General features: G+C 33.6%; 3 protein-coding genes across 3 annotated transcripts in view; 2 read left to right on the forward strand and 1 right to left on the reverse strand.

Moving 5' to 3' along the window:
* Nucleotides 1-1,757: 1,757 nt before the first annotated feature.
* On the forward strand, nt 1,758-42,932 carry LOC136270180 (uncharacterized). Its single transcript, XM_066066928.1, has 10 exons — nt 1,758-2,067; nt 6,917-7,030; nt 11,294-11,459; nt 13,443-13,601; nt 16,410-16,507; nt 19,881-19,997; nt 25,410-25,526; nt 28,953-29,147; nt 38,120-38,219; nt 42,828-42,932. Exons 1-9 carry the CDS (start codon nt 1,921-1,923, stop codon nt 38,207-38,209), a joined length of 1,203 nt encoding a protein of 400 aa, XP_065923000.1. The 5' UTR covers nt 1,758-1,920; the 3' UTR covers nt 38,210-38,219; nt 42,828-42,932.
* Nucleotides 42,933-52,089: 9,157 nt separating this feature from the next.
* Nucleotides 52,090-104,360, forward strand: LOC105318582 (annexin A4). The gene is made up of 16 exons (XM_034458572.2): nt 52,090-52,207; nt 57,668-57,697; nt 61,790-61,994; nt 62,901-62,980; nt 65,131-65,235; nt 65,657-65,704; nt 73,410-73,478; nt 75,747-75,987; nt 79,722-79,816; nt 85,977-86,090; nt 89,315-89,405; nt 96,241-96,341; nt 96,723-96,974; nt 99,980-100,055; nt 102,829-102,941; nt 103,804-104,360. Exons 2-16 carry the CDS (start codon nt 57,683-57,685, stop codon nt 103,927-103,929), a joined length of 1,731 nt encoding a protein of 576 aa, XP_034314463.2. The 5' UTR covers nt 52,090-52,207; nt 57,668-57,682; the 3' UTR covers nt 103,930-104,360.
* A 12,430-nt stretch (nt 104,361-116,790) lies between these two features.
* Nucleotides 116,791-144,179, reverse strand: part of LOC105336517 (bifunctional methylenetetrahydrofolate dehydrogenase/cyclohydrolase, mitochondrial) — a 52,081-nt gene continuing 24,692 nt past the window's right edge. The window contains exons 4-7 of the mRNA XM_011440864.4: nt 127,822-127,929; nt 127,027-127,245; nt 126,617-126,736; nt 116,791-123,333 (exon numbers count right to left, since the gene is read on the reverse strand). Coding sequence (XP_011439166.2) covers nt 126,618-126,736; nt 127,027-127,245; nt 127,822-127,929 — 446 coding nt within the window. The 3' untranslated portion in view covers nt 116,791-123,333; nt 126,617. The remainder of the gene's footprint in view (nt 123,334-126,616; nt 126,737-127,026; nt 127,246-127,821; nt 127,930-144,179) is intronic.

Consider the following 144,179-nt stretch of genomic DNA (forward strand, 5'->3'; position numbering starts at 1 on the left):
CTATGCCAACTATATATAAGTTTTTTCATGACATTAACATTTTTATATAAAAAATAAAGGTAACTCTCAAGTGAATGACAGTCTATAATTGTTATCTATGGTGGCACATCTCTGCCCCTTGTGAGCAAGGTATTTTTCTATTAAAGTAGTCCGAGTATCGCCCTACGTCATAATACGGATTTTACAATATTGGTTCGACTTTTACAAAGCGTTTTAGATACCCGGTATTGATTTTGCTCTACATCGCTGTTGTAAACAATGGCAATAATAAGCAATTAGAACGGTAATATATGTATAAGTAAAATGAAAAACGAAGTTTCTGATTAACCAGGATCTCAGGTATGCTTATATCTTCTTTCTTTTGATGCCCCTCCCCCAAATTTTTCTTTTTCCTTTACTAAAACCGGTTTAAATTTACAGACAGAAGCTATTTCGAATTTAATAAATCGTCAATTAATTAATGTTTAAATGATATCTAACAGATATGACAGATCTAGGCAGAAAACTGTAGCAAAATGTGATTTTTACGGATTTTTTCGTCAGGGTCTACTTGGTGTAGAGCTTATAGCGTGAAAAGTAATCCGTCAACATATAATTTATTTTACCAAATCTTTTTTCTAAGATGCCAATCTATAGAATAAACACAATGAATTTAAGTTTGAGTCCATAAAATAGTAAATAAATAACGAAACGCGATACTAGCATTGCATTTTTTGTATTCTATTTTGATACATCAGGTCCATAAAGCGTACTTACTTACAAAAATTTGCGCAAAATTATTGATGACTGAAATAAATATTTATACTCTATTTTGTATGTTCAGTTCTAATTTTCCCAAAATTGGTAATTATTTTTAGGAAAACGGACGTCTGGCAAATTTCATAATTGTCAATAATTTTCGCAAGGGGGTACACCCGTCTGAGAGGTGATAACAAACAAACTAGCATGTAAACATACATATTTTCTTTTGTATATGCATTGCTAGAATGTATATTTATCATTTAAAGCTAAGCTTTTAATGATTGAGCCCAATTAGTGCCGAGTATAGGACTACCTTAATTATGTCGACATTCAAGATAAATATGTTGACATGCAAGATAATTATGTCAACATGCAACATAATTATGTAGACATTCAAGAAAATTGCAATCAGATAAGAATTATACAAAATCTTAAAAAATCTCAAATATCGCCTACCTGTGACATCCAAGGTGCTAGATGTTACCTTTTTATGTCGACATGTAACTTATTTATGTTAACATGCAAGATAAATATGCTGACATGCAACTAATGTATGCCAACATGCAACTTATTTATGTCGACATGCAACTTGATAATGCCAACATGCAAATTTAACATGCGAGGTAAATATGTTGAAATGCAACTTACATGTATATAAGTTGTATGTCAACATAATCAACATAATTAAGTCGCATGTTGACATAAATATATTGCATGTCAAGTTTGTCAACATATTTATCTTGCATGTTAACATAACTAAGTTGCATCTCGACATAAATAAGTTGCATGTCGACATAAAGAAGTTGCATGTTAAAGTAGATCCAGTGTTCATGCATAAAAGCAAGCACTCTTTCAATTGTTTTTTAAAAACATATTTCAATTGTATATGTAATAATTAATTTCAGAGGAATAATATCTAAATACAGTGAGATGTTTCGTTCCGAGGCAGGTGCGAAACATCGAGGTGCGAAACATCTCGGGGCGAAACAGAATATGTGCGAACCATCCCGGCCCGGATTCCAATGATACTGCTGCTTTACTTTGATAAAATCCGTTTTCGTGGTTTAAAAAAACCCAGTTTCTATGTAAAAATGCTTGTCATCTATAACAAGAATACAAATATACATTATACTGTGTAATTTTCCAAAAATCCCCAGATTTTGATGTCTAACCCAATTTATGTACAAGTTATTTAATTTTTATTTGCCGCCATCACATTTCTCATGCTGCTTGAACTTTTATGCAAAAAGGGAATACACAACATCAGTAATGGCAGACGAAGCGAGAAAAATAAATGTCTTGCAGAATTCTCATGAACGTGATAAGGTAAGTTGGGTTATACTTACAAATCAAGAAATCTTGGAGGTGAAATCCCCCCTCCCCCAAACATATGATCGGTGTCTATAGATGTTTGCTCTTTCAGTAAACACTACGACAGTTGCTGGTACATCAAATTAAAATCTCTCATTAAAAATATTTAACCTTTTCTGTATATTTTTATAGGATTTTATCGTAAAGAGTAAATAACTCATCAACACTAAACTGTAAATGAGGAAAAACCACAAGTAGGCTCAAACCCACTACCCTTAAGTTTAAAAACCAACACTCTTCCAACTTATTTAAAGGGTTAAAAACCATTCAAACTTATCCAAAGGGTTAACCTGCTAGTTAGTGCAAGTAAGGCTATACTGAGCCTTATATACACCTGAAATAGTCAGGTCTGACCAAATTCTGGCTAGAGATTCGGGGAGCATGATTTTGAATCCCCATCAGGTCTGTCATTATTACTCCCAGTCTCCCACCCAGTTACGCACCTATTATTCAGTCTAGACTTCCATAGCAACCCTCAGTATAAAGCGACTCGCTGTCTCATGCAACCATATTTAGACCTGCCGAACATTATTCTTCACTTAAACAGACTGCATTAAGTGACCTTCTGTCTTACGAGACAAGCTACTTTAATTGTTTATTCCAAAAATGTTTTGTAGACTGTTTTAAGCAAATTTCATCAAATTATAAAAAATGGCATCCCAAACTGAAAAAAACATTGGATTTTTTTGATAACCAATTAGAGTATTTATCACCTTTCATGATGACTGATTATCATTTACCCCATTCGTGAGGTTCTGGCATATCTTTATTGATGATTTTTCTCCTTCTTCTTCTTCCCTTTTTGGAGTGGACTTAGATAGAGTGTTAATACTCCAGTGATTCCCTGGTAAACGGCTAAAATCTATGTACATCTAAAATTGGTAAAAAGGATAAAAGTGGCCAGTTTAGTGGTGGAGGATCTCAGACACGCTGATGGTATGTATAGCGTGTCAGAAGTTGTCCACAGATGTTGAGTTCGTAATTGTTGCCGATATGTTGTTCCATGCGATAATTGTTGAAGAAATGAATGAGTATTTGTAGGCTTCCACGCTGGTGCTGATTTGGCGGATTTTGTTTGCCATGGAGCCACGGGTTCTGCTATTGGTGGTGTTTAGCAAGTGATGGACCGGAATGTGATGGTAAATTTTGTAGAACATGATGACTCGGTTCCTGGCCCTTCAGTGTTCCAGTGGTTCCCAGCCCAGTTGGTGTAGCATGGTAGACATGCACGCTACCTGGTTCCCTAGAGGAATAGTCACCAGTGGCAAACCTTGCTGCTTTGCGCTGAGCGTCTTCTAGGTGTTTGATGAGGTGTTGTTGGTATGGATCCCAGACTACTGACCCGTACTCCAGTACTGGGCGTACTAGGGTCGTGTTTGCCTGGCTCCTGATGGCCTGTGGGCAACTTCGTAGGTTCGTTCTCAAGAATCCAATTGTTCTTGTCGCCTTGGCAGAAGTTGAGTTGATGTGCTCGCGCCATGACAGGTCACTGCTGATTGTGATTCCAAGGTATTTACCACTTTGGACATCTTGTAGGGTATGACTGTGCAGTTGGTAAGATGCTATGATCGGATGGCATTTCTTAGAAATGTGGATGGTGATACACTTCTGAGGGTGAAATGCCATCTCTAAGTCATTTTCCCACTTCTCAAGAGCACTTAGATCCTGCTGGAGTTGGACTGTGTCGTTGGTTGATTGGATTGTCCTGTAAATGAGACAGTCATCTGCAAATAGCTTAACATTGGATGTTACCACATCCGGGAGATCATTGATGTAGTCAAGGAATAATAGGGTACCCATTACTGTGCCTTGGGGTACACCGGAGTTCACATCAGCAATGTTAGAGGACATCCCTTTTACCAATACTCTCTGTTTTCTGTCTGATAAGAAACTACCAATCCAGTGTAGGGTGCAGCCCCGAATTCCATAGTAATTCAGTTTGTGGAGGAGACATTGGTGTGGTACCTTATTGAATGCTGTGGCAAAATGCAATAAGATAAATTCGATCTGGTTGCCGTTCAATAGGCTACTTGCCAGGTCTTGTACTGTGGAATTGAGTTGAGTCTCACATGAGCGTTTACTATGGAATCCATGCTGTGCTGGTGTAAGGATGGAGTTTCTTTCAAATTGGTCCATGATGTAAGAATGGAGGATGTGTTCCAGGATCTTGGAGCAAATCGCCGTAAGGGATAATGGTCAATAGTTGGCTGCTGTACTCTTGTCTTCTTTCTTAAAGATGGGGACAACATGGGCCATTTTCCTGTCCTCTGGCACACAACCACTGTTAATTAAGTGATGTTTGGAAGAAAAAAAGTCAAAGCTGTTGTAAGTTCTGTTGCCAGTTCCTTCAGTAAGCGTGCTGATACAGCGTCTGGTCCGGTAGCCTTGTGTAATTGTAGATTACTTAGTAATTTGTGGACATCACGTGGATTGATGGATATAGTGTTCATAGCCGGAAATGGGCTAAGACCCTTGTCTGGAGCTTGGCTGGTGTCTGATATCACTGGGAGGGACTTCCTAACTGTTGTTAATTTTTGTCGCACCCTGCATAAAGATATTTTATTCTTCTGACATATCGATATAAAGAAGTCATGTAATTAACATTTGTAGAAAAGAGATGTTAGAGGAGTGCCTAAGTTGATAAAACAAAAATGGCAGATTATAAGTTGGACATTGAACATGTATTTTAAAACAAAATTCAGGGTCAGATAAGATATGAAATTTGGTGAGAAACAGTTAACATCACTCCAAGGTGTGAATTACTTGCCAGTCATAAATACATATAAACTTACTGTCATAGTCTATTTGTTAGAAACATAAACATACAGAGTTTAATATGCTCTAGATCCCCTTAAAGGGACTGGGCTTTTATCACGTTTCCAAAAAAATAAAAATCATGCATACAGAAATGCCTTCTAATTGCATTTAATTATTGAAGTGGCACAAAATAAGCATCAAAAACATCCATATTTAGGTGTTAAAATGATCGTAAATTGGAGCTCTCACAGTAAAATTTTCCACTAATGAGATAGAGGATCAGTAGTACTCTGACGTCTTATGTTTCAGTTCTTGAACAGCTGATTGTAATGGGTTAAAGAGCGATTATCTCGCTCAAAGGGAATTGTCCCTCTTAACAGACTGTAAAATGGTAGTTTTTCTTATGTATTTCAAATAAATAAAAAATCCCAATAGATTAAATAAATCTGCTTATAAAGGAAAATATCAGTGCTCTAGTCCTCTATAACTGCAAACCAAAATTTAATGTCATTGAGATGATTTTCAATTCATCAAACTTGAAATGCCTAAAAAAAATAATGGTTTGTTTCTGCTTTCATGCTTAAAAAAAGTAAGGTTGGTAGATCGGAATTTTTTTTATATTTTTTCATATATTTTTTTCTTCTATTGCAGTGTGTATTGACTGTACTGTATTCATACGTACCAGTTAGATACTGACACTGCCGAATGGTTTAAGGTTTCCTCACCCTTGATGCTTTTATGGTTAAATCTGTATAATTATTGTTTAAATTTGAAGATTAATATGTAATCATTCAAATTGAACTTAAATATTGGTATGTTGCAAATATTTTGTTCATGCTGTAGGAGCTAACCCAAACACAGGTACACTATCAGGATAATTATAATATAGCGACAACTGCTCTCCAATCAAACATCACAATTTTTTTTACTGATTTCTTTATAATAAAGCAATTTTTTAATGAAATTAATCACAATCCTTTATTTTATGTATTTTAACATTTAAAGACCATTTAAACTTGCCAGTATAAAAGCTTTCACATTTAGAGTGCATTTTGATACAATTCTTCAACCATGAATAAGTACAGTTTAGCAACATAAAACGTCTATAACTTTTGAAATAATGGTTCAAACTCACTGAAAATAAGTACATTTGTAACTCGATCATTATATCTCTTATTGAAATCTGCAAAGAAATGTTTACCTTGCCAGGTAAAAAATTATGAATTGTAGTTTGTCAACTTTTCCTATGTACAGTCTTATCAGTTTTTCAATGAATTCAGCGATTTCAACTCTAACTACTCTCTATAAATTGTTAAACATTGGTAGAATTTCACTTAACATAGCTTAAAATTTGTTAAACACAAGTTAAATCAAGAAATATTGGCAAAACCATGCCTCACATAACACTAATATTAAAACCAATAACGGTAAAATATTCCAGAATGCTCACAGTGACGTCATATGCGACAATCAAAAGACCTTAACATGAGATATACTTTTTATCTTTCCTGACTATTGAGATGGCCTAAAGAAAACAAAAAACTATTATATATCAGATTCTTCATCTGCCAGTGATGAGAGTATTAATGATATCTACAACACATGAAAACATACAGCCATTTTGAAATAAAACATTTGAGTTACACTGATTTGAAAAGAGTAACTGCTACAAGTGTTTTTGTTACCAAAATGTTGAATAAAATTCTTCAAAATCAGATAAAAACGGAAACAAACAATTTCCCGTCAAAAATCCTTTTAAAAAAGTTTGGAGTTGGCGGTAAAAGTTATGGGTCGGTTGAGAAAGCGGAAACAAACCATTTTTTTTCTTAGGCCTAAATGTTATTGCATCTCATGCAAATTTTCCTATTGAGAGTATGTTTTTCTTCAATGATCAGAATTTGTGTGACCCTCTTGGATCTAGCTGCAGGTCTTCAGCTCCCAGTGTAAAATGATTTGGATGAACGACATAGTAGCTACAGTTCCTTACATGCTAAAAAGTTGCAATTTATAAGAATTATATATATACCGATATAATATTTTTTTTCAGACTTTGTTTGAATCTTTGTCAAGGACTGTCAGGTCTGTTATAACACCATCGTGGTTGACTGAAATTGTCAGAACTGTGAAAGAATCAACCAAGCCTGAGGAAGTAATCAAAAAGGTAAAGCACTATGTAGTACATGTATCAATGAAATGTGTTATCTAGAGTAGAGACAAAGTATTTTTATTAGCTCATCGGGTTATTGAATAATCTGAGAAGTATATGCTGATGTTTTTTTTTCATTTTTATTACAAATAACTTAAAAACTATCAAGATTTTGTGATGCATTATTAGTGCTGAAACGAATGTTTGAATATTCGCGAATGAATTGTAAATTTCAAATATTCGAATGTATATTTAGCATTCAAATATTCCATCACATGTTTAACACCCATACTAAGCACTGTAAACTATGCAGCATCGTGTTATTATGTTACGAATGATGGAAAAGAGAAGCTGGAAACATTTTTCTCTGAACAAAAGTAAAGATAAACACCCATTTATTACGTAACAAGGGATTTTTATATTATCTGAAAGTGGGGGGGGGGGGGGGGGGGGGTAATTCTGAAATTGTATTTATTATTCACGGTATATCATATAAAGCAAAAATCGCATGAAAGACCTACTCGTTACTTATTACCAGATCGTATCTAGTTTTTTACTACTTTTTCCCTACATGACTATCTACGATGGCTGTTTGAAAATTGTGACATTTACTCTTACTTCCTTGGGAAAAAAGATAAACCATTGAAATTTTATAAAAATTAAACCAAGATACCTCTTATTAATGTAGAAGTTTAATAATCTATGGCTTCATTAGATCAACTCTGGTAAGCTTACAAACTTGATCGCAACCTCATTTTAGCACGTCTCATTGATCCTATATTTTAAACACATTACAAATAATGAAAAAGATGAAAGATTCTTCATATCTTATCTTTTCTTTTCATTTTAAAGGGGCATGGTCACGATTTTGGTCAAAAATTATTTTTCCAATTTGAATAATTACAATGTGAAAATTTCAAATTTAGACCTAAACTGAATGTGTTAAACATTAGGAACTGTTTATCTATGCTTAAAATGAATAAGAAGATAGAAAAATCAGCTTGAAAAAGGTTTTAAATTGGTAAATTGAACCTATGTAAACAAAAACAGGGCACGAGCCTTGTTTACATGACACAGATTTGTGAGCTCTGTATCTTGCTTAAAACTTAAAGACTGACTCTCGAATTTCATTCGATCATTAGAAATGCATTTCTAAAGCATTGTAAATAATAAAAATAGAAAAATGGAATTTGCAAAAATCGTGACCATGCCCCTTTAAGATGTCAACATTAACATAATATTATTCTCTCTATTCTTTATTTTGTTGGGAAAAAATTTCTATCTGAAGGTCGAATTACTGTGAAACATCTCTTACAGTCAGTCTGTTCCTATTTAAGAACTGTTGACATCAGTTAGCATGTAAAAAGTACTTGATATTTATATATAGTCCCTTTGTTTTAATTCTAGGTAAACAATCGGTGAAAAAACAAAACACTGCTAAACTGAAAACTTGTGGCCCCTTTCAATTGTACCGTTTTTATGGCTTACGGCCATCTAGTTGCCGGATAATCTTTACGGCAAAGAGTTCAGTTATCTGAACATGCGCGACAAAAAATAGTTCTATTCGAATGTTGCAAAGTTAACTGTTTGTTGTTCATAATAAATATCTTTAAGCAGGATTATATTTTCCATATGTTATTATCACTTATGTTATTGTAACCAATATGAATTGACTTTATTTAAATAAACTCGAAATCTAACGCGAATGATTATTAATTGCAGTGTTTTCCCTAGGCCGTTTTGCATAGAGGTATAGGCCCCCGCCATGCATCACACAGTGGCCATGCTTTCCGCTATGCATACTTACATGTGTTATAAGCAAAACATCTTTTCCCAATTATTTCAGATCCTAACAGTGATAAGTAAATGTAAAGTTGTCGTTATTTCGTTCAATCTTCATAAAAACGTTTGCACCCGCAGAGAGCGTCGCTAACTTCGATCGACATCGATCTCAGCAAGGGGGAACGTGTTTAACGGTTAAAGAACTGAACTTATGATTGAGATTTATTGAAACTGGGATTATAAATCGGTAATAAATGCATAAATAGAGGGGCAATTACTACCGGTACTTGTTTTAATATAATGTGCCTTCTTCGACACCTCCGCCATTATCGAATGTTGGGGATTTTCCAAGATCTAAAAATAGCACAATGTTCACTCGATGGCGTTACCTTGTTGTGCTATGATTGAACTGTTTATTTGTCGTAAAAATATTGGAAACTTGAGACCAAATGTACTCAAATAAGAAAACAATATACAGTTAAGCTTGATTGCAAGTCATATACGGAAGCGATGTCACATTACTATAACATAGAGACATCGTATAGTATGCCTCTGAAAATGACTGTGCACACATGTCATATGAAGAGAGAGGTAGAGAGACTGACTGCAAAGTTATAGTGCAGTAATTAATTTTAATTAAATTTGGTGTGAAAACAAGTTTGCTGTAATTGCATAGTTCTGCCTGTTTCTTGCCCTCCCCCCTCCAAAGAGTATCTCTGTACAAAGGGAAAAAAATAAAACAGAAGGTGATAGAAGTGCCCTGTGAATCTATATTTCTTATAAAAGCTTGTGAAGGTCAGCCTCTTAAAAAAGTAGAAAAAACCCCAGAAAAATATGAATAAATATACATTTATGAAATACAAATAAAATGGAATAATACTTGTTGGTGTAGATTTCATGAGAATTCATTAATTATAGTTCTGATCATAACATGCAGTACATTTCATCATTTGGTTACTATTATTTTTACGCGCTGGCTATGGCGCTGTTACGTCGCACCGTGCACCAACTATCGCGCAAGTTCATAGTGTGTAGGAATACAAGGTGTACTGATATTTGAGAGCATGTTGGTTTTAAGTGTTTTTGTGTCCTATATAGTTGAATGAATTTACAGTATATGTACTTCAGTTGTTGGATAAAAGAAAGAAACAAATTGTCTCCTATTGGAGTTTGAGTCTGACATCATCATTATTATTTTATGCAGTCTATGATTTTCCTAAAAGCAATGGTGGTTTCAACCAATTGATAAAAGAGGCGTCTAGATTTCAATCCTGTCTGTTTCGGTCACTAAGGTTCGACCAATCAACAAATGGGGCATGTTGATATCGGCCCTGTTAGTTTCTATAGATCTATGAATTACATGTAGCTAGTTACTTTCTATAGAGCTATACATAAACTAAAGTTTCCGTAAGAAATAGAGGGAATCATACTCGATCCATGTAAATATAGTCAAACCCGTAAGCCATTATGGCCCTTCAGGCCTTTGATTGTTTACTAGTAAGCAAGTGCTTGACCTGAAAAGGTTTTCTTCCAAGATTCTCCCTAATTTGAAAACCAAAAGGTAACTTTCGCTGTCAGGAGCCAGTGGCATAACTGTCGTTAGGCACTTAAAGCATGTGCCTACACATTTTTCTAAGACCAAAAATTAAAAATGTTAAAATGTCACATTTTATTTTAATTAAGAAAAAAATGAAATACCACACAGCAAATATCTGTCTTTTCTCTATTTCAAAATAACCATTGCAAATGTTTTTGAATTACTGTGCATGGTTTCATCAATATTCGATGAATACCAATTTTTGTGGATTTCATTATTAAGTTGATCCATGAAATTAAGTGTTCATTGAAGTTCAATTTCTATTTACATTTTGTACTGATAGGATTATTGGCCATGAATTTACGTATCCTTGAAACTGCGATTTTCACTTTATCCATGAAAATTGATACCCTTGAATATTAATGAAACCACAGTATGACATTCAATTACAAAGTCCTAATGTTTTCCATTTATGGAGACAAATAATACCTTTAATATAATTTTTCTAGTCATTCACTTTGATTACACTTAAAAAACAAACTGCTAGTGAAAACAAATTGGATTGTATTTAAAAATGTTTTTGCCTTTTTACTACAAAAAATTTGTAAAAACCCCCCAAAACTTTATGTATAAAAAGTGCCTAAAATTTGTTCCTTGGTGATCTCTAAAACACGAAATCCATTTTCTTTTGAGGGGGCCTTAGCCCATCTCTAAAACACGAAATCCATTTTCTGTTGGCGGGGGGGGGGGGGCTTTAGCCCCTGAACCCTCCACCAGGGCATTGTCCTGGTCCCGCTGGGGGCCCCCAGACCCCTCGCCTTAATTGGTGCCTATACTTCATTCTAGTTCTAGTTACTTCACTGGGAGCGACCCCCGGCACTATGCTCTATGCCAATAGATGACTACTGTTCCCTGTGGTTTATATTTCTGTTTTTAAAACTTTTCTTGTTTATTTGTAGGAAGAAGTAAAAAAGTTTGTTGCTGCAGCTGAAGTTCCAGATTTAGTGCCAAATTCTAAATCTATGAAGCTGTTGACAAGTGATGCATTGCAGCATAGACAAGAAACTTTTCAGGATTCAACTATGCAATGTCCTTCGCCTAAAAATCTTGGCTCTAGTTTTCAAGGTATTTCTTCAGTGGTAATAACTTAAGCAAACAAATTTCAATGGCTATCCGTAAATTTTCTTTTAAGGATGACGTTTACTCAGAATGAAAAAAAAATCCACTGATGATAATGAAAAACCATCTATTGTGTGTTATAGACCTTTGCTTGTATTGTTATTTTTCACTTTCAGAAAAGTAGGTCAATGACCTACTTTTTGAGTTAATGGCCATTGAATATTTATTGAAAATTCAAGAAAAATCCCATAAAATTTTACACTACGATTGAGATTTTCTTAATTATAAAAATATTACAAATAATTAAACACTTTAAAAAATAAGATACAGTTTATGAATGGTAGTGGCACTAAATAAGTACACAACACTAAGATTTCAGCATCAATTTTTAAAAATAATTCAATCCGAATTTCCTCTATCAGTTTTCAAATCCCTACCCATTTTTGATTCAATTTTACAAAAAATTGAATGATGATAATACAAAAACATTTATGATATTGAACTACTTATATTGACCATATTCTGTTGGCATAAAATTTATATGAGGTCAATGATCAAAATTTTGAGATATGATGTCTTTTATCGTTTTTAAGCATTTTTCAATATTATTATTATTCGTGCCATAAGATTATTTTAATGAATAAGTGAGGTAAAACCAACGGAAAATATGCAAAATTACGTAGACTTAAATATAAAATCCTAACTTTTAATATTTGACTACTGCCAAAAAACTTTTAGCAGAAAACAAAATCTGCAAAATTTAGTTCGAATTTCCTCTGTTTGGCTAAAAGTCAATTTTTGTTTGAGCATAATTCCATAATAAAGTAAAACTATTGAATGTTTTGTCAATAATAATTCATTTCATAAATATTTTTTGTGTTTAGAACAAATTTTACTCATTACATTGAACTTTTTAACAATCGGAATTTGAGAGCTCAAACCCTGAGTAAATAACACCCTTAAGTCAATCAATTCAAAATTTGACTTATAAAGTTACTCCTTTATGATATTCTATTAATACAAGATCTAACAACATCACATTAAGAGTCAAAACTACATACATTCTTAATAAGCCAATGAAATCACTGCTGCAAAAATCTGGGTTTATAGTTCAGAATGTATTTTTTTTTATATCTTTGAACTTAAGTGCACAGGATACCTGACTTGTAAACAAAATCAAGGATGCTTGTAAGCTTTGATTAACTTGATGGTCAATGATTCTAACAATACAATTTGTTTTTAGAAATTGCATTTCAATGAACATGTAATATCATTGATCATTTTCAACAACGAAATCTACAAGAATTGGTATTCATCAAATATTGATGAAACCACTGTATTCGATTTACAGTATGACCGTTATGGTTTAAAGTTTATACCGCAGATTCCTAACTGAATGCAAGGAATTAATTATATTTGATAATTGATAAAGAATAAGGGGCAAAAAGACATAAAATCTGCCAAATGCATAGAAAACATTTCATACTGATTTTTAGCTCACCTGAGCTGAAAGCTCAAGTGAGCTATTTTGATCACATTCTGTCCGTTGTCAGTCCGTCCGTCTGCAAACTTTTTACATTTTTAACTTCTTATCTAGAACTGCTTGGCCAATTTTTTGAGAAATGAATTCATATCGTTATTTTGATTAATCTGTTAAAATTTTACTGTGTTGTTTGCATGCGGCCATATCTAATTCTTGTTGGGAATGTGATCATTTCATACGAAAAACTCGATATCCGGAAATTTACTACAATCAAAAGATTGATAACTCTGCTAAAAATATTGGTGACAATGTTATGACTATATATTGAAAATTAAACATCCCATTGGCAAAAAATTGAATCATGTTAAAGATAATGCTTGTTTGAAAATTAAAAAAAATATATTGGGCAAATAATGTATGCTTACTGCTCCTTGTTCTTTTGAATTTGATTTTTACATTTTTATACTTAAACTGATGTGAATTAATGTTTTAATTTTCATTTTAAGACAAACAGTATAAAAATAGGGAAGACGTAAACACTCACCCTTTCGACTTGGAGCGTTGCAAGATAAACATGGTGAAAATTAAGAACCTGGAAAATCACCATGATGTTACAGGAAATGGTGAAGATCATCAGAATAAACACTATATCCAAGATGTCAATAGTAAGTTGTTGTTTATTTTATCTCATTTGAGCTTTGACTGAAATGCTAAATAGTTTGCAGAAAATGCTTAACAGTTTAACTGGAAGAATTCACTCCAAACAGCTTGCAGGCATTTCATAGCTACTATGTAGGAGATTCTCCCTTGAACTAAAACCCCTGTCGCACCAGGGCTCAAGATGATCCTGCTTCCTAAAATAATATAAAACACCAAGGTTCATGCTGTAGAGTCTCCTACAGCGCTACAACTACGCAACAGCATCTTTAACTTAGAACATTGTAGAATCTGAATGCCATGTGACAGTGCCAAATTTAATGCAAAAAATACTACTTTCATAAAATGAGATAATAAAGTAAAATACCAATAATTTAAAAAAAAATCCAAAATTTTTCATTGCTCTAGTTTATCACATCAATTATTTTGATAAAAAAGTATTATTCAATCATAAAATAATACAATAATATATACTGGGTATATAACAAATATCATGCTATCATTTAATATTTATTCGTTTGATGAGATATCGGCGCTTCTGATTGGTCGAAAAATTTCTTTGATACCTGCATCAATAAAATTTTTGCCGGATCTACTTTTCTCAACTGTTCAGATCTAACACTATTTATAGAACGGGAATTTCCAAGATAAACACTGTCAACAAAATGTAAAGGTGTGTCTGTTTTATTGTCAGCAAACAAAATGCAACATTGTGAATATAAAACTTGAAAGTTTAACCTTCAAAAATAAACAAAACACATTATTTGATTCACGAAATAGAAAATTAAGCGTCTTCTCACGATTTTGTCTGCTTGAGATCAATCAACATTTACAGCGAGGCTGGCTGGTCCTTTTCCAGGAATATCATAACGAACATATAGGCCTATAAACTTTCACGGTAACACTGCTGTTCAAATTTGGTAACGATCATTTTTAAATTTACACACGTACATGATCGGTCATCAGAATAAGCGTCGTAAAGAAAAGCTATGAGTAATGCATCAACTCCTTCGGCGCATTCCAAGCGGCAGATATACCATATAAGTACATCACTGGCTATCTAGTTACCACAACGTTTACAAAAGTCGCTTACACATACTATTCTTTGTTGACATATCAGCTATTTTCATCCACGATCCCCTTTCCTTGGATGGTTATGTCCAGTTGCATATTCCAGTGATCTCACATGAAAACTAGTTTTATTACGAGTTTTTCTGCACAGTGAATAATATCACAAGCTATCGCATGCATTTTTCTTTCGTTTTTAATTCAGCCGGTTCAGATTTTAACTCACTATTTGTGTTTAATCCGTTAAATTCAGCTCAATAGCTCTGCATCAGCTGAAGGCGCATCCATTTTGAATATTGTTGCTGTTGTTGTTTTGTATTCATACGCGCCGCTTCATTTACATTATTTACATTTTTGATCAATGACACTTCACATTTTTTTTATTTGAAAATGTTTTATTAAATGATAAGACATGAAGATAATAATTTTTCTATTGATCGACGTATCAAAGAAAAAATTGACCGGAAAACTTTTTCATCAATGTGCTACGCGCATTGATGAAGTTTTCCGAATTATATGGGGACCACTCTTTTAAAAATTGAAAATTTGTTAAATGAATAGATTTATTTTAACTGGAAAATTCATTACTTAACAAGTAATGTGGTATGTGACACCTTCTCGTGGTGTCGTATTATTTATCGAAATAAACAATAAAATCATGTATAGTTTTTAAAATACTAGTTTCTCTCCCATCACCGACATTTTACAGTGTAGCGGAGCGGGGTAGTGGGTTTACTATAAATCTGGAGGTCATGAGTTCGAATCCCGTTGAGGACAATAAAATTTTTAATTTTCCAAATCTTATAAAACATATTTTTTGGTTGAACACTGTGAAAGAAAATTCTAAACCGGTGAAAGTATTTCAATTATAATATACTTTAATCCACATTAATATTGACAGATGTTCCTTACCACCTTAAGGGGATGGGAGGGTGGCTTTGAATTTCTCTCAGGTTGGGATACATAAATCCTATTAGTTAATTTCCCCTTTATTTATTTGACTTAGTTTTGCATTAAAGCGAATATATTCACTTATATAGGCCTATAATGAAATATTTATGTATTTATTATTCCAACATGGTATTTAGGAAATTTTCTTCAACTCAGAAATGAAAAGTCCCCAAGGTGTTTGGGCTTGGGACTTAGGAAGGATTACTCTTTCCTGAGGAACTTTCACACCAGATAAAATTTGATATATTTTTTGTGTTTATTTGCAATTATTTTCATTCAATTTTTTTTGGTCACATTTATTGAAATACATTTTCTTATAACATCAAGCAACTTTTTCAGATGATTTGTCAACAGAGTAAGAAAATATGAAAAATTATGTTTTGGGGAAATACTAAAAAAGATTGCAACAATAACATTTTTGAATGTTAAGAAGTGTTATATTTTTTTATGTGTCCGGTGGAAATATCCATCATATGACAAAAAAAATTCTCTCAATTTGTTAATAGCTATCTTTTAAAAAAATATTTTACAAAAAAACATTAAAAAATTCTTTAAAAATACCTACAGTATCCCTAACATCATTTTAATATTTGATAAGTATATGTATTGTGGTCTTCTATTGAAAATTGGAATTAACTGTGGGTGTATAGAGCCACCGTAAGTAAAACTATAGTATTGTCTATTTACTGCTAAGAAGTATCTTTTAATTGATTTCAATAAAAGTAACTATTGTTCAGAAGCTCTTTGAATTTTGAAACATTGATACACATTTAATAGTAGTTCTTTTACTCTTGTAGAATCTCAAGATACTTCCGAAAAAGGCAGTGTAATAAAAAAAGTTCCATTTTCAAACAATCCAGGATTCGATATAACAATGTTTAGTTTGCCATATGAGGTAAATGATTTATACAAATGAGATTTTAGCAAAATGCGATATTAATGTATCTGTACAGTAATAAAATCTGCAGTATTGATGTGTCTGTACAGTATTGATGTATCTGTACAGTGTAGATGTTTCTGTACAGTATTGATGTATCTGTACAGTGTAGATGTTTCTGTACAGTATTGATGTATCTGTACAGTGTAGATGTATCTGTACAGTATTGATGTATCTGTACAGTGTAGATGTATCTGTACAGTATTGATGTATCTGTACAGTGTAGATGTATCTGTACAGTATTGATGTATCTGTACAGTGTAGTTGTATCTGTACAGTATTGATGTATCTGTACAGTATTGATGTATCTGTACGGTGTAGATGTATCTGTACAGTGTAGATGTTTCTGTACAGTATTGATGTATCTATACAGTGTAGATGTATCTGTACAGTATTGATGTATCTGTACAGTGTAGTTGTATCTGTACAGCATTGATGTATCTGTACAGTATTGATGTATCTGTACGGTGTAGATGTATCTGTACAGTGTAGATGTTTCTGTACAGTATTGATGTATCTGTACAGTGTAGATGTATCTGTACAGTATTGATGTATCTGTACAGTGTAGTTGTATCTGTACAGCATTGATGTATCTGTACAGTATTGATGTATCTGTACGGTGTAGATGTATCTGTACAGTGTAGATGTTTCTGTACAGTATTGATGTATCTGTACAGTGTAGTTGTATCTGTACAGTATTGATGTATCTGTACAGTGTAGATGTATCTGTACAGTATTGATGTATCTATACTTTATTGATATTATATGTGTAGTATTGATGTATCCTGTACAGTATTACTGTAACTGTACAGTATTGATATATCTGTGCGGTATTTATGTACCTGTACAGTATTAATGTATATCTGCATGGTATTGATAAAACTACAATGTTATTATTTCTGCTGTCTGTCCATCTGTTTATTTGTCTGTCTGTAGACATTTTACATTTTCAACCAAACTTTGCACAAAACAGCCTTAGGTGAAGGGGATTCAAGTTTCTATAAATGAAGGGCCATGCCTTCTTTGAGTGGAGAGAATTGAGAATTGTAGAAAATTTGTTGGTATCTTTTAAATATTGTCTTTTCAAAAACCAATTAATTGGCTAGAAAATCTGAAACTTGAATGTATAGATTCAAGCTTGTCAAAATCATGATATACAGGGTAGGGTGGGGCCAAATTAGAGGGTCAATTTTCAACGGAAAAAAATTCTAAATAATTCTCATGAACTTTAATGTATGGTATATTACTTGTATGCAAAATGCAAATGCAAAAACAACAACTTTATGTAGGCCCTGTGTATGATAATAATATTATTCAAACTCAAAGGAAAACAATATTTGTTATGTTGATTCCTGACACCTGTTCATTTCACATTTTTTGACATATGTATACATTTACAGTTTACGGCGCAATGCCATTATAAAATGAGAAGATGAAATTGCTCCACATTTACAAGTAAAAAATAATCAATAAATCTGAAGTCGCAGATTTCAAGTGGTTTTATGGGACCCTCATTGTCTGTAATGTACAGTATAAGTAATTAACAACAACAAATAGCAGGACTATTGGTAAATCACACCGTTGTGATGTCATCGCAGTCGCTATCAGTGCCGCAATCAAAAACCGCGATGGTGTATTGTGGGAATGATGAAAATACTGTAGTGATAACGCAGGCCAATACGGGATCCATTTTGCCTGTTCTGTATATCTTAGTTTTTTACTGGTCCTAACTTCACCAAACTTGCATGGATGGTGAGTCTGATGATACTGATGCACTTGACAGGCTTGAATGCTAAATCTGAGCTATAGGTATTGGATGCTGAATGAGGTTAAGGTTTTTGAGCAGGTTAAAGTTTTGGAGCAGGTAATCTTTGATGATTATATCTTAGTTATTACTGGTCCTAACTTCACGAAACTTGCATGGATGGTGCGTCTTATCTGATGGTCTCCTCAGACAAGGATGCTGAATCAGAACCATAGGTTCCAGTTCGAGGAGGTTTAGTTTTTTTGGAACATGTCACATTTTTAATAGATAATAGTACTATTTCAAACTTGTATGTTTGATTTACCTGTAATGTAAATCAATTAATTGCAGAGGTATCTTGAGATACACAGCTTGATCTCCATTATCAAGGATGCTAAAAAAAAATCTATCCCTCTCAAACTTGCTTGATAGAAGTGTATATTGTTAAAGGATATAACATTTATTTTTTTATAATAAAGTATTGTATGATATGATACACTTTTGTATTAAATGATACAAAATACTATCATATAATATAATATTCTAAAAAAAAAAAAATAAAATGAAATAATCCCGATACCTATATTCATTTTGAAGATGAGGTCAAGAGATTGTTTAATTCCATTTTGGGGGAGACTGTAGGCATTCTAGACATAAATTTATTAGTCAAAAATGGACAAAACTCCGAAATTTGTTCTTTATTTCTTCATATTTCACTGAAAATGACGGTTTAAAACATGATATTTCATTGTTTCCCAAAAATTTTAGCCCCAGTACACCCTGTCAAACAAAGTTATAGTTATGAAGCATCATTGAACGAATTTATATCTTAAATTTCATAAACCTGTAGGCACTTTTCATTTACTAGATCTTGACCTTAAATCATCTTGTTTCAAAAGGGTCTCAATGTTTTACCTTAGAATATCTGGTCACAATTTTTAAAATACTTATATACAGAATTCTACTACATTGTTAAGATATTTTGTGTTTGACTCCATAAAGGTGACTCTATTAAGGCGATTGTTGCTCAGGTGAGTGATGTGGCCTATGGGCCTCTTGTTCGGACTGCTATATTTAGCTCTTCTGTTAAATTTAATGAATTAAAAATGACATGTATCATTTAATCATTAAACTGCTGTCTTTGTTTTTTTATGAAGAAAAATAATGTTTTGATTCTCAGGCATTGCAGTATATGATATAAAATTAAAAAAAAATGTAACATTGATTAATTGTATTAGAATATTGAAAAGGGGAATAATTCAATTTTAAGTTAAAATATGGATATTGATATGGATATTGAATTATTCTCCTTTGCAAATCTTTTTATGAAAATAAGATACCTGCATGCTGCATTATATTTTGAATTGTTTGGCCTTAAAACCAATACTTTAATTTAATTTTGTTGGCCTAAATTCTTTACACAAAAATTGACATTGCACATTAAATGAACATATTACTCTTGGAACATAGTGGAGGAGTGCAGCTTACATTGTATAAACCTGTAACATTTGGTTTGAGGTACTGAGATGAATTTACAAAAAATATAAGACACAAATGTATAACTTGCTATCTTTCCTTTTCTTTCAGAGAAGATTGAGTGCAAATTGTGGAAGATCTCACTTGTCACCTTTTTACAGTGGGAAAACAAGATTCGGGGGAGCTTTGTCTCAGAAATCAAGATTGAATAGTTCTGCTCCAAATTTGGTTTGTTTAGTTTGTGTTTTTTGTTAACGAGGTTCCTTAAAGAAAAAATCTGGTTATTGAAATGATGAAAATGACGGGCGGGTTTGCAGGTGGCAAAATGGTACACCTATTGTATGGATAACTCTTCCCCCAGTTTTCAAGATAGGAAGGAACTGTATATGATATTAGTCAAATTTGGCCCCCATAATTCACTATTTTTAAAGTGATTCATTATTTTGTTGTGTTATTTTATAAAAGAGTTGACATAAAATATGTTTTTCACCTATTTATGTGATTTATATGCACTCACTGGCAGTATATGACATCAGAAGTGACACTATTTTTATGATTCAATCAAAAACAGTGAAAATTGACATTTTTCCCATCTTTTTTTCAAATGGGAAATATAGAGCGACTGTTTGAACAAGAACAAACTTTTTGTCACTTATGCGCACTGGGGAGATACATCTTTTGGTGAAAATATTTTGTTTGTTCAAGCAGTCACTCAATGTTTCCTTAAAGAAAAACTGCTTCAAAACAAGCTGTTTTATGTGAAAATGGCAGGAAAAGGTAAACTTAATGATGTCATTTTTAGGTCACATGTGTCGTGCGTTAACAATTTTACATTTTTAACTTCTAAAAAACTACAAGGCAGATTGTTACTATTTTTGGTGTGAGGCATCTCTATGGTAAGAGGAATCTAAATTGTGAAATTCATGGCTCTACCACCCCGGGGCACCACATGTGGGGCCAAATATGCAGAAAAAAAGCCAAATTTTCAAAAATCTTCTTCTCTACTCCCACGTGAGGAAATGTGAGGAAAAAGCTGGTTGCATAGTTATGATGTCCATGAAGCCCTCTACCAAAATTGTGAAATTCATGCCCCCTTGATCAGGGGTTCAGGCTCTAGGGTGGGACCAATATGGCCATATAGTGAAAATGTATTAAATCTTAGAATATCTTCTTCTCTACTACTACCATATACATTTGTTAAAAAACTAAATACCTGGTAATGATGTCCATGAGGCCCTCTACCAAAATTGTGAAATTCATGACCCCTGGGTCAGGGGTTCAGGCTATAGGGTGGGGCCAATATGGCCATATAGTTAAAATAAATTAAATCTTAGAAAATCTTCTTCTCTACTCCCATATATATTTTTTAAAAACTAAATGCGTGGTTATAATGTCCATGAGGCCCTCTACTAAAATTGTGAAATTCATGACCCCTGGGTCAGGGGTTCAGGCTCTAAGGTGGGGCCAATATGACAATATAGTAAAAATGTATTAAATCTTAGAAAAGATCAGCATAGTTTTCCTGATAGAGTACTTCTGTTGAATCATCTGAATTTGTTGGGGCCAATTTTTGTGGATTGCAATTCTTTAGCTTACCTGAACTGAAAGCTCAAGTGAGCTTTTCTAAAATTTGTTGATATTTTTCAAAAACTTTCTTCTAAAAAACCATTTAGCCAGTAAAGCTGAAACTTCTTTGGAAGCATCCTCAGATAGTGTAGAATATTATATTTGTTCAAATCATGGTCTTTGGGGGTACCTCTAAATCTGATAGCGGTTAATCGAATACTGTAAATGCTTTAATTCCACTTGTCTAAAATTTCAAATTTTCATGTGTAAGTACCTTTCATGGTGTTTTTAATTTCACTGATAATCGATTTCTTATCCTAGAAAAGTAAATCCTGACTTTAAGTGAGTGATGAACCTGCATCATGTAATTTACATTATTTTCTTTTGAATTACGTAAAATTAAAGCCTTATTGACGTTAAGTGCTATGACAATAATAAAACATGTTTGTGTCAAATGTAATTAACCCCTTTACGGTAACTGCGGTACTGCTTGTTTGCTGGGCAAAATGACATGGTTTGGTGAAATGTAACGTCTATCGTTTCATTTACCGTATTTTTTGGAAATTAGGTCGATATGGTTTATTGGGCGAAGGAGGCCGTTTTTAGCCATAAAATGAAAAAAGTATAAATAGGTCGACTTTGAAGAATTGGTCGAAAAATTACCGCTAGTTCTAATGAATAAATGGTTTAACCCAATAACGTTATCATATAGTAGCCTTTAATCTTATTTCACAGTTTTAAACAAAAGGGAAATAAAATGCATTTCTTGAAAACATCGTAAGAAAATGTCTGAAATTGCGTCAAAATTTTCAAACCAAATAATTCAGTACGGCCGGTGTCATAAATTATATTTTGATACCGCGAAATATTGAACCCGGGTTCAATATATTATGCGATATTATGAACCCGGGTTCAAAATATCGCTGCGATATATTGAACCCCACCATAAAATATTGAACCCCGGGTTCAAAATATTATGGCTGCGATATTTTGAAACCCTCTCGAATTTTCATTGCTCTTGGAGAAGGGGTTCAAAATATTATGGCCGCGATATATTGAACCCCCTTCCTTTTTCCAATTTCCTTTGGAGAGGGGGTTCAAAATATTATGGCTGCGATATATTGAACCCCCCTCCTTTTTTTATTGCTATTGGAGAGGGGGTTCAAAATATTATGGCTGCGATATATTGAACCCCCTACCTATTTCCAATTCCCATTGGAGAGGGGGTTCAAAATATTATGGCTGCAATATATTGAACCCCCTACCTATTTCCAATTCCCATTGGAGAGGGAGTTCAAAATATTATGGCTGCGATATTTTGAACCCCCTACCTATTTCCAATTCCCATTGGAGAGGGAGTTCAAAATATTATGGCTGCGATATATTGAACCCCCTACCTTTTTCCAATTCCCATTGGATAGGGGGTTTAAAATATTATGGCCGCGATATTTTGAACCCCCCTCTATTTTTCATTGCTATTGAAGAGGGGGTTCAAAATATTATGGCTGCGATATATTGAACCCCCCTCTATTTTTTTTTGCTATTGGATAGGTGGTTCAAAATATTATTGTTTCCAATTCCCATTGGAGAGGGGGTTCAAAATATTATGGCTGTGATATTTTGAACCCCCTATCTATTTCCAATTCCCATTGGAGAGGGGGTTCAAAATATTATGGCTGCGATATTTTGAACCCCCTACTGTTTCCAATTTCCTTTGGAGAGGGGGTTCAAAATATTATGGCTGCGATATTTTGAACCCCCTACCTTTTTCCAATTCCCATTGGAGAGGGGGTTCAAAATATTATGGCCGCGATATTTTGAATCCCCCTCTATTTTTTTTTGCTATTGGGGAGGGGGTTCAAAATATCGCGGCCATAATATTTTGAACCCCCTCTCCAATAGCAATGAAAAATAGAGGGGGTTTCAATATATCGCAGCCATAATATTTTGAACCCCCTCTCCAATGGGAATTGGAAAAAGGTAGGGGATTCAAAATATCGCAGCCATAATATTTTGAACCCCCTCTCCAATAGCAATGAAAAATAGAGGGGGGGTTCAATATATCGCAGCCATAATATTTTGAACCCCCTCTCCAATGGGAATTGCAAAAAGGTAGGGGGTTGAAAATATCGCGGCCATAATGTTTTAAACCACCTCTCCAATAGCAATGAAAAATAGAGGGGGTTCAAAATATCGCAGCCATAATATTTTGAACCCCCTTTCCAATGGGAATTGGAAAAAGGTAGGGGGTTCAAAATATCATGGCCATAATATTTTGAACCCCCTCTTCAATAGCAATGAAAAATAGAGGGGGGTTCAAAATATCGCGGCCATAATATTTTGAACCCCCTATCCAATGGGAATTGGAAAAAAGGTAGGGGGTTCATTATATTGCAGCCATAATATTTTGAACCCCCCTCTCCAATACCAATGAAAAATAGAGGGGGGTTCATAATATCGTGGCCATAATATTTTGAACCCCCTCTCCAATAGCAATGAAAAATAGAGGGGGGTTCAAAATATCGCAACCATAATATTTTGAACCCCCTATCGAATGGGAATTGGAAAAAGGTAGGGGTTCAATATATTGCAACCATGATATTTTGAACCCCCTCTCTAATACCAATGAAAAATAGAGGGGGGTTCAAAATATCGCGGCCATAAAATATTGAACCTGGGTTCAATATTTTATGGGGGGGTTCAATATATCGCAGCGATATTTTGAACCTGGGTTCAATATATCGCGGGGTTCAAAATATTATATGACACCGGTTTTAATTTAAGATCGTTTTTTATTACTTCCCTGCCATGTGTACAAACTGGTGTTAACCGGGGGATAGTTACCTAGCCTTGAGGCATGACAACGGTAGCACATGCCACCCTGTGTCTCTGTGTGACTTTTTACTGTGTATATACACACGAGTCAACCTCTGATCTTATTGAAGCCTGCAGGCATGAGTAGCACGTGCCGAGAGTTCAACTGTGTATAAACAAAGTCAGCGCTACCCAGACTGATTTCAGACACACCTGGCTAAAATTTCATCGAAAGTTTTATGTTGAATATACAGAAAAAAACTTGTTCATGTATTCTATTATGAAAACAAATTGTTTTTTTTTTTATTTCTACCTGACGATATTTCCTTTGTACGGTTCTCATTTTACTTTTACCGCGCGAAATCGATTTCCTGTTTATCGTAAGCACACGATCAAAATGCATGACAGCATTTAATGATTCAGTCAGTGATCTAAGTAAGAAATGTAAGAAGAAATAAATCTATTTACATTTAATTTTGTTTAAATGATAAATTACTACAGTATATTGATTAAAATCCATACGAATTTTACACAGAAATTCAAGCAGTATTATAGTAAACACTCATGATTTTATTGAAGTGTTGCATAAATTTTTGCAAAATTCCAACCAAAAAAACCCCAAAAACATAAATTGGGTGAAGCGATGAATAGGGTGAGGTCCACATGTCAGGGGAAAAAAGTATCGACCTAATTTCCCAAAAATATGGTACGTCATTTATCTACCTACTGAAATTTCAGCAATGTATATGTTTAATTATGATAATAATTCTATTAAATTAACACAATACTCATGTGTGCTATTTTTTAGGAATTTTAAATATACTATGATTACGATAAACAAGTGGTAACGTAGGCCCCGCTCAAGCACACATGCATCTGTAATGGTGGCCTACACGGAGATGTTGAATGCACAGCTCAATATTCACGATGGCCTAATGTTCACGGAAAATTGTCTGACTGTGAACTTAGTGCTTCAAAACCAATAAGTTCAGGGACGCTAAACATAGAAGAAACTTGGAATGGCCTAAACATTTTCTGTATCTCTTAACAAAAGAAAATGTAAGCTCTTTTAAATGCAGCAGCCCATTAAATTTGCTCATGCATATATACGTGTGATACAGTTTCAGAGAGTTTAAAAGCAAGACCAATAGTACACATACTAATTTAAGATATTTATTTTTGATTACTCCTTATTTTTACATGTATTATACATGTATGTGCGGAAACTATTCTGTCTTGATTCTCAATTTTTTTGCACAGAACCGTGTACCCTATGTAGTACGGCAAAAGATTAAGGCAAAGGCAAGAAATCGTTCCTCAACAACCTCTGCTAAAAGGATCCTGGAAACACTGCAAAAAATATCAACACCAATGCATGTAAGTATTGAATTCAGATTTAATTTCTAATTTCATAATATTCAGCGCAGTGTTCTTTTCATTTATATTTATTTTAAACTCACTAAAACAAAGCCAGGGGAAGCTTACGCTATCTCCCTTGGTGTGGGCATTGACCTTTAGACCTCCTGACCAACTTTTGTGGTTAATGTAACATTGTGTTTGAAACATTAGGCTAGCTTCAGACACATAGACTGATCTCTATCACAAAGGATGCTGAGAAATCCTTGTCCTCACTCAAACTTGCTTGATAGATGTGATTATTGATATATCATATTTTGATCATATGATATGATATTGTAAAACATTACATAAAACGATATGATTTTGTATTATTTGATGCACATGTTGAAATGAAATTTGGTTTTACAGCTTTATCATAATAATATCTAGGTCAAGTTGATTTTAGGTGCGTTCAAGCATTTTTTGACAGAGTTATATGCCTTGGACTTAGAAAAATTTCAATTACATGTAGTTTCCGTTCATTTTCTTCGCAGTTGTTTCCAAGGGAAACGTCTCTTGTTTTCAAAGATTAATTGTTGATGCTACTTTGTGTTATGCAGTTATTGTGACCTTGCGCAATAGATTTTAGTACATCATTACAGAGATAATTAATGTAAGATTTTACTGAAATAAACCCTGAAATAATTTTATATCTCTAAATAATTTTTTAGAGCTCAAACACTAAATTAAATGGATACACTGTTCAGAAGACTACACCACACATATGAAATGAAATATTGTATGATATGATATTGTACATGATACATCATCATATTATTAAACAGTACAGGCAATGCGGAACCCGACCGTCACAGTATTTTTATCTCTAAATAATTTTTTAGAGCTCAAACACTAAATTAAATGGATACACTGTTCAGAAGACTACACCACACATATGAAATGAAATATTGTATGATATGATATTGTACATGATACATCATCATATTATTAAACAGTACAGGCAATGCGGAACCCGACCGTCACAGTATTTTTATTCTTCCCGCGATACAGCGAGGTTTCAGAATTCGCGAGACGGGCTTCTTGCGGTTTTACGCGGATAATAATTCCTCGCAGTTAATTAGGAATTTACAGTATGTTGTAGATGGTAAAATGAACAGGTGTAGGGAAACACAAATCAATTTTTCCTTCAAATGATAAAACTATCATGCATATATGGGATTCTTCTTGCTTTAAAGCACATTGAATCATAATGTGTTTTGTCAGTATGGGATAGTCATGCTCATATCGTTAAAGGCGTTTGGAAAACAAAATTGGGTCATTGGGACAAAAGGTGTGGAAAACAGGAATGAAGTAATATACCTGAATTTAACCGCTTCTTGCTATAATTGGTGTTAGTTATTTATATTTATTTATTAGTCCCCTACCGGTTTCACCGGAGGGGACTTTAGCTTTCCTCTGCGTCCGTCAGTCCGTCCGTCCGTCTGTCTGTCCGTCCGTCAGTCCGTCTGTCTGTCCCACTTCAGTTTTCCACACTTTTTTTCTTTATGCATTTGAGGAATAATATGAAACTTGCTGAACAGCTTTAAAATGTCAAACTACAGATCAAGTTTACACTTTTGTAGCGTCTGATTGACATATTTTCGAGAAAATTAATTTTTTATATTCCAATTTTTTAATGTTCGGGTTCGTTATCGGGTTCGGTGTGTACCTGAATAAACGAGGTCAGTATGTAGTCAGTAATAATATCGTGCGTTACTTGTACCATTCCTTTTCCTGTACCATTCCTTTTATCATTTCTAACAAACAAATAAATTCTATAAAATAGTGTCAAGCATTGTGTTGTAAATTTAATCGGCAGGGTTTTTTTGTAGTATTATTACAATCGGGTTCGTTGTCGGGTTGGACTGTTTAACTGTTTCGTTTGATTCGGGGTACAGAAGACGGTAAGAAATTATATTGTGCATAACAGTGCATTGTTTTCACAAATTTTTACCAGCGAATACAGAATAGACTTGGCGAAATTACAGGAGATGAAATAAAGAGTATTATTTTACCTATTTCCTATTTAATTTCTATATCAACTTTATAGTTTTAATTTCCTCTGTTCTTTTATCTCTGATTAAAGCATGACATCTCGTTTACAATAGCTCTGAAATAGTTGTGTGCTTGGAACCTTTCATAGAATAATACAAACCGGTAGGGGACGTGTATTGCTTATGCAATACTCTCAGAATGCTTGTTTTGTTAGACATACACAGCAAAAACATTCTTTACGGAGCAATATGATCTTGGCTCTTGCTTCGGATGTCGATTAAGACATTTGTACTCAAAAGCACAGTCTTCTGTGTGGCCTCATACAATGTAATGTGGCGGTTGGCAGTGTCGATGGCTTTACGCATTTCCACCATTTCCCTCATCAAAGCCAGTTGCAGAACTTCTGGCGCCGTCCTCAGCAGGTGAGTAGTGGTAGGTATAGAACCTCACGAGAGTGGTGCCCTGAATAGAAGTGGATGGCGTTCGTGGTTGACAGGTTGGCGGATCATCTTGTGCAGAGGGGGGCTTCAACAGGCTGACACGTTGGCGGATCAGCAGGCTCCGGCACTGCAGGTTTTACAGCTGGGGGTTGTCCAACGGCAAGAACAGTTGCCCTGGGCTTCTCAGGTTTTGCCTAATTATAAATTATATTAATATTTATATTAGTCAAATTTTAATTATCTGAATGAACAGAGAACTTCCGCCTACACTTTATAAAACGACATAGGTACAATGTATAAATAAAAACATTTTATGATATTTACGTTTTGTAATTTCAAAGTATAGAGTTGATTACAAATACATGTACATAATTGACTATTAAATATTTACATTAATCCCGTAAATTCTTTTAGAAAATCGCAGTCTTTCAAGTGTGTGTAATGGATTTTTTGTTTTAAAATTATTTTCCATTCTTCATTAGTTTCTATTAGGAATATGACTGTTGTCATTTAATCCCCCTTGATGGGAACGCGGTATACCTGTCTCACTTGGCTGATTACCTCAATGTGTTTATACTGTGACGTGGTGCGGGAAATATGGGATCCGCATTGCCTATACTGTACAATATGACAATATTATATTGTATCATTTGATATGATATTGTATTGAATAGTTTTGTACTGATAAATGATATATCATACAATACAATATGAAATACATATATGATATGATACAATATTGTATTATGATATAATAGGTTATTATGTCTTACAACACAATACAATATTTAGATAAATACATTGTATCATTAACCTATAATTTCATATTATGTGATAAAGGTAGTCTTAATAGAGGTCTCGTTGAGCTCTTTAATCTTTGATTACGTATGTTTTTATTATCACCAAGTAAAATTGATTTCAAAGAAACTTTATTATATTTTATTATTTAAGACCTGAGTTTTCATTTTAGGTTGAATTATCTGATGTGAGGACAGAATTCACCCTGCCATCTGAAAATATTGAAAGAATGAGGTTTCGGCTTTTTGATGAGAAAGGTGGAAAACTAGATGATGACCCAAAATATTCCATGGATATTAGCTTTTCATTTTCCTCACCTGATGCAAAAAAAGATATTTCAAATGATTTTCTTCGACTGCCAAAAATGGTAATATATCTGACTCCTGTTAAGTTTTGAATGTCAGTTGTATAAACCTCTATTTTTACTGTACAGCGCATGTTGGTTCCAAAACTGGTATGTGAACAGTTGGTAATATGATTCATGATGGGCATGAACTGATGAAACTTGTTCCCATGTTGTTGTTTTTTTACAAGAAACATTGCTGCTATGAGTGTTGGTCTACCAAAAAAATACCCTCATTGTATGGATAACTGCTCGTACACTTTTCAAGATAGGAAGTTGTACTTTTGCAGATCAATTGTACATATATCAGAGGTGTGCATATTGCTAGGATTTTAATTTCTGATATTAATTTATGAAGAAAAAAACCCAGCTTTTGAACTTGGCCAATTTTGGGCAAAATATTGCATATACGATACCCTTATTGTATGGATAATTCCTCATACAGTTTTCAAGATAGGAAGTTGTTCTACATATATCAGAGATGTGCATATTCTAGGATTTTGATTTCTGATAAATTATGAAAAAAATACCAGCTTTTGAACTTAATCATTTTTGGCAAATATTGCATATGGGTACTCCATTTCTCTGGAAATGGTTTGTAGTGTTTATCAATTCAGGGTTGACATGGATTATGGATACAGTTCACATAAAAGAAAACCTGTCACACTGACAGCTTTTCACTTGTTATATTTTGTATAAACAGTTGAAAAGGATCAATTGTCAATTACAATTGAATTGACCAATAGAGCCTGTATTGGTTTCTGTCTTTACAAATAGCATATTGATTTCTGTTCCACTTTTTGATTTAAGGCCATACACAGTAAACTCTTGGGTTTTAGTTCTCATATTAAATGTACAGTGATTGAAAAGGTTTGAGCAGTATGAGTAGTGGACCTTTTTTTTTTTACTTCATTATCTTTAAATTTAATTTTCAGTTTACTTTCTATAATATGATAATTGTACTTTATATGCATTTGTTTACAACCAGGTCCATATTAGCGACATGATTTTAAAAATCGTGTTATATTGCATCAATTTTTAGCTCACCTGAGCTGAAAGCTCAAGTGAGCTTTTCTGATTACATTTTGTCTGACGTCTGTCCATCTGTCTGTCCGTAAACTTTTCACATTTTTAACATCTCAAGAACTATTGGGCCAATTTCAATTAAACTTGACACAAAGCATTCTTATGCAAAGGGGATTCAAAGTTGTGAGAATTAAGGACCATACCCTTTTTCAAGAGGAGTTAATAAGGTTGAAACTTTTTGAGAAATTTTTAAAAATCTTCTGGCCAGGAAATCTGAAACTTGTCTGCAAGCATCCTCAGGTAGTGTAGATTCAAAGTTGTGAAAATCATGATCCTTGGAATTAGGATGAGCCCACAATAGGGGAAAGGGGTCAAATTTTTACTTGGGAACATATAGAGTGAATCTTTAAAAATCTCCTCCTCAGAACAGAAACTAAAACTTGTGGGAAGCATCCTCAGGTAGTGTAGATACAAAGTTGTGAAAATCATGATCCCTGGAAGTAAAGGGTGGGCCCCACAATGAGGGGTCAAGTTTTTACTTTGGAACATATACAGTAGTTGGCCATGAATGAGTTCGCAAAATGGCGGCGTCGTCGATGTAAACAAACTTCGTCTGCAAAAATCAAACTCCGATATTTGATGTTAAAATTATAAATCATTTACCTTCTTGTTTAGTATTTAGTTATCTGCCCTTTTGTGCGTATTACACTTCTAATTCTGCGTGGAATGCTGTCATACAAGCTGCGAATGTAGTGAAGAGGCAATGCAGTCCACGTTTCCAGCGTTATGCGTTTCAAGTCTTCAGCGTTTTTAATTTCAGATGTTCGTCGCTGTATGCGAGTTTTCAAGGTTTTCCAGACATTTTCAATTATGTTCAGATCTGGACTTTGGGCTGGCCATGGTAATGTGCTTATATTGTTGGTGATTTTCCAAGCATTGGCCCTAGCAGACACATGACAAGGGGCGTTATCTTCCTGGAAGATCCAGGGTCGGTTCGGGAAATGTTGTGCGACCACAGGCCATAAATAATTATCAAGGATAGAAATATATTTATCAGTGTTCATGTTGCCGTCAACTGGTGAAAGGGTTCCTACGCCATGGTATGATATGCACCCCCAAAACATAACAGATGCCTTGCAGGTGCGCTCCCTGTCTCCAAATTCACCCAAGCACTCGGGTCGTAGATGCTCGTCAGGCTTCCTCCAAACGTATAATTTATTGTTGTTACCCAACATAATTTTCGTCTCATCACTAAAGATGACTCGAGACCAATTTTCACGGACAGTCCATGTTAATTTCTGTCTACTAAAGCGTTTCCGTCGCTCTCGATTTACGTGCGAGATAGTAATTCGCTTTGAAACCACACGCCTCCTATATCCATCGTCACATAGTCTTCTTCTTACAGTTCTTTCAGATATATTACAACCCGTTATGTTATTAAACCTACTTGTAAGATCTTTTAATGTTTGTCGTCTGTTGCCTTTCACACGTCTAAATAAAACTCGCTCATCTCGAGGTGTTGTTTTTTTCTTACCCCCACTTCGCCGCTTGTTTTCTGTAGTTCCTCTCTCGTTCACCCTTTTCAAAAATTTCTGAATTGTTCTGCTGTTTATATTAGTGAATTCCTGAATTTTATAGCTTGAAAAACCGTTATTTGATAAAGATAAAATGATTTCTTTTTGTTCTTCTGTCAATTCTTTCCCGTGGCGAGCCATTGTTTCTATGCAGACGATAAATTGTTTACCAAAGGGGAATAATCCAGAAAATAAAACAAAGCAATCCAAAAATTATAAAACTATTAATTCGGATAAAATTGAACTCGATACGTTCATGATTTACGGTAAAGTTTTACTCTCAACTTTCCAAGCGGACAATATTTGTTTACGCCGCCGCCATTTTGCGAACTCATTCATGGCCAACTACTGTAGAGTGAATCTTTAAAAATCTCCTTCTCAGGAACTAATCGGCCAGGAAAGCTGAAACTTGTGCGGAAGCATCCTCAGGTAGTGTAGATTTAAAGTTGTCAAAAAAAATCATGATCCCTGGAAGTATAGGGTGGGCCCAAAATGGAGGGGTCAAATTTTTACATAGGAATATATAGAATGAATCATTAAAAATCTCCTTCTCAGAAACTAATCAGCCAGGAAAGCTGAAACTTGTGTGGAAGCATCCTCAGTTAGTGTAGATTCAAAGTTGTGAAAAACATGACCCGGAGATTAGGGTGGGGCCACAATGGCAGGGCTCGAAGTTGCGACTAAATAGGTCGCATATGCGACTTAAATTTAGGTTTTGCGACTTAAATTGAAGCCAGTCGCCATTTACCGACCAAAAAGATCCGCCGGGTTCGTTTTCAGAAATTTTACACCGGGCTCAAAAATCTCTCATAATATAAACAAAATGGCGGACTATTTAAACAACATGACGTTTCGCTCCTATATTAATATATACAAAGAAGAGACTTTATCCAGTCGAAGTTTTATATGCCAAACTGCACGAGACAAATGTGTTTAGTAATGTTTGTGAGAATTTTACTTAACACAAAGGTAAACTTATTTTGTTACGCCAATGTGAAAGAATTTTGTACGAGATATTCCTTATACGTATCCACTCAAAACAATGTACAATTTTGGAGATCTAGTAGACTTTTCTCCCAAGAATCAATGTAAAAGAAAACTTCTAGTGCCAGAAAAATTATAATAATGAGTGTGATGTGTCATTTTGACCAATATGACTGGATGGATGGAAATTATTTTGGGGGGGGGGGGGGGGGGGGGGCAGACGTGAAACGTGCAATAAATAAAAACTTTTCAACAAATACACTTCTTTTATTATTTTCTACAGTATATTTAATGTCAGAGAGAAAATATGCAGATATCTTAATGCTACATTACTACTAGCAATCTGAATTTAAAAATGGCAAGTTAAATTTAAAGTTGGTTGCCATTTGGCGACTTTGTCCAAAAGACTAATTTGAGCCCTGAATAGGGAGTAAAATTTTTACTGGAATATATAGAGTATATCTTGAAAAATCTTCTTCTCAAAAATCAATCTGCCAGGAAAGGTGAAATTTGTGTAGAAGCATCCTCGGGTAAATTCAAATGTGTCAAAATCATGATTCCCAGGGGTAGCATGGGGTTACAACGGGGGGAGGGGAGGGGAGGGCGCATTTATACAGGAATATGTAGAGAAAAATCTTTAAAAATCTTCTAAAAAAACATTTGCTTCGAAAAGCTGTAACTTTAGTGGAAGCAACTTCAGATAGTGTAGATTAAAATTTGTTAAAATCTTGAGGGGTAGGGTGGGCCCACATTGGGGATCCAATTGTTCAAAAGAAATATTTAATTATTGACAAAAACTGAAATGTTATCACATATGGGTTACTTATATGAAAGCATTTTGACAAATTGCTGATTCTATAAAATTGTTTTAAACTCGATCTGGCCCATGGACAAATCTTGGGCCTTAGAAGGGGTTCAGAGTTTGATTTAGGTTTATATCATATATACGTATTAACAGTTGTGTAAGATCTTTTTTTAGAACTGTAATGCACAACATGTGTTATAACTATAAAATCATCCTTTTAGAAAAGGGACTTGATTACATGTATAAACATAAGGACATCCAGGGGAAACATTTTTTAAGGTGTCAAGCTAATGCTCGGCAGCCTTCTAGCGATCGTTTGGATTGGCAATATTCCAGAATTTTTCTTCTGCACCGCCTTTTACTTGCGCATAAGAAATAAGTTCCTTAAAGTATTAAACATATAACATGATTTTTATTCCATTTATTCAACTAAATTGTGTACAAAAAACTAAATTTGCCTTGCTGGTTATTGACAACTCATTGCATAGATATAAATTTGCTTAATCAAGAAATGGCAAATGAATACAATAAGGTGTAAAAATTCACTAAATATTATTTTAGTTTATATCACTTACATTTTAATTGGAGACAGTGCCTGAAAGAAATAAAATTTGATATGTAAATTTATTTGTTATTGGACACGGTCTCTAAATAAATGTAAGCGATAAACATATCTAGTGATTTTGTTGCAATAAATAAACACGATAATGCAGTTGGTTTGGTCGAGCATTTTAGATAGAGCGAAGTGTGGATTGTTTTGTAATCAACCATACCATAGGTAATCTTGTTTCAAACGGGAATTAAAGTAAATAAAAGTATGTTTTATTATTACAATTAGGGACCCACTGTTAATGTATTCAAATTATGAATCTTTGAAAACTGTTCATAGACTATTAATGCATTAAGAAAACAATTTATTGTTGAACTTTTTGTAACCATGACGAGTTATTGTATTATAAACCAACACTACCTATTTTATAAGGAAATACACTGATTTTTGTTTTTAAAGCATCACAAAACATTATTTATTAACTTTTTTATTAGCTCATCGAGCTGAAAGCTCAAGTGAGCTATTCTGATCACATTTTGTCTGTCGTCCGTCTGTCTGTAAACTTTTCACATTTTCAACATCTTCTCAAGAACCACTGGGCCAATTTTAACCAAACTTGGCACAAAGCATCCTTAGCCTAAGGGGATTCAAAGTTGTAAAAATTAAGGACAACGCCCTTTTGCAAAGGGAGATAATTAGGAATTTATAAAAAATTTCGAGAAATTTTCAAAAATCTTCCTCTCATGAACCATAAGACCAGGAAAGCTGAAACTTATGTGAAAGCATCCTCAGGTAGTGTAGATTCAAAGTTGTGAAAATCATGACCCCTGGGGGTAGGGTGGGGCCACAATGGGGGGTCGAAGTTTAACATAGGAATATATAGAGTAAATCTTTAAAAATCTTCTTCTCGGAAACTAATCAGCCAGGAAAGCTGAAACTTGTGTGGAAGCATCCTCAGGTAGTGTAGATACAAAGTTGTGAAAATCATGACCCTGGGGGGTAGGGTGGGGCCACAATGGGGGGTCGAAGTTAAACACATGAATATATAGAGTAAATCTTTAAAAATCTTCTTCTCTGAAACTAATCAGCCAGGAAAGCTAACACTTGTGTGGATACATCCTCAGGTAATGTAGATTCAAAGTTGTGAAAATCATGAGCCCGGGGGTAGGGTGGGACCACAATGGGGGGTTGAAGTTTAATATAGGAATATATAGAGTAAATCTTTAAAAATCTTCTTCTCAGAAACTAATCAGCCAGGAAAGCTGAAACTTGTGTGAAAGCATTCTCAGGTAGTGTAGATTCAAAGTTGTGAAAATCATGACCCCTGGGGGTAGGGTGGTGCCACAATGGGGGGTCGAAGTTTAACATAGGAATATATAGAGTTAATCTTTAAAAATCTTCTTCTCAGAAACTAATCAGCCAGGAAAGCTGACACTTGTGTGAAAGCATCCTCTGGTAGTGTAGATTCAAAGATGTGAAAATCATGACCCCAGGGGATAGGGTGGGGCCACAATGGGGGTCAAACTTTTACATAGGAATATACAGAGTAAATCTTTAAAAATCTTCTTCTCATGAACCATAAGATCAGGAAAGCTGAAACTTGTGTGGAAGCATCCTCAGGTAGTGTAGATACAATGTTGTGAAAATCATGACCCCCGGGGGTAGGATGGGGCCACAATTGGGGGGGGGGGGGTCAAACTTTTACATAGGAATATATAGAGTAAATCTTTAAAAATCTTCTTCTCAGAAACTAATCAGCCAGGAAAGCTTAAACTTGGTGTGGAAGCATCCTCAGGTAGTGTAGATACAAAGTTGTGAAAATCGTGACCCCCGGGGGTAGGGTGGGGCCACAATGGGGGGTTGAAATTAAACATATGAATATATAGAGTAAATCTTTAAAAATCTTCTCAGAAACTAATCAGCCAGATGATTCTTTATAATTGTTAAGACTTTGGCCCCAGGACAATTCTTTGGCTTTACAAGAAGGTTCAGAGTTTGATGTAGGTTTATATCCCATATATAAACTATTGTTAAGGATCTTTTTGAGAACTGCAATACTCAACATATGATATGACTATAAAATCATCCTGTTAGAAAAGGGACTAATGATTATAAACATAAGAATATCCAGGGGGAAAATGGATTTTATTATACCCCCCGCAAACAAAGTTTGGGGGGGGTATATAGGAATCACCTTGTCCGTCCGTCCGTCTGTCCGTCTGTCTGTCTGTCTGTCTGTCCGTCTGTCTGTGCAATCGTGTCCGGTCCATATCTTTCTTATGGAGAAACATTGGAAGTTCTTACTTCACACAAAGATTGCTTATGACCTAAGGGTGTGTCATGACCTTGACCCAAGGTCATTCGGGCAAGGTCAAGGTCACTGGCAGAAAAAGTGCAAAATTCGTGTCCGGTCCATATCTTTCTTATGGAGAAACTTTGGAAGTTCTTACTTCACACAAAGGTTGCTTATGACCTAAGGGTGTGTCATGACCTTGACCCAAGGTCATTCGGGCAAGGTCAAGGTCACTGGCAGAAAAAGTACAAAAATCGTGTCCAGTCCATATCTTTCTTATGGAGAAACATTGGAAGTTCTTACTTCACACAAAGATTGCTTATGACCTAAGGGTGTGTCATGACCTTGACCCAAGGTCATTCGGGCAAGGTCAAGGTCACTGGCAGAAAAAGTACAAAAATCGTGTCCGGTCCATATCTTTCTTATGGAGAAACATTGGAAGTTCTTACTTCACACAAAGATTGCTTATGATTAAAGGGTGTGTCATGATCTTGACCTAAGGTCATTTGGGCAAGGTCAAGGTCACTGGCAGAAAAAGTGCAAAATTCGTGTCTGGTACATATCTTTCTTAAGGAGAAACATTGGAAGTTCTTACTTCACACAAAGATTGCTTATGACTTAAGGGTGTGTCATGACCTTGACCCAAGGCCATTTGGGCAAGGTCAAGGTCACTGACAGAAAAAATGCAAAATTTGTGTCCGGTCCATATCTTTCTTATGGGGAAACATTGGAAGTTCTTACTTCACACAAAGATTGCTTATGATTAAAGGGTGTGTCATGACCTTGACCCAAGGTCAATTGAGAAAGTTCAAGGTCATTGTTTCAAAAAAGCTAAATTATGTCAGTGTCATGTCTTGTATTAATGGAAATATTAGAAGCTAAAAATTAACAGTTTTCAAAAATAAAGCAGTTGTTACTTATAGAAAATGGACAGTGAATAGATTCATCCAATATTTTCTATAATAGCAAAAATACACGCGTTATGATTTTTTTCTTAGCGGGGGGTATCAATTGTGAGCTTGCTCACAGTACCTCTAGTTTATACAGGATCTACATGTATTATTGTACATTGTCCAGATAGTTTGTATTAATTATGACTCCATTAAGCTGATTTTATTATACCTATTGTTCCTCAGGTGAGCGATGTGGCCCATGGGCCTCTTGTTCTAATATTATTTGATATACGACAATTAATACAGAAATTCAAATTATTGACATATATGTAAAAGAAAATGTCAGCTGGATGACTTTGTGGCCATTCTGGCATTTGATATTTATACAGGATTGACATCAATTAATACCACATTGTCCAGATACTTTGTATTATAACTACATTAAGCTGATCTTATCATGCCTATTGTTGTTCAGGTGAGCGATGTGGCCCATTGGCTTCTTGTTACCATTACAACGGGTGTCAATTTAAAAAAATAATGTATATTGCAAGGACATTAATAAGGATATAAAAATAATTTCCCTTTTTAGCTAATAAAAAAAAATGCATGCAAAAGACCAGTTTCAAAAATTTCTGATAGTTACATGGTAAAATTTTAAAAGTATTGGTTTCTCCATCAATCTTTGTTCTATGAAATAAGAATTGACAATAGAACAAAGATTGTTTTTTGTCTTTGATACATGTAGTTTGCATAAGTTGGCAAAACCTTCTATGAATGTTTCATTATTTTGCAGTAATTGATATTTGCAATATTTCCAATATCTTATGCATATTTATAATTGATTATTTATCTGTTTATTATGATTTTTTAGGATTTCACCTTTAGTAATCCTATTGGAGTACACAATACGTCTTTATCAGCTGATCAAACCATTGCTACAAAAACTTTATTCGGGTCCTAACAAATTTCAGGTAAGCTTGTAGTTTCTTTTAAACATTCCTTTTTTCATGCTCTGCTTTGGTAGACAGATTATTTTGTTTCCTTCAAGTCGTGATGTTTTCATTGTTTTATTTCATTCTTTTTGATTGATAATATTCTGTTGTCATGAACTGAAGCAACTCTACTCATAACAGTACTTAGCTATTAAGGAAATATCAATAAGGTTGGCAAACACAATGCTAAGAAATAAGGTTAAAAATGTTAAATGATAATATTCATTAAGGTGGAAAAACACATCATCACAAAATGGCTGACCTCTGATCGAAATGATGTTTTGTTTTATTAAAAGGATTTTATCATTGGCAACATGTACGGTATTAGCGAGGGGATAAAGTGTCTGGCTTGTGATCTGTACATTCCGAGATCGAATCCCACATGGGCTTTTGTTGTTACTTACTGAAATATTCATTTTTTATCTCCAAACTGCAAATTTTTCGCTAATTTGACATATGTAAGTTTATATATCATTGTATTTGTCTCATTACAGACCCTTGGAAGGCGGTCATGTAGTTAATTTATTGAAAGTAAAAAGAAGCTGTGTTTTTCTGCGGAGTTGTTATGAAAGTCTTGTTCAACCTTAATACAATGCTTTATCTACATATGCAACAGAGCTTTGCTCAAAGAAGCATGTGGTTGACTAGACCAATTATTAAAAAATAATTTAAAAAGTAGTACGTAGTAAACTATTAAGTGGAATTGTGTTTCTTTGCATTTAATTATACCCCTTCATCATTGCCAGGGGTAGGGTAGGGTCACGTGGGGGTAGGGGTGTCAAAATTTTGCATAGGGATGTATAGCGAAAACTTTATAAATATGCTCAAAAAACCATTTGGTTAGAATAGCTGTAACTTTGCTGGAAGCATCCTCAGGTAGTGTAGATTCAAGTTTGTTCAAATCATCATCTCCATGGGTAGGTTAGGGAAGGGCCACAATGGGTGTCAAATTTTTACATAGAAATATATAGAGAAGTGAAAGTGGAAATGAATTGTAAATGGCCTATACTCCATAGAGGAGTGATAAAGTCTTTAGTCAAGTCAAATAAAAAAGCTTATTTAAAAATCTTCTTAAATTTCTTCTTTAAAAATCCATTTACCGTATTTTTCGAAAATTAGGTCGATACGGTTTATTGGGCGAAGGGAGCCGTTTGTAGCCAAAAAATAAAAAAAAGTATAAATAGGTCGACTTCGAAGAATTGGTCGAAAAATTACCGCTAGTTCTAATGAATAAATGGTTTAACCAATAACGTTATCATATGGTAGCCTTTAATCTTATTTCACAGTTTTAAACAAAAGGGAAATAAAATCTATTTCTTGAAAATATCGTAAGAAAATGTCTGAAATTGCATCAAAATTTTCAAACCAATTAATTCAGTACGGCCGGTTTTAATTTAAGATCGTTTTTTATTACTTCCCTGCCATGTGTACAAACTGGTGTTAACCGGGGGATAGTAACCTAGCCTGGAGGCATGACTACGGTAGCACATGCCATCCCCTGTCTCTGTGTGACTTTTTACTGTGTATATACACACGAGTCAACCTCTGATCTTATTGAAGCCTGCGGGCATGAGTAGCACGTGCCGAGAGTTCAACTGTGTATAAACAAAGTAAGCGCTACCCAGACTGATTTCAGAGACACCTGGCTAAAATTTCATCGAAAGTTTTATGTTGAATATACAGAAAAAAACTTGTTCATGTATTCATGTATTCTACTATAAAACAAATTGTTTTTTGTTTTTTTTATTTCTACCTGATGATATTTTTTCCCCGTAAATACCCTTTGTGCGGTTCTTATTTTACTTTTACCGCGCGAAATCGATTTCCTGTTTATCGTAAGCACACGATCAAAATGCATGACAGCATATAATAATGATCGAAAGATGATTCAGTCAGTATTCTAAGTATTCTAAGTAAGAAATGTAAGAAGAAATAAATCTATTTACATTTAATTTTGTTTAAATGATAAATTACTACAGTATATTGATTAAAATCCATACGATTTTTACACAGAAATTCAAGCAGTATTATAGTAAACACTCATGATTTTATTGGAAGGTTGCATAAATTTTTGCAAAATTTCATATCAAATTTTCCAACCAAAAAAAAACAAACATAAATTGGGCAAAGCGATGAATAGGGCGAGGTCCACGTGTTTTGAAAAAAAAGTATCGACCTAATTTCCGAAAAATACGGTAATAAAAAATCTCCAACTTGTGGAAACGTCCTCAGGCATTGTAGATTCAAGTTTGTTTTTCATCATGATCCTGGGGGGGGGGGGGGGGGGGGGGTAAAGTGGGGCCACAATGGGGGTCTGGGGAAATTTTACAATGGAATAAATAAAAACTTTTTAAAAATTTTATTCTCAATAAGTTAAAAATGAGCTCAATGTGGAGAAAAATTGAAAATCTATATAAACAAGACACATAGAGGGTATCTGTATTGTATGATTTTATATTTGCTATATTCACAAGTGGAAATGGTGTATATATTTGCAAGGATTGCTGAGGGAATATAACCATTTCATGGAGTTGGATACAGCAAATATAAAATTGCACAATTGATGTTCTTTTTATCTTGTACGATTTGATTTGAACTAAAAAGATTTTGAGACAGCCCCTTGAATGACAGGAATTGATTTTTATTTTTTGCCTAATCACTGATTTAATGTCTTATGCGGTTATTGTGATCTTGCGTTATACAGTTTAGTACGCCATATTGAAGAAATATATATATAGCTGTTTTAATGAAAAGTTTCGCTCAAATAGACATTAAAATAATTTGTTATCACTAAATTTTTTTTCTAGAGCTTAATTACTGAAATGGAAATACTGCAGACTTGAATAGTCTAGTTGTTGACATGCACAAAGTTGCGTATACTCATTAGTTTGAATTAATTTAAATTAGGAGCATTTAATGTTTTATAAATAAATGCTAATGATTCAAAGTGAAAAATATTTTACAAATAATGCATGCTAACATGTTTACTTATAATGATTGTAAATGTTTCGTAAAGGATGCTTACTGATGGTGAAAAAAGTTTGGTGGGGGGGGGGGGGCATTACTTTGATCAGTTCTTTTTTATAGAAATGCAACCAAAACGTTCTGTTTTTATCGTGTCATCAGGATCCTTGATAGCTAATATGATTTGCAGTTTTATTCACTACATGTGTCAATTTTTAAAGTTTAAATCTTTGACAAAATTCATTACGCAGGAAAATCTTCAAAAACTAGGTCGCTAAACTGTTGAACCGGGGGCTGTATCAAAAAAGGTCTGAACAGAAGTATTTCAAATGATAAAGCATTGCCTGTTGATAAAGCAAAGGTTTATCACATGGGTAGTATACAATACACATATATATGAGATAAACGCTACTAAGTTGTCTAAATATTTTGTATTTGATACTATAAAAATGGTCTAAAGCTTTTCTGAGCTATTGTTGCTCAGGTAAGCAATGTGGCCCCTAGGTCTCTTGAAAAAACAACGCAAATTGGTTATGGGACAGATACTTCTTAATGCAGAATTTATGCTCCATGTAGCTCTTTAGCCTCAGACTACTTCATATCATTATGAATGTATTGCAGTGAAGGGGCCAATTCCGGGTCGTCTCCAATTCCGAGTCACTCGTGTGTGTTTCATTAGACCTTGTTTAAATTGAAGCAGAAAAAATATTAAATGCATTGATCACGAACTATAGACCTTTCTGTCTTTGATCATAAATCGATATTCGAAATTAACATGTACAGACCCTCCGAAACGAAATTAGAAATCAAGCGCATTCGAGATGGAGATTTTCACAAATCTTTGACATGCTTCTTTCATTATTTACACTGCAGCATGGTTGATGTAAACGATGTAGGAGGGTGTAAATGGATGTAAAATATTGCAGATATTATTTAGAATGATAACTGCTCAAATGAATTTACACCAATCAATTTATCAATCTGAAGGAATTTACCCAAATGCGGGTCACTACACATTTTTCTGCGGGTTTACGATAACGTGAAAGAGAGAAAAAAGATATTCAATTGAATAAAATGATACATCCAGCTCAGGTGTCATTTTATTAATCTTGTCTGTTAGTTTTCTTCGAGTTTATTTTTCTTTTTGTCACAATGATGACTTAATGACGATCATTCTATTCTGAATCACGACTGTCATTTACGTTTAGAAATTGGCCCCTGTTACTTGAGTATCAGTATTTGTAAAGATATTTTTTAATCGAAATTATTTTTTCAAAGCTGCAAAGTAATAAAATATTGTGTTCTGAGACGATTACCCAACATTACTGACACCCCGAAAATGGAGAAAATGATTCGAATGCCTCTGTAAATATTGTTTCTGGGAATTTATTTTGAAACAAAATAAATGCTTAATAACTCACAAAATGAACTTTTTATATATACGTTTATAGTATAAACTTTAAATAGAATAGTTTGTAAAATATCAAAGAAACAGTCTGACGTGACCCGGAATTAGCAACTTCACTGTATGTGAATTTCATATTGCTGTATTATGAAATGAAAAATAAGTTATCAAGTCTTTGATTATTCTTGTAATCTCTCTCTCTCTCTGTTTATTTGTAGATCTGGAAAAGAGATTAAAATCTCGACAACGATATAGTGGCAATTGCATGATATTGATTTTATTTTTACTGTAATTTATAATGAATAAATCAATTCAAAGCACAATCTTGACTCTTGAATAATTTTTTCTTTTAAAAGAACAAAGATTAAATAGCAGGTACATATATAATTTAAACATAGAACCTGCATTCTATATAACGTTAGATACTTTGATTCGTTTTCTGTGAGTTTCACTGTTGTTTCTAGCCATCGAAATCACTCGATGCAGCAATTGGTCATTGTGTCGTACAATGCACATCAAGATTTAAAAATAAAGGGGGCAAGGAAATGCACAAAATCATTATTGATAAAGACTTTTAAATCAAAGTACTGAAGTACTGAAAGCCTGGCTCTTTTGGTGTGTCTTTATGCATATTGTGTAGTAAAGACTGAATATCTCTCTCTCTCTCTCTCTCTCTCTCTCTCTCTCTCTCTCTCTCTCTCTCTCTCATGCTTTAATGTCGACAAAGCGTCAGAGAGCGTTCAAATTTTGTAAGCGGCTATAAATGAAAATATGTCTGTCTAGTAGAAAAAAGTTAAACAGTTGCTGCCTCGAATTTTGCAACAAGCGTAATATATTCAATCCCCATTTCTTCAACGCGCAGCAAAGTATTTCATGAAAATTTGTGCGCATTGTATGTGTCCAAAATGCATAGTCTTGTTTTTAAAACACATTATTAATAAGAAAACTAAAAAAGATAGACAATTCTCTCAAAATTAAAATAAAAACAAAACTGAACAAAATGTCAACACTTTTATCAAAACGTGGCTCTTTGTGTAACTATTTGGTATAGCGAAAGCTTTTACTTTGACGCTGTTTGGTTTTTAGGTCACCTGAGTCACTCAGGTGACCTATTGCAATAGGTCTTCGTCCGTCGTCGTGCACCGTGCGTCGTGCGTTAACAATTTTACAACTTCTTCTTGAAAACTACCAGGCCAATCGTTACCATTTTTGTTGTGAAGCATCTCTATGGTAAGAAGAATCTAAATTGTGAAATTCATGGCTCTATCACCCCTGGGGTGCCACGGCCGGGGCCAAATATGCAAAAAAAGCAAAATTTTCAAAAATCTTCTTCTCTACTCCCACGCAGGTGAGGAAAAAACTGGTTGCATGGTTATGATGTCCATGAGGCCCTGTACCAAAATTGAGAAATTTTAGGCCCCTGGGTCAGGGGTTCTGGCTCTAGGGTGGGGCCAATATGGCCATATAGTAAAAATGTATTAAATCTTAGAAAATTCTCTACTACCATGTATATTTTTTAAAAACTAAATGCATGATTATGATGTCCATGAAGCCCTCTACCTAAATTGTGAAATTCATGACCCCTTTGTTAGGTGTTCAGGCTCTAGGGTGGGGCCAATAGGCCAAATAGTAAAAATGTATTAAATCTTAAGAAAATCTTCTTCTCTACTCCCATATATATTTGTTAAAAAATAAATGCATAAATGCTCTAGGGTGGGGCTAATATAGCCATATAGTAAAAATGTTTTAAATCTTATAAAATCTTCTTCTCTACTCCCACACATGTGGGCAAAAAACTGAATACATGTACATGGTTATGATATCCACAGTCTCCTTTACCTTAATTGTGAAATTCATGGCCCCTGGGTCAGGGGTTCAGAACATGAGGGGGGGGGGCAATATAGTGTTAATGGATATAATGTTTAAAAAAATTTTTTCTCTATTCTCACACATCTGTATAAAAAACCTGACTAATAATTATGTTTACCAGGAAGTCCTCTACTGATATTTTGATTTTCATGTCCCCTCAAGGATGGGTTTTGACTCTAGGGCAGGGCCAAAATGGATGTATAGATGTTAATGCATATAACGTTAAAAAATTATCTTCTTTACTCCAACACATCTGAAATTAAAACTGAATTCATGATTTTGTAGACCAGATCTTTTAGTTTTTCACCAAAATTATAGTTTTCACAGTTCTTTTTGAAATGTGGTCGTCATTACAAATTTATAATTTTTCTACTCCAGTATGAAACCTAATTAATTAGATGCATATATGAGACTCCATGACAAGTTTGTGTATGCGATATATTCTACTCAGGTGACCCTTAAGGCCAATTGGCCTCTTGTTTGTTTACTTTTGAAGTTGTGCTATTTATAGTATCATTTGCGATTTGCCTGCTTTCACCAGAGCCCGGCTAAAAATTGAAAGTTTAACTTTCAAAAATAAACAATACGTATATTAATTCACTAAATAGAAAATTAAGCGTTTTCTCATGATCTCGTCTGCTTGAGATCAACGTTTACGGCGAGGCTGGTTGTTCCAATTCCAGAAATGATTAAAAGGAACTTATAGGCATATACACTTTCACGGTACTGTTCAAATTTGGTAACGACGAGTTTTAAATTTAAATAACACACGTACATAAACGGTCGTCAGAATAAGTATCGTAAAGCAAAGCTGAGTAGTGCACAAACTCCTTCGGCGTATTCCAAGCGGCAGATATATCATTTAAGGTCAGACGACACGTTCCTCAACTTTATATAACTTTTACCAGGAATTTGTTAATGGTTTACTACTACTTTGACAAGCTTTCTTGCAAAAAAATTAGGATACCTTACCAGGCATTTCTGCAAAATACTAGAGTTTGCAATTTCCTATATACTCTTCGTGAAAAAACACTTGAATTGCAGATATAAAAACAAATAAATATACAGCACTGCGAAAATTCACTATATTGGAATTCAAACTCGCCCGGGTCGGGCTTTGAACTCACGACTTCTATATCCTACGCTCCTGACAGTGAGCGGCCACGGCTCTTACCACTCGGCCATCTAGGCATACATCAATGTATAAGTAAATTCTTATCATTTTAAAAGTAATTATAAAAATAAATTTTTTATTGGAAATCTTCATTACGAGGAGATACAAAAAAGTGCTAGTTACCACAGCACTTACAAAAGTTGCACATACATACAAGTACCCACAACGTTATTTTTTACAATCCTATCCTATCGTATCGTGTATCAATCCTATTGTATCGTGCGTGTTTACTGTTCTATCGTGCGTTAATCCTATCGTATCGTGCGTGTATACTATTCTATCGTGCGTTAATCCTTTCCTATCATGCGTTAGTCCTATCAGGGTTATCATTCAATTTTAACAGTTATTCGTTTATCCTATCGTGTTAATCTTTTCGTGCCTTTTCATTAGCAAGTAAGGTAGCAAGGGACAGTTTCGAATAAAGTACCCGTCAATATTTTTGTAAAATTGAGAGTTGCTGTACTTGAAGGCTTATGAGTGTTGCTAAAATTTATGAAATGATTTTTAATGAGTATCATTAGTTAGAGGGGTGTCTCTTGTTGAAATTGATATGCAATATGTAGGCCCCTTATGTTAGGTACATGAGAATCAGAAGTAAAATGCGAAACCTGCGGCTATGACTGTTGTGCTGACTTTACACAGTGAAATTGCAAGTTACAGACGGGAGGTAAAATAACACGAAAAGTAGGTGGATGGGACATTGAAAACTATACACCGATAAGTTTGTGACATGTGATAGTGCAACATGCACGCGGTACGGAAGGTCAACCCTCTGCAGGGAATTAGCTGGGGGAGGTCTAAAAAGTTGAAAAATCATGAAAAATTAGCAAAATATGAAAGGGTCAAAATCTCATAAAAACCAGTATGTAGAGAATTTTACAGGTTTTGATTAGTAATTTTCTTCAGAAATTGGTGATTGGCCTTATAAAGAGTAAATTAAAGGTATTTGTGCTGTTTGGGAACTGAGCAAATTCTAGTTACAGAGTTCCGAAGACATGCATCCCTTGGCTACAATGAATTGTATCAAAAAAACTGTCCCCTGCCACCTTCAAGACTACATGGTATTTTCATATTTCTCCTTTGAGTGTAATTTTGAGTGGATTTTGTACCATAAGTAATACATTTTGTGAAAATGGATGATTTTCTTGGCTATAGATGTCATGACATGATTTATTAGCTAAAATATTCAAGGGGAGTAACTCCCTCTTAAATGTGTAGAATGCCCACCACTAGAGTAAATTGGCTTAGAGAGTAGGCATTTTCTATCCTGATGACAATTAATAGGCTTAAGTTAGTTACTGAGATAAGAATAAATACTTTAAAACAGTTTTTATCAATTAAATCATTAAATTTATGAATTTGCAGCCATTTTGCTGTCTGATTTTATGAAATAACATTAATCCACCTGACTTATATCATCCAATTTTTTTAAAACAGCATATTTTTATTTCAAATGAACTTTACATGTAGACAAATGCAGTTATCAAAGTATACAATATGTCAAAAAACTCAAGTTTTTGCTCCTTCCTATCAAAAAATGGTATTTAAGATGTATTTACAGAATTGAAAAAGCCACCCCTTCTTTCCAATGGACTCCATTACCAATACATGTAGGATATGTAAATGTACATGTAAATCATATCTGTAAGCCTTGAAAATGAAAAATTAATGTAAACTATCGAAGTTCTTAGGAACAAGGTAACATATTTACCTGGATATCAAATATATTAAATCGTACACGGAATGTATACCTGCGTAAATAACTTCTATGCAATATAATTTGTTTTTAGCTCACCTGAGCTGAAAGCTCAAGTGAGCTATTCTGATCATATTTTGTCTGTCGTCCGTCTGTCCGTCTGTAAACTTTTCACATTTTAAACTTCTTCTCTAAAACCACTTCGCCAATTTTAACCAAATTTGGAACAAAGCAATCCTATAGAGAGGTGATTATAAATTGCAGAAATAAAAGGCCGATCTTTATTTAAAACGGAGAAAATCTCGAAACTGTAGAAAAAGGGGGGTGCATTTTTAAAAATCTTCTCAAGAATTACTGAGTCAAATTCAACGTAATTTTGCATGAATAATCCTTATGTAAAGAAAAAAATAAATTGCAAAAATTATCGGCGAATTCTGTTTCAAATTTGAGTAATTTACGAAAATAAAGATAAAGAGATAATGGCGGTCAATCAGTTTATAACTTTGGGTTCGGTATTCCATATCGTAAACGAAAGTTCTTGGTTTGAAGCAGCCATGTTTGAATGTTGACGCATGACAAACGGGTCAAACTGACAAAGATAGATTTGCCTGTTGTGCAACAGTTGACGTACGAAGGATACTTGAAACATGCTCAATATATTTGTGCCGATTTCGTGAAGTGAATTGAGGTTAATTCTTTCAATGCGTTGACATTTTCACTCTTGACCGTGTTTTTATGTTGTTTTGAATTTCGTTTATGCTTTATGGAAATATCGCCTGTATTTTGGAATTTTTACGTATCGAATCAAATATAGACTTCGGTAAATCAGACAGTTAATTGTTTACCTGTGCAAAATGAGCAAAATCTGATGCACTTACAACATATTATATTATTAATACTAGGGTACACATTCTATTGGTAATTCGGTACAATATCTACGTTATGGTTGATTATAATGAAACGTGTTTTGTTAAGATGCTCTGCATTTACAGTCTAAACGGAGATTGTTTTTGCTGTTAAAAATATATAGGTATAAATATGTTATGAAAAATTAATTGTGCTCTTTCTTTGTTTTTAATTTAGTGCATGTTTCTTTTGTTTTAATTGTTTACAATTTTCTCTTTGCTAACCATATTTAGCTGTTTCAAGTTTCGAATTATAAGCAAGATACAGAGCTTTGCTCACAGAACTGAGGCCATGCTCTTGTTCATTCTGAATAGGAAATACCAAGTTATGTATCTTGCTTATAATTCTACGATTGACGCTGAAATTTTGATTGATAATAGAAATGTCATGCCAAAAGGATGATATGCTATAACTAATTTCTGGTGCACCTTCTTCAACGATGAATTGCATAATATATACACAAAGAAGATGGGTGAATAAGGCGTGCAAAATGCCCATATGAGGAATGATTAGATACGCAAAATTAAAACATCAATAAATCTGGTAATTGTTTTAAAAATAATTAAAAACAATGTATATTTAACGTAACATTGGTTTGTAACCCTTAAGTATTTTAAATACTTGTAATAGGTTGATTCAAACTGGCGTATGTGTCTCAAAACCTTCAAATAATGTCATTTTTATAACTTCAATGCCTTTTCTTTTATAGAGTGGGTCTGAGCTCCATATTTTTGGTATAGTCTGAATGCGGTTTAATGGAATTTACACCGATTTTAATCAACAAAAATGTGGAGAGATGACCCACTATACTTTAAAAATGTCATTTTGTAGCCCAACAATTTTACGTTTTAGAAAAATAATACAAGTCCATAATTTCGTGGCCAACGTCTCATTAAGCATTTAAACAACACACTTTGTTGTGAATAAAATGGCTCAGTGGTTAGAGCACCAGACATTTGGTAACTTTATATAACATAGGTTTTTAGGTTGTAGGTTCGATACCACCAAAACTTTAGGATTTACATGTATTTTTTTTTTTTGTTGAAAAATTTCAAACTGAATATAGTTAGAAATTACCCTTTTGTAAACTTGTATTATAACATATCAAATATATTTAATTGAAAAAAATGTTAAATTTGAAGTTGTATTTTACGACTAAACCAAATGGGCAGTTGTACCATCTTATTCCCCCGTCTTCTTTTTGATAGTTTTGCGAACACAAGTATATGAAAACGACGCCTTTTAAAGAGTGTCTATAGTCCTGACACATTATTATTATGAAAATAAAAGCATTATCGCTGTTCTTAAAAAATTATTGCAACGGAAAATCATCTTTGTTTGTAGACATTTGTTGTTTTTTAATGAAGATCAAATAAAGGGTGGGCCTTGGTACAATAGAGCGACATGCCTGCCAATACATTGATTTGAATTATAGCTCTTTTACATGTGTGACAACATTTTCAGTTAACTTAATTCTTCAATCAAGTGAGTAAGGATATGAAACGTCATACGAAATGGATTCATGCCTAGTAAATGACAATCCTTTATAATGGAGAAGGCCAATTAAATGTTTCAATGTTTTTAATTTGAGGAATTGAGCGCATTTATTCTGGTGCATTGAGGTACACTTTTCTTCTTTCACATATAGGATTTTTGAAAATAAAATACAATAACTAGTAAGTAGTGGAGGGAGAAAATGTACCTTTATGCTCTCATGTATTTAAATCTTTTTATAAAGTGATTGGGGGGGGGGGGGGCTAAAATAAAGGAAACTGGAAGTTAACCGTGAACACCAACTGAAAATGTAGTTATTTATATTGCATATAATCTTATTTTAGGTAAAAAAAAAAATGGTATTCCATAAAGGTAAATATGTCAAAGATTAAGTATATGCTTAAATAAGTGTAAAATTTGGATATTCATTTACCGAGGGGCAACATGGCAAAATATCACTTGAACGACCATATTAAGCCAGTGTTGCTCAGGTGAGCGATGTGGCCCATTGGACTTCTTGTTTATGCATACTGGAACAAAAGTATTTTACGATATAATTTGTATTTATTTAAAACCAGAATTGTATTTTAATTGAACCCGTTATTTTCTGTGTAACATTTGATTTCGGGCTGAAATGTTCTCGGCGATCGGCTAGGGTGTGTGGTAATGAAAACAACTGAACAATGTTAACAAATCGTACGCGGAATGTGTATCTGCGTTAATATTATTTAACTTGTATGTAATATAATTCGTTTTTAATGCACCATTTTCTAACACAAAAAGAAATGTATAGATTTTATTTTTACTTTAAACAAGAGTTCACTTGGATTTTTATAATTGAACCCGCTAATATTTCCATGTGATTTGATCTCGGGGCTGAAATATTCGCGTCGATCGGCTAGGGTGTTAGGTAATGAAAACAATGTTAATACAGAAAATTTATTGATCATTTAAGCTCATAATTTTAGTTAAAGAAAAATAACTGGTCATTTTTATACATTCTAGAAATGACGCAGCGATGATTAACAACTCGGCAATTGTTTATCCTTTCCTATCGTGTATCAATCCTATCGTATCATGCATGTATACTGTTCTATCGTGCGTTAATCCTATCCTATTGTGCGTGTATACTGTTCTGTCGTGCGTGAATCCTATCCTATCGTTTATCTTGTAAAAAATAACGTTGCGGGTACGTACATGTGCTATTATTTGTCGACATATCAACTATCTTCGTCCATGCACGATCGCGTCTCCTTGCATGTTATACCCAGTTGCATATTCCTGCCATTTAAGTAACTCACTCCTCACGTTTTGACTTCATTGCACAGATGTTCATTATATTTTAAAGGAATATGATTTTATTATTTTAAACCTCACAGAAAGATCATTATTTCATAATTACACAAGATTCATAAAGAATATTTATTTGTATTCAAGAAACAAGCCAGTTTTTTTTTGGGGGGGGGGGGGCTATTTTCTCATGCGGAAGGTTTTTTTTAGTCGTAAATGACAGAAACAAGCAGTTTTATGAATTTTCAATATACTTTTCTTTTTATTATATTGTTGGTTTTTGACATTGTTTACAAATCGTGTCCTACTTTCGATTCTTCCCTTGGTTATACGATGCCCCTGTGCTGAGACCCCAAGAGGGCTCAAAGTTTAACATAGAAAATAGTTTAACATAGGGAAAATATTTAAAAATCTTCTTCTCAAGAACTACAATGCTATAAACTGTGAAATTACAATGCAAGCATCTTAAGATGATGTATATTTTAAATTGTTAAATTGTGACTCCTGGACTAATACTAGGATTCGAAGAGATGTCTAAAGTTTAACATAGAAATATATTGGTAAAATGTTAAAAATAATATAAAATGATACAAGGAACTGTTGTTCAGGTGAGCGATGTGGCCCATGAGCCTCTTATTTGTTACGACAAATTTTTGCAGGAAGTTTTTCATGTTAAACCATTTATCAAATTGTTTTGTGTATCTAATGCATAACTTGCCGTACACTTGACAACGTGTATCATTGACAAGTTACAGAGGAGCGTGGAGTATGTGAGGTTCCTCACCTTTCTTTTTCATTTATCATGAGAAAAATTTATGTCGGGTGTGCCTGTGAGAAATGTCTTTAAAAATCTTGAAAACTGAAACACAATTTAACATAAGAATTAATATATGGAGAAAATTTGATATTGTTTTTAAACAAGATCATCTGTACTAAATTATTAAGATATTTTGTGTTTGATACCAAAAAGCTGATTTGATCAATTATGCCTTTTGTTGAGAGATGTGACCCTCAGCTTGTTTTAAAATCGGGATTGATATACACAAAATATAATCGATAAATTTAGGGAAATTTTTAGATAAAGTGCAAAATGGTTGTGAAATACTGAGGTAGACGTTTTATCGATATCAATATATCTACGGAGAATTAAAAGACTTATTGCAGATAAGGTAAAGTATAAAATGAGAACAACGGTTTTTTATCGTATGATTTCTTTATTTAGAAGAAACACGTCGTAAGCGTTTATCAGTGAACGGGCACAATATGACAACGGCGTTGTGAAGGTAAACATAACACATCTACATTGATTATGAGAACTCCTAAGGGACAAAAATACTTTCGCATGAATTTTCAATGCTGACCGAAAACTGACAAATATAGAAGGCAAGGAAAACTTCTCAATTCAGCTCAATTATCATCTTAAATAATCTCTATATAGTTGTTTCATAGTTACACTAACAACATTGGAAATATTGTGTTTTCTATTTCGCAATAGTGCATGTCACCAAACCGGTGTTTTTTCCTCCCTTGTTCAAGAGCCTCAATCGCCCATACTCTGTCCCAGATTCTCCTCTTTGATATCTCGATTTTTATAAAATACTTCAAAGTTTAAATAATATTGATTGTAAAATAGAACTCAACACAATGTTTTATTACCGTTTGTTTGAAGGATTCGGTTTAAAGTAACAAATAAATGGGGATTTTGCAATGACATTGCAATTCATTAGTCCTACTAAAATTATTGTGAAATTCATCTTGAGAAGCAAACCCCCCTAAAAAGAGAAAAAGGTCTTTGGTTACTTACAGTTATGTATAACTTTGCAAAAAAAAGTGGGGGGATCGAGGGGCCTAACCCCCCCCCCCCCCCCCCCCCAGTTCTGACATCTGGTGATTATGGTGTTATCCAGTTAAAACACAGCAATGCTTATTAGATCAGTTTAAGCAAGGCAATTTCAATGAAATATAATTATAATAACATGAACGTTTTAGCAGTTTAGTTAGTAAACACATTTCAAAAATATATATAGAACTTGTTTCAAAATACCGTCGATTTGTTGATTTTCCCACTTGGTGACAGCAACTGTTAATGACAGCTGCTCACTAGACTTGGTCGGTCGGTAACTTCGCTGGCATCGAAAGCATGCTGCCGCCAGAACAATGCATGAGGTTAAAACAGTGCAGTTGCACTAGAAATAAAAAAATAATTATTTTGCCGATTTATTTTAAAATTTGGTATTATTTATTTACATATTTGGTATGACTTAATAAAACTGTAGCTGAAACACACGCACAATGAGAGAGAGAGAGCGCATGTGGTTGATACATGTAATTGCATTAAAAACAAGCATTCTTAGAGTATTGCATAAGCAATACACGTCTCCTACCGGTTTGTAGAAATTTGTGAAAAAAGTGTACTGTTATGCAGAATATCATTTTTTACCGTCTTCTGTACCTGGAATCAACAGACCAACCCAATAACAAACCCGATTGTATGTAATTATACAAAAAACCCTGTCGATTAAATTTACAACACAATGCTTGACACTATTTTACAGAACGTATTTGTTTGTTAGAAACAAATAAAGGAATGGCCCAAGTAATGCACAATATTATTACTGGCTACATACTTTCCTCGTTTTTTCAATGCACACCGAACCCGAACATTAAAAAATTGGAATATAAAAATTAATTTTCTCGAAAATATGTCAACCAGACGCTACAGAAGTGTAAACTTTATCTGTAGTTTGACATTTTGAAGCTGTTCAGCAAATTTCATATTATTCCTCAAACGCATAAGGAAAAAAAGTGTGGAAAACTGAAGTGGGACAGACAGACGGACGGAAGCAGAGGAAAGCTATAGTCCCCTCTGGTGAAAACCAGTAGGGAACTAATAATGTACTGCAGATGGAAAAACAACTAATTTTCTTAAATATAGTAATGTTTGAATTTATTCATATGTTTGGATTGACTATTCAAATACATGTATATGTAATGAGAGAGAGAGGTCAATATTCTTAGCCTCAAGTCGAAGTATTGATCGATCTCAAATTTATGAATTTTTTGAATAAGGATTTGAGTATGAATGAGTTGGGTGATTTTAAAATTTTTGTGAAGATTTAAAAAAAAGTTTCTCGTTTTTGTTTATTAAGCAATAGTGTAACTATTAGTTAAAAGATCTGACGACACAATACATTTGTAATCATATTTGATAACTAGCTAAAAGATAATTTTATTCTTATGCCCCCATTCAACAAGGCGAGGGCATACTGCTTTGCTGCTGTCTGTCAGTCGGTCCTCTTACAAGTTCCGTTCACTCTCTTTGCATAGGTTGCACATACTGAAATGAACTTTGGTATGCAGATTTATTCTAAGAATACTTAAGTCAAAGACAATTTTGGGTATGATCGAGCAATTTTTGCCAGAGTAATGCCCCTTGGACTTAAAAAAATTCCAATTATTTGCAGTTTCTGTTCATGATATAACAGCAAAGCGTGAACAAAATAATGATATCATGAAAAAAGTATTTTTGCCAAAGATGTGTTGTTTTAAACACAGTTAAATGGACATGGTCAAAATTTTAATCAAATTCTAATTTTCTAGCTGTTTAACATTACATGTATTTTCAATGCTTTAGGAATGTATTAATTCTAATGATCAAATGAAATTTGAGAGTCAACCTTAGAGTTATAAACAAGGTACAGGGTTCACACTCAAAATTCATTGTCGTGTAAACAAGGCTTGTTCCTGGTTTTTGTTTACATAGGTTCAATATATCAGTAAAAAAAAATTTCAAGCTGATTTGTCTATCTTCTTATTTATTTGAAGCATATAAATAAACAGTTCCAAACGTTTAACACATTCATTTTAAGTCTAAAATTGAAATTTTCACTTCAACATTCAAAATGTAAGCAAAAGATTAGTTTATATATACTCTGTCCCAAGATATCCTGGATTTACATTTTGCTTAATATCATGATATTTATAAATACCTCAGGGTTCAAACGATGTTCATTCAAAAGTATGAAAATATTCCAAGATTTCTCAGTTAAAACGCCCCTGTTAGCTTTATCAGGTTTCAATACAATGCTTAAAAATGAAATGTGATGTCTATGGGGATTTTGTACTGCAGCAAGCCCAGATGATAACGTTGTAAAATTATGCGATGTATTCCGATTGTATTCAGAATGGAGAAAGATGTAAACATTCCCCATTATAAATCTCCGTAAGGAATCTTTTTTTCGTTCCTATGAATTTTTCCGAGTGAAAGATGATAATGTGTCAATGAAATTACCTTTCAACTTTCACAGGTATGTGTATTTTTATTAAAAATCGTCTAAATGTGCTGCATAAATATCTTGGGACAGACTTTAGCAAAGAATTGTAATTTTTAGCTTTGTAACTTGCTTATAACTCAACAAATGACACTAAAATTTTGGTTGCCTATTTATAATGCCGTGCTGAAGCTGCAATTGTAAACATTAAAATAAAAAAATAATTTCTCTGATACTCAGCCTCAAAGTATTTTTTTTTTATCATAAAAATTTTATTTATCCTTCAAACTTTATATTAGGCTGTTTAAAATTAATTCTACGTTTAACGTCACATGAAAATTAAAAACTTACGAGGAAGGGAGGAAAAAAATAAACAAAAATTTCAAACAAATGTGTATTTATTGAAAGTCACCCTTTCAGTTACCAATACATCAACACTGTCATATACATATGGTAGGATTCAGTCCATGTTAAATCTTGCATTTTCCAAGCAAATACTTTTGTGTAATTTGGGTTTATGTCCTTTCTGTGAGTACATCATGTAAACTGGACGAGAAGTGGAGTGACTTGCAAGGCACATCAAGTGGTACATTCAATGTATTTTTATCACCATAAACGTAGCAAACCAAAGGAAAACTTAAAATTTCCTTTTGTGGAAAAAGTTGCTCAACACATGTGACTCGCAAGTTATCTACAATCAAAATAACGACATTATTTCATACATTTTCATAATGACACATTTTCAAATTTATCATATCAGAGCTTTGTTGTCAGATTCACTGTACCTATATATACTACTAAGAACTGAAGACAATGTTCTTGAAATAACTGCCACCCTACAAGTGTATTCCACTTCTTCTTTCCTATTTTTATTCAATATTAAAATGTTTTTTTTAAAATGTAGATACATTTCAAATGTAAGGGATTTGCAGTCTTTATCATATATGTAATCATATATGTAATGCATATAATGCTGGGGCTCAATCATATTTCTTCTTTGGCTTTCACTTCAAAATATTACATACATAAATGTCATATTTGACATCAAATATTGTTAGTTTGAACACTAAAATCTTAATATGATTTAGGGTTTATTCACCTTTGAAATAGAACAAAAATTAAATAGTAACAAATTTATCACATCTTGAAGTTAATATTGAAGTTTATGGGGAAAGGTATAATTTTTTCAGTACAGTAAGAAGTTGCTGAAGCTTTTCCATCTTAAATAAATGCAAAAATCATGACTTCTCGTACACTTTTTTTTTTTTTTTAATAAGATGGGTAGTAATTTCAGTTCTTGATGGACTGCTTTAAAAAATATATACAACAAACCTCGTTTTTGGGCGAAAGTTGGTTCAGAAATAAGATGTTTACTGTCAACTTCGATCATGTGTTGATCCATCATTTTTCGTTTTTGTTTTTTTTACTTTGATAGTGGAGTAGAATCTCATTTTCTTTGTTTTATGAATAATAAATGCTTCGATGCTGTTTTTGAGCATGTTTTGTCTCATTCGCATTCAGGATGTAGAATTATGTCGCTAAATGAAAACCCGAACCGGAACGACTTTTACAAATCCGGATTTGTTTGTTTTTTCAAAACGACAATTTTGCCAAAACCTACGTGCGCAGGTTACGTTAAACGTAGAATTAATTTTGAACAGCCTTAAATGAAAGAAAATAAAAAGAAATTTTTGGATGATATCCATGCATTTTAGGAAGTTATTGCAATTTTGCCCACAATGGATATAATGGAATAAATATACAAGTTGAGATCAAATTAGAAAAGTAAAACGGTTGTACTGGTGCATCAGTGGCTTGAACCCCTTTTTACCTCATGAAGTAGGTATCTATAGAGCCATTAAGCCAAGCACTTGGCCATTTATCACATGTTTATCTCAGTACGGTGCATATCACTCATGGGATAATTTTTTGTGCCCCCTTTCGAAGAAAGGAGAGCAAATTGCTTTGCTGCTGTCTGTTGGTCGGTCGGTCCACCAATAGTTTCTGTTCATTTTCTTCGCAGAAGTTGCATGTATTGAGATGAAATTTGGTATACAGATTTATTATAATAATATCTAGATCAAGTTTTATTTTGGTTACAATCCAGCAATTTTTGACATAGTTATGCCCCTTTTACTTAGAAAATTCAAATTATTTGCATTTTCCGTTCATTTTCTTCGTGGATGTTTCTAAGGGGGAGGGCATACACAAACATCTATTGATGATATTACATGCTATGGTACTCATGTGATTGTCAAGGCCTGTGGGCCTCTTGTTTTTTTCGTTTTAATGTAAATTGGCCTGCAAATTTTTTTTGGATTAATTAACTCTAGTTGAAAATAATTATTTCCTTTCCAGGTAGTACATCTAGTGATGTCATACTATCAGGTATGTATTTGTTTTTTATTTACTGTTTTAGCTCACCTGAGCTGAAAGCTCAAGTGAGCTATTCTGATCACATTTTGTCTGTCATCCATCTGTCCATTTGTCCATCTGTCCATGTCTGTACGTCTGTCTGTAAACTTTTACATTTTCAACATCTTCTCTAGAACCACTGGGCCAACTTTAACCAAATTTAGCACAAAGCATCTCTAGGCAAAGGGCATTCAAAGTTGTGAAAATTAAGGACCACACTGTTTTACATGTAGAGATAATTAGGAGTTATTGAAAATTTAAAAAAAAAGCCAGAAATCTTCTTCTCCAGAACTGTTTGGCCAGGAAAGCTGAAACTTATGTGGAAGCATCCTCAGGTAATGTAGATTCAAAGTTGTGAAAATCATGAACCAGGGGGTAGGGTGGGGCCACAATTGGGGTAGAATTTTCACATAGAAATATATAGAGTACATGTAAATCTTACAAATCTTCTTCTCAGAAACCATTTGGCCAGGAAGGCTTAAACTTACGTGGAAGCATCCTCAGGTAGTGTATTTTCAAAGTTGTGAAAATTATGACCCCCGGTGGTAGGGTTGGGCCACAATGGGGTGGTCAAATTTTTACATAGGAATATATAGACTTTAAAAATATTCTCTCAAAAACCATTTGGCCAGGAAAGCTGAAACTTGTGTGAAAGCATCCTCAGGAAGTGTAGATTCAAAGTTGTGAAAATCATGACCCTCCAGGGGGGAAGGGGCTGGGGGGGGGGGGCACAAATTGGGGGTAGGGGAAAGGCGGTGGCTCCAATTTTACATAGGAAAACAGATAAATTTATTGAATTTATAAATCATGAAAACTCAAATGTTATTATGTATTTTGACCTATTGTTATTTCTTCAAAATTGTTTAGACTCTCGCCCCTGGAAATTCTTGGGCCTCACAACTCACAAGCGGTTCAAAATTTGATCAAGGTTTATAATCCATGTATAAACAGTTGTGTCAGATCTTCTTGAGAACATCAATATTTGATAAAACAGCAAAATCATCCTGTTACAAAGGGGCTCAATGATAAACATAAGAATATGCAGGGGAATTTTTTTTATCCCCTCGCACAACTTGGGCATGTATGTGTGTCCTTTTCAGCCTTTTAAGCAAGATTCAAAGAAAACTCTCTCATGCATGTTTATCAAACCTCGTACACTTTATAAGCATGGTTAAAGGACAAACCCTGTTCATTTTCAAGTAATTCTGTAAAATATTTTTTAAACTATTGTTAATTACAACACGTAAAATAGAAATTTCATGTACAACTTGACAATAGACATTTCCCGTTCGCAAAAGTAAACATTTTAGATGAACGACTTGATATTTTGTTGGGTATAGGCTTGTAAAGGTAAGAAACAAACGTTTTTTTAGAAATGGTAAGTAAGAAGGATGTCCAAATGGAAAAACTGAAGCAAGCAAGAGATTAAGTTTATCCCAATTTAATCCAAACAAGCAGCCATATGAGACAAATTTTGGGCCAACTTTCATGAAGTACAGAAGAACAGGTTTATAATTCAGAAGAGACTTTGACGAGTATCATCAGCATTGTTAACCAGGAATTGATTTCAATACATGTTAATTGCTGTAGATACGTTACTCTATTTAAAAAATCAGGGTTGAAATTATGACATGTTAAGTTGAATTTTTCCAGCCATAGGGCAGCTAGACTACAAATCGCTAGATCTTTAGCTACGTTTCTTATTCATTATCAAACTTTCAATTTGCCTACACTAATTGGCTGAATGCGTCATTGAATAAAGAGAATGAAACTAAATTACTAAAGTTTAAAATATGTGTGGTGTGTTTTGTTTTTGCTAGTAATTGGAGGAAATGTACAATCACGTAAATGAAACACCCCCCCCCCCCCCCCCCCCCCCCCAGATACACTCCAGAGCATGCATATATATAGGGATAGGAATAAAAAAATACTTTTATTCACAGAGGTTTTAAGAAGATAAATATTTGGTCACTTCAATTACAAGTATATCCTAAATAATGCATCACCCCCACCAATATATCATTTCGTGAGGGGATGCTTTGCTTTGCGGTGTCCTTGTTATAGAGGATCTATTATATATAACACTCAGATAGTTTGTATATGACTCTATAAAGCTGATTTTATTATGTCTATTGTTGCTCAGGTGAGCGATGTGGCCCATGGGCCTCTTGTTAACAATCTTATTAAGGAAATTTTGGGATTCTAAGTGACAAAAGTATTTGGTTGGTTTATCACCCTCATCAATCCACATTGTCTGAAAATGTATAAAATGTCCTTGTATTTTTCTTTTCTTAAAGCTTTTAAAGCAATTTATTTTTCTTCTAGCAGTGAAAAGTCAAAATCAGTACCATTTGCTTATTCATTAATATCAGAAATTAACTGTTTTTCAATTTTATCATTCTCTCTTTTTCAAAAAAATATTATTCCTTTGATTTCGACTACAAGAATGTCCAGAAAGGCAGACTCATCAATAGACTTATTGTATTGATCTTTAACTAACTGAATATGGTTTTTAACTTTTCAACATACCGGTACATCTTATTGTGGAGTAGATTATTATTAAATTTCCATAGACCTTTTTCTCTCTCAAAAGAATTAAATTTTAGTTCATATACAACAACAGAGTGATCTGACCTATATCCGGATTTGATTGAAGCAGTTTCAACAATATTTGTGTAAGGTTTTCTGTAATAAGAATATAGTCAAGACGCCCTTGTTTGAAAGGGGTTTTTCTTCTCCATGTGAACACTTTCTTGTCAGGATTAAGGATTCTGTAGTAATCACTCAAACCCAAAAGTCACTTATAATCTCTAAAATTTAAAGCTTTTCTCTTGCTTTGGAATTATTTACATGAGAGTAATTATGGCTATTTTAAAATCACCACTTAGAATATAATAATAATTTTCAAATTCTAAAAAACTTTCATATACTTTTTCGTAAAAACCTGGACAATCTAAGATGGGTCCATAGATATTGACTAAAGTGATTCTATTATTATCAGTTCTTCAATCTAATGCTTACAAGTTGCCTTTATTATCATTTTTTTGGAGTTGATTTTAATCAACTATCCTATATATGCAGTTACTCAGTCAAACCGAAAGTGAAACAGTGTTTGGACCTCAGCACAAATCATTGCTGCTGACAAGACTTAGTTCTTGAAAATAATTGATAAATTCGATGTAATGTATGCTAAAGCATTGTTTTTCAAGGAAACTTATTTATAAATACCTTGAAAATAGTCAGATTTTAAATGGTACAAACAATTAAAAAAAATTTTTGTAGTCGTATGTATTCCTACGCCAGAGTTCAATATAGTCTCGTTCAACTTGACGCTCGGCTGTCTCCATAAATCCTTGTCGGAGATTTACGGTGTCAGCCGAGCATTTGGTTGAATGATACTAGAGTTCAATATTGCTTGGATCCATACAATTTTCGAGAAATATTTCCATTACTGATACATAGTTTGATTAAATTAATTTTATCTTTAAATATTATTTAACATGATTCATGTGGAGGTTTCTCAATTCTTGTCAAAAAAGTCCAAAAAATCATATTATAAAAATGTGCGTAATTCAAATTAAAAACTACATGTACTTGTCATGCAAAATAACATATCATTGATTTTAAAATAAATAAACATTGACAAAATCAACTCCTGTCAGTTCTTTAATACTTTGATTTCTTTCTGTAATCGAAGTTCAAAGCTGTTATTAAAAAGTACCGCAGCCCCCCTTGAACTAGAACAATATAAGAATAAAAGCCACAATGATATCCCCATTGAGTTTTGTTATAAGTTTCTTATGCTGGTGTGAAATTTCATCTTATTAAGCTCAGTATCCTAATTGATTAACTGAGATTCAAATGAGTTTTGTCAAACATTAGAAATGCCCAGGGAAATCATTTCAGACAATAAAATATAAAAAATAGTATTTGAACATTTTTAGCTTAATACATGTACATATGTATTTTAAATCAATACAAACAGTGGACAATTGGTTGTCCAGCATTTAACATGCATGGTTTGTAATACAGTTCTGATTAGAAATGGAATTTCTTCTAATTTAGAGCAATTATCCATCTTATGGTGGTGGGGGTGGCTATGGTGGATATGGTGGATATTCTGGATCTGGCCCCCCTCCACCACCCCAGGGATATGGAGGCTATGGTGGCTATGGAAACAGTTATAGTGCCTACAATGTAAACCAGTCTGCCTACAGTGGGTACCAGATGGGAAGTGCTCCACCACCCCAAACAGGAGGATACGGAGGAGGTCAGTGCCCTTACAGATACAAAACAACATACCGGTATAATTGTTGTCATGCATATAAAAAATTGTGAAGTCTGAATTATTCCCAGAATTAAATTTTATTAATTTCTTTATTTTTTTTATGCATAAATTCATAGAAATTAAAAAAGCAATTCCTTGAATATTATGATGTAATTTTTCCTATCTTGAAGGTCAAGCAACATGAGTTTTATTTTGTGTGTTTGTGTGTGTGTGGAGAGAGAGAGAGAGAGAGAGAGAGAGAGAGAGAGAGAGAGAGAGAGGAGAGAGCGAGCAAATTAGTGGAAGAGTATTTCCACACCTTTTTCTTGGACACTTACAACTTCAAGTGTCCTCTTGTATTGCATGAACAAAATGAACATTGACTTAATTCTAGTTAACAGTAGATTTAATTAAAAGAGACGTCTTGACAATTTTTAAAAAATGTAAATGAAAGATGACATTATGAATAAGGTTTCAATTTAAAATAGAAAAACCCAAAACCAAAACAAATCTTTTTTACATATAAACTAAAAGAGTAATGGATTAAATTTGATACTGATTCTTAAGAGGAGAGGTATATGGTATCTGTTAAAATTTCAAGTTCACAGACGGTTTAAACTCACTTGAGTTATTATCTTCAAGGAAAGAGACAGGCAGACAGATGGGTATATAGTCCACGAATGCATGTTCCATGGGCGGTAATGTGCATGAACATTAGGGTTCATAGCTACAGCCCTAACTTTTGTTCAGCAATGAGGGACCCCTTGAATGAAAGCCTATTGATTTTTCTCTCTCCTGTAATTTATCATCTCGATTGCCCAAGCTTGATTACCCTTGAACAACTGGATAATCAAAACTGACAATCAACAATTGAAGCTAGCTTGTATTTCTTTTCTCATATCTTTGCAGGAGGATATGGCGCAAATCCATACCAGGCCATTCAAGGATGCTACCAACAGTATCAAAACAACCCACAATATCAACAACAGGTGTATGGGTGGGGGGGTTGCCATATTGGATCTTGTTCTGGTGTAGCTAGTGCATTGTCCATGAAAGCAAAATGAGCTGCTTTTTAAAGAACATTAATTTTATATTTTGATGTTGTGGTTTGTTTAGAGTAAAAATGGGGACTCTTAATCCGGACATGAATTTAACTCACTTCACTTTGTTTAGAAAAACATTTGAGCATGTAAAGCAAGGCAAGCATAAGTGGTAAAATCACTCCAAAATTTTTAATAGAAAAATATTTACAGACTATATTCCTAAATAAGTTGAATAAGTCCAAAACCATGCACAACTTTTTGTTTGTAATTATACCCCCATACACAGTTTTTTGTATGGATGGAACTAGCTCTACAGTTCGTCAACCCAAATTTCTTGTAGCACTACAATTCTGAAGCTATTAAGGAACCAATTTATGTCTAGAATGACAATACTGTAATTTTACTTCAATCCATGTCTTTAAATAACTTCTTCCACAAAAAACTATATATTATCAGCTCACCTGAGCTGAAAGCTCAAGTGAGCTTTTCTGATCACATTTTGTCTGTCGTCCGTCTGTCCGTAAACTTTTCACATTTTCAACATCTTCTCATGAACTACTGGGCCAATTTCAACTAAACTTGGCACAAATCATCCTTAGACAAAGGGGGTTCAAAGTTGTGAAAATTAAGGGCCACACCCTTTTTCAAGGGGAGATAATAAGAAAATGATGAAAAATTTTGAGAAATTTTCAAAAATCTTTTTCTCAAGAACCATTTGACCAGGAAAGCTGAAACTTGTGCAGAAGCAACCTCAGGTAGGGTAGATTTAAAGTTGTGAAAATCATGACCCCCGGGGGTAGGGTGGGGCCACAAAGGGGCGTCAAATTTTTACATAGGAGCATATAGAGTAAATCTTTAAAAATCTTCCTCTCAAAAACTAATCAGCCAGGAAAGCTGAAACTTGTGTGGAAGTATCCTCAGATAGTGTAGAATCAAAATTGTTAAAATCATGATCCCTGGGGGTAGGGTGGGGCCACATTGGGAGGGGGGTGTTAAAGTTTTACATAGAAATATATAGAGTAAATCTTTAAAAATCTTCTTCTCAGAAACTAATCAGCCAGATGATTCTTTATGATTGTTAAGACTTTGGCTTCAGGACAATTCTTTGGCCTCTCAAGAAGGTTCAAGGTTTGATGTAGCTTTATATCCCATATATAAACAACTGTTAAAGCAATATGAGCTGCAATTTTCTTGCTAAATTTTTTTATACAAAATTGTTATTTTCTACTAAAATGACAAAAAATATCAGTGGTTTTTAAATTCTGTTAGCCTTATTTTTGTGGGAAGAGCCGTTAAGAAGCCTTAATTGAAGCAAAATTGAATTATTGTCATCCTGTACAAAAATTGAACTGCTATATACTCCTTAGAAAAGAAATCTTTCCTCTGACAAAAATTAATGATTTGTTCAAATCTTATTTATCATAAAAGTTTAAGTTACATGCAGACTTAGCATACTAGCAGGTTTTTGCAGCAAAATAAAATTCTAAAAAATACAGCTCATATTGCTTTAAGGATCTTTTTGAGAACTGCAATACTCAACATGTGATATGTCTATAAAATCATCCTGTTAGAAAAGGGACTAATGATTATAAACATAAGAATATCTAGGGGGGAAAATGGATTTGATTTATACAGGATCTACATGTATTATTGTACATTGTCCAGATAGTTTGTATTATGACTCCACTAAGCTGATTTTATCATACCTATTGTTCCTCAGGTGAGCGATGTGGCCCATGGGCCTCTTGTAAGCATGATTTTATTCATTAATTTTCCCTTAACATGCAAACATGACTTTGATGACTTCTTGAATCTACAAGGCTAATTTTTCAGGATATGAGGAATAAAAAATTTCCTTCTCAACTTTTTATAGAAATTTGTAATCAGCAGTAATAAGTCAGCATTAAACTGGAAGTTTAATGTTATGATATATATTATATGTTATCTCTGTTACCATATATTTATGACTATAGCTTATGTTTTAGAACAAGAGATTAGAATGTAACATCCAGATCTTTGACATCTAGATCTGCTGTATGATGTGTATTTTTACAATATTTTGGTTTCTAATTGACAATTTGATGTTGAATTTTCAGACGTGGCAGCCGCCTCCCCCTCCTCCTGCTCCCCAGGGGATGGTGGACCAGTACAACCAGCAGATGTACCAGAACCAATGGTATGCCCAGCAACAGATGAAAGAGGTATCATTTTGAAAATGGGAAATATTGAATATACATTGAAGATAACATTTTTCCATTAAAACTCTCCTTAGTTTGTTCCTTGCTAAACTCCATTTATCAATTTAAATACCCCAGTAACAAAGAACAATTGTAAAAATTATATAAATTTTGTAATGGGCCTTTAAAATTTGGGGGAATAGGCGTAGTCTTTTTGTCCTATTTCTTCATATCATTTTATTCATGACAGAATGCAGTTGTTTTCTAGACCTTTATGCTATTATATATTATTTTTTGTGTGATATTGATAAAACTTTTGAATTAAATTTTTCATCATCTTGTAAAATGAAGTTGGCTCTCAACACTTGCAATAATTCTTATGATAATCATAATTCTTACTTCAAAACTACTCAATTTTAATCTTTTATTCTAATTATTATTACAGCGAATATCACAGGAAATGGGTATAAAGAGAAAGAAAGGAAAGAAAAAGGTTTGTTATTTAATTTAGGATTTTTCTTTAAACATTGTAGTGACAATAGTTACTAGTATTTGTATTTTTTTCATATGGAAAAAAATAGCCCACCCTTTGTCGTGATGATTTCATTTTCCTGTGTTTTATTTTGAGCTAGTTTGAAGATTTGTTGTTTTACAGATGACTTTTTTATTAGGTTTTTTTTAACTTATAAAAGGCTACGAATTTGGAGTAAAAATGTAAAAGCAATTCTAAAATTGTGATATTTAAGGTCAGAAGTTCTGGTGTTAGGGCTGGGTTCAAGTGGTAATATCAATAAAGAAAATGCATTTATCATTTCAATTAAAAAGTTTAAAAATACTGCAGGGCATCTAGTAGGCAAACTGAGTGCATGTTTGGGATAAGCAAGGGGACCTCTACTAATACAAATTATGTCAATCTTGAATTGGTTCATGTTAGTTGAGTTCAATATGCATATATAGGTCGGTGTAAAAAGTTTGAAATTTATGATTCTTGGTCATGGTTCTTGTTTGTTGATAGGGTTGCGATGTGGCAAGACACTTACCAAAAAAAAAAATTCAAAGTACCTAACTAAAATTTTGGACAAATTAATGTCAATGCACTTAAAAAAGGGTGTTAAATTTGCCAATTTTTCAATGCAATGTCTGATTTTTTGTGTGTAATATTTTCAAAAGATATATTGTATTTGAAATTCATATATTTTTTTAAAAGTGTGTTTACTTGATGCCAAATGCACTTTTTTAAAGTATTTTTTTAAAGTGTGTATGTAATAGAGTTGAACACTAACTTTTTTATGCATTTGTCTTGCTAGACAGAAACAGAAATGAAACTAGTCCCCAGGTAATTTTATTTGCCTGTCAAAATTAAATTCATTACTGTATTTTGCCTAATATGATAGTTATGCTCTTTTAAATTAGATAAGTAAGAAATAATACAAGATTCTCTTCACCTTTAGTTTCTTAAACACATAAGTGTCCCTATGGAGGCCATTGTTGTGAACACATGTGCTTGTCACATATTCTCTATGACAACTCCTTAGGGCAAAGAAATAATCAAGTCACCCATGACAACCTGCATGCGCCTGTTTTCACTCAGTAACTCTATAATTACTGAAATGTATCATTACAATGTACATCATGCTAGATACAGAGGGTTCCACTTAATCTGATAGCAGTTAATTAAAGAATTCTGTTAATCTGAAATAATATCAAAACACCAAACCATTTCTTATATATCCCTTTATTAGGTCACCTGAGTGACCCAGGTGACCTATTACAGTTGGTTTTCATCCGTGGTTGTGCGAGGCAGGGCTAAATATGCCCAAAATAGCAAAATTTTCAAAAATCTTCTTCAATCTCTACTCCCACTTGTTAATAGTATAGTAATAAATAGTATACTAGCCATCTTGTTTTAGTTTATCTATGAAAACTTATAAACATAAAACCCTTTGTATTAAGATACTAATGTCTACTGAATTTGAGCACCTTTTCATTATTAGGTCATACACTCTTTTAGGAACTCAACTCTTGCTAAATTAGTCCTCTACAAAAGATTCCAGGCAGGAAGGTGGTTGTCATTTCAATACTATAATTTTTCTACTCCAAAATGAAACTCAAAGTGCATATATGAGACTCTACAACAAGTTTGTGTATGGGCTATGGTACTTAGGTGGTCGTTAAAGGGACTTGGACATGATTTGAGCTCAAAATTTAACATTTTATTTTTCCAATTTTGATGTTTTGAATGGTTAATATTTGTATTTTTAATGCTTTATTAAAATTTGAAAGTCAAATATTGAGTTATAAACAAGATACAGAATTTGAAAGTCTTTGTTTTGTAAACAAAGCTCAAACTTTGTTATGGTTTACAAATGTGTTTTATTGGTATAAGTCTCAATCCAATGTTGCTTTTTTCTGTTTATCATATAAACTATGAACACATTGATCAGTTTACCTTGTTTGCCACAAATCATTTGGAAAAAAAAATTGTAATTCCATACTTTACATAATTTGTAAACAAATACAAGACTCGAGCTTTGTTTACATAACAATGACTTTTTACCTCTGTATCTCTCTTAAGCCCCTTTCACAATTGGCGCACGAGCACTTTACAACACTTTGCGATCAGAATTTTTTAGATTGGCACGAGCTCTCCCATACGTTGCACGGGGTCTCGTATTCATTGCATGCATTTTAGTGCTCGCATCAAGTCTCTTTTCTTAAAAATAGTGGACATGCACACTATTCAGACGCGATCAAATGTACGAACGCTTTAGAATGTTTTGTGTACTCGCAAGAGTGATGCACGATTTTTAAAGGTCGTAAGATGAATCGCTGCTGTATATGGGTGTGTTTTGCGACCATGAGACTATTGCTTAACATTCTCATGTAATCTTGCAACGTTTTACTATAATTGCACAACTTATCAGCCTCAATATGCCATGCTTTGCCACCAGTACCTGGTATATATAAACCCTGTATAAGCATCTCTGTTTCAGACCACAAATAACAATATACATTAAAGCTGCTTGGTCCGATTTTATATCAAATTTTATGCACGCTTTTAAATGATGGCTATGCTTGGTATATGTATAATAATAGACATTGCAGTAGTTTTACCCGTCAATTATGCCAAATTTCAATGAAGAAAAATGTGTACAAAATTTGCTAACAAAACAAACGACATTAAAAGGTACCGCGTTAATCGCCTTATGTTAAATTTCACCCCTGACGACGAGACGGGTATGGTTGTATTACGACTTTGACATCGCTTTAAATAAAGGTCGAAATGATCAGACAATTACAAATAAACATGTGTACGTTTTGTTCGCTAATATTTCCAAAGTCTACTTTCTTTACAATCGATGCATAGCATGTGGGTTGAATAACCCCAATCATTCGGGGGATGAAACCAAGCCGTTTCCTTTTCTAAACATTCCTGTGATACATTTTGGTTTGTTTTTTCGTTTGCCCAAAGAGAAATTATTTTTATTTACTTTGAATATTTCTAACTTTGAAAGGAGACTGATTCTGCTGGTGTAAATAGGAGAAAGTCCATAACTTTCTTAGATTAGTGATTTGTATGGAAAAAATTTTGATACTGTAATTACCAAAAAATCGGACCAAGCAGCTTTAATTGCATGATGGTGAGGGGAATATGAAGATTTATTGCTCCAAGAAAAATCATTTTTCTCGAGGGCTTCGCCATATGAACATTTATGCAATAAACATTTTATTGTATCAAACAACATATGATTAAACAAAATACGTTGTTTTCGAAAAATTGTCTGATTTTTCAATAGCAATAAAGTGATTGTTTGATTTCCTATGTTACTGCATCTCTGTCTCTCTCAACTTTGTCTACTGAAGAGCGTCGGAAAGGGGTGGTATATATCCCCCCTCTGGCTCGCATGAGCATTCATACCTTGGAACGCATGATCGGAGGTCCAATTGCATTAGCGCAAGTTCAATCATCCAATTACCTGGTCTCTCGCTAGATCCTATTGCATTATCTTTCAACAGTCGCTTTCATTGTACAAAAGTCACATATAGACGCAAGATATATCACAAGATTTAATGCATTTACATTGCACAATGCTCGCTTACGAATACTTTTTCAAATTCGATTATTTTGGCACCAGTTTATGATTCATATATAATTTTTTCAAATTCGATTATTTTGGCACCAGTTTATGATTCATATATAATTTTTTCGATCGCACGAATATTTTGTCGCTTCTGATCGTGTGCCAATTGTGAAAAGGGCTTTAATACTTGACTTCTTACATTAAAATTTTGGTCAGTCATTCAAAATGAGCAAGATAACCATTTTATACATAAAATAATAAAAGAAAATTTTAACAAAAAAACGTGTCCCTTTAAGGCCTCTTGTATTTTTTCCTGATAATCTGATAGGAAAAAATGTCAATTTCGGTTAATCTGATAGGATTGTGACCGTGTAATAATAATTTCCAACCCTCTTACACCTGCATATTCCTTTGTTTAATTGGTTGACACCCCTTTTGTGTACAAAGTTACTCTCTACAAGGCATCATTTACACTAAAATGCACAACGATAGCCCCCTTTGTACCGTTATGTCTCGTGTATAATACGCACTCGTGTATAATACGCACCCCCAAAGTTGACCAAAAAATGACGAAAAAACAGCAGGTCCTATGTATAACACGCACCCAAAAAATGGTAAAATCAACGGCCGCCATTTTCCCCCAAACTATCAATGTTTCATGTTAATTTTATAATCCATGCGCAATTTCTTTAATTTTGAGATCGGAACATAGCACAGACGATGAAAATCGACGGCCGCCATTTTCCCAAATAACTATCGATGTTTAATGATGATTTTTTAACCCAAGCGTAATTACTGTAATTTCGTGATCGGAACATGGCCTAAGCGATATTAGAGTCAAAGTTCTTACACTTTTAATTAAAAAGGACGGTACGATTTACATGGGCGGTATCAAATATCATTTGACACTTCGTAAAGAGTTTCTTACAACATCGGAGAAGTAGAAGATCATCATACGTAGAGAAGAACGGCAACCGAGCTTAGTGCTTAAAAGTAATAATGTTTGCAGACATAAACCAGAAATTATTTAATTGATTAATTATAGTCAAACCCTATGATTGTTGTTTAAATAAACATTGTGAAGAAACGTACGTATGTCGTATATCGTCATTATCAAGTCGTACAAATGATCGATGTAATTTTAGCAGTGTCTATGTAAAGCAATAACGTTTAACTGCATAACGGGACACAAAGTAATTAAGTTTAATAAAATCAGAATAATTGCTTAGCTACATGCACTTGAAAACACCCTGTGAAGTCCGACACGATAGAGGTGCATGCTTCTGACACCGGAAATTTGTTAAACAAACATTGACCTCGCGCCGAGTCAACAGGTGGCTGCTTACGTAATGGCGAATACACTGGCGATATTTAAACTTGTTTGATGCAAGAAATAGTGTTAAGAGAGGATAAATATTTCAATACATGGGGAAAAAAATTAAGAATAAGGTATTTCTAATGCAGTAAATTTAGTATACACTCATTCAATTTGCATAACACATTATATCGGCAGTCACTACTCCCGTGGTATCAAGAATCACGGCTTGAAAAAATGGGGTACAATTTTGGTCCTATGTATAACACGCACCCCCCACTTTTGATCAAATTTTGGCTGAAAAAAAGTGCGTGTTATACACGCGACATTATGGTAAGATTAAAGCTGAACACCACTCGTAAATAGGCACTGTCCGCCATATTTCTCTTTCATCACTGCTGTCCCTACAACCCCTATATAAGGCACAGGCCTCTAAACAGTTCAAAGTACTTTGCTGTAGAGATCTCACCTGTGTGGACGTACATCTTGCCTCACTGTTTTACTCAGTCGCGATAAAATTATCAAATTTTTCAAGCCAGGAGAATACTAACATCAAGTACTGTAAACCAACTGTTATTCGCTTACGAGAAATTTTCGCGAGGTTAGCGAGAGCCTTGTCTTCATGAATATTTCTCGCCGCGAACCAATCATTTGTCTATAGTTTTTATAACAATACAGGTCTGGATAATGCTTGGGCGCAAACATTAGTTGTGAACCAGTTTATCGGCAGTTGATCGCAAAATAAAGTCGCCGCGAATAAAAATTGGTTTACAGTAAGTTAGTCTATGCATTATTTACAAACAGAATATGCACATAGAATAAGAAATAAATGCATAAAATCGAAAGACTGCGAAAGGAATACTTATACACATCCACCTCAAGTTTCTGGTGTGCAATCGGGTGTAACGAAATCGAAGGGTTTATATACCATCTGTGTGGCGGTGCCTATTTATGAGTGGTGTTCAGCTTTAAAGCTACCAACATGGATAGTTGTTCTGAATGACCGCATACAGGACTGACCTTACCTGTGTACACATTATATTGTTTGTGTATTTACCTATTGTATGTGTTAATCTCAAGCAGGGTTTGCACAATTTAGAATCAATTAAACATGGAATTTCTGAATCTTTCTAGTGATTTGCTTTGGAACATGTGACATCGAGGAAATTCTGATTACTTTCAATTTTACATTGGAATAGAAAAATAAGTAAATAAAACTCAAATAAGTATCATTATGCATAATTAAGTATTTAAGAGTATTTTCTATAACAAAGAAAATGAAATCAAATAAATTTTTCAGGTGAAAAAGGGGCTTTTCAGAAATTAGCCATTTCCTCTTATTTCTTCCTGTTGTAGTGTATTTGGGGGGGTGTATTTGTTTTGGTTTTTTATCGGGCATCCCAGTTTTGCAGGCTTTTGTTATCTCTCTTTTCCGAACTGTTGCTGAGGTAGCCAGGTGCAATCACCAGAGAACACAATATATTGTTAGTTCTTGTCCTTTGATACAAAATAGATTATCTTATACATAAGTGATTGGTTGTTTATTAATGTGACCATGGAAATTACTTCATTAACGTCGCCGGTAGGATTTATGATGGTCAGTTTGGACCGGTGCGATGCCTGGTAGGGAACACCATACAGTTCGGCCATGTGTTAATGTCTTGAAAGGCCACATAAAATTAATATTTAGATTCTCATCCTGATTTGCAAAAAATATTGGGCGGAGGGCGGATTATATTTATTATTTTTTATTTCTTTAAAAACACCTTTTTCACAGTTCATGTTCTAGAAATGTTAACTGCTCTATTCTTTTAAATTGCTAATGCTAAAATGAGTACAAAAACCCACTTTTTATCTTTTAATTCCATTTTATTTCAACTTAACTGCATGTTTATGCATGAAGACTTTTGTATCCTTAGGATAACAAACATTTATTTAAGCAGAACTTTTGTATTAGTCCAGCCAGACTAACTAGACATAAATTTTGTAAGACCAACTTAAAATCTATTAGTCTGTGACTAATACAAACTAAGGTTAATGTTAAAAAAAAGCTAAACTGACTTCATAGAAATGATGTGAATTCTACGGCTAAGCGTACGCACATAATTTTTGTGCACGTAACAACTCGTTGTGTTACCTGTTGCCAAGTGTGTTGCTAACGCTGAGGGTAATAGAACAGATCATAAACTGTGCTTTAACCAATCAGATTTCAGTATTTAACATGGAAGTATAATGTAACGAATTGTTATGTGCCCGTAAATTATGAGCATATGGTTTGCCGTAGAATAACATCATTCCCAAAAAAGTCATTTAAGTTTCTTTTTTAAATTAAGACATTCAGTATAATAAATAAATAGGACCTGTTTGGGAGGGTTACAGTTGAAATTGACATCCCTTGAAACCCATTGTCAACAGACGGAACTGTTACCAGTTTTTTTTATTCAAGTATTCATATAAATCATTATAAATTCTTATTAACTTGATAAGTATTGAGAAAGAGAGGAAAGGAGAGAGAATTACTCTAGATATTGAATAAATTCTTCCAGTTTTCCCAAGCCTTGTCTATTATTTTTACAAGCAATATATCTATTTGTGTCATAATCTTGATTGAGGATATCAACCCATTCAGAGAAGGTTTCTTGCTACGGCTTTTTTGAAACTATATAACTGCTCAATCATTGCTTTGTCTTCAAATGTAATGAACAATGTTGTTAATAATATTTGTTAATGAGGCCATTCATCTAAACCACTTTACTAGCTTTATTGTGTCTTATGAGTTAACTGTAAAATTTTATTTGTAGAAGCAAAGAAAAGTCGAGGAAGATGACACTGAAGAAGAGGAAGAAGAAGATAATGAAGAGGAAACTGATGTAACTTTTTTGTTTTTTATCTAGGAACTTCTTATTGATAACCTATCAATACTTCTGTATGTTGTATGGTTATTTTATTTAGGACATATGACTAGGAGTTATAATAGGTAGGTCATTGTACCCGGTAATCTACTTTTTGCTTCGTATCATTATTCATTATCCAAAGATATCATCTTTCAAATTGCTGCATTGTGGCCTAAAATTATAAGATTGGCTAGTTGGTGCATGTTAGAACTCAGAATATGATTTCTCGCATTACCTTTGGTATGAGATCGGTTTGTCCAGTGTGAGATAGCAGTGTAAGATTTTTCTGTCTTACACTGTCAGGGATGGGGTAATGGTAATTTGTAATGGTAATTGAGTGTAATTAATTACAAATTTTGATGTAATTGGAAGTAATGTGTAATTGGCCACATTTTCAATTACATGTAATGGTAATTTAATTAATTACTTTCAAAAAAGGCATGTAATTCCAATTACTTTTCAATTACTTTCAATTACACACTGATGGACATATAAATATTAAGCTGTCCACTTCCCATTTTTCCCCCACAATGGTACTTTAGGTCAAGTTCGAAACGTAGTTAAAAGCATTAAATTATTATTATATATATCATAATAATACTAAATATTTTTCAAAATGGTTTTTTTCAGTGATTCAATATTTAATGATAAGTTTCCCAAATTTAATTAAGTACATGTATTTGATGATTTGTTTGATCTCTTTTTTCTTAAAAAATACTTATTTCCCTTCTTATTAGAATAATTAGTGTGTCAATTATCATTTAATTAGTTTAAAACATCACTTTTTAATTTACAAACAAAATCAGTGTTATCGAAATTATGTAAACTATCAAGTCATGCTTTGTAATTGATAGCCTAAAATACACAGAGCTAAAATGCATGGCTTCAAATGGGTTAAAGTTTTGATGCCTAACATGTCCACAGGGTGTGTTCCCTTATTGCTAACATTTTGATAATTAGGTAGAGAACAACAGGTGTGAATTGTGTTTTGATAACAATTAAAGTCTGCCCTCTACCCGAGATTAACCTGTACTTTGGCATTGTATTTGCAAAGAAAAAAAATTTTGTATAAAAATGCAAAGGAGAAAGTTTTCATATAATAGTTTTGCATGCAAGAAATACTTTAGGTGTAGGTTAAGGGATATGACTTTTAAATGTTTATTGAATATCAGGGTGTATGGGACACCTCCATATTGTGACTACCAGTACCTGCATTTTAAAATAAACAATAAAAACCAAATTTATATTTTTTCTTTCCAAAAATTGTAACTAATTATCAGAATAGTTAGCAAATTCTCAAACAGTGAAATTATTTTGATTATGAGGAAATTTTATTCATATTATAGATATACTGCCTTAAATGTTTATGTGTTGTATATAAAACATGGTTTTAGTAAATTTTGATGAAAATGTAATTTGTAATTTAATTAATTACATCTGCAAAGTAATTGTAATTTAATGAATTACATTTGAAAACTCTTGTAATGGTAATGGTAATTTAATTGAAGAATTTAAGCAAGTAATTGTAATTGAATTAATTACTTTCCATTGTAATTGACCCCATCCCTGTACACTGTGTACCGCGGTATTAACTATACTTCTTTAAAATCTAAAGAAACTTCTGCTGTACTGAAATGAAAACTAATGGATTAAGATTATCCTTTCAGTAATGGTTTTGGTTATTTGATAACAATTTATCATATTTTTATTTTATAAACTCTCGAATCCCCTGATTCCCCTCATTTTGACTTTAATACACTATTTTGATTAAGCATGTTGAGGGATAAATCGAAAATAATCTTTTGAACATTATAACAGAAAGTTGTCAGACATCTCTTTATTATTTATAATGCAAGAAAAATAATCATTTTATACTCGAATGGGATAGTGAAATTCAACCTTAGGGCCAAGATTCATTGTCTAGGACTCGACAGAGCCTTGCCCTAGACAGTGAATTTTGTCCCCTTGCTATCCACCAATGTAATAATGAATGATTCTATTTAGTCCTGGCCAAAAGGAGGTCTTAATGATCTATATAATTATTGTTTTAATGTATTGTTAAATCCTGGAATATATGAGAGTTTTTGTGAGTTGTATACCGTAATATTTAGTAGAGTTTCGTATGTAAAAATTTGGAAAGTCATACAAGAACTGTTTGGATGGGCAATGTTGCACTTGGTTCTCTTGTTTACTAAAATAAAACTATTTGACATAAATACATGTTTGTAACTAATTTTATAACAGCCAAAAGTTGAAGCTATGCTGAAGGAAAAGTTACGCTCAGTTTACATTGATGAACTGATGCGGCGCTTAAAAGTCTCTGGAACCCTGGACATTACAGAGGGAACCATTGGATTTTATCACACATATGGACCAACAGACCCAGTTGTAGAGTTCATGGCCACAAAGGATGAAGATTTGACCAAAAAAAAGTGGAATGCAGAATATGATGTACAGTATTTGAGATCAGCTATGAGAGGTTTGGGTAAGTAATACCTGAGCTTTTTTATGTGTATGCACTTAGTTTTAAAATAAATATTGAGATATACAGTGAAACTCGTATAGTACAAACATGGATCTAGCAAAAGCTTGGACATAGCAAAGTTTTTAAGTCACCTGAATCCCTCAGGTGACCTAATGCCATTGGTCTTTGTCCGTCGTGCGTAGTCCGTTAACAATTTTACATTTTTAACTTCTTCTTGAAAACCACATGACCAATTCTTACTATTTTTGGTATGAAGCATCCCTATGGTAAGAGGAATCTAAATTGTGAAATTTATGGCTCTACCACCCCCAGGGGGCCACAGGTGGGGCCAAATATGCCAAAAAATAAAAGCCAAATTTTCAAAAATCTTCTCTACTTTCACACATGTGAGGAAAAAACTGAATGCATGGTTATGATGTCCATGCAGCTCGTAACGGAAATTGTGAAATTCATGGCCCTGGATCAGGGGTTCAGGCCTCAGGGTGGGGTTTACATTGCCATATACCGTAATCCGGTGAATATAATACGCACTTTTTTCCAAGCATTTTTTACCGTGAGAAAGGGGTGCGTATTATACATCCCTATAGGATTTGGGCATATTTTTCCCTAGCTGAAGCACGGGGTATCATACTGCCGAATAACCTATGCTGTTCACAGACAGGACCGCTACCCCGCTATACATCGTAACATTCCTTCATTATCACATATATATTACTATGTAACCCTTAGGAAATCATTGTTATAGCATGTAATTAAAGAAAATGTACACTTTAAGTCTGTTAATAAAAAAACTGTTTCAAAATGGCCTTTGAAAATTAATTTGAACTGCCTATTCTTTATCTCCGTGTACGCCGCCATTACAGCTGTTATTAATAGAATGCGGACTTCGATGGCCACGTGCTATTTGTAGCCGATCTTTGAAAACAGCTTACACATCATTTGGCTCATTTTTAACCATTTTCAAGTAATGCTAATTAATTTATTGCAAATAATTATGAATATAAATAATTCTATAACCTATTCTGTTAATTGAAGCCATTGAAACAGTTGTGGTCCCCCACCGCTAACGCTTGACACCTTGGGTGTCTCAGACACCCCCTTAGGCTATGTGTACTATACACAACTATTTGTGCATATATTTTATTATGTTTCAGGCCTCTAATTGATCACTTTGATCGGAGTCATTTAAGAATTTAATTAGGTCCGTTATCTCCATACCTGTACATCGTCCGTATTTCACTTCACAGGGATTGTAATGACTAAACAATTATATCACGCTTGTTAAAAGTAGTTGATTTTATTTACGGTAGAATATTTAATACTAGGCCTATTTAAAACATTGATCATGAATTAAAGATATTACCGCGATGTATTAGTTACAATAAATCCGTATCTAAGAACATATTGGGTTTTTCTTATTTCCGGTAGCGTATTCCCGCGATGAAGTTGAGCGTGCATACAAAGTATAACTGCTTTGTTGATACTCAGGAATACCGTTTGGTCAATTTTTTTGATGCGTATTATACATCCCAACAAGCTTTTTTTCACCATTTTCAGGCCCAAAGTGGGGGGTGCGTATTGTACACTACTGCGTATTATATTCACCGGATTACGGTAGTAAAATGTATGAAATCTTAGAAAATCTTCTTTGTCACCAAGTTGTCATGCTACATATAAATATTCTGATTTAAAGTAGATTTATCAGTTTGTTTTAAACCCTTGGGGGTTAGGAAATGACTCAAATCGCGGTTCAAAGGACTATGTATGGTTTGAGGCTAAAATGGCCACCTTAAATGAACATTGTCATTTTACTTTAATTCTTTGTTTTATTTGAACAAATATACATTTGAAGTTTTTTCACAATTTTCATTTTGATTTTAGTGCCCACAATTTAAAGATATGACATCATAAAGTTTACCTTTTCCCGCCATTTTCGCATTTTTAGCATAAAACTGCTTGTTTTGAAGCAGTTTTTCTTTAAAGAAACTTTGAGCGACTGCTTGAACAAACAAAATATTTTCACCAAAGATATATCTCTCCAGTACTTATGAATGACAAAAAGTTCTTTCTTGTTCAAAGAGTCGCTCTATATTTCCGATTCGAAAAAAGATCAGAAAAATGTCTATTTTTGACTGTTTTTGATTGAATTATAAAAATAGCGTCACTTCTGACGTCATATACTGCCAGTGAGTGCATATTTAATCAAATAAATAGGTGAAAAACATATTTTATGTCAACTCTTTTAAAAAATTACACAACAAATTAATGTACCTGAATCACTTTAAAATTAGCAAATTAAGGGGGCCAAATTTGACTAAAATCATATATAGTTCTTTTATCATTAAATAAATATTAAAAACATTGAAGGTGTCACGGGTCATTGAGCAGGTCGGACGTGTCGATTTTTGCTCCCTGATTTTTTTACTTTTTTCCCTGGAAATAGGCGTCTTGTCTTTGTGATGTACTTTTCCAGGAGGTTTTTCAGTGTATATAAAGTTGTGCATTGTGCATTGTGAAACCTGCATAAGTGCAATTTGATTTTGTGTAAATAAGTTTTTCATATATTGTATATAAGTTCTACACTGTGATTGTGATTATTACTCACCTGTCAACTATATGAAAAAATGAAATTATTATGGCCTTGTATCATAAAGACCCATGAAGGTCATAAGTGAGATTGGGCTATAATGATATATGACCTTGGGAAGGCTGTGATACACTAAATTCTAAATTGATATACAGTCGATCGCACCTGTTTTAAGAGGCCACTTGTGGGACAATGACAACCTGGCCGCTTAAGACAGGTGGCCTCTTATTCCAGGTTTCAAATTAATGAAGAAAAAACACAGAGTATTTTCATTTTGGCTCTATTGCACAGATTTAATAATAGCATCTGAAATGGCGGTGTACACGGAGATGGTGAATGCACAGCTCGGATTGCTGAATAAACAGTTTATATTAATTTTAAATGGCCGTTTTAATTCAATTTATCTAGCAATGTATTAAGAGCAAAACATTTTCTGCTAAATACACCCAAATAATAATTTTCAAGTGATTAAATGCGGTAAACAAACAGAAGTAGCGTTTCCGACAAAGGCTACGTACTGAACTACAATAGCCAATGTTTCACCTCTTTGACAAAGTATCAAAATTCCATTGGGATATATGATAAGCACCCCATTAATTATCTCACAAAATTTTTTAGGAAAATGTGAAGCTGTTTAGCGCAAGACTGGCCATTTAATAACTTTGTAATGAAGTATATAAGTACGTGTAGATATATAAACACAAAACAGGTGTTATCATAATCAATTATCTCATTAAATCTCAGCAGACTTTAAATTACACACTCAAATATTTGTCATTAACTCATTATCAGCTGTTGAAGTTTGGCTTCTTTTGGATTCGGGGTCACATGTCAGAGTCAAAAGTCATGTGACAAAACAGACTAAATGGCCGATGAAAACAGGCATGTTGAAACCATGGGACCTAAAAACAGTGGCCGCTGGTCGCTGAAATCATTTAAAATATAGTGAAAAACTAAACGGTCCGGATTGAAACTGGTTGTTCATGGCGAGTGGCCGCTGATTAAAGGTGGCCGTAACAGCAGGTGCGACTGTATTCCTTAAATGTGAAAAGATCAGAGACTATAAAATATTTGGCAAAAATTTAACTTTCAATATGACATCTACTGGTATATGTTACTGCAGTACATTATATACTATTTTGCTTAGGTACAAATGAAGATGCCATAACACATGTGATAACTACCAGAAATAATGCCCAAAGACAGGATTTGAAGAAGAAATACAAGACTTCATATGGACGAGTGAGTTACTTAGTAATTTTCTCACTCTCTCTAAACCTCTTTCTTTCCCTACATATATAGTCACCTTAGTAGTTAACCTGCAAGTATGTGTGTGTGTGCTCATATATGAGCATCCCCCCCCCCCCAAAAAAAAAAAACCAACAACACAGTAGTTGTTGATAATGAATAAAGTTCTAAGCTTAGATTTGACCATTGAAAACTGTTTTGTGCTTGGTATTGTACTTTCTGCAGTCATAGAAAATGAATAAATTCAAAAGTTATAGACTCAAAATTTGTGTTCAGTTAACCCTAGTTATTAATAATGATTATTTTTACTTTTTCAAAGCCAAATGTAACCAAACTTTAACATGATCACCAAAATTGTACAAATACTATGGCTTTAAACTGTATAACATGCATGATACTGACCAGTCAATGCAGATCCCTTTTTGTGCGCCCGCGCCTCAGATGTTAACAAAAGTAAAATTTAATAAGAAAAGAATGTTGCACGTTGCATAGTTGCATGAATCCAGAAAAATGTCGGGGCTTTCAAAGTGAAGTTAAACTTTTGTGATTTGAAAACATGGCATAATTTGGTACCTTTTTAGTAATCAGGGCCTCACTCTGCAGGTGCCCTATAGTGATCAGTCTGTCCGTCGGTCTGTCTGTCCAAGATCTCTTGTCCTGAGCATATCTCCCCTTGGCCCAGTCTGGCTCATACTGTACCAAAAGAGTGCCTTTGGGAAAAGGGTACGCAATGACTTTGAATTTTGTTTCTAGGTCAAAGCTGAAGGTCATAGCAGAATTATAAAAAAAAATCCTTGTCCGGAGCATATCTTCTCTCCCCTTGGCCAAAATCTGGCTCAAACTTTACTCACAGAGTGTCTATGGTCAAATGGTGCATGTGGAGTGTTGTTAAATAAAGTTTGTAGGTCAAGTGTCAAGGTCATATTTGATCGTGCAATTTTTTTTTTTCAGAGCATATATATACTCTCCACTTAATCCTATTTGGCCCATACTTCATATAAACAGAGCTTTTAAGTAAAGGGTATGCAGTGACCTTAAACCAAGTTTCAAGGTCAAATGTGAAGTCATAGTAGAATTATATGAAAAATCCTACCTATTTGGCCCATACTTCATATAAACAGAGCTTTTAAATAAAGGGTATGCAGTGACCTTAGACCAAGTTTCCAGGTCAAATGTGAAGTCATAGTAGAATTATATGAAAAATCCTTGTCTGGAGCACATATTTTCTCCAATCTGGCTGATACTTCACTTACAGAGTGCTTTTGATTAAAGGGTGGGCAGTGACCTTGAATGGTGTTTGTAGGTCAATTTTTTTTTAGAGCATATATATACTCTTCACTTAGCCCTAATCGGCTCTTACTTCACATTAAGGTGGTATGTGACATCTGTCTATATTAATGTAGATTAAAGTATAATATAATCAAAATACTTTCACCGGCTTAGAATTTTCAAATTTTTTCAATATTTAACCAAAATATAGCTTTTAAAAATATTTTGAGAGGTAATAATTGTAAAATCCTGAGCGAACTCATGACATACAGATTTGTAGTAAACCCTCTAACCCACTGCGCTATGCTGTTATGTAACAATATTGGGAAAGAAACTACTTATGTAATTACACTTCATTTTACTGTTTATTTCAATAAACAGTACGTCACAACATGGAATTTACCCATACCACCTTAAAAGAGCTTTTGGTTTAATGGTGTGCAGTGACTTTATAATTTGAACAAAGTCAATGTGAAGGTCATAGTAGATCTTTTTATAATCAGTTTTAGACCATAGATTTCCCATTTGGTAATGAGATTTAATTAATTTTATCAATGGACATATTATCAAAATTAAAATCAATTTAATTAAAGCTCACCTAAGATGAAAGCTCAAGTGAGCTTTTCTGATCAGATTTTGTCTGTTGTCCGTCTCTCTGTCTGTCTGACTTTCTTTTAGCTTTTCAAATTTTCAACATCTTCTCTAGAACAACTGAGCCAATGTCAACAAAACTTGGCAGAAAGCACCCGTAGGCAAAAGGCATTCATAGTTGTAAAAAGTAAGGACTACACCCTTTTCAAAAAGGAGATAATTAGGAATTATTGAAAATTTTTAGGATTTTTTCGAAAATCTTCTCAAGAACCATCAATCCAGGAAAGCTTAAACTTGTTGGAAGTATCCTCAGGTAGTGTAGATTCACAGTGGTGAAAATCATGACCTCTGGGGATAGGATGGGGCAACAATGCAAAGCGAAGTTTTACATAGGAATATATAGAATAATCTATAAAAATCTTCTTCTCAGAATCTAATTAGACAGCTTGTAGGGAAGAATTCCCAGTAGGGTAGATTTAAAATTGTGAAATCATGACCCCTTGGGGTAGGGTGCAGCCAAAATGGGGTTGAATTTTTTATATATAGAAATGTATAGAGAAAAATCTTCTTATAAACCAATTTGCCAGGAAAGATGAAATTTGTGTGAAAGCATCGATCCTCAGGTAGGGTAGATTCAAGTTAATTCAAATCATATTCCCTGGGAGTAGGATAGACGACCTGGGAGCTACAGTGCCTCCCATAGTAAAAATCTGTAATTTACTGTGCACAAAAATCTGCGCTAGTTTGGGACTGATTAACCTTATTTACACACAAATTCTGTAAAAAAAAAAAAAAAAAAAGAGGCACTTAATTCTTCATGCAATTTCCTACTGATATCGTCTCTTTCCTTGCCCCAGACTTTCCCCAAAACACGCTTATCAACCTTGGAAAATGAAATATGTTTAATTCGCGTCGAGATCAAGAGTCGCCATTTTTTCATGTAAACAAACTGCACCACTTCACTTTACGGTACTGGTGATGGTGTTTAAAAGAATATCAGAGGCAAGTAAAGTGACAATATCTGTAGTAAAATGTCGAAGGAATTACTGTAGAAGTACTTTTGTCCGCGTGGTATTTATTTACGCTATGAATGCGGGCACAAATTTTCCGCGGAATTTTTTCACAGTGTACTTAAAGTGCATTTTGGAATTGCATTACATGAATAGAAGAAGAATAAGAATAAGGATACTAGTAATCGGAAGTTACTACATTATAGAACACTTGCATATACGTGTACCCAATGTATATCATTTTTATCTATGCAAACTGTCAAACAAATTTGTATTGAGAATTCACATAATAAATAATTTAATCTCGTAAAGATTTGAATTTTCTGTAAATTTACTTACATGAAATCTAAACTTCTCCAAGCTTGAGATAACGGCACATGTCAGACGACAAATAGCCCCAAGCGGGTCTGTCTTTCAATGACCCAATTAACTACACGCCAAGACCCGTGTTTTTACTGCAATTTTTAGATCCCTTTGTGCTCTGATTTTTAATTGATTAAACTGATCAACTCATAATTTAAACGACATGAGAACCCATAAATTGACGCATATTTTTGTGCGCCATAAATTGCAGATTTTTACTATGGGAGGCTCTGTAGCTCCCAAGTCTTCCATCCAAATTTGTTCAGACCGGGAGCTACTTACCTGCAGCTATACATTGTCCAGATAGTTTGTATATGACTCCATAAAGCTTACTTTATTATGTCTATTATTGCTCAGGTGAGTAATGTGGCTCATGGGTCTCTTGTACTACATTGTCCAGATAGTTTGTATTATGACTCCATTATGCTGATTTTTATCATGCCTATTGTTGCTGAGGTGAGCAATGTGGCCCATGGGCCTATTTTTTTTTCTAAACAGACGTGATGCTGTACATAACTGACGATTTAGACAAAATTGTCAGGAGCTTTTAAGTCATTTTCTGTTATCTGAAAACACCTTTTGATAGAACATATTTTGTTATATTAATTAATGTACTGCTGAACTTAAAAATTTAAAAATGAGGAATGAAAACATCTCAGATCATGTTTTTTTTTAAATATGTAGATGTCTTGTTGTAAATGACAACCCAATATTTCTGGTGACAGGAATGATATATACTTAAACTATATGATAAATGATAGATTAAGACATGTACAGACTCATCAAATTCAAATTTAACTAAAAAAAAAATTCAACTATTTCATGGAATAACTTTCAATTTTAATTCTGTATAGCTAATAATGGTGTCATGTTTTAATATGAATAGAAAATCACTTGTGCAATAGCCGATACATGCAAATATACATGCAATTTACAAGAGTTTAGAGGAAGCAAATTTTAATTGGGTTTTGAACCCAAACATGTAGTTTAGCTAAATACACAAACACTGCAAATTAAAATACAATCATTCATAAAACAGTTATAAAAAAACTAGAGGTACTACTGTGAGCAAGCTCACAATTGATACCCCCCGCTAAGAAAAAATCATAACTCATGTATTTTTTCTATTATAGAAAATATTGGATGAATCTATTTCACCGTCCATTTTTTATGAATAACAACTGCTCTATTTTTTGAAACTGTTAATACTAATATGAGTACACAAACCAATTTCTATTCTTTAAATTCAAGTTTAGTTCAAGTTATCTGTTAATGCACGAGGACATTTGCATCCTTATGTTAACAAACATGACTCGAATCAAACAAAATTCCACATGTCAAGCAGCCATTTAATATATAAACATTTTGAATTATTGGTATACTGAGCCCGATTTTTTATAAACTATGACCTTGAACTTCCTCAATTGACCTTGGGTCAAGGTCATGACACACCCTCAGGTTATAAGCAATCTTGATGTGAATTAAGAACTTCCAAGGTTTCTCCATAAGAAAGATATGGACCGGACATGAATTTTGCACTTTTTCTGCCAGTGACCTTGACCTTGCCCAAATGACCTTGGTCAAGGTCATGACACACCCTTAAGTCATAAGGAATCTTTGTGTGAAGTAACAACTTCCAATGTTTCTCCATTAAAAAGATATGGACTGGACACAAATTTTGCCTTTTTTCTGCCAATGACCTTGACCTTGCCCAAATGACCTGAGGTCAAAGTCATGACACACCCTTAGGTCATAAGGAATCTCTGTGTAAAGTAAGAACTTCCAAGGTTTCTCCATTAAAAAGATATGGACCGGACACGTATTTAGCCCTTTTTCTGCCAGTGACCTTGACCTTGCCCAAATGACCTTAGGTCAAGGTCATGACACACCCTTAGGTCATAAGCAATCTTGATGTGAATTAAGAACTTCCAAGGTTTCTCCATCAGAAAGATATGGACCGGACACGAAATTTGCACTTTTTCTGTCATCGACCTTGACCTTGCCCGAATGACCTTGGTTTAAGGTCATTACACACCTTTAGGTCATAAGCAATCTTTGTGTTAAGTAAGAACTTCCAATGTTTTGTGTTAAGTAAGAACTTCCAATGTTTCTCCATAAGAAAGATATGGACCGGACACGAATTGAACAGACAGACGGACGGACGGACAAGGTGATTCCTATATATCCCCCAAAAATTTGTTTGCGGGGGGTATAATTATTTATATACACTAAAGATATATATTTAAATGGTTTGGCGCTTTGGTCGCTACTCATTCCTTCCTTAACACAACAGCCTGGGCTGTTAGCATGACAACAACATGAGACCCATGCCCTCTCTGATCTCCAGTGGGCATCAAAACTAGAACAGATTGTGCTCGGGGCTGATTCCTGCAAGCATAAATTAGAACAAAACATGATTTGGAGCTGATCTTCAGTTGGCCTTAGACAAAACTAGTACAGATTGCACCTTGAACTGATTTCAGTGGGCATGAATTTGAACGAAGCTTGGCCCAGGGCTGATATCAGTGGGCATCAGAGACTGAATAAGTAAGCCGAGGGCTGATCGCAATGGGTGTTTGAACTGTGACATGTCATGCTTGCGGCTGTTCTAGGCAAGCATCACAGATCCAGAAAGCTAGCCTGGGGCTGATTCCAGTGGGCATTTAAATAAAGCATTTGATCATGCCCCGGGCTGATTATGGCAAGCATAAACGAATAAAGATACTGCAAGGTGTATTCACAGCTAAAATACTAACTAGACAAATCAACTACATTAACCAGCATATGCAACTCCTATAGTATAAAAGAGAGGGGGGGGGGGGGGGGAGTACGGTCAAATTCTTCAGGATCTGCTTTGCCTGTGCTGCAGCATTACAATGTACTTGTTTTATATGTGTAATTTCTTAATCTTTTGTTTTTAGGATTTAATTGAAGATATAGAATCTGAATTAAGTGGTGACTACAGATCAGCAGTTATGGCACTTTTTGTTCCCCCAGCTGTATATGATGCATATTGCATTAAGGAAGCTATATATGTAAGTACTGCTATATTCTGATGGCTAGCTCTCTTGAAGTTCTAGCTGCAATGCTGTAAATTCCTAATTAAACATGAGGAATAAATATCTGCATAAAATCGTGAGAAGCATCCTTCGCGGATTTTAAAATCTCGCCATTATTTTCTGAGAGTTGAAAATGTGCCATGCATGAATTCAGTTTAACATTAAAACTCCCATAGGCGATTTTTTTATCAACTTATAAAACCGGAAGTTCTCAATGGTTTTAAACGAAACTTAAAATATATTATATTTATGACAATTTTAACCCTGGTTATAGTATGTTTGTTAGTTGTATTTAGATCGAGTGTAAACAGGTAATTTCATAGATGTATGTTGTTAACATTGTGTTTTGAATTCGCAGAAGAATTTTTTTTTTAATTTGAATTGAAAAACAAGTTTTCATTTATTTGAAATTAAATTATTCTATCAAGAAAATTTCGCTGTTTGTAATATTAAGCGGATCCCCAAGTCACACTTTTTGCTGCAGGTCACCCACCCTGACGGCATTCACCCAAATTCTGTATACACATACACAATACGTAATGTTATGCAATTCCCCTTCTTCTATTGGTCAACTGACACTATGAAATTTTAAAGGGTACCTGCAGCCCAGCCGATGTGAAACTCATGTCAAAGAGTTTATTTACCAGCATTTAATGCAAAAAACCGCATCAAAATCGATGCAAAAATAACGGAGTTACGCCGCTTCAAGGTGGCTATTTTTACCTGCTTTGGGAAATCAAATCAAGAGAAAACAGAATTAGGCGATAACGAGGCTTCAGCGGAATTGATGTCACGAAGTCAACTGGAGGAAAATTTCTTTTCAAAGCTATACAAATTAAATTCGATTTTTCAGCCAAAATGATTGATACAGGTCTGATGTTTTGACGTATCTAGTTATTTTAAGTATTGTAGATTTAGAAATTTGTATCTGTATTTATTTTATTACATCAGATTTCCTTTTAAAGGAATTTAAAATTTGCTATTCTCGTCGCCTTTTTACCAATGAATACGATATCTTAAAATGCTTTCATGGGCAGATTTATGTCCATTATTTGATTACATAATATCCTTTCACACACGAGTGATCCGAGACAATGACACGTACAGGTAAACAGGTAAACTAACGAAGCCACTGCTCCAGACACACGTGTATCTGGGGTATGTATACACATGGTTCACGAGTCTGGTTAGCAAAGAGAGGGTTTCACACACTGGTAAATTGATTTGTGTATAATTAGCTTCTCAACTGTTAAAAAATAAAACAGAAAAATAAATTAGACTGTGTAAAATCAAGCATTCGTAAGCTAATACACATGTATAGTCTGTAAATCAGTGATTAAAGAATCATGCATGAGACTATCAAAAAGTAAACTAATGTTTGAAAAAAATGCCTTATTGTTACTTAATATATATAATCACTTAAATAATGACCAAATTAACAATTCAGCAATTTAAACCTTTTGTTATGTGATCAAGTAATTATTTTGGAAGTACATGTAATTATGTTGGTCTTAGTTTCTCTTATTTAATAAAGTGCATCTTTCTTTCGAGCACTGTGGACAGCAATAAACTGCTATGACTCCATATAGCTTAAATTGTTATACATGTACTGACAATAAATCATTTTGAAGTCTGAATAAACTTGAACATTTTGACAAAGGATGTAAATAAATGTAAAATGAAATTCCATTTTTGTATTTTTAAAAGAATACGAGACAGACTTAATCATGCAGCCTTCTTGGACTTTCGTCTTGATCCGTTTATAATCCTGGGTTGGTTTGTTAAAGAGTGCATACTATTTTGATTGTTATTGGTCCGATATCAATATTTTGGAATAATCGGTCGGCATCATTTGTAATTTTATGCCTTATTTGAGGAAAAGACCCTGCGTTACCTTTTACGAAATATGTATTATCAATATTATTAATCAGTTAAAAATGTCACAGACAAATCATTTCGAAAGAATGACAATACATGTATTAACAAAATATCTTTCTTATAACAATAGTGGTTTGATTAATTGTCATTTTGCTACATATGCTTTGTATTTATATGCAAAATGTGTTACACATTTGACTAAATTCATGAAGCAAACAGTTTTCCGAATTCGGCATTTTGTTTGATAAAATACGGGTATTTAGTCATCCAGGGTTGATAAGGAAATAAAACAACAGAAAAAAATGTTCATATATCGATTAAACAATGCAAGAAAACAAACAGTTTTCATACGATTCTCCTGCTTCTCATATAGCTGTGTTGACCCCGTGACGTCAAAGTTCATCTCACGAAAAATCGGCTTGATTCAAAACATATATTATATTATATTATATATAAATATCTCGAAAACTACTTATGCGATCGCTGTTAAATTTTCAGGATGATGTTTTTACACATAGATCTCCATTATATCAAAAATTTACCAGCACTGCAGGTACCCTTTAACATGTGATTGATTCCCCAGAATATAAGATCATTTGTATTTTTTAAAACCCGGGTTTTGAACGACCAACATAAGTAATGGGCGACCCATTGAACATCATACGTTTGCCAAATCGGATAGGAAAGTCAGTTTTTAAATACACACAATTTTTTTAACATTAGCATTTTCTTAAACTAACCTTTTTTTATTTTACAATGATTGATAAACAAGTTCTGCAATTTATATGAATATCTTTCGTTGGCACGGATGTTAGCGAGAGGGGTTCATTGATGAGGTAGGAAGACAGAGTGCCCGGAGAAAACCCATGTGTCCGAGCGGGTAACCACCATACCCATTTACATACAACCACTGTCAATCACGGGGATCGAATCACATTTAAAAACTTATGCTAAAATATACTAAATGTATTTGATTTAAATAAAATTGGAATTTTTTTTCTAAATATCCATTAGAAAATATTCTGGCTATTCCTTTTGTCTTGTGCCACTTACGTATTATATATATTTACAATCACACCCATCAAGCTAGATGAAGTGAGAAACTTGTAGAAGCAGGTTCTTAACGACAACAGGCTCTATCTGAAGATAGCCTAATGTTTTATATCCATAATTACATGAGATATAATAACTTTGGTATCATGGGTTTATATATTAAATAATAGGTTTTTATAATTCCATTATATTCTTGAATGTAAAGAGATATTGACATTTAGACATAAATATCTTGAATGATAAATGCTGTTCTATTTGACAATTTGTAGGGACCAGGGACAGATGAGGCAAGCCTCATTGAAATTTTAATGACTAGAACCAACCCACAGATTAATGAGCTGAGAAAAGTGTATGGAGATGGTAGGTCTTCTTTTGTTTGTAACAAAAATATATAGATTCATTTCCTTTTTATGTATGTTCCTTTAAGGTAAGGTTTGTGGTTACAGGGGATAACTCACAGAATTTCATTGTGACATAACACCAACTACTCTTATTTCAGCTATGATGTAAAAATTTATATGACGTCATAATTGACTTCAGGTTTTTAGCTCACCTGAACCATAGGTTCAAGTGAGCTTTTCTGATCACCCGTTGTCCGTCGTCCGTCCGTCCGTCTGTCCGTCTGTCTGTCTGTCCGTCCGTCTGTAAACTTTTCACATTTTCAACTTCTTCTCAAAAACCACTGGGCAAAATTTAACCAAATTTGGTACAAAGCATCCTTATGAAAAGGGGATTGTAAATTGTTAAAATAAAGGGCACAACCTTTTTCAAAAGGGAGATAATTGCGAAACAGTAAGTATAGGGTGCATGTCTTTAAAAATCTTCTTCTCAAGAACCACTGCACCAGAAATGTTAATATTTACACAAAAGCTTGTATATATATTGAAGATTCTAAATTGTAAAAATCGTGACCCTCGGACCAAAACTGGGGCCCCAGGCGGGGTTCAAAGTTTAACATAGAAATACATAGGAAAATGTTTAAAAAGTCTTCTTCTCAAGAACCACTTCTCCAAAAATGCCAATACATACACAAACGCTTGTATATATAGTGAAGATTCTAAATTGTAAAAATCGTGACCCTCGGACCAAAACTGGGGCCCCAGGCGGGGTTCAAAGTTTAACATAGAACTACATATGGAAAATGTTTAAAAAATCTTCTTCTCAAGAGTCACTGCACCAGAAATGCCAATATGCCAATATTTACACAAAAACTTGTACATATAGTGAAGATTTTAAATTGTAAAAATCGTGACCCTCGGACCAAAACTGGGGCCCCAGGCGGGGTTCAAAGTTTAACATAAAAATACATAGGATATTTTTTTTTAAATCTTCTTCTCAAGAACAACTACACCAGAAATGCCAATATTTACACAAAAGCTTGTATACATAGTGAAGATTCTAAATTGTAAAAATCGTGACCCTCGGACCAAAACTGGGGCCCCAGGCTGGGTTCAAAGTTAAACATAGAAATACATAGGAAAATGTTTAAAAAATCTTCTTCTCAAGAACCACTGCACCAGAAATGCCAATATTTACACAAAAACTTGTATATACATGTATAGTGAAGATTCTAAATTGTAAAAATCGTGACCCTCGGACCAAAACTGGGGCCCCAGGCGGGTTCAAAGTTTAACATAGAAATACATGGGAAAATGTTTAAAAAATCTTCTTCTCAAGAACCACTGCACCAGAAATGCCAATATTTACACAAAAGCTTGTATATATATTGAAGATTCTAAATTGTAAAAATCGTGACTCTCGGACCAAAACTGGGGCCCCAGGCGGGGTTCAAAGTTTAACATAGAAATACATAGGAAAATGTTTAAAAAATCTTCTTCTCAAGAACCAATTCACCAAAAATGCCAATACATACACAAAAGCTTGTATATATAGTGAAGATTCTAAATTGTAGAAATCGTGACCCTCGGACCAAAACTGGGGCCCCAGGCAAGGTTCAAAGTTTAACATAGAAATACATAGGAAAATGTTTAAAAAATCTTCTTCTCAAGAACCAATTCACCAAAAATGCCAATACATACACAAAAGCTTGTATATATAGTGAAGATTTTAAATTGTAAAAATCGTGACCCTCGGACCAAAACTGGGGCCCCAGTCGGAGTTCAAATTTTAACATAGAAATACATAGGATATTTTTTTTAAAATCTTCTTCTCAAGAACCACTACACCAGAAATGCCAATATTTACACAAAAGCTTGTATACATAGTGAAGATTCTAAATTGTAAAAATCGTGACCCTCGGACCAAAACTGGGGCCCCAGGCTGGATTCAAAGTTTAACATAGAAATACATGGGAAAATGTTTAAAAAATCTTCTTCTTAAGAACCACTGCACCAGAAATGCCAATATTTACACAAAAGCTTATATATATATTGAAGATTCTAAATTGTAAAAATCGTGACCCTCGGACCAAAACTGGGGCCCCAGGCGGGGTTCAAAGTTTAACAAAGAAATACATAGGAACATGTTTAAAAAATCTTCTTCTCAAGAACCACTTCACCAAAAATGCCAATACATTCACAAAAGCTTGTATATATAGTGAAGATTCTAAATTGTAAAAATCGTGACCCTCAGACCAAAACTGGGGCCCCAGGCGGGGTTCAAAGTTTAACATAGAAATACATAGGAAAATGTTTAAAAAATCTTCTTCTCAAGAACCACTTCACCAAAAATGCCAATACATACACAAAAGCTTGTATATATAGTTAAGATTCTAAATTGTAGAAATCGTGACCCTCGGACCAAAACTGGGGCCCCAGGCGGGGTTCAAAGTTTAACATAGAACTACATATGGAAAATGTTTAAAAAATCTTCTTCTCAAGAATCACTGCACCAGAAATGCCAATATTTACACAAAAACTTGTACATATAGTGAAGATTTTAGATTGTAAAAATCGTGAACCTCGGACCAAAACTGGGGCCCCAGGCGGGGTTCAAAGTTTAACATAGAAATACATAGGATATTTTTTTTAAAATCTTCTTCTCAAGAACCACTACACCAGAAATGCCAATATTTACACAAAAGCTTGTATACATAGTGAAGGTTCTAAATTGTAAAAATCGTGACCCTCGGACCAAAACTGGGGCCCCAGGCGGGGTTCAAAGTTTAACATAGAAATACATAGGAAAATGTTTTAAAAAATCTTCTTCTCAAGAATCACTACACCAGAAATGCCAATATTTACACAAAAGCTTGTATATATAGTGAAGATTCTAAATTGTAAAAATCGTGACCCTCGGACCAAAACTGGGGCCCCAGGCGGGGTTCAAAGTTTAACATAGAAATACATAGGAAAATGTTTAAAAAATCTTCTTCTCAAGAATCACTGCACCAGAAATGCCAATATTTACACAAAAACTTGTACATATAGTGAAGATTCTAAATTGTAAAAATCGTGACCCTCGGACCAAAACTGGGGCCCCAGGCGGGGTTCAAAGTTTAACATAGAAATACATAGGAAAATGTTTAAAAAATCTTCTTCTCAAGAACCACTGCACCAGAAATGCCAATATTTACACAAAAGCTTGTATGTATAATGAAGATTCTAAATTGTAGAAATCGTGACCCTCAGACCAAAACTGGGGCCCCAGGCGGGTTCGAAGTTTAACATAGAAATACATATGAAAAATGTTTAAAAATTTTCTTCTCAAGAACCACTTCACCAAACATGCCAATACATACACAAAAGGTTGTGTATATATAGTGAAGATTGTAAAAATCGTGACCCCGGCCCCGAACAAAAAGTGGGGCCCCAGTAGGGGTTTAGATTTTAACATATATAGGAAAATGTTTTAAAATCTTCTTCTCAAGAACTATAGTGCAACTGTTTGGGATATTACTATGCATACATGTACATCCTTAAATAATGTAGATTCAAAAAATTGTAACTCCCGGACAATTGATGGGCACCAAGAGGGGTTCAAAATTTAAACATTTTAAAAAACATAAAGGAAAAGTTTAAAAAATTTCTTCTCAAGAACTACAATGTTTTAGTTTGTGGAATTTCTATGCATGCCTCCTTCGCTTATGTAGATTCCTAATTGGTAAAATCGTGACCCCCGGACCAATACTGGGGCCCCAAGATGGGGTCAAAGTTTATTATAGAAATATAAAGGTAACATGTTAAAAAATCTTCTTCTCGAGAACTACAATGCTTCAATTTGTGAGATTACTATCATGCATACAACCTTCGATAATGAAGGTTCGACAGTTTTAAAATAGTGACCCCTGGACTAATACTAGGGACCCAAGATGGGTTTAAAGTTAAATGTAGAAGTACCGGTATGTATGGAAAATGTTTAAAAATCTTCTTTTCGAGAACTACAATGCATCAATTTGTCAGATAACTACGTAAGCACCCTCAAATAGTGTAGATTCGAAATTATAAAAGCCGTGACCTCAATCTAATACTGGGGCCCCAAGAGGTGTTCAAAGTTTAGCATAGAAATATAGAGGGAAAATGTTGAAAAATCTTTTTTTAGGGAACTATAATGCTTCAGCTTGTGAGATAACTATGCAAGCATCCTTAAATAATGTAGATTCCAAATAATTAAAACTTTAGCACTGGACTAATACTGTGGCCCCAAGAGGGGTTCAAAGTTTAACATAGAAAGATATATTGAAAATGTTTTTAAAACGTTTTTCTCGAGAACTATAATGCTACAGTTTGTGAGATTACTATGCAAGGATCCTCAAATTGTGTAAACTCTAATGTAGTGGAACCAAGAGTTATCTTTCTTGATGTTCTGTACAGTCTGAGAGTTATTCCTCTTGAAGTGGAACTCTTCTACGTTCAGTTTTTCAGGTTGTGTACGTGCGGTCCCACCGCAGTGCTACACATTTTCATTCCTATGTTACTATTTATGTTGTTCAAGCCAACCGTAAACCTCGGACCATAACTGGGTCCCCAGAAAGGGGTTCAATGTTTAAAATAGAAAAAGCATATGCTACGAAATGTAATGTTACAAGGAACTGCTGTTCAGGTGAGCGATGTGGCCCATGGGCCTCTTGTTTAGCTCACCTGATCTGAAAGCTCAAATAAGCTTTTCTGATAAATTTATGTTCGGCGTCTCTCTGTCTGTCCATCTGTAAACTTTAAACATTTTTTACTTCTTCTCCACAACCACTAAGCCGATTTCAACCAAACTTGGAACAAAGCATCCTTAGGTGAAGAGGATTCAAGTTTGATAAAATTAAGGGCCACGCCCTCTTTCAAAGGGAGATTATTAAAAGTTATTTAAAAATTGTTGGTATCATTAAAAAACTTCTTCTCAGAAACCAATTGGCCAGAAAAGCTGTGTGGAAGCATCGTCAGGTAGTGTAGATTCAAGTTTGTTCAAATCAGAATCCCCCGGGGTCACAATTGGAGGGGGGGGGGGGGCGAATTTTTACAGAGAGATATTTTGAGAAAATTCTTTAAAAATCTTCTCAAAAACCAATTGGCCAGAAAAGCTGTTACTTGTGTGGAAGCATCCTCAGGTAGTGTAGATTGAAGTTTGTTCAAACCATGATCCCTGGGGTTATGGTGGGGCCACAATGGGAGGTCAAATTTTTTCATAGGAATATATTGAGAAAGTTTTTTAAAAATCTTCTCAAAAACCAATCTGCTAGAAAAGCTTTAACTTGTTTGGAAGCATCCTCAGGTAGTGTAGATTTCAGTTGTTTAAATCATGATCCTGGAGGTACAGTGGTGCCACAATTTAGGTAAGGGGGGGGGGGGGGGGGGGGGCGGGGTATGTAGGAAATAAATTTATCATATTGACATTTGTTGATTCACAGTTGTTTAGACTGTGGACCAGGATAATTCTTGTCCACACAAGGGGTTCAAAATTTGATTTAGGTCTATATTTATATGGACAGTTGTTTAAGATCTTTTGAAAATGGCAATGGTCAATATGTAATATAAGTATGAAATCATTTAGTTACATAAAAACATCGGTTGAAAATTTTAAAAACCTTTTAAAACAGGATCAATTTTATTATTCTTTGTCTCGATATTTTGGATATGACTTTATAAAGCTGATTTTATTACATCTTGTGTTGCTCAAACGAAGTTTAGGGGGGTATATTATTGGATGTACCCCGTCTGTCTGTTTGTCTGTCCCTCCTTCTGTATGTATACACAATTTTGTCCCCCCTATAGAATTTTCTACTACTGCATGGAACAGTCTGAAAATTTGTACATTTGTTGAACATCATCTGAAGATGTGCACCTGCAATTTTTTTCAAGTTCAAACAATATTTAATGATTTTATGACAATTTTCATTTTTCTTTTCCTATATATTGTCGATGATGTTGAAAAGCAAGGGAGGTAATCCTTACAGATTTTATTAATTAATATTTATATAAATACATCCAAATGGAGGTTTGTCTTAATTTCTTGACTAAATTTATGTTTTATAAGTTTTCTATCAACTGTCAATGCAAACTTTTCGTTTGTCAATTATAATTAAATTCTTAGGAGCTAATAAGAACATCAAAAAAACTGTAGCTGAATTTATTTGTCCCAAAGGGGCCATTATCTGGGCCATGGTTTAGATGGAGCATGTGTTTAGGGAAAATTGATATTCTCTTAAATGGGCAGTGGGTTATTTAAATCCTATTTCATATAAGTGAATAGTTTCTATCATTATATAAGGAAATATATTATATAATTACAATTTTAACTATTTTTAAAAGCTTTTTAAATTAATTAGTCAAGTAAGTTAATGAAGTGACCCTATGGGATATTAATGTAAATGAAATTCAAAATTATTGATATGATTTTAGTGTTTTGGCAATTTTAAAATTGTTTGTAATATTAAATTCTCCTTACATATGCTAATTATGATAGTATTTTGGGGTTTATCCAAGATTTAATTAAACAAGCTCATCAAAGAAAATCATAGTATTGTGGGACCAATTTCTGATTGGAGTTGCATGTTCATTTGGAGAAAGTGATGCAATTGATTGCATCTGTGAAGACTCTGATTAGAGACATATTCAAGGTTTTATCCACAGAAGAAGATAGGTTTACTTTATATGTGCTTCAACATACAAATGATAATGAATCTATTCGTGCACATCTAGTCATTGAATCAAACATGTTTGAATTTAAGATAAACAATATCAATTTGTGAATTTGATTTTTGATTGCATGATATTGTTTATATATTGTTCTATGTGTCTTTTTATAGTTGCCAGTCCACACAGAAAAGCCTCAGATGCATTGATTGAAAAGGACATTGAGGGTGATACAAGTGGTGATTTCAAACGACTTCTTGTAGCAGCATCACAGGTTTGTTTCTACAAAATATGCCTTTTTCATGAAGCCCTTTATCTGAATTGTGAAATTGATGGTCACGTCATGGGATTAGGCCATAGGGTTGGGTCAATATATTTATGAAAAATTGGAAAAATCTTTGAAAATCAAGGTATACTCTAGGACTATTAAGTTGTCTAGATAATTTGTATTTGATACTGTAAGGATTAAGTCTATAGCTTTTGTTGGTTATTGTTACTCAGATGAAAAAAGTTTGCTCCTGGGCCTCTTGATAAAATATCAGTAATGTCTCATCCCCAATTAGTGTCTTAAGAAACAACCTTGAAATAAGTTGGCAATCAAAGGAAATAGATAGTGCACTATTTTTAAAATTTGTGTTTCTGGGAATTCTGATAGGGTGATCGCTATGAAATAACAAGAGAACAGTTAGAGGAAGCTGTTGAAGAGATTACAGTGGAAGGGAACGGAACTGGCATGTACAATGTCAACTATTCCAAGTTAGCAGATATGGGCCAGGCTAAAAGAGATGCTGAAAAACTATTCAAAGCAGGAGAGGATAGATGGGGAACAGATGAAGAAGAATTCATTCGCATCTTCTCAACAAGACATTACTATCAACTAAGGGCAACTTGGAATGAATATGTTAAGGTAAAGAAAGTAGCAGCCAATTTGACTGTGATTATTTATTCATATTTTGTTTTATTGAACACAATTTTCTATATTGGGGACATACATGTACACTGTGTGTGAATGTGTTTATCACAATAATGTCCGACATCACAGCATCAAACACATCTTGAGGCCTAAAAGTTGCATATTACAAAAGATGTGGTTAATAGGAGTCACAATATCAATATTTTACCTAAAAAGAGAATGCAATGCCTTCTTAATGGGCGAATATTTAAATAATTTTAACAAAAACTAAAATATAACATGTGAAAGAATATTATCAACTGGGGGTAGGGGGTTGTTATGTTATATTATATTGTTATACTTTCATGTTAAATACTGAAATCTGATTGGTTTAGACACAGTTCATAATCCGTTCTATTACCCTCAGCGTTAGCAACGCACTTAGCAATGGGTAACATTAATAATTGTTACATGCGCGAAAATTATGCGCATATGGTTCGCCGTAGAATTCACGTTATTCCTATGAAAAAGCAGTTAAGTTTTCTTTAAAATTAAGACATTCAGTATAACAAAATAAATAGTGCTTGTTTGGTAGGATAACAGTTGAAATTGACACACCTAGAAAACCATTGTCAACCTCCGCTTCGCGTTGGTTGACAATGGTTTTCTCGGGGTGTCAATATATAAATAGTGCCTGTTTGGGAGGGTAACAGTTGAAATTGTTATACTTTGTTTATTTTTAGCAAAAATTTTCAAACAAATTTTCATCAAAGATTTCTCAGCAACTGTTTATCGCAGATGCTTGAAATTTTACCCAGTGTGTGTTAAGGCATATCGTAGGATGTATTTTTGTACCAATCGGACATCAACTTCCTGTTTAATGAGTACTTTGTTTATTTTTAGCAAAAATTTTCAAACAAATTTTCATCAAAGATTTCTCAGCAACTGTTTATCGCAGATGCTTGAAATTTTTACCCAGTGTGTGTTAATACATATCGTAGGATGTATTTTTGTACCAATCGGACATCAACTTCCTGTTTAATGAGTACTTTGTTTATTTTTAGCCAAAATGTTCAAACAAATTTCCGTCAAAGATTTCTCAGCAACTATTTATCGCAGATGCTTTAAATTTTAACACACTATTTGTTTAGGCATGCCATATCGTGGGATATATTTTTGTATCAATTGGAAGTCAACTTCCTGTTAAATAATGACTTTGTTTATTTTTAGCCAAAATTTTCAAACAAATTTTCATCAAAGATTTCTCAGCAGCTATTTATCGCAGATGCTTGAAATTTTTACCCAGTGTGTGTTAAGGCATGCCATATCGTAGGATATATTTTTGTACCAATTGGATGTCAACTTTCTGTTAAATGTCGACTTTGCTTATTTTGCATATTCACATCAGAGCTCGGGCATCACTAGATTAACATAGCATAATTCATTATCTTTATTGCTGTATAATGTCTGAAAGAAAGTTTTTATTTCTTGAAGTACTTCTTGTTGAGTTGTAACTGTAATCCCATTTACGTCTATGAGTTTAGATACTGTTTAATTATTAATGTAATTTCTTTTTTCGGGTGCAAGGAAATATTTTGTAGGTTTTTTACTTTCCTCAATCCTTTAACATGTGTTCTCACTAGTAAGCCCTTCATATATTCTTTTCTAATAGATCCTAATTCATTTTGCAAAAGAGTATATTTATAATTATTGTTTATTACATTTTCATACAAGCTCAGAATATTGATTTTTTTTCTATTTCTTTTTGTCTATTTATCTTATTTCTTTTTTCTTATATAGTTATATTTTGTAGTTTATCCCCTAATCTGTTGCAGAGTCTGCTCAAAGAATGACTGATAATCAATATTTATAAGTGGAGATTTGAATCTGGTATTTGCTCTATAGCTTCTTGTGAGTTTGGTGTTTCTGTGTACCGTTGTTTTAAAGATGCTATAACCTTTTTTTTTTACCCCATCTATGTATTCCGTATCTTTTAGAAGAGAGTTATTGAATTTCCAGAATCCTTTTCCTTTTTCAAAGTTTGAAAAAATGATATCAATAAGTATAATTGAATGATCTGATCTGTATCCTATTTCTATGCTTGTGTTATGAACAAAATTTGATAGTTGAGATGAAACAAAAAAGAAATCTATTCTACCCTTTTTACTTGATGGACCAAACCATGCATGTATATCATTTTAGATTCTTATGTTGATTTCTCCATGGGTCTTTCAAATTGAATTATTTTTAAGTTCAGTAACACTTTTCTGGGGCTTTGGGGTTTCCTATGTGTTTGTAATTATTGTAATCTAAAGAAGTATCTTGAACCAAATTAAAATCACCTCCTATCACCACAAAATCCCAATAAAATTGTTCTACACTGCGGTGAACTTTTTCATAAAACTCTGGATCATCTCAATTAGGTCCATAAATATTTATTAAAAGAATATTATGTTTTTCTTTTGTTAATTCAGTTGCTAAGTAATTTCCCATTTCATCAGATGTTGTCTGTAATATTTCATATTCAAAATTATTATTGAATAAAATTGCTACCCCTCTGGAGTCAGTTCTGCCTGGGCTTATAATAACAATTTCAAATCCCCACATTGATCTAATTATATTTACATCATCCTCAGTAAAATGTGTATCATGTAAAAAATAAATTGACTATAGTTTCTGTTTTAAAAAGTTAAAAACATCCCTTCTCTTTTCTAAACCCTGAAGACCTCTACAGTTGAAAGAAAGCAGAGACACATTCATAAGAATAAAAAAAATGGCCATTGGTTATTTATAGCAAAGTAAACAGAAGCAAGCAAACAGTTTTGCTCCATCTTGAATTCGCACAGACACAGTTGTGTTTAAAAAGAGATAATATGAGACATTGGAATTTACCCAGTCTTAAATTTACCTGCTGACAATGAGGGCAAAAAGGGGAGAATTAATTACATAATAAATAAATAATTACAGTATTAATATAATTATGCATGTGTTTATTTTGATGATTAAAATTTACTTTTCAGTTGACTCAAAGAGACATTACAAATTCTGTTGACCGAGAAACTTCTGGTGACTTTAGATCGGGCCTTAAAGCAATTGGTATGTATAATAAAGCATAAACTAATTTGGAAATTCAAAGATGAGAAAGAAACTGTGCATTCAGTCCATGCTTGCATTTGGCATGTGGTGGGGTTTGTGTTCTTTGAGCAATAGTACCTTTTCTGATTATTTTCATAGCAGAACAATTTACACTATTCAGAAAAAGAAATTTTGGTATCAAATTTAATTGTTTAAGATTTAAATGTCTTTATATATCTTAATTATTAATGGATACTGTAAACCAACTTTTATTTGCGTGCTAAATATTTTCACAAGGCTTGTGAAAGCTGCCTCATCATTGCGAATATTTCTCTAATGTTGATAAGGCTTGATCATAAAAATAAGTCGCAGTGAATCAGTTTTTCTTGGGTAAATCGCAAAAAAAAGTGCTTGCAAATAAAAGTTGGTTTACAATATCAAAAATCATAGTCAAAGGCACAATAAAAATTGTTAGTATCTTAAACTATTACACTGGATTATAGGCTGCACATTTCAAACAAAGAATGTACACATGTGTTGAATGTAAATAATTTTCCCATATTTATTACTTTCAGGATAGGTTTTATGTGTATATGTTTTTATAGATACACCAAAACAAGGTGGCTAGTAGACATGTTTTATCTAAAACAACCTCCCATCCCCAGGGGCAGACAGAAACTCTCCTTTTGGGCATTTAAACAAACAAAAAAACAGCTTTAAAAGCCATCATGAGTTATTCACTTCTCATGTGAATATTCAACCTTCATTGAAGTTTATTCACCATCGGGCATTTATATACCAAAATCATTTTATATGTAGCAGTGAGGTTAGGTAGCCAATTATTACTTTACTATTGACAATTCTATTTGTTTATTTAGAAAGTTCAAAACCTGTTTTTGTTTCAAATGATAAAAATACTAGCATAACTCTTTTGATCATACAACTTCTTTATAATTACATATGATATTCAATGATTAATTACGTATACTAAATATGAACAAGCAAAGAAAGATAACTCAATTATGAAGAAGCAAGGGAAGATAACTCCATTAACTGCCCCCCCCCCCCCCCCCCCCCTTAATCTTGTCCAAACTATCAAAACAACCGACTTTGTATTTATCAAAAATTTGTATATCTCTTCAGTTTCTTTTTGACGATTTGGGTGAATTGGCTCTATGAAATGTTGATATATAATACCCTGTGTCAGGACAATTTGGAATAAAGATTTAAGTTGCCAACTTCGGGTTATGAGTGGGAGTAAAAGTAGTTAAGTGGAAAGCAATGTTGTTAACAGGTGCTTTGTAGTTGACAATGATGCAAGATATGTACTAGTACCGGTATACATGTTGCGTGGACCCTGAGGTCCAAGCAGAAAATATATAAGCGAGGTTAAACCGGATGCTATGGGGAAAATTCAGCCTGCGCATGAGCTAGATTGGTTCCTGTGCGTAATGGGTAGCTCAGGGAACCAGGCTAGCACAAGTTTATCTGAATCGGGATCGGGATTCAATGCCATATGCTCACATAAGGACACAGACCACAATTATTTTTCCCTCTTATTCCTTTATACAAAAATAAATCATATAAAAAATTCCACCGGCTCAAATGAGTTCAAATACAGCATACCTATAGAATGACACTAGTCCAACACATATCCAAACTACAGGAAAATCAATCGAGAGGGGACTGAGATATGGCCCCTAAAATAACCCCTACCATGAAAAATTCACTTTCACTTTGGAATTTGTGTAAACATTGGCCTCTTTACACCCTTTCTATTGCGCCTGTAAAGATAATTTTTCTAAATTTTTTCCTGCCTGTATTTTTTTTCAAACCTTTTTCTTTCCATCCATGCCATAAAAGGAACCAAATTCGACCATTTAGTACCCCTAGGAATTTTTGAAATTATACATACATTTTTAGAATGGAACTACTTGCGTGGTCAATGAGCACGGGGTAAAAATAGTGGTATGTGACCATAAGTTCAAAGGCGCTGTATATGTAAAGTTGTCGGTAAACAGTAGTCGGTACAGAAACAAAGTATTCCCTTTAAAGAAATAATCGGCATGTGATATGAACTGTCAGTATTATAAATAAGTTAATGTTATGCCGAAACTACAACATGCATCACATAGCATAATTTGCATTGTTTTGTTGTTTTCTGTATACACATGTAACTTTACTTTTATAGTAGGCAAGGCTAGAGTACTTCCCGATTAAAAATTTTTCAGCATTTAAGTGTGATTGAATAATTATGTCACTGTATAAAAGTTTAAATCTCAAGAAAAATGCATCAAAATATGAAATTAATTTAAACAAAACTGTCACTGCATAGTTAACAAAGTAGTGCAAATCGTAATGTGTGCGCAAATAGTAGAATTCGCCGAATGCCTGATACTATGCATGCAGACTTCATTAATAGATAGATCATAATTATTTTAGAAGTATGAACCCTTTAAATTCTGAGATAAATAGTCAGGGCTATACATATACGTAATCCAACGTACAAATTTAGTGGTTAAAAGTAGGCGGCTAGAGTTGGTGGAAACTTTGATAATCTTAAGGCTTTCACGTTTTCGTTGGAAACACATGCAAATGGTCCACGTATTGTAGTCCTTTTTTCAAAGGACAGCAACTTGTTTATACATTCCTGGATATGTGTATTTCCTGCTATGCTCACCACAACGTGTTTAAAGATAAACACATAAAAACATGTTTTTAGCATAGTGGGATTCAGATGAACATTGTTGCTTATAAGATGAGGTAGGTGGCTCATGTTTTTGTTTTTTTTCAGCTCAAAATATCAAATGCAGACCAAAATACTTTGCAGAGCGCTTGAAAAAGGCAATCAAAGGGCTAGGAACTGATGACAAAACATTGATTCGTATAGTTGTTTCCAGAGCAGAGGTAAATAATATGAATGTGTGTCTGGGTGTGTTGAGGAGAGGGGGGTATGTACATCATTGTTTAAGGTGGAATAACACACCTAGAAAAAGTCACTCAAATTAATAGTAAATTATTTGAATATGAAAGATATAATAAATAGTAAACTCTATATATGTCAAATAAGCAAAAATATTTCGGTTTGGGGACAAAAACTGAGTATCTAAAAAGAATTCAATTCAGTAAATAAAAACATAAGCCCCTGCAGTATTTGAACTTGGGATGTACGGATCACAAGCCCGATACTTTATCCACTCGACTATGGAGTGAGTTACATGTTGCCATCAATAAAGACCTTTTGATTAAATGAAATGTCGTTTCAATCAGAGGTCAGCCATTTTGTGATGATGTGTTATTCCACCTTCAATTAAGAACATGCAGAGCAATTATAGAATTTTCTTATATTTCAGTAACAATAACAGTAAATTAAAGTTATTTAAGCTCGATCAAAAGTATATTGGTTTAGCTTGGGTTGTATTCCTGTCACTACATGCGATCACAGGACTACTTGTGGTGTATGGAATACATGAGTCTTAAACCCCTATAACCTCGATTGGTTTTGATTTTGTGTTTTAAATTTGTTGCATGAAAGTAATTGATGTTAATATCTAATCAAAAAAGTTCAGAAGTGTTAATTAATAAGACAATTTATTTTTTGTTGTTATTAAGAAATAGCTGATGTTCTTAACTGATACATAAATGTTGTATGATATTATGGTGTAATAATGGTGACAGCATTGCATGTCCCTATAAATTGGAACTACACTTCCATTTAAAAGTCTTTTCTGAATTTCAAATGTAAGTCATAATGTGTTTTGTAATTTAGATTGATATGGTGCAGATTAAGAAGGAATTCCTGGAAATGAATAAACAAACCCTTTGGAAATGGATTCAGGATGACACAAGCGGGGACTACCGAAAACTTTTATGTGCTATTGTTGGTAAAAATTAATCATTTTTGGCAGATTAAGCCAAATGAATAAAAACAATGATTTTAGTTTTAATCTATACAACCAATGTCTCTGATCTTTCAACATCTTTTATATAATTTTTATGCTCATATTGACCTTTAGTTATAGTTTAAATTAGAGTATGTGTATATTTTAGTGTATAATACCTTTATTGACATTTCAACTCAAATCTTTGTTAAAATGTGATAACATCCACTTGTACATGGACCTTGATATACATTGTTATACTAAGGTTAAGTATGATTTTTCGCAAACAAACTCTGAGTATGTACCATGGAATAACAAAAGATCATATTCTTTTAGTATTTCCATTTCTTTTAGGATTTTGCACTGTTTTAATTTTATGTATGTTATGAAATATGTCTTTAATATATACATGTATTGGGAAAAATAAATACACACATACAAAAAAGGAGTGTATATAATCTTGTTCTTGAAATAACATGGGGTAATAATAAACTTATAACCCTCAATCAAGTTCACATTATTTCATCATTTCTACAATATTTATTCATAAAACCCTCAACTTGTATAAACTATTTTAAAACATATATTTGTAGGTAATCAAAGATTACAAACATAGATAATCAGAGATTACAGAGCTCACCAAGATGAGACATAACATTTATGAGACCACCTTTATCATATTACATAAAAATCATAGTTAATGAGCTTTATAAAAATATTGTGTATTGTATGAAACAAGATAGTATGTAATTCATATCTCTAATTAAATAGTTCTTTACATACTCTCAGATTTTGAGAATTTTTTTTTCCCTTTAAATCTACAAAACATTTTGTATTTATAAATTCTGTAAGCAACATAAGATATAATATATTATTTAAAAATCTTACCTTTCAATTTTTTTAATAATAGAAATCTTTAATGATTACATAATTCCTACACAATTTTGGCAATATTTGTTGACATTGTCACATTAAAAAAGATGTTCAATATTTTCTTTAGTTTCTTGACAATATTCACAATATTTGTTTGGTCTTAACTTATACTGATGTAAAAATAAATTGCAACTCAATATAATATCAAAGATGAAAGTTAAAATAAGGGTGTGTTAGTATACCCAGTTAAAAAAAAGTAAGAAGAAAATAGCTGTCAGGTTGTATTATTGGCTAAATGGGTTTTGGACGTTTGTGAGGGAGCCGATGCATCAATATACTCAGTATAGCCTTGTGTGGCATCCCTAAAAATACAAAATCGTGAACACTGGGAACAGGTGTTCGCAATTACATACTGTCGAATTAAGCACATATACGTTATAACCAAGTCCAATGATACTACTAAGACTATGCAAAATGATGTGGCATATTCTGCACCACCAGTAGTATGCAAAAGAAGCACCCCATCCAAACAGGAAAATGAACTTTAGATAAAAATCATGAGGTAATCAGAAAAACCTTAATGAGTGACCAAATATTGATCACCGTCAGATACATGACAGACGTAAATCTCAGGCAAAAGCATTGCCTGCAGGTTTCAAACTGCAAATAAAGTGCAAATAAATAAAAAACAATGATATTAGCAATGCAGCCACGACTTGTGCCTGAGACTATAATCATGGAGTGAAATTTCATTTAACTATTATCCAAAGTCTGAAGACATTTTGTATGAATCCTGAAATTTACACTCCTTTATTTGTTATCAAATTGCTATAATTGATATATTATATCTATATCACATCTTATCTTTCAAAACTTTAATTCGAAAGCACTTGTATATAAGACGAAATTGCTTAATCGTTTTAAATCAACTCTTACTTTGTGGACTTAAAATATAATTGACTCACTCAATTTGAAGTTTAATTCCGTGTCATATGTCACTCATACTTATAGTGCTAATTACTATTTTACAATTCTTATTTATATCATTTGTTCATCATTATCGTCAGTCAAGAATGAAGCTTCGGATTGTTTGGGTGTAGTTTTTTGGATTTCCAAAAATTATCCATACCGACTTTAAGTTCAAATAAAGTGCCTTTTTTACCTTCTAGAGCATTTTAGTCTTATTGTCGCCGGATATATAGAAACAACATATTTTCCCCGGTGAAACTATGACTCGCTACCTAGGCATAGCACAGCCATGGCCCAAACTCTTCCAATTTTGTTGACACTTATTAGGTGGTTTTTGTAATGAAGGTCTGCATACCCCGTTGAAGGCGGTGCAAAAAAAAAAATTGGTTACTAAACTCAGAAAGATGAACCCCATCAGGGACAAACAAATGCGGCCAAACAATCTGAATTTCAGGATATCTAATATATCCCCCACCCCCTGCGAGGATTTAGGTGGTTGAAAATGTTTAATCCTCTTTCGAATATGATTAAGAAAGATGATTAATATCTGTCAAATCTTCTATATTTCTCTCGGACGTTGACCCTTTTTTAATTACCTCATAAATTATAGATATCTGAACCCAAATTGCTTTCAGTGCTTTTTAACTGAGGTTCTAAGTCTCTTACGCCGATTCCACCTTCTTCTTTTTTTTCCTATGAAAGGGTTACTAAACTCAATTCAAGACCACGCGATTTTGGTAAAAATTATTTTTCCAATTTTAATGATAACAATGCTAAAATAAGGCATTCTCAATAGGCAGCCAATTTTGTATGTCATTCGTTGAGTTAGAAGCGAATTACAGAGCTTACAATTCTCTGCTAGGTAAACAAACCTTTTGCTTACATTTTGAACGTTGAAGTAAAAATTCCAGTTTTAGACCTAAAATGAATGTGTTAAACGAACGTTAGGAACTGTTTATTAATGCTTAAAATTAGTAAGAGGATAGAAAAATCAGTTTAAAAAAATATTTTTTTAACGATATTTTAAACATACATGTATGTAAGCAAAAACAGGGCACGAGCCCCGTGTCTTGCTTATAACTCTACAACTGACTCTCAAATTTCATTTGATCATTAGGAATGCAAATACAAATACAAATATTTTATTGGCACAAACACAGTTACAATAATTGGCAAGGGCCCAATTGATATATAGGAACATCATTGTCTGTTTACAATAACTGCATGTACATGTACAGTATATATATTTTTACTGATCTATATAGATCAGTTTAACATTTCCTTAGACTAATTGACATCTTGTGTTCAAAGCAGTCGTTAATGAATTTAACAGTAATTTTTAAAATAGTATGTATTTCACTATTTAAACATACATGTAAAATGTATCTTTCCTTGTCCAAGTTATAGGCATTTCTAAAGCATGAAAACAGAAAAAATTGAATTTGACCAAAATTGTGATCATGCCTTTTTGAAGTGTTTCGTTGAATTATGTCTTGTTTTTTCCAGATGAAATTGAAAATTGCTCTATTGACTTTCCGAATAAAATTATTTTCCGGAGGGTGGACAATAAAAGCAATGTAAATTAGTTTTGACATTATTAATTAACAACACGTGATTTGCCAAATATAGTTACTTTTTTTCAAAGACTCAAAGAATTTTTTTGTTTCATTACAGATGTGAATTCCTAAGCATCGTATTGCACTGTTTGTTACTTTTTTTTAGCTCACCTGAGCCAAAGGCTCAAGTGAGCTTTTCTGATCACAATTTGTCCGTTGTCTGTCGTCGTTGTCGTTGTCGTCGTCGTCGTCGTCGTTGTAAACTTTTCACATTTTCATCTTTTTCTCAAGAACCACTTGGCAGATTTCAACCAAATTTGGCACAAAGCACCACTAGGTGAAGGGGATTCAAGTTTGTTCAAATGAAGGGCCGCGCCCTTTTCGAAGGGGAGATAATTGAGAATTATTTAAAATTTGTTGGTATTTTTCAAAAATCTTCTTCTCAAAAACTATTAGGCCGGTAAAGCTTAAACTTGTGTGGAGGCATCATCAGGTAGTGTAGATTCAAGTTTGTTCAAATCATGGTCCCCGGGGGTAGGGTGGGGCCACAATTGGGGGATCAAGTTTTACATAGGAATATATAGAGAAAATCTTTAAAAATTTTCTTCTCAAAAACTATCAGGCCAGAAAGATTCAAATTAAAATGGAAGCATCCTCATGTAGTGTAGATTCAAGTTTGTTCAAATCATGGCCCCCTGGGGTAGGATGGGGCCACAATTGGGGGATCAAGTTTTACATAGGAATATATAGAGAAAATCTTTAAAAATCTTCTTCTCAAAAACTGTTAGGCCAGAAAAGCTCAAATTTGAGTGGAAGCATCCTCATGTAGTGAAGATACAAGTTTGTTCAAATCAAGGTCCCCGGGGGTAGGGTGGGGCCACAATGTGGGGATCAAGTTTTACATAGGAATATATAGAGAATTTTTTTTTTTAATTTCTTTTGAAAACTATTAGGCCAGAAAAGCTCAAATTAAAATGGAAGCATCCTCAGGAAGTGTTGATTCAAATTTGTTCAAATCATGGTCCCCGGGGGTAGGGTGGGGCCACAATTGGGGGATCAAGTTTTACATAGGAATATATAGAGAAAATCTTTAAAAATTTTCTTCTCAAAAACTGTTAGGCCAGGAAAGCTCAACTTTGAGTGGAGGCATCATCAGGTAGTGTAGATACAAGTTTGTTCAAATCATGGTCCCCGGGGGTAGGGTGGGGCCACAATGTGGGGATCAAGTTTTACATAGGAATATATAGAGAAAATCTTTAAAAATCTTCTTCTCAAAAACTATTTGGCCAGAAAAGCTCAAATTAAAATGGAAGCATCCTCATGTAGTGTAGATTCAAGTTTGTTCAAATCATGGTCCCCGGGGGTAGGGTGGGGCCACAATGTGGGGATCAAGTTTTACATAGGAATATTTAGAGAAAATCTTTAAAAATCTTCTTCTCAAAAACTATTTGGCCAGAAAAGCTCAAATTGAAATGGAAGCATCCTCATGTAGTGTAGATTCAAGTTTGTTCAAATCATGGTCCCCGGGGGTAGGGTGGGGCCACAATTGGTGGATCAAGTTTTACATAGGAATATATAGAGAATTTTTTTTTTAAATTTCTTTTGAAAACCATTAGGCCAGAAAAGCTCAAATTAAAATGGAAGCATCCTCAGGAAGTGTTGATTCAAATTTGTTCAAATTATGGTCCCCGGGGGTAGGGTGGGGCCACAATTGGGGGATCAAGTTTTACATAGGAATATATAGAGAAAATCTTTAAAAATTTTCTTCTCAAAAACTGTTAGGCCAGGAAAGCTCAACTTTGAGTGGAGGCATCATCAGGTAGTGTAGATACAAGTTTGTTCAAATCATGGTCCCCGGGGGTAGGGTGGGGCCACAATTGGGGGATCAAGTTTTACATAGGAATATATAGAGAAAATCTTTAAAAATCTTCTTCTCAAAAACTATTTGGCCAGAAAAGCTCAAATTAAAATGGGAGCATCCTCATGTAGTGTAGATTCAAGTTTGTTCAAATTATGGTCCCCGGGGGTAGGGTGAGGCCACAATTGGGGGATCAAGTTTTACAATCCTTAAAAATATTCTGGGAAAGTTTTCGGTCCAAAACTCAGTACTTACTGTGAAAGCACAGGTTATGAGATTAAAGGTAGATTTAAGTTTGATGAAACCATGAATCCCTAGAGAATAGTGGGGCCACGAAATGGGGAGGGGGGGTTTATAGGAATAGAGAAAAATCTTCTTACAGGTACAACAACAAAAGGGGCTTTACTAAAAGATAAGAGGTGGATAAAAATTGGCAGATTTTCAATTTTTTTTAGCAAGATCTACTGTACTCAGTTGTCAAGATATTTTGATACTGTAATGCTAATTTGATCAGAATTAAGGCAATTGTTGCTCAGGTGAGCGATGTGGCCCCTGGGCCTCTTGTTTAATTTCATGTTTATCTTTTAATTTGCACCTGATTTTACATTGGGATTTGTTCAAATTAATTTTTGATCCTGCAATGTAATGCTTTTTTTCACAGATGAGGTGATTTCAAAAGTTAAAGTTATATTGCCTGTATATTGCAAATAATTAAAAACCATTCACTGTATTATTTTTTTTATTATCTTTAATAATAATGCTAAAATTTCTTTTATAAAAATGTAAAGCATTTTGACATTGGACATCCTTTTTATTATTCCTCTTGACATTTTACATGATTTGGATATTCACCCTTATTTTTCACTTTAATTTGATTTGAACATATTTTATTATGCAAATATATATTTATATGAATGGATTAGGCAGCAGGCAATGCCTATGTAAGCCATCTCCATAAGGTGCAAGGTAATACATATAAAGTGCAAGATATAAATGACAAATTAAATAATACACTTATTTATAGAATAGTATGATGAAGCATAAAAAAATATTCTGATGGGGAAAAAAAGGTTGGTAAAAACCGGTTTGTATACTACTTTTGATGCATGTTTTAGATTTGTATAGCTTTAGCTATGATAATTTTAGCTAAATCTGTTAGATTTTACAATATAGTTATTAACTAATTTATATAGTACAGTATTTTCATCATATGATATGTCATCATCTCCAAATAACAACACATTCAAAGTTACTGGTTTTTGTAAGTCTAACATTGATATTTGTCGCCATGGCCTCCTATGGTGGTACATTTGTCAGCAGTGTCCCTCCAGTGTTCCTCCAATGTGTCGTCCTTCGGTACCACGTCCTAAGGTGACGGCTTCCGTCCACCGGCTTCCAGCGTAGTAAGTGAATACACGAAGAAGGTTAAACAGGTGGTAAGATGTTGAATACTGGAACACTGGTGATTATGGCTGGATCATCATTGGGACATTGCTGGAACCTCTTGATTATATATAAATAACAGTATTTTCAATTAAACGTTTCACTTTCACAATATACTTATTTAACTATAATTACCGTATCTGTACGCCATACAATCACACCGCACAATACTCGCTCTACAAAACCGTTAAGTGTATCAGACCCCTTAACGTATTAAACACTGTCACAGTTAAGCGTATAAGACCTATTATTATGCAATATAGTTAAGTGTATTAGACCCTTTAACATTACAAAGCAGTCAATGTATGACCAATAACGCCGTATAAGACTACAAAATATAAACTCACAAATAAACTTGCAAACCACGCTTGTCATACAAACACACCATAACTCTACGGTAAATAAACAAGAATATATGTAAAACGTTATCCCGAAAATACTATCGAACACGTATAAGAACAGTTACCTAAAGTCTTTTATAAAAATACTACAAACAAGACTAAAGTATAAGAAAACGAACTTGCCCCTAGCTTATGGAGATTGGTTACCGTAAAAAATACTCTTAGCTATACATCGTGCTACTACTGCAGTGCGTGCTAATGGACCCCGGCACACTGACCAAAAACATGGGTATTTATAGTATCATAGTAAACAAATAGAACAGTCCGAGCATAGTCCATTATTGACCAATACCTGAAGTGGCAAAATTTGAGGCACCAAAAAGGATATCAGCATAAAATAAAAAAATCAGAGATACCCTACAGGAAAATTGTAAGCATGAATAAATCTATTGATTGTGACACTCATAAAGGTAACAATGTTGAAAAACTGCACCTTAATTTATGTAAGCAAACCCTGGGTGTGAACAGATCTGCATTTAATGCTGCTGTGTATGCAGAGTTAGGTACAATGTAGATTACCTCTTATTACAAGAAGGTTTTTTTGCAATTTTAAAATTGCACCTTGATTTTTGTAAGCGAACCCTGGGTGTGAAAATGTCTGCATTTAATGCTGCTGTGTATGCAGAGTTAGGTAGATTACCTCTTATTACAAAAAGGTTTATTTGCAATTTTAAAATTTTGGAAGGATGTGTTTTGTAGTAATACATGTAATTGTATTATCAAAAAGTGTTACGAAGAAATGTACATTAACTGCGAATTACATGGACATAAAAATGGGCTTCTGATGTAAAGAAAATTTTAAAAGAAATTTGGTTCAATGAAGTTTGGAATAAAAACAATTGATTCACTTACTCTAAAAGTCATAAATCAACGAATCGCAGACCTTGCTAAACTAGATTTTTTTTGTAAAATAGAAAATTCGCAGAGATGTCATTTTTTTAAATATTAAGTGGATGGATTTTATCTTCAATGTTACCCTAGAAAGTCAGTTCCTGTAAAGTTTGAACAGTGTTTATAAAAATTAAGATTGTCCTTTCATCGTTTAGCCAACAAAACTGGAAGGTACAATAATGTTTGACTTTTAGACTCGTCCACTAATCGGCGAGCAAAAACTATGAATGAGACATTATGGTGCGAAGTCCTGCTTAACCATTCACGCAGCGGCTGAGATCTTGATCCAATTGTTTGAATGAACTCGTCCATTGATAGAGATCCATGGAGAGGGGGGTCAGATGAATTTTTTGACATATGTTTTGTAACAGCTACGAAAATGTATGTTATACTTTGGGTCGGATGTTATGGAAGAAATCTATCGAATTAACAAACACACTTGATTAGTAATTGCTAAATGCAGTAATGTACATTTAGTAAGACACGCGAGTTATGACCCCTTTTCAAGATTAATGAAATCGCCCAACTGAACGAAAATCGGGTCACACCCCGCTTTGGCGATTTTAGTTCCTCCAGAAAACATTTCAACTGTATAAATATAAATTTGTCTTTATCCAAACTGACGACTCTCTTGTAATAATGATAATCCAACACCAATCAATATGTTAAAATTTGTTGCGATGACCCCCTCCCCCTTTTCCACCGTTCAAATATATGGTGAAATGCTGATCTATTTTTAAATCAGGATTACACACGTGCACTGCATGTTAAACATCCCTTTAACTTGAAAACTCTTGCTCGCTGTTGTTATTACATCCCATATAACATGTTCATCAATTGTGAAAGTAAATGCTGACACCCTTAAACATGCATCGGTTAATCAGTCTTCTTTGTGAATTATCATTATATATTATGATATTGCTTGGGAGCTTGTCTGCATGTTTCGGAGAATGTGTCATGACGTCAGGCAATAACTAAAGACAGAACATGTTTAATGGGCCTGGAGTTTGTAAAACGTCTAATTATAAGAAGCATGATGTATATTTTTACTCAAACCCATGTCAAAATTTTTTACTCCAAATACGCCACATATACCTTTAAGATCACGTTTTTTTTATCATATTTATCTTTTTACAAGGTAGATTTTCTGTTTCATCGATTTTCTTTTCCAGTTTTTGTGTTTTTGATTTTATATTGTAAGTGTGCTTTTTTGTAAAGTTTATTAAGATATCACTCAATTTTAAGTTTTGAAGGTTTCCTATTTAGAAATAGCATCGGATGATTTGTCTAGACCTTTCAAAATATTTTTATTTCTTCTCTAAACTCATCATTTCAAGGTTTGATGTATTTAGCTTCCAATTTAGCCTGAGTCTCTCTTTAATTTATTAAATACAAGTATTACACTTATATTAACACTGATTAAACAATCGGCGATTGCTCATTCTATTTTATGTACCTTTATTATGAGAACCTGGAAGGAGTTTAACCTGTATTTGTCAACCGAGTCGGGACTAATTTCCTAGTTGTAAATACGAAATCAGTTCTACTTTTCGGGTTTTTTTCCGAATCAAACAAAGTATTTCATATTTTGTATAAAAATGTTTGTGTTTCCAATGAAAACTTTCCATATATCTAGATGATTAATAATTTTGCAAAGTTTTTGTGCAATTTATCACTTTCTTTCAAAAGAACAATTAAAGCCGCCACACAGTTAAGTATATACAGTTGTATTCATCCCTTTCGTATATAATTAAGAATGTTGTGTAATAAATCTTTTCATCATATCGAAGAAAGGAGTACGATTTGAATCATCATTTGGTGCATGTATATTTACTAACGTGAAGTTCATCTCATCTATTTTTTCGTTTACTAAATGTTTTCTACCAGCTTCCGAACGGTGGGTGTTTTTAATTACCAAATTTAGTTTTTACGAAAAAGAATACTGACTCCCATTCCAAGAAAATTGCATCTGTCTTCAAACTTTTCAATAAAATTAGTTTCTTGAAAAAAAAAGGCTATATGAAAAAATGACGATAACAAACCGTCAACCATCTCAAAAATCCATAAAACGAAATACAAATTCAAAGCATAGCAACATGGACCTCCAAATAGATAGAGGTAGGATCAGATGCCTAGGAGGAGTGAACATCCTCTGCTGACCGGTCACACCCGCCGTGTGCTCTTTGTCGTAGTCGGGAAAAAACGAAAAAGTCCGTAGACAATTAGATGATTAATTATGGTCTAACAATTAGCATAAAAACGTCAGTCTATTTTTCTTTCTTTTATCCACATACTCCTCAACGGATTATCGGCTATTAGGTTGTTTTCGGACATTCAATCGGTGGACAACAACTTTTGACAGCTGAGTAAATGGTTACAAATGATCACCAAGTATATATAAAAGGCCGATGGGCCACATCGTTCACCTGAACAACAGTTTCTTGTATCATTTCATATTAGTTAATTAAATATTTGACCAATATATTTCCAAGTTAAACTTAAAACACCTCTTGGGGCCCATGTATTGGTCCGGGGATCTACATTATTTGAGGATGCTTGCATAGTAATATTACAAATTGGAGTATTGTAGTTCTTGAGAAGAAGAGTTTTAAACATTTTCCCTTTACATTTCTATGTTAAACTTCAAACCCCTCTTGGGGTCTCAGTATTGGTCCGGCGGTCACAATTTTGGTTAAATTTGGCCCACTGACTCTAGAGAAGAAGTCAAAAATGTGAAAAGTTTACAGACACACGGACGGACGACGCACAATAGGTGATCAGAAAAGCTCATTTGAACCTTCGGTTCAGGTGAACTAAAAAGAAAGTGTCGCTAGTTTTTTGTGTACAAGAATGAATACAGATTCTAAATAAAGCACCAGTATATCTCATCATAGTATGCACGAGTCTTTGGAAGACTTAAAGTGTCAAACTTGCTATTTTTTACCAGTTTTTGTCCGATATGAATTATTGTATATAGTTACATTTTCAAAATCTTTATGTTTACATAACATTTAATTATTGTACACAATATGGCATTGTCATGCAAATCTCTAATATGATGATAATTTTTTTTTTAATTTCAAGATGTTATTGGAAATACGGTTGAATGGTTCACTTCATTATCGGAAATTTCGGATTTTGTTATAGGAAACACAGGCTGTCGAAATGTAAATAAATCAACAAAAACCTTTAATTTTTTTTTTTTAGTTTGAACAATTATATATATTGTAGCAGACATGTAGTTCTAATTTTTGGCTATTATATTTCTTTCTGGAAAATGTAATTTTACATATTCACTGATGTATAAATGTATATGATCTTTCATTGAAAGAAAATACGATATAATAGTCTGTCCCAAGACATCCTCGATTCACATTTTGCTTAATTACTATCTATTTATAAATACACCAGGGTTTAAACGATGTTCATTCAAAAGTATGAAAAATTTCCAGGAATTCTCTGTTGAAACGCTTTTTTTGCTTATCAGGTTTTAATGCATGGCTAAAAAATGTGATGTCTATGGGGATTTTGTATTGAATCAGACCCGGATGATAACGTTGAAAAATTGTGTGAGGTATTCAGAGTGGCTTCCGAATGGAGAAAAAATGGAAATATTCCCCATTATAAATCTCCAAAAGAAATAATTATGTTTTCGATCTATTGTATTTTTCCGACTAAAAATGATAATGCGTCTATGAAGATATATTGGAAATTTTCCTTTTCATCGATTTTATTAGTGTAGTAGTTGGGGCTCTATAGATCGTGGATATCAGCTTGGGTAGCTCAGTGGTAGAGCTCCTGACTAGTATTGCAGATGTCCCGGGTTCGATTCCTGGTCCAGCCATATATTTTCATTGTATTCAAATACTCATTACTCCTTTCCTACAACAAACAGCACTTCTTTCACAGGTGTTTTTTTTATATTAAAAATCGGCAAAATGTGCTGCAAAAAATATCTTGGGACAGACTATACATGTAGTTTTAAATTCTTTAATTTATTACTCTTTAATGTAACATAGATATTAAAGCGATATTGATTTTTTTCGGTACCTACCTTGTTGCATTATTCGCAATACGTCGTTTTCACCTGTGTCTTTTTTTTGTATGTTGCCTTTCAGTTGTGCAGTGCTATTTACCCCCCTCCCCCCCCCTCCCCTCCCCCCTGCGTTTATCTTGCGTCGTCTTTATTCCATGACGTTGCATATTTGATCTTGCTGTAACTGTGGCTGCCCTTGATTATGCTTTTAGCATAAAACTAATTAGACTTTAACGTCAGGGTTGTTGAAATGGGTTTCTCAAAATAGTGTAAGTCCAAATATGATTTAGAACTCAAACGTTTAAGAAATTAAAGAAAGACATTGATAACAGATTGTTCACAAAAAACGTTTCCGGGGGAAGAACATTCTCTTGTAAGAAAAAAAAGGAAAAAGTTTTCAATTCACCGTGAAAGTGTTAAAATACGTTTTTTAGCATTGTTTCACCTGCACAAATTGATCCAGGTATAAATGTAATATATATTTTTCACTGTATTTTTATCCTCTTACATTGACTCACAATATATTGAGTTCATTCATTGTAAATACACTTTTCTATAAATGAAGTCATCCAGTCAAAAAGGGGGTGTATTACTGGCGTAAACATCCAACAATTGTCAAAACGAGAAGAAATTCTTGTCCAATTTGTTTTATGTAAGGTTTATTGGTCATATCGCTCACCTGAGGAATAATATCGTCTGACAGTTCATATATTGGATGTTCAAATTTCAAGCAAACAGAAAAAATCATTTCTTATAAATCATTCAATTGTCTCTTTTCATGCTTCTTCATACTAGATTGTTTATTTAAATTTTCCAAAAAAACGAAAAAAAAAACAAAACAAAACAAATTCTGAGAAACTGCAGAGGATTTTTATTAACATATCAAAAACACATACAAATAACAAACAATGCACAATATGCTGATACTAATACAAAAAAACCGTAAACCAACCCAGTCATAAATGAATAAAACAATTTTGTCTTCATAATGTGAACAAAAGGTCTACGGGCCACTTCGCTCACCTGAACAATAACATCGTCTGACAAAAGTTCATAATGGACCGAAAAACCTTATCTTTAAATATTAAAAATATTCTCCAGCCATTTTACCATCAATAAAGTCACTTTCAGAAGATTTTAAAACCCTCTACCCAATCTTTATTCTTCATTTGAACAATTATAATAGTCATTCACCAAAAGGATGCCTTGTGTCAAAATTGGTTAAAATTTGTTCAGTGGTTCTGGTCAAGAAATGAAAAAATTAAAAAGTTTACAGACAGACAAACAGATGCCAACTAAAAGGTAATTAGGAAAGCTCACTTAAGCATTCAACTTAGGTGAGCTAATAAAATATATTTCACAATCTTTTACCTGCAGACCTTAACATATCTGAACAAAACATTTCTGATAAACAATTATTCAACATATGCCACCATTTTATCAAAAATCAGAATACCTAACACCATGGCTTTCAGCACAAAATTTGATCCTCTGCAAATACATGTACAAACAATATTCATAAAACATGTAATCTCAACACATTACATAACACATACATAACACATGTCCTTTTCATCATCTGTTGAAACATATGTAAACAGACATCTCAATGCATAGACTAACAATTGATGTAAAGTTTTGAGATTCTTAACACACATCCCCAAAAAGGGCATAAAAAATCGACAAACCCTAAGCAAATTGGGCCTTAACAGTTACCTGAGGATGATAAAAGGAATCCATTTTCGATAAATACAATGCTGTCCCATGCATTATTGATTTATTTATAATGCATGGATAGAAACATTGATTACAGTAAAGGAAATATCTGCCTTAGATTTTTGAGAAGTTGTCTCAAACTCCAATCAAGATAGAAACAAGAAGCATTTAATAGCATAAATTTATATATTACCTCACTGAATATTATATAAATCCTCCCTTTTTTTTTTAGAACCCCTTAATCAACAGCCAGGAAATAAGTAAAGGCATTCCCATCCCTGCTCATAACAAAAATGCTCTCCGTGTGCATACTAGATGTATATAGAGTACAGAAATTATATGCTTTTTAACAATACCAAAACCTGATTCATTTTGCTCATCCAAACCATACTACATGTATAAAACGTTTCAGATTTTATCCAAAATTAATCATGCTCAAAAGAAATTTAGTCATGATTTACAAGTAGTATATTAACGTGGAATGTTAATCCAAATTTTATTTTATGATATTATATTAAAGTATCCTTTTTGAAACATGATTTTGTTGTTCAGAGAAGAATATATGCTTGTTTATATTATCGTAGGAATTTGAATAAATTTGGGAACGAAAAATATGAACAAAAGATGTTATTTTATTTTTATAAATATTTTTCTATTTAAAAAAAATTGTCATCACTGGACATGATTTAATAGATATTAATATCATGCATTTATTCACACCAAATTTTACACTTTACAGTGTATTACTTGAAACTAAAACAAACTTTCCACTTTCTCATAAAAAATACAAAAAAAAATTGTATAAAACTAGTATATTAATTGTTCTTGAACAATTAGAGGTCTTTCCACCTTTGTGTTTTATGTTTAATATGTGTTTGTTTCAATAGAATAAAGTATTTTTCTGCGTTACTTCATAAAAAAGTATCAAGAAATTAAGTATGCAATTTTTTATTGCTTGACCTTTGACCTTTATGTCATTTGATCGGACAAGGTAGATGCTTCAATCTCAAGTGGTTCGATGTATCTATGATTATTGGTTCAAAAGTTGTAAGTGTTTTCATTGAATGTTCATAACTTTCAGGAGCAATAACTGCTAGAAATGGACCTTGTAGCCTTTCGTTATGAAAAGATTGAAGGAGCCCCTAAATGTAATGAATACAATAGTAACAGTTTCAAATCTCTATCTCTAACAATTTATGAGGAGTATTATGTACAATGGGGGCAATAACTCTATAATTGTTTCAAGGTAGGGGCTGAAAGGTTGTATTTTGAAATGTCTTAAGAAGTTTTACTACATGTACATCTCCAAAAAAAAATTCTCAATACCTTCATAAACAAAAGAAATATAAAATCTCATTAATACACATATTTCAAATGTATTTGACCTTTGACTTTTATGACAATTTGATTGGCCAAGGTAAACGCTTCAATTTAAAGAGGTCCGATGTCTCTACGAGGTATGGTAAAAAAGTTGTAAGTGTTTTGATTGAATGTTAAAAACTTTCAGGGGCAAAAACTGCTAAAAGGGGGCCTCAGATCCTTTCGGTATGAATAGACTGAAGAACCCTGTAAGTGAATTGAAGACATTCATAAAAGTTCCAAGTCTCTAACTCTTATTGTTTCAGAGAAGTAGAGATAACAAGCATTTCGTACAATAGGGGCAATAACTCTGTATTTATTCAAAGGGGCTATATTTCAAAATGTCTTAATATGTCCTACTACATCAATGCAATTTTTTTTCTACCACCTTAAACAAAACAGATCTAAAAACTCATTAATTAAAATATTTCCAAATGAACTTGACCTTTGACCTTTATGTCATTTTGTTTGGCCAAGGTAGACACTTCATTCCCAAGTGGTCCAAAGTCTCTATGATAAATAATAAAAAAGTTGGAAGTGATTTTATTGAAATTTAAATACTTTCAGAGGCAATAACTGCTAGAAGGGGCCCCCAGATCCTTTTGGTATAGATGAATTGAAGAACCCTCTAATTGTACTGAAGATATTGGTAAAAGTTCCAAGTCTTTATCTCTTATGATTTCAAAGGAGTAGAGAAAACAAACTTTTTGTACACAGGGGCAATAACTTGGTAAGTTCTGGGGGTTATCAGGAACAGGGTCATTTGCTGCCATAACTTTTAATACCAAAAAAGGTGGAAAGACCTACTGATGAATTGCATAAATCCTTTACTGAACAACGAAATCATTTTTTAAAGAAATAATGCTCTCATGATACATAAGATAAAAGTTTGGTGTAGCATTCTACCTCAAAGGCCTTATATGTTGATTCCAAATGACCTTCAACAAAAAAAAAAAAAAGGAAAAAAAAGACAAAACAATAGCAATAGGTCACTTATAAACCTAAAGAGAGACAACCAAAAAACAAACAACAAAACATATCATTGCAAGTAAAAATTGTAAAACAAGTATTTATTTAGCTTTAAATGTATATCAAAGTTGGTTTACCACTTTTATGTTAGAAAAGAAAATCTATTTTAATCTATAAATGTTATAATTTGCGACAATTTTTAATAACGGTGAAAATGTTTGTGTTTGATTACTTATAAAATTTACCTTTATGCTGTTAATTATAATGCTCAATTCGATCACGGAACAAAAAATATCAAATATTAAACAATAAAAAATGTTTATTTTCCTGCCAGGAAAGTAATGCCTCCTCATGAATATCAATCTATCACGTGATATCGACAGCTAAATTTAGTCTATCATTCAAAAATTGGTGAAGGGTCAACATGTTCATAATTGTAATAGTTTCACAAAGGAAATGATATTTTCTGTAAAGCATAAACTTGTCCGACATATGAGTGCAAACAAATGAAAAAAATACAATCCTGAGTATATATATGAATACTTCCTTTAAAAAAAATGATGTAGAACTATGGGTTTCCCCTATGTGCTATTTTAAGATCTTGTAAGTGTTAATGCAAAAGTAAGGGTATCGTGAATGACACATGTATTTTACTCATTATACGAGTATGTATTTAAATTAACAACTGCTAAGCATATTAAAAATCAAGTCTGATATTTAATTAGGCAAACAATAACACCTGACTTGTGCAATGAGGTCGGTTTTGCTCTTCCTTCATCAATATTCATGAAAAGGTAATACTTTCCTGGCAGGAAAATAAACAAAAAATAAAATAAACAATTAAAAATCCATATCTTTGTAACAAGATGGAATTCACCATTGTAATTTACAGAATAAAGGTAACTTTTATAAGTAGACAAACACATGCTTTTTCACTGTCATTCAAAATTGACTCAAATTATAGCGTGCATAGCTTTAAATATAACCCAGTGGCACTAACAAAGCATAGTTTAAAAATTATTGTATGATTTTGATCTCACAAGTAGAACAGTCAGTGTATTTAGAGTTCGGTACAGAAAGGTGTCTCTTACATAGATAATAGGAGAGAACTATACAAATGCATTCTGTCCCATAGTACTTACAGGAACAAGAGGCCCAAGGGCCACATCACTCACCTGAGCAACAATAGCCATAACTGATCAAATCACCATTATAGAATCAAATTCAATTTTTCTTCCCTCCCCCCCCCCAATTGTGTCTTCATTGTACTCCCAAGAATCATGATTTGAAAAAAATACTTTAATCTGCACAACCTGTGTTTTTGCACAAGCTTCAGGGAACTCCATTAAACCCCCCCCCCCCCCCCCACCCCTTGAACTCTTTCCAAATGGTTTCAAAATACCTTAACTTTGATAAACAGCTTCAATCTTTTTCTTTTCAAGATATGTGAATTTACTAATTTCTTTCCTTGAAATTCCTGAGCAGAATAAAATAAGAAGACTAATATATACCCCCCCCCTCCTCGGGCTTCCCTTGCCTTACATAAAGGTGACCTGAAATACTATTAAAAAACACAACTTAATGTTTTTTTCCAAATATGCAGTCAGTTTTCATTCTGTGTCAGTAGACATTGTTAAAACATGTCTAAACTGGGAGACATGAAATATTAAATTTTGATAGATGGCTTTATTTTCTTTCTTTATATGCAGTTTTTATTCAATATCAGCAGAAGTAAAGAAGACTTTTTTAAAAACAATATATGCATTTAACACTATATGATTATGTTGCCCCGCCCTAAAGTCAGATCCCCTACCTCGAGGGACATGAAATTGATAATTTTGTTATAAGGCTTCCTGGTCTACAAAATTATGAATTCATTTTTCCTTATAGGTGTGTGGGAAAAGAGGAGATAATTTTTAAATATTATATGCATTAACACTATACATGCAATTTGGCCCCATCTTACAGTAAAAACCGATACTCCAGGGGACATGAAATTTACAATTTTAGTAGAGGACTTCCTGGTTAATATAAAAATAAATTTAGTTTTTCTTACAGACTTGTGACTGTACAGAAGAAGATTTTAAAACATTATATGCATTAACACTATATAGCCATATTGCCCCCGCCCTTACTGCCTGAACCCCTGACCCAGGGACCATGAATTTCACAATTTGGGTAGAGGAGTTTGTGGACATTATAACCATGCATTCAGTATTTTTCCCAAATGTGTGGGAGTAAAGAAGATTTTTAAGATTTGATACATTTCACTATATGGCTATATTGGCACTGCCCTCATCATAGCCATGCATTTAGTTTTAATGGGAGTTGAGAAGAATATTTTCTAAGAGTTAATACGTTTTTACTATATGGCCACATTGGCCCCACCCTAGAGCCTGAACCCCTTGACCCAGGGACCATGAACTTCACAATCTAAGTAGAGGGCTTCATGAACATCATAACTATGACTTTAGTTTTTCTAAAACATATATGGGAGAAGAGAAGAAGATTTTCTAAGAATTGACACATTTTTACTATAATTTTACAACTTCGGTGGAGGGCTTCATGTATTCAGTTTTTTTCTCACATGTGTGGGAGTAGAGAAAAAGATTTTTTTTTATATATTTGGCCCCACCTGTGGTGCCCCAGGGGTGGTAGAGTCATGATTTTCACAATTTACATTCCTGTTACCATAGAGATGCATCACACCAAAAATGGTAACAATTGGCCATGTAGTTTTCAAGAAGTTAAAAATGTTTACTCAGGTGACCTAAAAATACAATGACAACGATGATTACAGACAACAGACAAATATTAATCAGTTAAGCTCACTTGAGCCTTTGGCTCAATAATGATAGTAAAAAAATCCATGGGCAGTGATATTCCAGTTAGTACAAAAATAAATTTTATGCATTCAATCAAAAACTAGTGTATAACCCCTTTAACAATTTCAGTTCTACACTGAGATGATATGCAAGTTACTGGGTTTTTTTCAAGCATATATAAATATACACAGAATATAGATCCCATGATAAATGCTGCTTAAACACATTTGTTAAAATAATACATGCAGGTAAAAATTTTCAACCAGTAATCTCAAACACTAAAAAAACTCCTTACAAAATAGGGATGTACACACCAACTGCATATATTATTTCAATTCTCACTCAATTTCACACTAAAATACCGGAGTCATAATAAAACAAAACCATAGTAAAATACTGTTAAACATAAAATCTTCTCAATAACATTTGATGCATATGGCTGCATATTTTGGCATGGCACTTAATTATCTTGTCCCATCTTCTCAATTCTTTAAAGACACTCATTAATAAACAGAAAACAACCTACAAAAGAATCACTAGTTTCAATGGCCATTGCATTATGACAGTTCATCTTTGCATTTATCGCAAATTCAACATGGATGTACATGCTACGACTGATGTTGTATTGTGTTGAGTGATGACCAATAAAATCTGTGTAAATTTCAATTGCAATTTGGAACAAAAATTAAAAAAAAGATGATATTGCATCCTATGACACTTACAATATATATCATATAATACTGTTATAAAAAATGATGCAATATGATATTGTTACATTTCATATGACATTGTAGTTTTATACATTATTGTATCTAATCATATATTAAAAATACAATATCATAATATCTAATATATTATACAATTTAGTATTATATGATACTATTAGTATATCATATCACATAATACATCACAATATCATAACATATGACATTGTATTGTATGATATTGTATCATATTTGATACATAATGATATTGTATCATATGATACAATATTGTATCCTGTAGTAATATATTATATAATACTATATCATATTATACAATATTGTATCATAAGATACAATATTATATACAAGTATAACAATATCATATACGACAATTTCATTTAATAATATATTAAATAAACCAAAATCATATTATACAATATTGTATCATATGATACGATATCATATATATGACTGCCGTCATGAGAAAAGGGCCCTTATCTTTTAACGTCACAATGCTCAGAAAACGACATCAAAGTAGCGGCATCATAAACGCATTTTTTTAATTTTCTGTTTCTATTTTTTTTTCTGCGTCTGTGTTTTTTTTTTGTAATAAGAAGAGCCTAACCTTGTTTTAATATCGCGTTTAATATTTTTTTCAGTCAAATATTATATGTTGATTTAAAAATTCAACATTTAATTAATAAATTATACACATGCAACATCAATATCTACACATTTCGAACGCGTAATATTGCACACAAGTTGATGCTGAGATATCATAAAAATGCTGCTTTTGCATCCGCTATGAAACATATACACTACATTTTCCATTCTGCTGTGTGATGGAAATATGCTCTAATTTGGTTTTATAAATCATCGTTGGAAACCAAAGGCCCGTCTCGCATACACTTACACATTGCAAAAAATTGAATGCGGGACTGGTGATGATGATGATGATGATGATGATTTATAAAGTATTCTGAGTAAAATCGTACAACTTTAGTTTGCATAAGCAATACATGTATGATTTATTAAAGTAAAAAAAAAAACTACACTGCTTACTCGTTGTTGATAGGAGGGGATAAAGGCCGAGACATACCCAATCGATGCAGAACAGGGTTTTTTTTTCAAATCTAACAGTTATCAGGGTACTAAACAGCCAATGAAAATGCTTGTTTGAAAAACTGCAACTCGCAATCCTAATAGTGTCATCACTCAATGCATCAGTTTATCGATCGCAGCTTGTACACCCATGTTGGATTTGCAATAATGCATTTTTAATGCCCCAGGTGTCAAGTTAGACAATTCTAAACCCTGTTCATGTATTTTACTGTTTTACAATAAAAACGTTCATAGTTTTTAAAATGTTTTACTCATACAAAGCCAATGTTAAACAATCTAATGCTGATAGCTGAAACACAATTGCAAATTACTTCTTCAAAAAAGTTAAATTTACTCATGTGAAAACAATGTAATTGCTGAGATCAAAACATACTAGATGCTATCATAAGACAGTAATGCCTGCACCAAAGTGTTTGCCCTTGAATAACACTCCCTTGTAAGTGTTTTAACCAAGAGAAGGCCCGGCACATACAATTACCACTACTTTTTAACAAGAGGCCCATGGGCCTCATTGCTCACCTGAGCAACACTAGGCATGAAAAAAGCTTCATGGAGTCATAATACAAAATATCTGAACAATGTGGTATAAAAAATCTTATATTCAAAAATTTGTCACCCCCACTCCCCTCCCCGTTTTGACCCCATCCTACCCTCAGGGATCATGATTTGTATAAACTTAAATTTTCACTACCTGACAATGCTTCCACGCAAGTTTCAGCTTTTTTGGCCAAATAGTTCTTGAGAAGAACATTTTTAAAGATTTACTCTATATATTCCTATGTAAAAATTCTAACCCCCCCCCCCCCCCCCCCCATCCATTGTGGCACCACCCCACCTCCGAGGGTCATGGTTTTCACAACTTTAAATCTAAACTATCTGAGGATGCTTCTACATGAGTTTCAGCTTTCCTTGCCTAATGGTATCTGAGAAGAAGATTTTTAAAGATTTACTCTATATACCCCTATGTAAAAATTTGACCCACCCATTTTGGCCCCGCCCTACCTTGGGAGTCATAATTTTTACAGCTTTAAATCTACATTACCTTAGAATGCTTCAACACAAAGTTCAGTTTTCCTGGCATAATGGTTTCAGAACAGAAAATTGTTAAAGATTTACTCAATATATTCCTATGTAAAAATATGTCTCCCCCCCCCCCATTGCGGCCCCATCCTACCCCCGAGGGTCATGATTTTCACAACCTTGAATCTACACTACCTGAGGATGCTTCCACATATCTTTCAACTTTCCTGGCCAAATGGTTCTTGAGAAGAAGATTTTTGAAAATTTCTAGAAAATAATTCCTAACACTCTCCCTTTGCAAAAGGGCGTGTTCCTTAAATTTTCACAACTTTGAATCGCCTTTGCCTAAGGATGCTCAGGTGAGCTAATAATATGGTATAACAAGACCCAGTTTTAACTTTGAGAGTCAAGAACTGTGAAAGATTGCAGTTCAAGCCATCAAGTGTCACCTGTATCTGAGACCAATTACACATCAACTGGACACCTCCAATCATATTTTAAGAGTTGATTTGGCTGATGCATAAAATGTTAACGTTATGGGAACCTGGTTTTGTAAAAAAGTCATTTTTTACCTTCTACTAAACCTAAATGAGTAACACCTAAATGACAATTTAAATTTCCAAAACCTTATTGTGCATCTACAGAACATCCCCAATCATATTCCATCAGATTATTTAGACACTGTGTAAAATGTAAGAAAATCAAGTTCTGGGAAGCACGATTTTTGCAAAAAAAAACCCATTTTTTAGCGACTAATTGGCCCCTATGATTATATTGAAATGTCCAAAATCTAATTACAAATCAACATAACACCCAAAATCATATTCTAAGAGATTATAAGTTAAGTGCATTAAATATAATAGCAGTATGAGAAAAAAAAATGTGACAGACGAAGTACAAGAACAGCTAGGATAACAATATACCTTAACTTTCTTAGGAAAGTGCTGGTATAAAAATACCTTAATCAAATCTGTACTCTTTTTTGTAAGCCATAAGTGTGTTTCTGGTCAACATGGCTACAGTCATTGGTCCAACACCGCCAGGCACTGGAGTAATATAACCTGCCTTGTTTGCCACTTCTGAATGGAAAACAATAATAATCAAATAATGAAAAGTGGAGACTTCAAGAGAAATGTCATATTTAGCTCAATACAGTAGGATGAAGTCAAAGTAAATTTATACTATAAAGATATCAAGTAACTTGTGACGTCAATCTAACTAAGTGTTCTATTTTATCCCCTGATAAAAGCTTAGGGGAATACCACACAAGTCATAAATCATAGAAGACCCCTCACTTGAGACTTAATGAGTCACAATTGGCAAAATTCTTTTTGTTGCTGTATGTTCTATATGCATAGCCTCAACATACCATTAAAGTCAACATCTCCTACAATTTTTGTCTTTCCTGTTTCTTCATCTTTAATTCTATTTATTCCAACATCAATAATAGTGGCCCCTTCTTTGATCATGTCAGCTGTAATAAGTTTTGGTATTCCTGTTGCTGAGACTACAATGTCTGCTGTTTTTGTAAATATTCTTAGTTGATCGTCTGGTGTATACCTATGACAGATAGTTGTAGTTGCATCACCTGATGAAAGAGTAAAACAAATCTTAGTTCATGTAATTTTTAACAACTGCAATAAAAACTGTCACTTCTTTTGCCATATACTTGGAAAAACCTATTAACAGTGTTTTAAATTGTTAAATTATCTTAAAATATGAAATCAATGAGCCAATAAGAAGGCTGGATGGTCATCAAAATACCAATCAGATCTCCCATTAAATTTTAAAAGTGATATTTTTGGTAAAAAGTAACAATTTAGACTCAAATATTTTGCTTTAGAATTTGAACATTTTGAACACCTTCATACAGATCTGAGTTCTTCACCTAAGGAGAATTAATATAGTCTAAAACTGACCACAACCATCCAGCCCTCTTCAGTATATCTAAGATGGGACAGAATGGCAGTCCTCTGTATATACAGTACTCAAAAGTTGTACTGTTTTTTAAAGATATATTTGCTATAACAATTTAACATAAAAACTCAAATTTGATAAGAAAAAAAACAATTGAGCTTTGGCTAAGGTGAGCTAAAAATAGTTGCGGTATGCATCTTTTGGATAAGTGATGAAAAGCATATTTCAGAAATGAAGTCTAACAAACCAGCTTTTGTTTCATAGATTCCATCTGCATGGAGTAGCATGGCAATTGGCATTCCAACATTTTTTGATCTGCCACAGACAACTGCATTTTTTCCAAATGTTTCAATACCTATTGAATTTTCAAAAAAAAAAAATCCTTCGGTAAAAAGATAACATTATATGCTAGACATAGAGTGCTTTTATTCTCTAAAACCTTGAAAATAAGGCAGATTAAAAAAAAAAGAACTACTTTTGTCCTAATTAAACTAATACCCCCGAAAAATGGTTATTCCAATTGGGGCAAATGTTAATTTTACTAATTAAAGTAACTAAAATAATTGAAAAATAAAGATTTGTGACACATAAATAAAGGGCAATTATTTCTTTACAATTGTAAATAAAATCTCCACACAGCTTTTTTTTAATTAAAAAAAAATCAAGAAGTAAAATTTGGAACTTCAATGTGTTTTCACATGTAATGCATATGTTTATTTGTTTCTAATGAAATAAGAAATATTACAAACAGTGACAACAAGATATCTGTGAGCCAATGCTCACCAGTAATACCCCCGCTCTGATGTGAATATACAAATTAAGCAAAGTTGTCATTTAACAGGAAGTTGATGTCCAATATGTACAAAAATGCATCATACCATATAGCATGCCTTAACAAAAAGTGTGTTAAAATTTCAAGCATCTGTGATGAATAGTTGCTCAGAAATCTTTGACAATTTGCAGTCAACAATCAGGCGCCCGTTTCTCAAAAAGGCGTAAATTTGGGCTTAAGTTAGTCCAACTCACAAAGTTATGCCAATTTTGTTTTGCTTTGCATGAGGCTATGATTTTATGTAGTGGATCAATTTTCTAATTCATATACATGTATTTGAAAGTACACGTTATACTATACCACTGAATGTGCGTAGTTGAAGTTGCTCATAACAGTGTAAATTAATGAAAGTAGAACAAATGCCTATACACTTCTTAACATAATGAAATTTTAGAGAAATACAGTTGATATGAAAGAGGCAGATATAAGAGATTTCAGAAACCAAATATATATGTGCAATCGTACATTTGATTGAACAAACAATGCACAGAAATTAACTCCAAAATTTGTGTAAAATTCAAAATATTTATATAATGCATGGGCAGGGTACAATAGTATACATGTGCATACATGTGCAGAATGATAAGTCATTCTTCATGTAGATATTTAGACACTTTCAGATGCCGGGATAAGGCTTGATTCTTTTTTATCAATTCACTATATTATAGAAAATAGTATGACCATGAGTTAAGCAGCAACCAACTGAAATCGAAAATATCAACTGTATATATAACATGTACATTATTCATGTGTACAGAAGGAAGAAAAGTTCCATCCTCTGTTCCAATATTGAAAGAATGTAGACAATGACATGGAAACGATTCTTGATGAAAATAGTTTAGAAAGATATTGTCTACAATTAACACCACTAAAATTATCAACATTTGAGGCTGAGGTCTCCCCAACTCCCTATCCTGATTTTGATTTAATCAATTGATTGTTTTGTTTTGGTTTTTTTCAGGGGGGGGGGATTGGAAGTAATATATACTGTATACAGGGAATTACTCTCCCCCATTTAATTTTCAACCATTTCACCCTTGTTGTCAGCAGGCGAATTTAAGACTTGTTGATTTTCAATGTCTAATATTAAGTAACAACTGTGACTGGGCGAATTCATGGCAGAGCAAAACTGTTTGCAAGGGTAGAAGGACGGAAATTACATGGGACAAAATTAACCCTGTATACAGTATCTTCATTAAAGTATAGGCAGTCATCTAAGAGACCCTTACCTATTTATAGAAAGTTTTATACAGATCCTGAAACGTACTACTACACCACACGCTCGCTGCACGCTTGCTACACGCTCGCTATACGGTTCACACGAAACGCTGCACGATTTACACGAAACGCTGAACAGTTTACATGAAACAATTCTCGCATGAAACGATTTGCTCGCTTTTCACATGCTTTGGACACCTTTTTATCCTGTTCGATTTTCGTTTTCTTCAGGTCCTCGCGGATTTTCCCCCTGACTCTGTAAGAAATAATTATAAGAAAACACGAAATAATAGAAATACTGATACTAGAAACATATATGCACATAAGTATTAAATTGATTAATTAAATGAAATTGATACTAATATTCACAGCCAAAAAACATTTATTCACAGAATTAACCAAAAATACTACTATATACATGTATATTTATTGCTCAAAAGAAATATCCATGATTCCAATCAATGCCGTAAATATTAAAAAAAAAATCCAGGAAAAGTTACTGGAACTCAATAATCAATACCAAAGATAAAATCCATATGATTACAAACTGAAATCGGTATAATGGTGTACAGTGTATCTATCATAATCTATTTGAATTAAGTGCCATCCATATAGATTCCCATAATAAGTAACTGCATGTGTACATTGTAGGCAAATCCCTGTGTGTTAATAACTTCTACGACTTGGTGTTTTCCGTTAACAGTGTTTAAATAATTAAAATAATTAATTGTAGAAATATTTTTCATCGGGATTCCAAAGAATTTACTTCCCACAGTTCATAGAAATGAAAAGTAATTTTTTTCTATGTTTACATTTAATTTTTTTCAAACATTGTGTGCTTCATCAAATACTAATTCTTACTACCTTGAGGTCATTAAATTTCTATTGGCTATTGACATAAAAAGGAGACACGTAACCATCCAATGAAAACAAATACACAGAGTTTATTGACAGGTTCAGCCAGGTGCAGGTCTTACACGACATCAGAGGTTATGTGTGCTGGTTGAACACAGCCAGATAGTCTCAGTAAAAGTTATCGATGTAAATAAAAAAATACATGCTTATCAAGGCATGATCGTGTAAGTAAAAGTTGATTTAGGTTTGTTTCTATAGAAGTCATGTTTTACTACATGTAACTGTATTTGATAATTTTTATGTATGGCGAATTTAATATTGTACCAGCACTGAAACATCGTATAAAAATGTAATACATGCACTCTGTAACTAGTCTTCTTTTAACACATATACCTTTCTTTTGTTTGTTAATAATTAATTCAATTTTGTAACAAAGATAAGTATATTATTTCTTCTAGATTTTTTTTTTTCATGAGAATACCTCCTAAAGAGTTTTGCCAATCACAAACAGTTTGAAGTAATGTAAAACAAGGGAGCCATTTTGAAACATTTAAATTCTCAGAGAGTTCCAAACGAAATCTGATGAACGTTTCACACAGTTCTTGCATGCTCTGCTCGAAACGATTGACACGCTTTGCCCGAAACGCTACACGCTTTGCCCAAAACGCAAAACGGTTTACCCGACACGCTTCGCGATTCACACAAATCAATAAACAGTTTACACGAAACGATAAATGGTTTACACTAAATGTTTCTCGCACAAAAGTCGCACACTTTTTTGGTGTAGTAGTACATTTCAGGGTCTGTAAATAAAAGGTTTCTTAAAATTAAATGGAAATTTACTACTAAGTTTCTGCCTCAACAAATACTGTTGACGAATGGTTCTTATGGAACTTTCATTTATTTTTAAACACATTTTTTGGAAAAATGTTTGGCAGTTTTAGCGGGACCATTATCTATCGCGTACCTTGCCAATTTTGCTTTTTGATCCGGGGTGTAACGCGTATATGATCCTCTTTTCCTTTTTTTCCTCTATCCGGCCATTTTTTATATTCTTCATCAACTACAGGTGACACTCGATGGCTCGAACTTCGATCTCTCGAAGTTCTTGATCTCTCGAAGTGAACTCACGGTCCCAATTTTTTTCTCTATATAACTAAGCAAATTTACTCTGGATCTCTCGAACTCCGATCTTTCGAAGTTCTTGATCTCTTGAAGTAAAACCTGGGTCCCGTTATACATATTTCATTGTTTTTCACTTTTGATAACTCGAAGTGGTTGCTGTGAACATAAGTAATTTGTAAGTGATCCATTAATTTCAACAACTTGTGAATGTTACGGTAAATGCTTTTTATTTAAAATATTCTAACGTAATGATTAAGAAAACATAATATGCTTTAAAGTTTTTTAACGTGAAAAAGTTTTGTATTGTTTAAATTGAAGTAATGTAGCAGAAAATACGACTGAAATCATGTCAGCCTATCCTTCCATGTTATAAATATAAATTTCCGGCTACTATAATTTTAGAACCAAAATCTGGAACAAAAATTTCCGGATTTTTTAAAACTTTCGATCTCTCGAACTCTTGATCTCTCGAAGTTTAATCATGGCCCCCCGAAGTTCGAGTTATTGAGATTCACCTGTAATTCACTTAAATTTTCAATCAAGGTCCGTTTTTCTGGAGTTCGATCGGGATTCAGGAGACAACTTTTTCCTTGTTTAGTCGAAACTTTGAAATAATTCAAAATAGATATCTTGACTGACTGCAATTCTTCAATACTTTGAATTGAGAACAGTGATCTGTTAGGTTTTAGTCCTATAATGTAACAATAACGTGAGATGTTCTCAATAAATACTCATCATTTATTCCGGCGTAAAAACTACCATTTAAGTATGTAGTATTCAAAGGGGAATAACTCGGTCAAGATGACTGAAACAATGACCGCGTAAATTATATGTGGTTGAACACGCGACTGTGTATTTAACACCCACACGTAATGTTTGACGGTCGAAAAACGTGTACTTTACCACGAGCGTAAATAACCACTTTCACAGTAATTAGCATTTTTATTAAAAAATAACAATTATGCCAGATTTTTAAAAAAATGCAAACTAATTAAAGATTTGAAATTCAGAATGACATTTTAAAATGTGTTTTCCAAACAAATTAGAATTTTACTAGGGTTTTAAAAATGGATTTGAGTGAAATAAATCACTAAAACCAGATTTTCTCTCTTTCAATGGTCAATATAAGGGTCATTCTCAAAAAAGGTGGATTTTTTCAAGTACCACTTGTTTAAAAACAAAGTACTTACAACCAGATTGAATTTATCATAGTTTATATCGGGCATATCATGATGTTTGTTTGCTAAAATATGCCAACAGTACATCAAATGAAAATCTATAAAAATATGATATTTACAACCACATGAAAAGAAAACAGTCTTTGGTGTAACGCATAAGAAATATTCATAAATTTCATTAAATCTTATTGTTCATGCATTTGGTTTGGTGTTAAAGTTATATTTTTTGAAGTTTTTCTTGAACTTAATCATAAAACAAGAATTTAATAATGTATTTTCCTTAATTTTTCATATTTGGTTTGTGAATGAGAAATATGCATCTATCTCATGACATTGTATTGCACACTGAAAACTTCTTCTCCATTTAATGTCTGATTTTTTTGGGGAGACACTTGTAAGTGACATGAAAAATAATCTTAAGTGAAAAAACCTCAATATTTCTTGAAAAATCTTTGAAAATAAAAACAAAATAAGGGATGTTACACTAAGGACAATTATTGTTAGTGCAAATGTTATACCAAAGACAACCTTTATTTAAACACAAAAATATCAGATTTCAAAATAGAGACAACTGAATGTTTTCATAGCTATAACTTATGAATGCATATATTTAACAGTAATCATTATCAATGTGCATAATAGTTCCCCTAAAGTCAAATTATTTACACAATTTAGTTCCAGTATGTTTCACCAAGGACACTTATGCTACACCATGGACTTTTTCTGTTATAAGAATCAAAGTTTTAATATTTCAATTTGTTTTGAAAGCTTGAATGTATTTTAAATGAATTCAAAATTACCAAATGCACTTTTCAGCAGATATATTATACATGTTACTGTTATTTTCTACAAGTTCAGGCTTAAAATTTAAGTTTGTTATACAAAAGACACAACATGTTACACCATGGACACCATTTTATCTAGTTGATGAATAATTTTAGTATTTTATTATACTACATTGCATAATATGTCATAAAATGTATTTATACAATACTTGTTTTATTAATTTTTCTATCAGAAATACATGCATGGGAATTGAAATTTTCTTTTGTGTAACATTGAAAGTCCTTGGTAACACATTTTGTTTAAAGTCAAATAATATTTTTTAGGGAAAATTTGGCTTAAGCTGTAAGTCCAATATCAAATTCAATATTAATTATACTTGAATTGATAAATCTGATTTGATTTGACAATGCTGAATTTTTTTAAAATGAATATTTTAGGTCATATGTCCTTGGTGTTAATTGTATGTGTCTTTGGAGTAACAAAATATTGCATGATTGAGAAATAATCTAGATCTACAGCAAACAGATGCATCAACATTATATATAAGCATAAACTAACAAATGTGATACATTGTGATATATTTATTGAATAATTTCATCATATCTTTCCCAAAAAAATAAATTATGTAAATTATAGTCTCTGGGATAACAGTGATAGTCTATGGTGTAACTTTTTGTTCTTGTTACACCAAGGACTGTTACACAAAGGACATATTTATGAATTAACTTGTCTCTGCTAAATAATTACTGCTCCCTCTGAGTAAAAGGGCATATTATCTGCTACAACAACACATAGCAATAGTTTGTCTGTTTTCCAGAGTGTCTAAATATTTCTTTTTCATAAGTATTTCCTGTTAGTCCAAAGACAGTATAAAAAGTTACACATTTATTTCTACTTACTTATCATTATAAAAATTGAGTAAATTTCATCTTCAGCTATTTTTTCTTCTATCATTGTTTATAGCTATACGGTGGGAATAAGCAGGCATCAATTATCTTTCAAATTACTAAGAATAACAACTCTTACACACCAATATTTTGTTTCGTTACACCATGGACATAAAAACATGTATCAGACAAACTTGATCTCGCTGAAAAATATTGTTCATATATTTTCTTCGTCTTTTTGTTTGAGAGAGGTATTTTACTTACCTTTTATCTCTTGACCCTATTATTTTAATTAAAAAAATGGTCTTACTACCTTACAAAACCTATTTAAAGTCGCAAACTCTGAGTGAGAACAGTCAAATAATGTGAAAAAATCAACTTATAAACTTTCTAAATTTTTAAGATTTTGTTAGAATTAACTGTTTATGTGCCAATATGTATGCTAATATATATCCAAAGGTAGCACAAAAGTGAAACTTGGCAAAAATCAAGGATTATACTTTCTAGTGCCCTTGAACAACCCAAAACCACCTTTTTTGAGAATGACTCATAAAAGCTTTTAATTTGTAAATTTATGTCTTTATAAAAAGTCTTCAAAATATGTTAAAATCAGAAATATTTCAATACATGTATTGGAACAAGAGGCCCATGGGCCCAAATGGCTCACCTGAACAACCTTAGCCATGATAAAATCAGCTATATGGAGTCCTATACAAAATATCTGAGCTACATGTATTTAGTAAACTGGACTTTGACCTGTGCCTCCACGGGTTGACATTGCATTTTGGTTATTTACAAAATAGGTACATCAACACACCTTGTTATTGACATTTACATAACAAAGCTATAAGCCTACAATAATGCTATTAATTTTACTACACTTTCCTTAGTTTGAATAATCTAACTGTGTCTCGAGAAAGGCCCTCACCACAGTTAAAATGCCTCCCTTATATTTGTAATGTTGCAGAAAATTGCAGAAACTCTCCAGGACGATTTTAGAGAAAGTTAATGAAGTTGCCTTGAAAATAACAGTCAAATTCATCACAACAAACCTTTTTGACACTGCAAATACCTTTCAACTAAAAATTTTAATCCATAGAATGGAAGAATTCAACACCTTTTCACCAACGTACACATATTTTCTTTGTTAAACTGGCTCCGTAGGACATTATTCATATTTACGATAAAACATATTCTAACTTCACTCTCCTAACAAATATAATAAACTTTTTTGCATGTTATCACATATTTTTTGTCATCACGAAGACAAAAGTAAGTAGTTAGTTGAAATGTATATTTGTTATTTTATACTTTCTCTCATAAGAAATTATTAATATATACTATCGGAAAAAAGAAACTGTGCATTATTTAATATATAAAAAAACATTTAAAAATTACAATGAACAAATTTTATTTTTTGTACCGTATTTTCCCGACAATAAGTCGGTATTTTTTTCCTCTGAAGCAGAGCATTCGACTTATCGTCTTGATCGACTTGTCTAAGGCTTGAGGTCAGAAAATTGTGAAAAATAGTATGAAAAATCTTGGTTTTAATCATCTTGAGCTGGCTGTGTTATTGAAAATTACTTGTTGAATTCAATTTTCATCTTTATTATCATTTTCACTCATCTGTTAACACTAGAATACATAAGAATAACAGTTATTAAACAATAGTGCATTGTCTTTAATCAATTAAAAGTTTTACCGTTCCTTTTTTATAAACACATTGTCACATGATTCCATATATGACTATAGTGGGAAGATAATATTGCGCAGTAAAATTTAAACCAAACTTGAATGGAAAAAAATATTGCAGTAGGTCCGGGGAATGTTTTCAAGTTTTATTATTTTATTAGTAAAGAGTTGTTAGTGGAAAGTATAAATAAGAAATATTTTATGGTCAAAATCAATCTTAAAATACGTAATCAGCAATTATCAACTCTATTGTTTATACGGTAGGCTGATCCCGGTTGTGCTAATATAATCTTGCTAAGGCTGACATCTATACGGCAATTTCACTCCCTGTGTATATAAAGAGTACCGTTATAAGAGTGATTATAGTTCATTGATTAATTATTGTCCAATTCTTTGATTATTGTTAAATAAAAAATTTAGGAAACGTATGTATGTCGTACATCATCATTTTCAAGTCGTACAAATGATCGATCTATTTCTAACAGTGTTTATGTAAAACAATAGCGTGTACCCGGTAACTGCATTTATTGGATACAAAGTAAACAAGTTTCATCAAATCATAGTAATTGCTAAGCTTTCTGCACTTGAGTACCCCCTTTGAAGTCCAACACGAGACAGGTGCATGCCTCTGACACCGGAAATTGTTAAACAAACATTGACCATGCGCCGAGTCAACAGGTGGCTGGTTACGTAATGACGAATACATTGGCGATGGTCAGAGTGGGTGATTATTTAATACATGGGAATAAAATATTTCTGTCAAAGTAAGTTTAGTTTTGCACATCACACGATATCCGGAATTGTTTACAGTGCCAGCGACTTTGTAGATGTTGCCGGTATATGAAAATATGATGCATAAGTATAAAGTATAATTGTTTAAATGTTAATCATTAATAATAATTGGTATCGGGGACATCATGGCATCATACACTGATAATGTTACTGCAGTTTTATACGCCATTTTGAAGTGATGAGATCGACGTGTCGTCTGAATCGACGTATTGTAGGATTTTGTTGAAATTTTGGCTAAAAATGAGCAATTCGACTAGTCGTCTGCATCGACGATTCGTCGGGAAAATACGGTAATACTGTTAACACATGTATTCGTAACAACATCTCATAACACATTAATGTAAAAGTCGAATAACGTCAATTTCAGCACACTTGAAAGTCACTGTTGTTTGAAATTGAATAACAAAATTAATAACACATGTGACCACCATTTGCATTCACGCATGCTTGACAGCGACGTCTCATTGATACCACTTAAGTGTTTAGAAATGCTTGAGGGATGTTCCAGATGTTGGTTAAAGCCTGGCCTAAATCAGCCAATGTCACTGGCTGATTTGGTAAATGGCGTAAACGTCTTTCCTTTTCATCCCAGATGTGCTCGATCGGCGACAATTCGGGGGAAACAGCTGGCAAAGGCAAGACTTCGACATTCTGTTGAACAAACAAGTCCCTGACTACACATGCAAAGTGTGGCCTTGCGTTGTCTTGCTGCAGAGTGATGTGATTTTGATGTCTCTGTATGAAGGGTATCACATGACGCTGAATAATTTCATCTTGATAGCATACACCGCTGAGATTTTTATTGATAATTTGTAGAGGGGTCCTTCCACGTGCTGATATTCCATCACACACCATAACATTACCTCCACCAAATTTGCACAACTTGGTAATGCTCCTCAATGCGACGATACACCCTACAACGGCTGACACTGCTATCTAAATGAAATCTTGATTCATCAGTGAACAGAATATTGGCCCAGTCCTGTATTCTGAATCGCAGATGTCGTGTGCACCAGGCTAGTCTGGCGATACGATGACAATGAAGCAGTACTGGGTGCACCGCTGGACGTCTTGGTCTGATGTTTTGCTCGCGCAGACGATTACACACAGTTCTTGGACTAATTGGTCGCTACGGGCAGTCAAACTTGCTGTCTGGAAACGATTTCTCAGATGACAAGTCTAATGTTGTTGTGCTGTTGACGTGACGTCACACAAGGGCGCCCAGAGCGCGGTCCATCCTGAGTGTTGCCAGAATGTTGAAAACGTCTCCATAATGACTGGATGGTGTTCCGATGAACTCAAAAGTGTCTTGCTACAGTATATTGTGCCATTCCAGCTTGCAGCATCCCAACAGCACGATTCCGTTGGTTTTTGTTGAGTCGTGGCATGACATAGGGGTAAATTTTGTTGTGATTTCTTTAACAAAACAAGAGGCCCATTGGGCCACATCGCTCACCTGATCAACACTGGCTTTATATGGTCGTTCAAAGGATATTGTGCCATGTGGCCCCTCGGTAGATCAACCAAAAATGAATATCCGAATTTTACACTTATTTTAGCATATACTTAATCTTTGACATATTTACCTTTATGGAATACCATTTTTACCGAAAATAAGATTATATGCAATATAAATAACTAAATTTTCAGTTGGTGTTCACGGTTAACTTCCAGTTCCCTTTATTTTATCCCCCCTCCCCCCATTACTTTGTAAAAAGATTTAACTAGAACTGTCCTAATGGGACTAATACCCCCGCAAGGCTAATTTCAAATGGGGCAAATAAATGAATTGAATAATAAAAGTTTGGAACACATACAAAAACAAAATTCTAGAATTGTAAAAAAAAACAAGAATAGAATTCCAGGGTCCCCTGCCGGTCAAGCAGTATACTAGTATCGAATCTATCGACCAAGGCTGATTTAGGAACTTGACCAAGGTATTAGTGGTATAAACATTTGGTATAAATTTAATGAAAATCCGTCAAAATTTGTAGGCATGAGCGCGCTTACAAGGTCATTTTTGGAAAAAAACGAAGTCATGATTGTGGTCAAAGTCCAATAACTCCACCAAACAGTAACGACCAATGCTGATATTCGAACTTGACTAAAGCATTAGTGGTATAAACATTTGGTATAAATTTAATGAAAATCTGTCAAAATTTGTAGGCATGAGAGCGCTTACAAGGTCAATTTTTGGATAAAACGGAGTCATTATTGTGGTCAAAGTCCCATAACACCAACAAAAAGTATCGACTAACGCTGATTTTCGAACTTGACCAAGGTAATAGTGGTATAAACATTAGGTATAAATTTAATGAAAATCCGTCAAAATTTGTAGGCATGAGAGCGCTTACAAGGTCAATTTTTGGATAAAACGGAGTCATGATTGTGGTCAAAGTCCCATAACGCCAACAAAAAGTATCGACTAACGCTGATTATCGAACTTGACCAAGGTAATAGTGGTATAAACATTTGGTATAAATTTAATGAAAATCCGTCAAAATTTGTAGGCATGTGAGCGCTTACAAGGTCAATTTTTTGATAAAACGGAGTCATTATTGCAGTCTAAGTCCCATAACTCCAACAAAAAGTATCGACCAATGCTGATTTTCGAACTTGACCAAGGTAATAGTGGTATAAACATTTGGTATAAATTTAATGAAAATCCGTCAAAATTTGTAGGCATGAGAGCGCTTACAAAAAAGTGTGACGGACGGACGCACGGACCCACGGACGCACGGACGGACGGACGCCCGGCATTTCTATGTCCCCGCTCCGCGTTGCGACGGGGGACAAAAAGTAGTTAACAAAGAAAAAATTAAACCAAAATTGTCAGAATTTCACTGTAAATACATACATGTATCTATAACAGTAATACATTTTCAAATGTATGTATCTGATGATATATCTTTTTTTAATTTAATTGATTTAAAGAAAAACCAACAAATTGACAATAACCCTTCCCTTTGCAATAAATGGAAATACCAGTAGCCAAGCAATGCTCTTCTGTTGATTAATCTTTCTAATAAGAGTCTTGACAGAAGCAATTAGTTGTTTCAAATTTTCCTCACTTTCTCCTATGGCACAATGGAACTCCATATCAAAAAATTGATCCCATAGGACTATGATTTTCTTTGATGAGCTTGTTAAATTTAGTAAACTCCCAAAACATTACCATAAATACCATACTATGTAAAAATGTGTAAAAAAGAAAATTTAATATTACAAACAATTTTAAAATTGCCAAAACACTACAATCATATTGGTAATTTTGAATTTCATTTAAATTAATGCCCAATAGGGTCACTTCATCAATTTACTTGACTAATAAATTTAAACAACGTCTAAAAAATTTTAACTTCTTTTTTAATAATGATATTATTTATTTCCTTATGATAGAAACTTTTGGTTTACATGAAACAGTTTTAAAATAGCCCCAAAACCATCACCCATTTTACAGATTATCAATTTCCCCTAAACACATGCTCCATCTGAACCATGGCTCAGATAATAACTCCCTTTGGACAAATGAATTCAGCTACACTTGTCTTTGATGTTCTTATTAGCTCCTAAGAATTTATCATTGACAAACAAAAACTTTGCATTGTCAGTTGATAGAATACTTATAAAAAAAATAATTTTTTTTATTAATTAAGACATAAAGACAACAAGAGGCCCATGGGCCACATCGCTCACCTGAGGAACAATAGGTATGATAAAGTCAGCTTAATGGAGTCATAATACAAACAATCTGGACAATGTACAGTAATACATGTAGATCCTGTATAAATAAAATCCATTTTCCCCCCTTGGAACTCGGATAGCCCTGATTGCTGCCAATATTTACAAGAGCAGACTTTAATCACCGCTCCTGCACATATATAGGGACTCAATGTTACGCAGGGAGGGATGACCGCACACCTACGCTACTCAACAGGTTCCAACGTTAACGCAAGCAGGGATGACCGCACACTTGCGCCAACAGCTCAACCTAACGCAAGCAGGGAGTGCCACACACTTGTGCTAGAAAGGCCTGAACACCAGCAGGGATGACCATACAAAGCACCACCGCCGCAACCACCACCAATACAAGCAGGTATGACTGCACACTTGTATTAATGTGATACAGGGCAGGAATGACCGCACACTCTGTATCGAAGATTAGATAGAGCAGGGATGTCCACACACTCAATCTATTAGTACCTGTTCAAATTTAACCCCAAACAGTCGCTCATCATCATGCTGTAGACACTGTCCCTATATATGTGCCGGCCTAAAATAATTCATAGTATCTAAAAATTGGAAATCAAAAATAAACAAACTAATCCGGCCTAACCCAAAACTTCTTATGCAGAACAACTTATATACATTAAAGTTTTATTATTGTATAAAAATAATCATCGCAATAATTGGTTAACAATGGATGCATTAATTAAAATAATCAAGAATCAATAAATCAAGGGCAATAACTCACTACAGTAATACAAAAAGATTCTAATGAAAAAATAGCTGCCTGCTTCAATTTTTAGTCATATCAAATGTTGAGTATTGCAGTTCTCAAAAAGATCCTTTACAATTGTTTATATATGGGATATTTAGCTACATCAAACTCTGAACCTTCTTGTGAGACCGAAGAATTGTCCTGGAGCCAAAGTCTTAACAATTATAAAGAATCATCTTGCTGATTAGTTTCTGAGAAGAAGATTTTTAAAGATTTACTCTATATATTCCTATGTAAAACTTTAACACCCCAACACCCCCCCCCCCCCCCCCCCCCCCGCCATGTGGCCTCACCCTACCCCCAGGGATCATGATTTTCACAACTTTGAATCTACACTACCTGAGGATACTTCCACATAAGTTTCAGCTTTCCTGGCTGATTAGTTTCTGAGAAGAATATTTTTAAATATTTACTCTATATATTCCTATGTAAAACTTCGACCCTCCCATTGTGCCCCACCCTACCCCCAGGGATCATGATTTTCACAAATTTGAATCTACACTGCCTGAGGATGCTTCCACACAAGTTTCAGCTTTCCTGGCTGATTAGTTTCTGAGAAGAAGATTTTTAAAGATTTACTCTATATATTTCTATGTAAAATTTTAACACCCCCCCCCCCCCAATGTGGCCTCACCCTACCCCCAGCGATCATGATTTTCACAACTTTGAATCTACACTACCTGAGGATGCTTCCACACAAGTTTCAGCTTTCCTGGCTGATTAGTTTCTGAGAAGAAGATTTTTAAAGATTTACTCTATATTTTCCTATGTAAAACTTCGACCCCCCCTTTTGGCCACACCCTACACCCAGGGGTCATGATTTTCACAACTTTGAATCTACACTACCTGAGGATGCTTCCACACAAGTTTCAGCTTTCCTGGCTGATTAGTTTCTGAGAAGAATATTTTTAAATATTTACTCTATATATTCCTATGTAAAATTTCGACCCCCCATTGTGCCCCACCCTACCCCCAGGGATCATGATTTTCACAAATTTGAATCTACACTGCCTGAGGATGCTTCCACACAAGTTTCAGCTTTCCTGGCTGATTAGTTTCTGAGAAGACGATTTTTAAAGATTTACTCTATATATTTCTATGTAAAATTTTAACACCCCCCCCTCCAATGTGGCCTCACCCTACCCCCAGGGATCATGATTTTCACAACTTCGAATCTACACTACCTGAGGATGCTTCCACACAAGTTTCAGCTTTCCTGGCTGATTAGTTTCTGAGAAGAAGATTTTTAAAGATTTACTCTATATTTTCCTATGTAAAACTTCGACCCCCCATTGTGGCCATACCCTACACCCAGGGGTCATGATTTTCACAACTTCGAATCTACACTACCTGAGGATGCTTCCACACAAGTTTCAGCTTTCCTGGCTGTTTAGTTTCTGAGAAGAAGATTTTTAAAGATTTACTCTATATATTCCTATGTAAAATTTTGACCCCCCATTGTGGCCCCACCCTACCCCCGGGGGTCATGATTTTCACAACTTTGAACCTACACTACCTGAGGATGCTTCCACACAAGTTTCAGCTTTCCTGGCTGTTTAGTTTCTGAGAAGAAGCTTTTTAAAGATTTACTCTATATATTCCTATGTAAAATTTTGACCCCCCATTGTGGCCCCACCCTACCCCCGGGGGTCATGAATTTCACAACTTTGAATCTACACTACCTGAGGATGCTTCCACACAAGTTTCAGCTTTCCTGGCTGTTTAGTTTCTGAGAAGAAGCTTTTTAAAGATTTACTCTATATATTCCTATGTAAAATTTTGACCCCCCATTGTGGCCCCACCCTACCCCTGGGGGTCATGAATTTCACAACTTTGAATCTACACTACCTGAGGATGCTTCCACACAAGTTTCAGCTTTCCTGGCTCTCTGGTTCTTGAGAAGAAGATTTTTTAAAATTTCTCGAAATTTTTCATTAATTTCTAATTATCTCCCCTTGAAAACGGGTGTGGTCCTTAATTTTCACAACTTTGAATCCCCTTTGCCTAAGGATGATTTGTGCCAAGTTTGGTTGAAATTGGCCTAGTAGTTCTTGAGAAGATGTTGAAAATGTGAAAAGTTTACGGACGGACAGACGGACAGACAGACAGACAGACGGACAGACGGACGACAGACAAAATGTGATCAGAATAGCTCACTTGAGCTTTCAGCTCAGGTGAGCTAATAAAACTCCATCTAGATGTATTTATATAAATATATTTTAGAGTGTTTTAATATTATTAATTAATTAATATAATCTGTAAGGATTACCTCCCTTACTTTTCAACATTAGTGTACAATATATACCCGGTAGAATAAGGAAAATGAAAACCGTCGTAAAATCATTAAATCTTGTCTGATCTTAAAAAAAATTGCAGGTGCACATCTTCAGATGGTGTTCAACATATGTACAAATTTTCAAACTGTTCCATGCAGTAATAAAAAATTCTATAAGGGGGACAAAGTTGCGTCTACAGACAGACGGACAGACAGACAGACGGACAGGGTGAAACCAATATACCCCCCTAAACTTCGTTTGCGGGGGTATAAATACATGAGAGCATAAAGGTACATTTTCTCCCTCCACTACTTACTAGTTATTGTATTTTATTTTTAAAAATCCTATATGTGAAAGAAGAAAATTAGTGAACCTCAATGCACCAGAATAAATGCGCTCAATTCCTCAAATTAAAAACATTGAAAAATTTAATTGGCCTTCTCCATTATATAAACGATTG

The sequence above is a fragment of the Magallana gigas genome, chromosome 7 (assembly GCF_963853765.1).
Source record: "Magallana gigas chromosome 7, xbMagGiga1.1, whole genome shotgun sequence".
NCBI lineage: Eukaryota > Metazoa > Mollusca > Bivalvia > Ostreida > Ostreidae > Magallana > Magallana gigas.

Bases quoted from the DNA above. Each gene is read 5' to 3' on its own strand.
- LOC136270180 (XM_066066928.1), top strand. From the start codon at position 1,921: ATGTACAAGTTATTTAATTTTTATTTGCCGCCATCACATTTCTCATGC. The intron at 11,460-13,442 runs GTATTTCTTCAG...TTTCATTTTAAG, and splicing joins TCTTGGCTCTAGTTTTCAAG to ACAAACAGTATAAAAATAGG. The intron at 29,148-38,119 runs GTAATATATCTG...ATGATTTTTTAG, and splicing joins TTCTTCGACTGCCAAAAATG to GATTTCACCTTTAGTAATCC.
- LOC105318582 (XM_034458572.2), top strand. The intron at 96,975-99,979 runs GTAAAGAAAGTA...TTTACTTTTCAG, and splicing joins CTTGGAATGAATATGTTAAG to TTGACTCAAAGAGACATTAC. The intron at 102,942-103,803 runs GTAAATAATATG...TTTGTAATTTAG, and splicing joins TAGTTGTTTCCAGAGCAGAG to ATTGATATGGTGCAGATTAA.